This window comes from Colossoma macropomum, unplaced genomic scaffold, assembly GCF_904425465.1.
Source record: "Colossoma macropomum unplaced genomic scaffold, Colossoma_macropomum, whole genome shotgun sequence".
Classification (NCBI taxonomy): domain Eukaryota; kingdom Metazoa; phylum Chordata; class Actinopteri; order Characiformes; family Serrasalmidae; genus Colossoma; species Colossoma macropomum.
The window spans coordinates 11,086,972-11,221,189 of NW_023494786.1; the positions used below are offsets into that span (position 1 = coordinate 11,086,972).

Sequence of the window (134,218 nt, forward strand, 5' to 3'; positions counted from 1 at the left end):
AGAAATACATTTCATAATCTTAATATAATCTTACAACAATGTCAACATTGGAAATATTAGATATATTGACCAGATTTAAGGTAATTTCACTTGCCAAGATATTGTCATTTTTTGCAGTGTGAGTAGTTTGAATGTGATAACTTGAGTGTTTATAACTTTTTATTTCTTCTCTCGTTATTTTCCCGATTAATAATGCGCACTGACTTACTGTCTATTTGTATGTGATTCATCACAGCTTTAATCTCCTCTTGGATCACTGCTTTGCAACTCCGTCCCTCTACAATTCAACCAGCAGTGACAAACATGACTTTTTCACCATGTAAGTAATATAGTTTTCTTATTGTCCATCACATAACTGACTCTTTCACTGCTCAATCCACCCTGATTTCTCTGTTAAGAATTAGACATGTTCTCCCACAGATGTAACATTTACCCTCACACCACTGTCTTGGGAAATGGAATCTCCAAGAAGTCCAGGTTCTCTTTTGAAGCGTTCCGTTTTGTGGAGCATCGTGACCAAGACAGGTCCTCCATCTACCTTCACTGCATACTGAAGCTTTGCGAACCCGACAAGTGCCAGAACTTTATCAATGTAAGCAAGTTTATGTAGAAGATAATGTCATTTTCTTATTATAGCTAACTGATGTGATATATAATGTCTGTCTGGAATTGTGTGCAGGCCTGCAATGTTAGAAGAAAGAGATCCGTTGATCCTGGAACTGAGGCCTCTGTGTCAATGGGGCCGATATATACTGCCGCCCAAAGTAAGTACACAATCTCCCCCAGTTTGGCTGTTCAGATGTTTTTTAGCCAGTAGCACATGCACCATTATTAACTGAATGCTAATAAGAGGGAGATAAAGAGAAAAAGAAAAGAAACAATGAATGATATCACAAATCATTCTGTCAGCACTAACTTCAATAATGCTACACTTTTCTATGCATGCATTAACAGATAGATAGTGAAAAGGGTTGACTTTGTTAGCTAGCTTTGTTAGCTGGTGTTAATGTTGTTAGCTGTTGTCACAGAACTTGATATTGTTGCCCTACCAAATGCTTGTGGTATTATTTCTATACACATATAAAATCTTGTCAACAATGAGATTAAAAAACAGCTCATTGCTGTAAATTTACTGTGAATATCTTACTTCGCTTAAACCAGTATAAATATATTATACCTACGCATGTCTGGTGCTGGTTTAGCTAGTCACTTAGCACAGTCATGCTGGTTGACCAGCATACCAGCATCCAAAACACAGTTGTTGGTTTTGCTGGTGACCAGCCCTACTGGTCTATGCTGGTTTTTCTAGCAGGTTTAACTAGCTAGCTAACCTAATATTTGCTAAGTGCTAAGTTTTTGTTTGTTTACGTGTGGAAGCCCTGCTAAATTCCATGCTAGTCTACACTGGTTTATGCTAGTTTATGCTGGTCTGGTGCTGGTTTAGTCAGCCACTCACCATGGTCAGTCAGCTTAGAAATCGGTCTAAACTGGCTTATGCTAGTTTATACTGGTCTGGTGCTGATTTAGCTGGCCACTCAGCATGGTCAAACAGCTTTGAAATCAGTCTAAACTGGTTTATGCTAGTTTATACTGGTGTGGTGCTGGTTTAGTTGACCACCCAGCATGGTCATGCTGGCTGACCAGAATACTAGTATCCAAAACACAACACATGCTGGTTTTGTTGGTCTGTGCTGGTTTTCTATCAACACGAGCACCAAAGAAGCATCAATGGCCATTACAAATGTCATGCTATGCCTTCAGGACAGAGTTTTTTTTTAATAGTTTAACTGACAAGGCTGCAAATAACTGATGAGGATAAGTTATTGAAGGCGTTTTAACCTGTTTGTAACATTTGCCATATTGATTTAGCAGGTGCTGACCCAAGTGCTTCAGCCTATGGTAAGAAACATTTTGTCTGTAGTTGAAATATGTAATTAATCATTGAAATTTTGTGTTGAGAAGACACCACGTATGATATGTAGTGTGAAATTAAATGAAAGAGCCTCCTCTATTTCTCAGTCTTTTCTTCACCAATAAAAACATTGATCATAATCTTTTTAATTCTAATTTCCCTTAATGTAGTCACATGTTCAGATGACCTGTCTTGCCCTTTATAAAGTGCTGTATGCTCTTTTTTGCAGTTGCTGGTTCTGATCAGTCTGCTAAAAGCCAGGTGACCGGGACTGTGGTAGGGGCTGTATTCGCCACTGCTGCAGCGGTGCTACTAGTTGTGGCTGGCTGGTTTGTGCTGAAGAAGGTTTACTGGATTGGTGGACTGCCTCACATCCTCAAATGAAGGATCCAGCAGCTTGCCAGCTGCTCCACGTTGAAGCAGCCTAATCTGATCTGCCTGATAAGGCGTCTCAGTTTATCATAGCACCTGAATGGGCATCAAAGATACTCCTCCAGAAGCACTTACACTACCGTTCAAAAGTTTGCAATCTATGTTTTCAATAAAAATGATATTGTTTGCAGATATGTATACAATGAATCCAACATTCTAGTCCTGTGGAACATCTCAGGTTTTGAATGATTAGTAGAATACAATTTATTATCTCTGTCACAGTACAACACAAAACAACAACAGAAGCCTTTCCAGCAAACATAAAACATTAAATTGAATGTTAATAAAAATAAAAAATGATTCCAGAGGCTGATAACGGTGGGAATAAAACATTTCTTACAAAAGTTTTTCCAAGTTAAGGGCTTCCTAAAACGTTGTGCAGAAGGTATAACTTACTCACTATGAATAGGATGGCTAAACTCTACTAAACTCAACCTGCTGCTTCTGCTGCCTACCTGTAATCTCTAAAAACAGGAAGAAAAAAATTGATTTAGATGTGTCCGGAATGCTAAAGATGTCTGAGAAAGACAATTTTTCAAATGATTTTGTAATTTAAAAAATATCCAAAATTACATATAACAATCTCGACAGCAGATAGCATGACAAAAATGACTGTAAATAGTTACAGTATATTATTTATCATTTAATAACTTATCATTCCCAAAATTGTTTGTTATTGTATATAAAATAGTTTATCTTAATTTGAGACATGACTTTTGAATGGTAGTGTACATGTGTTAAAGATCCCTCATTATATTACACTGAAGCCTTTTTCGTAAAAGCAAGAAGGAACAGCAATAGCAAGAAGAATGAAGAATCAATAGCATGAAGGATGTAAACATACTCTTCAGATTTTAAAGAGAATTTAGATTCTGAAATTGTTTTTTAAATACCATTTTATTGTTATATTTACCAATAGTTGTCTTATTTTTGGTATCATGGGTGATGTTACATATTCACTTTGTTATCAATGTAGTAAACAATAACTAAGTGCTGCTTTGTACATTACTTTGGTAATATATTCAATTGCATTAATATTGTGTGGATATAAGAGAATGTTCAAGGGTTTTATTGACTTGATTTTACAACATGACAATCACTGAATGATATATACAAATTTTAACTACTGTATATACACATGTATTTTTAAAATAGAACACTTTATACATATCTATGTATGACCATTTATACGTCCAAACAAAATTATTTCAATAAACCTGCATGTCAAAAATAGACTGTTGTTGTTTCTTGCAATCTACAAACCAGTTTTTTTTTACTGTATAAAAGGCACATTTATGAAAGGATATAAAAGATAATAATTCAATAATTCTGTACTGTACAAGTCTATTTACACTACAGCGATTATACTCTCTCTAATTCAGAGTGTGCACAATGTCCTGGAGTAATGCATTCAGTCTGGTGGAGAAATCCTCTTGTATGGATTCAATACTGATGTGACTTGATGGATCCCCATGACTTTGCTGTTCCTCAAGCTTGGCTATTTGCTGCTCCAAATTAGTGATAAACTTCTCATTCTGAGCTGAGGAACTCTGGCAGAACTGGAGCACCTTGGAAGCTGCTTCGGCTCTTGGTGGCTCTGATGAAGTCAGGAGACCCGCCAGTGAGACTTTCAGTGCCGCCACTTTGCCTTGCACCTCCAGGCTGAATGAAACAATTTCCTGACCCAGCCTGGCGGTCACCTCCTCCCACAGCTCCTTCTTGCTGCCGTCTCGGTCCTCTTCGACCGCCTCAAACGCTTTCGTTTTAAAGTCCTCAAAGGCAGCGGTTCTTCTTCGATGACTCTCATCTAGAGCTTGACCAATCTTCTCCACCACCTCTAGATAGGGATGCAGATCCATCAGCCTGGAGATCCGGAAGACCCTGAAGGTTCAGGCTGAGCTGACCGCAGAGCTCCTGGGTGTTGGAGTCCAAGGCCTTCTGGAGCTGCTTTGTGAAGGGGGCCAGGAGCTCACGGACGTTAGCTGGGGTGAGCTGCGGGTGGGTGGGGTAAGGAGACAGCCGCTGCCTGAGCTCCAACAGCTCCTGCCTGAGACGAGCCCGCAGTCGCTCAGACTCCTGGCTCAGCTTGCGTCTCAGCTCAGTTGCCATGGGGTTCTGAGCGTTCTGTGCGTACAGGTCACTGCTCACCACGTGGCTCTTCCACATCCCACTGCAACGTAAGAGACAACATGTGGTGGTTTCAGACCAAGCTTGCTGCAAGAACCCATTCCTTTTACCATCAAACTCTAGTCTTATTATTCACTATCTGATCATTATTAAGGTCTGTACACACCGGGTGTGTTTTGTTCGTGTGTTTTGTTTGTGGGGGCCCTTTGTTTGGCAATTACGAACATTTTGCAGGTGACATGAACTCACTCGACCAATCACTGTTGTCTCTGGCATTGGCATAGCAATGACTCAAGATGATGGATCAGCAACTCTAACTTTCTTACAAATGGCAATGAGTTAGTTTGACCTCTGTATCATATGTCGTGCTGCATCTCCAAAAAGCAGGCCACCCAGCGTCACTGTTTGCCCTTTTTGTGTAGTGAACAACAGTGCAACAGTTTCAGCTCGAAAAATATGTTGTGTTTACTTGCATCACGTCTAGCGTGTAACAGCCTTTACACTTAAAAATAAAGGTTCCCAATAGAGCTTCTTGGAGCTATGCCATAGAAGAACTATTTTGATCATGGTATCAGTGTACGATCTTTTCAAGAACCGTTCTTGTAGATGATCCATGTGTAAACCTTTGAGAGTTTAAAGAATGTGAAGAAACTTCCACTTAACCATTTCAGAACCTTTATTTTTTTATAGGCTATATATGTAGCTAAAATGTAATGAAAGTCTATGTAACCCACAATCTTTTTGAGTGACACAGACCTCTAATATAGAAGGCTCGTGGCTCCAGAGCAGAACTAAAGAAGCAAGTCTTGGTTGATTGACCATGTTTGGGGTAAGGAGGAAGATGGTTAAAGGTGTCATGTTTTCAGCTGATGTTAGTTATAAATAGGGCTTGGCAATATGACAATATTTAACATTATCATGATCATTTATCATTATAATCCAACACTACATGTTGCATGGATGTTGTTAGTGTTTAAAGGACTAAATGCATAATTTGTTTTGCTTAATTGGTTTTGGTGTAGCTCATACTGTTAGAAATAAAGGTTCTGTGCAGATACATTTTTCATTCATCGAGGTACAAACAATGTAAATGTTTCCTCAAAGGTACAACAGTGATTTTAGGGTCCAATTGTGAACCTTAAATAAGTTTTTCCAGGTAAAAAGTGTATATTTGTACCTTTTCATAAACTAATGTAGCAATAAAATAAAAAGTCTGGAGACCAGACGGGGTGTGTGGAGTCGGTACAGCTTAGAAAATATAATTTCAATGGATTGTGGTACAACTACGTTCCCTGATTAAAGGTACTGAAATGTACCCTTGAGGTCACTACCCCAGGGACAAGAGGGGTACTGCCCCAGTGAGAGTTTCATTCCTTTATTTCTGAGAGTGCAGTATGTGAAATATTGAATAATTTTTTTGATTTTTTAAATGAGCAGATTTAAATAGCACTACTAGTTGTTTTGTCTGTTTCAACCTAAGAGATGAATACTTCAACATTTCTTAGAGTAATGTGATACTGTATTTTCGCCATTTCACCAACCCCTATAAGGCAGTGTAAGAAAAGACTCACTTGAACTCTTTGGTGACGTCTGCTTTATCAATAGCCAGGTTTGCGATTTCCTCCTGGACACTCCACACTTCTTCTTGACTGGCTGTATCTTGCTGAACTGGAAATGCTGCAGGGTGGACAGAGTGCAAAGAAGTGAGTTTTATCTTTATTCTTGTTACAAACTCCCACACTGTATGAGTAGACTATTTGAAGTACACTCATCCAAAATGATGCTGACAAACAGCTACAGATATTGGCTACAAACCTGTGGCGGTCACAAGGGACATGGCCAAGATCACAGACTGAAGCAGCAGCATGTTTTTTTTTTTCTTTCTGTGAAGATATTTCTCTTACTCTGTAAGAAAAAATACATGAAACAGTGTCAAAACTAGAATTCCTTCCTTAAATCATAATGATTAGGGCTTTTTGGAGATCTAAGTCAGCAAGTCAAGTCAGGAAACTATGTGATGCTGCCCTTACCTTTCGATCAGGGTCTTTGAGGTGCACTTCTCAACCCCCTTCTTTTAAAGCATTCCCTTATCAGAGACCTTCAGAGACCGCCCATGTCAACACGTAACACGTGGAGGGTCACTATGATAACAGATCGCTGCAGGAAGCGCCAGCCGCCCAATTCTAATTGGCCACCTCAAAAGCTGATGTGCCCTTCTTCAAAGTTATCCCTGTGATGTCACATCAAGGCCGCCATTGACGCACCTGGGAGTCGGGTGAGGTCATGACTAGTTCTGATGTTTTTACTACAGATTGGGACTGATAACCTTGTTGCTCTTCACATCCAACTAAAATGACTTGTAAATGTTAATGACGGTAATAGTCATACGTTTATAGGCCTGTTTGGCTGCTGTTTGTGGGTGAAAATCTCACATTTATGCAAAGTGAGTTCATTCAGTTACCTGTTTGATGAAAAAAGTTGGCCCACTTACTTTAAACAAGTTGTGTCCCACTTGGCTATGTAGGATCACTGCCCTGACACAAAAAAGTCCCAGAGAAAGCTTTCCATAATCCACTGCTAGCTGCCCTATCTCCAGTGCAGAGAACAAAGGTGCTATTTGTTTGTACTCCACTAAATGGCTGCTATTTGACTTTTGCCTGCGTCTGCTGGGAACACACTAGTGATAAACAAAGCCAACGGCTGCACTCTCTGAGGGTCTGTCTGGCTGCTGAGAGAAACTTTCCTACACACCGAGTAGCAGGAGACTTGATCATTTGTTTGCAGGTCATGTTTATAATAGATCCTCAGTGCAGTTGTAACTGCTTTCCCGTCTAGATTAAATTAATGAATGCAGCTTTTCTTGAGGCCTAATGTACATTTGCTAGTCTATGAAAGTCCATGAACACTGTGAGAATTCCAGGTACTGGTTGTGGTATTTGTCTTGCTTTGTCCATTGATTATTTCTTGTGTGCAAACAATTTGAACGTGCTGAATGTTTTTGGGTCCGTCCCCATTTGTCCTTGAAGCCCCCACTCTTTTAAACAACAGCTTCAAAGGGAGCACACAAGAGGAGCAGGGATGAACATATCAGCAATGACAAGAAAACCTGTAAGAACAACATATCGCTGTTGTCAGGACAAAACCTTGTATCTCCATTTTTGTAGATTTTCAGCTTTCGGCATACCCGTGGTCCTATACATTGTGTATAAATTTCATGATGAATTAACTAACAGAAATGACCCAAAATTACTTGGAAGAAAGTCTGGATCCATTGACGTACATTAAAAGTAAAGAAGGTTATTTCCTTCTCCTGTAAAGTCATCATTTTGAAGATACAAAGTTTTCTTCCGACAGCAGTGATATATCTCAAATACAGTGCAGTTAAATATTAATGCCAATATCTTGCTCTTATTTTGGCCCATATTTGCTTTATGGTAAATGATGAATGGTCTTGGTAGGTCATGGTTATCTTCTCATTTTGCTGCTCAAACTCATTTATAGTGTTTTTTTTCATAGTGAACTGTGCTTATTTACGTATATCAATCTTAAGTGAAAAGAAATTGAAAAATTTGAAAAATTCAAGTACCAGCATTGTAAAAATGTAGGATATGAGCCCTTTAATGCTGATACCAATACCAGCATTGTGGGAATAAATGCTGCAGCTGCAAAATAATGTACAGAAACAGCATAGAATAAACAGTTTATATATGACTAAATAAAAACAAATTGTTCATCCTCTTGCCTTATATTACTGATAGTCATGAGAGTAAAGTAAGCAGAAACAGAAACAAAGAAAGGACAGAAGGCCCAAAACAGAGGCAAAAAAGAGGGACGGAGAGGCAAGAACGAAAGGACAAATGCTAATTAACAGCAACCTCACCATAATTTAATGATGTGATATAAAATATTTCTTTACAGTCTTTTAAAATGGAGCAAATGCTTCATCTCTGCTTTTCAACATTGATCGGATTTCTTTTAAACAGTAATACACTTAAGATACTTTACAAGAGTATTGACCAGAGCTTAGAAGAAAATCTTTAAAGGGATGGAAATTGCTTTCTTCAGCTCCAGAAAGTCATTATAAATCCCCTGAATAAGCCAGTGCCACATCAGCTCACCGCAGTTCTGTTAAACATCCATCAATTGTCCATCACCTGTAGAACTGAACACCTCAGTGGATTCAGTGGATTCTACATTACGTAAACAAGTTAACCTTTAATACTCAAAAGCAGGCCCAAAACAAATACCAGCGCATTTCTCTCTGTGTATTTACTACACAGGGCAGAGAACTATGAGTTCATTCTGTAACAGATAAGTGTTTTATGAGCCCATTACATACTTTTGCAATAGGCCCCTCTAGCCTCATTACAAATAAATATCCTGCCAGCATCCGGTGCTGTTTTCTCCCAGGCTTTGATCACTGCTCTTCCTCCCAGCTCCACTTCCTAGGCCTGATGAATGGCATGTGCATTTCTTTGTAAATGATTACTGCAGACAGCATTAACCAAAGATAAAGGCACACAGATCGATTGACCTGCAACAGAAGTGTGTCAAGGGGAGTTTGAATAGGGCCTTTACATTGATGAATTTTAGATGTAAATACCTCACCCATAATATTAGTAAAAAAACCCTAACATACATACAACTACGTAAATGCAACCTTAGCTGTCTTCCGTGAAAAATGAAGTAAAAAAATTAAAAAGTAAGAAACTAAAGTGTACCTAAAGGTGACACTAGTGGAACCCCATCTCTGTCTGAAGATTTAAAGCTAAGGAATAATCTTTTTCCAAGGTACATTTGAATATCGTTCCTCATTTTCAAAGTGCTACTGAGAAGAGGAGAGGATTAAACGTAAGCTCCTTTGAAATATTTATAGTGTCACCAGTCAGAACCACTGACTCGAGCATCATTACTGACCTCTGAATCTCTGTCAGCTCAGTTCTAGGACATATTCCAGTCTTTCTGGAGAGATTTAAGCAAAATAAAGTCCCTCAGTCTGCTGAGATGAAAAATCGCTTGCATTAACAGCAAATGTCTCCAAGTGCAGTATTTTAGATTCAACAAAATCACTTTTACAGCTGGAAAATTACATTTATTAGTTATTTCCAAAGATCAAAATGTCCCCAGTTTAAAGAGAGATTATATCATTAGAACGTCTAATATACTCCTGTGTGTATCACATATCCCTAAACCAAAGCAAACAGCACTGTGCAAAGGTTACTACTTACAACCTACTTTGCGCAAAGGTTACTGGGAGCTTTCATTAGTGCTGATGTTTGAGAAGCATTACATATGATATTTGAGCTTTTTGAACTTGTTGAACTTATGAAATTATCTCCAAGCTCTGAGTGTTTTGGTCATTTAAAATTTAGTGTCCTGTGTCACATTGAAAGCCCTGGAATTTGTATTGTTTGTGCACAGTTAATATCATATGCAGTCACTTTATGCAACAGTTTGGGTGCCCCCAGAGTTTGTGTTTGTGAGAATAAGTTAACACTTCCTCTACAGAGAGGATTGTTTGCTGAATTTTGAACATTGAACAAAATACATAACAAAGTTGGCACATTTATTTAATGTTTTTCCAATATGTTAAATTTAGTTAATAACTAGATATTGTGCAGTAAAATGTGCATAAAAATATCATATTCAAGTTTACTTACTGTACAGGACCTGTAACAAACTGCACCTGCAGTGCTCTACAAAAGTCCAGCCTTCATTTAATTTATTTCCAGTTAAAACAGCCATTAAGAACAAGTTATTTATTGTTCAGGAGATATTTATGAGGAGATTTGATACAACATAATCCACTTGCATAAGGAAGGGGAAAGTGAAAAGAAAAAAAGTGTGTGTGTGTGGGGGGGGAGGGGGTCTCCAAAACTAGAGTTTAAATAATGAATAAACGATAAATGGGACTCCTAACAATCGTACGAGACCTGGTAGACTGCCAAAACATTGTCAGATAAACAGTATTTAAAGCTTTTATCTTTGAGAGAGAGGAGAAAATTAGGCTCCACTCTTACTTCAGATCTGAAAAAATCCACAGGTGTCCATCCAAGACAACTCAGCACTATGAGTCTGAAAAGATGTGCAGCTGTCAAGAAGACTTTACTGAGAAAAGTGCACTGTTAAAAAAGTTGGTTCTTCTCTTTAGTAAAAAACAGTGGTTCTGTATAGAATCATGAACACTCAGAGGACCATCTGCATGATTAAATGGTCCTTTGCTTGGTTAAATATTTAGTTGTTGAGGCTTCTGTGTAACTGTCTGTTAAACATGTTTTCTGCTTTTTGTACTGATGCTGAAAAATGAATAAACATATATACTTAATGTACTTAACTGACTCGATATTAAGAAAATGAAGAGAAGTCTCTGAACTTTACACAGTACTGTATATGATAGGTGTATCTGATAAAATGGCCAATTAGTGTAGATATAAGTGCAAGGTATGATGCATTCACAGGCACTGTGGTATCTATGCTGGCAGCTCTACCACTCATGGTCAACGTACTCTCGATTAATTAAGACTGAAAGTATGTGAAAGGCCAGTCAAGTGCAATTACGTAATAAAGTGCGCATCTTTGGGTCATAGTCCATGCACACTTTCTGCTTGTATTTGAAGGCCAAAGTTCATTATTCTGTAGCGCATTAAAAGATGACAATGCTCACTACATTTAGTGAAATATGAATATTGCAGTTTTAAACAGCTCCTCTGCTTCTCACAGCTATGTGAAAGTAATTCCCTGTAGAAACGTGCATAGAAGCAGAGGACGTAATTAGTCTTCCTTATGTAACTGTGTTTGTGTTTGCTCGTCTTTGTTTATTGAGGGTTATTTTAGCTTCCCCTAAATACAGGTGAATCACCTTTAACCCAGAAATGTACAGAAGGTTTGCAGAAGGTTTGTAGATAACTAGGTTGAACAGGACAGCTTTGCTCATGAGAAAGACTGAGAAGGGTAGTGTGTTAATCATTGGTGTAAGTTTGGATATAATCAATTTACTGCTCATTCTTACTGGAAATCGATATAATAGATACACAGTCATACACAGATATATATTTGATTTTTTTGCAAAATGTTAACCCCTTAAATGGCCAGCGCTCACAGGCAGACCCAAAGTTTTATTACACCCTTCTATAACCTAAGAACAGCTCAGCCAGTTTGCACTGAAGTCCCTGTAGTTTCTGACTAATAAGTCTTAGTATGTAGTAAGCCTGGGACTGTAAGGTATTACTCAGCAAAGAAACAGAAATTGTGCACTAAAATGTGCAGAAAAAGGCCGCATTTAAGTTCTCTGTGGAGAACATGTGAACTTATTTTCTTTAAGAAAATCTACAAAACATGTTACTTGACCAGAGGCATTCAAACTTTTGCACACGGCTGTATATCTGTTACGGTTACATTTCTAGTAGCAATGAGCAGTAAATTGATCATATCTCAACTAAATGCCTTCACAGAAAAAAAATTCATGAAGTTAAACTAGAAAAAAAAAGTTCCAAATGGGTCCTGGCTTGGATGTATGGTTTTAAGGGAAAAAAAGTTTAATTAGTACAGAACCTTTACACTAAGTGATGGTTCTTTAACTTTAAAAAGGCTCACACTCTCACATCTTATTTACAAAAAAATCCTTTAAAAAAACATTCATTAAAAAGGTTTTTTGAACCAAAAGTGTTTTTTATGCATGCAAAAATGATGCAAAATTGCTTTCTGTGACACGGTGTCTATAATATGTTTCATCTCTCTTAACTTGCTTTTTGAACCCCCAGAGACCCAAGCATTCTGACCAAAAATGACATTTTTTGGTAAATAAACCCAAACAAATGTCATAAGTGGGAAAAAATTAAATTTGTCTGCTATAGATATAACAAGCAAGCCTGCACAAAATCCTGCAGATTCATATGTTCCTTATTCATATAGGGCTGTATACCTGAGGAGCTGAGTCAGGTGTGGTGGATTATGCATGGCAGGGGGTCTGCAAGAATGGACTTCAACTGTGTTAAATGTGGTTGTTTTGTATAAAATGCTAAAAAGCAGGGTAAATTGCATTTTCATAATAATTGCATCAATTGGGGGTATGTACAGATGAAGGATAAAATATCACAGAGCAAAAAGTTTGTTAAATTTGCTCTAAAACACAGAGCAGGGATGCCAACAGCAGGCGAATATATTGTTTTATTTGGTTTATTTCAATATTAATTTCTTTTCATCAAAAATGACACCATTATACTGTTTACAGTGTGGCCTATTGGAATCTGTAGTTTTGGTGACATTTTGTCAGATGTAGTTATTAATAGGGTATATATTTTTTGCAATTTTGCAGTAGAGGGTCTCTGCTTAAGAAAGAAAGAAGTCGCTTAAAGGTTGATTAAAGTTTGATGCCACCTTTGTCGCCAGTCAGTTTGCCCTGCTAGATCTGCCCTGGTGAACTGTAAATGCTACGCTTAATTACTACACCGACCAGCCACTTCATTAAACCACCTCATTGTATTTACCCTCATTGTCCATTTTATCAACTCCACTTGCAATATAGGTGCACTTTGTAGTTCTATAACTAAAATGCTTTTAATTGTAGAACTAAAGTTACTTTGTTGGTCCACCTTGTAGATGTAAAGTCAGAGACGATAGCTCATCTGCTGCTGCACTTTTTGTGTTGGTCATCCTCTAGTCCTTCATCAGTGGTCACAGGACGCTGCCCACAGGACGCTGTTGGCTGGATATTTTTGGTTGGTGGACTATTCTCAGTCCAGCAGTGACACTGAGGTGTTTAAAATCTCCAGCAGCACTGCTGTGTCTGATCCACTCAGACCAGCGCAACACACACTAACACACCACCACCACATCAGTGTTACTGCAGTGCTAAGAATGAAAACTACAAACTGCAGCTATATGGTAAGTGGAGCTGGTAAAATGGACAATCAGCACAGAAACAAGGATGTGATTTTAATGTTGTGGCTGATTGGTGTTTGTGTACTTAATGAACTTACTCAGTATAAGTTGATGTAACATATTCCATTTGTGTGGAACTGACAATAATTTTTTCAGTTTTTCAGTGTGAGGGTTAGAACTCTTTCAGTGAGCGCAGGCAGGTGCTGAGAGACAGGTAAACCACGGCTCAAATCAGTAATCAGGTCCGGCAGGCAGAAAAGCTGTAACATGACCTGGTGGCATTCGGTAGCCTTTCTCTGCCCATTGGCATGTGTGATACCTTACCCCTTCACTATTCATGAATCATTCAGCGCGGGAGGGAAAGTGCTTCCTATTTCGCCACAGGCCGTTTCAGACGCCACAGGACGGGACGCTACGGCAGGACGATGCACTGGACTAGGGGCTGCTGCTGGCCTGCCCTTCTCTGGTGGGGGCTGAAGGCTACTTTGGGGCTGAATGCAACACAAGGACAGCAGCCCACCTGTCAGCCAGGTAAGGTGCATCATGTCTTGCTGTGAGGCGTTGGGAATGTGGGAAGGCCACTTGAGACTGTGTCCTTTTGTGTTAGGGTTTGCACCTGTTGTTTGCTTGTGCTGGTGTTTCAGGTAAGCTGTCTTGTGAGCTTCTTTCACATGACGTAGCTCTCTTTCCCTAAGGGAGCGATCAAACTGTAAAGTGGAGTGGAGTGAAGTATATGTTTTTCCGTGCCTTGTGAAAAGGTTACTATTGTCCAGAGGGCAGAGATACTGCAGTGCCGTGTCCCAGGGGAACGTTTGGGCCGAGTTTCTGGGCTGTGGACGTCCAAGGCTGTATCAGCTGCCCTCCGCATCACTACGCTCATAGAGAGGGTTTGGCTGCATGTCTGCCCTGTGGCTCCAGGGCACAGCAGCCTCTACCTGGGCAAGACAAATGCACATGCCTGGGAGAAGGCCAAGTCTTCCAGGTGAGTAGATATGCCTGTGTATGTTTGACACTACACCTCAGAAAATGAAATCTTAGCAAGTGAAACCATCTTAACTCTTAACTCATCTTAACAACATATCTAAGATTTCTAAATTTGGGATTGTTCTAAGAATATTATAAGATTAACTCATTTGAATGCTATGGCATATGCCTTCCTGACGACTCTCATGGCTGTCATCGGGGCCCGAGGGACCTACAAATAGAATAAAACAATTTTGTACTACTTTACAGTTAGAAGACCCATATAAAAGAGTTATAAATGGCTTAAAATTAGTTAATTAAGAGTTATTAATTAGGTCATAAATACCTTTAAAAATCAGTAATAAGTAGTTATAACTCATAAATAAAAGAGGCAACAGTGACCTGTTATTTCCCAAATACATTCATCTACACTGTTAAAGCTCAGATCTTGCTGGCTATTTATCTTGTCTGTCTTCTCCATCAGTCAGCTTAATCAGATATTTCCATTCATCAGATACACTATATGGCCAAAAGTATGTGGACACCACTCCTAATTACTGAGCTAAGGTGTTTCAGCTATCCTCATTGCTAACAGGTGTATGAAATCAAGGACATGCAATCTACATAGACAAACATGAGCAGTAGAATGGGTCATACTGAACAGCTCAGTGACTTTAAACATGGCACTGTTGTAGCATGCCACCTTTGTCAAAAGTCAGTTTGTGAAATTTCTGCCCTGCTAGATTGTGAGCCAGGCCTTCTTATCCAACATCAGTTCCTGACCTCTGAAATGCTTTTGACAAAATGGGCACAAATTCCCCCAGACACACTCCAAAAGCTTGTGGAAAGCCTCCCCAGAAGAGGTCTATGCCATATTTATGGTCATGGTTACTATGGTTTTATAATGGGTTGTCCAACAAGCTCATGGAAGTTCCATGGTAAGGCGTTCACAAACTTTTGGCCATATAGTGTATAACAGCTTATTAATGATGTTTAAGGTGTTTATGACCTACTATTCACAAATAAACTAATTTTAAATCATTCTCAAACCCTTTATAAGGGCAGTTTTATTGTAAAGCGGTACAGACCATTTCTCAATGTAATGTAGCTTAAAACATCAAAAAAATGAGAAATAAGTGGAATAATCTTATAATATTGCAGTGCAGTAGCTGCTGTAGTAGTAGTATATAGATGCAACCTGCTGCATGCAGTGGAGCAATCTGTAGTCTGCAGCTCAAACAGAAGCTCGTGTTTCAGCCGAGAGGTAGGTTAGATTACCAGCTCTGTCTGTTTCCCCCTGCTGAAGCCTTCTCTCATCACATCCTACTCAGTGGGAGACAAAGCTCACTCCATGATTTCCCTCCATGCAGTGTGTGATAACTATGCCAGTATCTCTGTAGTCTACTACCTCTGCCTTTTTGTGTATGTATTAAACTCTTATTACTTCCACTGAGTTGCCAGTTTGTTAGGTACACCTTTCAATTACACCTCTTTTGCTCTTCAGAACAGCAGGATTTTGCATGGGAATGGATGCTGCAAAATGCATTGTATACGAATGTTGTACATACAGAAATAATCATCTTGCTGTAAAGAGCTCTTTCCACCTTATTACTCAGTTATAACTCACTGATGCTCAGTGAGGATGGGTGACTGTGCAGGCTAGACTCTCAAAACAAGATATACTTTTCATAGTACAAATGCTGTCACTGAGGCGGTGCCCTCACGGATTCATCTTCAGTACCTTACGGAACGTAACTGTATCATATTCTGTTGCAGTTATATTTTTTTACGTTGCATTCCACACTGCAAAACGATACCAGAGCAAGTGAATTCACCCTAAATCTAGTCAATGGGCCTCACTAATCAACCTTTCTTAAGAAGAAATTTCTTCTTAAAACCGAATTATGCAGTTTTCACGAAGATCCTGACATTCACCAAAGTTTTCTTATTTGGGATATGTTCTTACGCACACTGTCATTGGATGTTACCTTTGTCACAAGTCAGTTTGTAACATTTCTGCCTTGCTAGAGCTGCCCTGGTCAACTGTAAGTGCTATGTATACAATAGCACAAAAGGTGAGAAATATTCTGTGGTTTGAGAACAAAGACAAAGACAAGATTAACATTTTAACTAATTACCTTTTACCTTTATTCTTTTTGTGTATTGATGCTTGCAACATGGTCTAAAAAAAGCAGGGACATGGGCATGTTTACCACTGTGTTTCATCACCTTTCCTTGAGCTGAGGAGGAACCGAGGAGACTAATTGTTGCAGTTGTGAAAAGTGGATTTTATCCCCATTCTTGCTTGATATAATATTTTAGCTGCCCAGCAGTCCTGGATCTCCATCGTCATAAATTGCACTTCATAATGCACAACACTTTCAATGGAAGACTAGTCTGAACTGCAGGCAGACACTGGCACTCTTACTGCAAAGCCATGCTGCAGAATGTGGCTTGACAAAGTCTTGCTAAAACAAGCACGGATATTGCCAAAAATGATGTCATCTAGATTGCAGCATATGTTGCTCCAAAATGCGTAGATACCCTTTAGCATTCACAAACGTGCAAGTTACCCATGCCATTAGCACTAACACACCACCATACTGTGACAGCTGTTGGCTTTTGAACTTGAACACTTAGCCTGGTTATTTTCCTTTTTGGCCCAGAGAACATGACATTTATTATTTCCATAAACAATCTAAAAGGATGACTTGGCACACATTTCCACTTTGCATCCGTCCATCTCAGACAAGGTTTAGTCCAGAGAATTTGGTGGTGTTTCTTTATGTTGTTGATATATGGCTTCTGCTATGTGTAGTAGAGTCTTAACTTGCATTTGTAGATGCAGTGATGAACTGTGTTTACTGACAAGAGTTTTCTGAAGTATTGCCAAGCCCATGTGGTTATATTCATTACAGAAACATGCTGGTTTTTAATGCAGTGCCGTCTAAAGGATTGAAGGTCAAAGGCATTTAATATTCATTTTTCAGCCTTGCCATTTTCTCCTTTTTATATAGATGGCGAAATCTTTCAATTCCGTGCGACTGTGTGTTGAAAAAGTTGTTCTTAAACTACTGGACTATTCGCTCATGTATTTTTTCACAAACTGGTAGCTGAGCCTTTCGTGAGTGCTCCTTTTATACCCAGTCATGACAACATCAGCTGCTATCTATTCACCTGTTTACCTGTGGAAAGCTCCAAAACAGATGTTTTTTACTTTTCCCCAACTTTCCAATCTTACATTGCCCCTAACCCAGCTTTTTTAGAATGTAGTGCAGGTATCAAATTTGGAATTAGCCTACGTTTACAATTTGATAAGCTAAAATATTAAATATATCTTCTTTGTGCTGTTTTCAATTAAATCCTTGTAAAATACAATAAATCAGTGCTTTCTGTTTTTATTTACATTCTACCTGCTGTCTCAACTTTTTGGAACTGGGTTTCTAAGAAAATTATAAAATGATTTAACTTATTTTTAAACATTTTTACTTGTTTTAAGTCATTTAATCTAGTGAAAGAGTCTTGAAATAAAGAAATGAACTGCATTTCTCAAAACAAGTAAAATAAGGACAATAAAGTCAATTTCAACTGAAGAATATATAATATAATAAGCTATGTTTTCTCAATGTAGGCCAGTGACGGGCAGTGCCGCTGTGCTCTAGGGTATCGCCCTACACAGAGAGGAGATGCCTGCGAGCTACGGGTGTATGAGATCTGTAAAGACGGGAGGACACGTGATCAGTATGGGGAGTGTCTGGACCCCAGGCGCTGGAAACAGCTCTGCTCTCTCCAGGTCAGTGCAGGAAGGCACAGTGAGAAGCCAAACACTCCTATCACTTGTCACCTATATAAACCCCCCTTCAAAGTTTCCATGAACTTTGTGCTGTGTTTGAACTCAGTGTTGCTGCAAGGTAGAAATCAATCCTATTCAATGTACACATAACAATTTTAGTTATATATAGTGAGCTAGCTAAATCAACAAAAAACTACTTTGTACTGGTTACTGATCATTTACGAGGTCTCTCCACTTTATAGGTCACTATATATTTCTACTATTACATCAGTTAGTTTAGGCACAGCTGGACTAGAGTGGCCCACCACCAAAAAAAATCCACACAAGCTAACCACTAACAGAAGTCATCAGAAGCTAACCACTGATGAAGCGCTAGTGAGTGATTAATGCAAATTGCCATTCATGCGCACAGAAAGACCTGGGGGCAGGGGGGCCTTGAGCCCATGCCCTTTTTCCACGAGACTGTACAAGTGCCCTTCTTGCTCGTTGACATATATAATCATTACATTTTATATGGCCTTTCTTTAAGATCTGTTTTAGTGAGCTGAGGCTTTGTCTCCCCCCGGGAACAGAGTGTGTTGGCTCGGGTTTTACGAGGTTCATAACTCTTGGTTGACCCTCTGGTGCAGTACCAAGTACCATATTGCATAATGAGGTTATCTTGAACAACAATCACACATAATGTTGGCAGTAATAGGTGCTAATTTCTCGCTGAACCAAGTTTATGTTGTTATTGTAAAAACAGGAATTTATGGATCATTCAGCTCAATTGGTTCAAAGTCAGAGTTCAAAACCCGTTGCAGACTTTTAACTGACTTGGACTTCAGATTGGAAGCCTTTTGCTTTAAGTGACTTGATACCTTTATTATGTTTGTTTTATTAAAACAAATAATTGAACATTCCATTTTGTCTCTAACAAAACAATCATAACTACCAAAACTTTACCATATGTTTCAGTAGTGACTGTTTCGGTAGTGACAATTTTAGCTGAATTTGAGCAAAACTCAAAAAGTAAATGAAAAGCACATATAGCTTTGTACAGTTGTACACACATAAAAACATCAGTTATTTCATTAAAACACAAAAAAGTTTACTAAATTGCAGAACATATGTGTTTTGGTAGTGACAATTCTTAATGTTACACACTGATTTTCAGACTTTGGAACACATTTATTTTAAAACAATGGGATCTAACTGCTCACCATGTGGCCATGAGGGACAGGGATGCACTCTCACTTTCTGCTCTAAAATGTAGGGATGTGGCTAAAATAAGCCTCCGTCTATAGACTAAAAGTGTTTGTGTTTCGGTAGTGACAGGAGAAAATGTTTTTATTTAAAGTTACTACAATCTGTAATTGTAGAACTACAAAGTGCACCTATATAGAAAGTGGAGCTGATAAAATGGACAATGAGCGTAGAAACAAGGAGGTGGTCATAATGTTACGCCTGATCGGTATATATATATATATATATATATATATATATATATATATATATATATATATATATAATTTTTTGTGGAAGCTGCAGTTTGAATCATGTCAGTAGAATGGAACTCAAAGACTGGTAGTGATTATATAGAATGTGATTAATGTTGCAGCCTTGTATGCTGAAGATTATAAATCCCTGTTTGTGCAATTAAGCTAGCATTTTTGACTGCCTTGGGCAAAACTCTTGACACTACATTTGGTTTCCTCTGAAACATGATTATGTTGTCTCTCTAAGGTTTTCAGAGTGGTTGCAACACACTGTAAATGAAATAAAGTTTCCTGTTCACGTTGCCCTTTTTCCCCCTTGAGCCAAATTGTGAATGACTACAGGTGGACTCCAGTCTGTAACTGATTACAGACTCTAACTAATGCAGTAGTCTATGCACACAGCATTATGAAATGTAATTTTTGTATAACATCCCCTGCTTAGGGGTGTAGCACCCAGTTTTGAGCCCTGCACACAGTAGTGTGCCCAAGCACGCCCTCCAACTCACAAGAAATTAAAGTAAAGGAAAAATATAATGTGTTTAATATGCTGTATTACTTCATGAGGTTGGTTGGCATGCATTTAAGGGTGAAACAGCTGACAATCAATAAGGTAAGTGTGATTTGAATCATCGATCTTGCTATAGTTGAACTTGGTCTCTGCTCAAAATAATCAATGTAATTACAGGGAAATTCAAAAGAGAAAAACTTTAAAAATGTAAATATATTTACTGTCATTTTCACTGAAACTGCTCAACAAATGGCTGCTGTTACCTACTTGGGTGAGCTCAGCTTTTCTCATAACTTCAGCTGCTATAAAGGAAGAGGTGCTGCTCTCTCTCCCTCAGTGACTGTGGCTGCCTGTGGAGCTAACAGTGTGTTGTACAGGTTATTTGCTGGGCTGAGGCTGAATCTTATTGTGCCATGACTGTAGAAACACTGTCTGTTACATCAGCTATTTAAAAAGGTTTACTTACTGCATGGAATCAAATCCTGTGTGTGTTTATCAGCTTGTGCTTGTTTCAAATGACTGCAAATAAAGCTAACTAGCTAGCTAACCAAGCTAACATTAGCTCATGTTACTGCAACATATTTACAGTTTGGCACTTTAGTTTCATCTGCTTTCTGAAACAAATGAGTCAGAATTTGCCTGCTCTCCTTTTTGCATTCCCTCTTTCTCTCTCCACTTCTTTATATTGTGAAATCTTGATTTTGTTTCATTTTAACCAGGTTAAAGCTGGTGAGCAGCTGCTAACTGCCACCTATAGCTGACAACAGAAAGGCTACAGGGTAGATGTGCACACCGGAGGATCATTCCCCTTTTTGTTTGTTAGGTGGGGGGGGGGGGATAAAGGAAACAACAGGTAGATAAGCAGAACTTACATGATGATCATGGAAAAGGCAGTCTTGTATTATTTATTTGTATAACAACATAGAGTATCAGAATTAGACACCAAAATCTATTTATTTGTGAGGCTTTTAGAAGGCCCTGTTAGTCAGGTCCATCATTAGCTGTGGTCCGATGCCCCTGCATTGCTGGTCAGATGTAGTAGGTTAATCATACTCCAGCAGATGAGGTGAGAGTTCTCATACATTGCAGCTTTTTTTGTAAGATAAATTGTATTGCATCAGTCTGTGTAATTGCTGTTGTAAATACACCGATAACTGGTGACTTGGCAGCTACTGAGTCTTATATTGCAGTACAGCTCACATGGAAATAATGGTAATTACTGTAATTTACATAACCTTATGGAAGTGACTGGCCCCTGCATTGGGCATCTGTGTGTTGGAGTAATTAAAAATCCCAAGAGAACTGGGTAGTCTGTCACAGTGAGGAGTGGAGTATTCAAACAGAACATGCTCGCCCTCAGCAGGTTAGCCTCAGTAAGCTAATCGGCTAGCCATGCAAACTTTGCAATGCAAAATGTTTTTAAGAGGTTTGAGCATAATGTGCATTACCTGTGTGAGCAATTGCTTTGTCTGGCTATAAACCTGCAGTAGAACTGTGTTGAAATTTTTGGTGTTCTTGTTAGCCATGTAGGCGTTAGCATGCTAACGAGTAAGCTAACAGAATAAAGTGATGAAGCTATACCAGAGTATAACAGATGGAGTAGTTTTTAACTTAAAGTCCAGCAAATCAAATGTTAAGGTTTTCAAATGTGAAGCATTTTAAAGTAGTTTATTGCTAAAGCTGTTTAAACAGCATTATTTTCAGGTTTTAATAGGGAAATGTTCTGCTGCTGAAGTCGACTCTGGTGTTTGCTCGATCCTTCGCCCCTCAGAGGACTCATCTAACACCCTTCACTTGAGCTAGTAAAGTAATGGAACAGCCCTTAAGATGGCGCCGGGGATTCCCCTGAGGGGAAATGACAAGGCCAAGAGAACGAGGGTTTGTTTAAACTGGTACTAAAATGGGGGTTAAGGATCTGATTTGGAGCTGATTTTCTCCTCTCTCTCAGAGTGAACCATTTAAGTGCTGTTTATCTGAAAATTAAAGGATGTAGAGAAAATGAGACTCCTAACAACCATCAAGACCTGGTAAACCACACCAGGTCTTGCATGGTTGTTAGGAGTCTCATTTTCTCTACATCCTTTAATAATTTTTTGAACTCCAGTTTTGGAAAGTCCTTTTTTCATTTATTTTCAATTGATGTCCTCCTTTCTTATACAAGTGGATTATTTAATGTCTATTCTCTTCAGAAATGTCTCCTGAAAATGAACAACTTCTGCTTAAAGTCCATTTTGGAAATCAAATAAATAAAGGGGTTTCTTTGACTTCTGCTTAGTCCTGTAAGTTTCCCACTTTGAGAGTAAATATGTTCCTTTTCAACAGTATCACATGAATAAAATCCAGGGTTCAGCCAACAGAAGTTCTAAGAAATGTTACTCTGTCTGTGTTTTGTATGTTCCGTTTTTGACTGCTGAACAGTGTAACCATTTTCTAAAGGTATCGTGTTAGATTATACAACATGGGGATCGTGGTAAAGTAAAGGAGAAAACAATATTCCAGAAAGTGTTTTTTTGTTAGCTGTGTGTTTTCAGTCGTTATTGATAACTGACCTCACAAACTGCTAGATTTCTGAAAGCATGGTAAAGCAGGCCTGGATGGTTTTCATAATGTTTCTTAATTCAATGACGGGTGGATGTTTGCAGTAAACCAAGTATTTCCTTTTTCTGCTGTAAGACCTTCAGCATGTAAAATGGCAAGTAACTTTTTACTGCTGATAATAAGCTGAGGTATTTAGTCCTACAGTCATGCAAAAGTTTGGGCACTCCTGGTCAAATTATGTGAAAATAAGTGAACACATCCTCACATTTTACAGGACAATTTTAATGCATTACTGTTTGATGAATTGCTGTTTTTTGCTGATTTTCACTTATGAAATGTGGCCTGTGCAAAACTTATGTCACAGTTTATATTTTATGTTTAATTTTTTCCAATATTCCAATAACTCAAATAAATAGAATATGTGTTAAGTCTGTTCACTGTAGAAGATGTGTTGACTTCTTTTCACTCAACAAAACGTAATTTGACTGGTGGTCAAACTTATGCACAGTATATAACTGAAGTAAAATCATAGAAAATCATAGTTATAAGAAGAATTATACTTCGCTACATTAAAAGCGAGAGGTTAAAGGCTTAGACTGAGACAATGTGGAGAGTTTGATGTTTATTTTCACTCGTGTGTGCTCATTGATTTTTTCACTGCTTTCTGTCTTCTTGTTCTGACCTGTGGGTCGATGAGCCCTGAACAAAACAAAAACGCTCCTTTTCCAAGAACCTCATGTCACATGTGCTCAGTGGGCCTACGCACAGCCTTTGTTTGAGTGACACTGAGTGTAAGTCAGGTGAGCAGCGCTGATCTAACTGCAGTGACCTACAGCTCCGTCAGTCACTATGTCAGCTCACGTATGTTCCTCTTCCACAGGTGTGTGCGTCACCTGAACAGTTTGAGGGCTATGACAGTTCTCTGGGCCTTTGTTTGTGCAAGAACCCATCCGGGACTGATGCAGGCAGGAGTGAGTGTGCAGGCTGGTGCAGAGGCGTCCCAGGGCCATTTCTGCGGCTGGTGTGCAGCGCTGCTACCCTTCAGCTTATCTACACTGAGTCAAACAGACAGGTGCAACCCACTGATTCTCCTCAAGCTTTTGGGTCAGTTGAGGGGTCCAGTTAAATAGGTACACCACTGAAGTCATGTCATCATTCTGTAGTCGGCCTCTTACCTATATTAGGAAATCCAGGTCTAAGCTGGTTTTCTCAATGACAGAAATGGATGGTGTTTTCAATACATGCTCTTGTGTACTGTGGAAACCTAAAATGCCCCAAAGTTTTAGCCTCGGTACATTTTTCCCACTGTGTCATTGGATCCTCTGCACTACAGGGTAGTTTATCAGTCAAAATAAGAATATTGCCACATAAATGCTGCATACATGCAAGCAAGTTAAGGCTCCTGCACACTGGAATGACATCAGTTCAAATAAGGAACCCTCAAAGCCTTCTAGGCCTACCGAGAAGGTCTAATGATTTCTAGGAACCAAAAATAAAAACGAACATCTGTAATTTTGGTTCAATGGAATCATGCCTCTATTTAAACACTGAAAGTATTACAGTACTGCTTATGTTTCATTGTTAAGTATAGGATGGAAACAAAAGGGATAAGTTCTCAAAATGCCCAGTGGAAAATTAACCAATCAGGAATTGTATTTCTCTGTGGTATCTGGGTAACTAAGCAAGACATCCATTTGGTTAGGACTTCAAGAGTTGAAGAGAAGGCCTAATATGTCAGATTAACCATTAACATGATTACAGAGTGACAGAGGAATCACGTTTCGATTTCCAGTGAATGGACCAATTTCATGAGAAAATACATCACTCTAGGCCTTCTGGATGTCCTAGATATTGTCACTGATTTGGAAAGCCAGCGGCAACCTCATCAATGAGTTGTTAGAAATGGAAAACAGTGGCAGCAACACTGTGTTTGACCTCTCCATTGAAAGAGACACTGTAAAACTGCTACAAGGTAAACTATATGTTAATATGACCATCACAAGCTTCAAGTTAAACACAGAATGTCTTTTAGAAGCTTCATATGTCCATGTTTAATCAAACAGCCAAAAATGTTTAAGGGAATCGGTGAATTGACTTAGCTGACAAACTACTAGAATCCCATTGGGACACTAGCAGAAATTAGCATTATCATTGAGGTATGTTTTTCCATCATGCTTTGATCAGGTTTTGAAATGTATAGCCCAAATTGAAGGCCTAGCATTAATAGTCATGGTTCACCAGTGCAAAATAAGTCTAATATTAAACTAAGTCTACTATTAAACACCATTATGTACCATCACCTAAAAGTGCCTAAACTGGTAAAAAACTCTTAACTATCACATTTGAGAATGCTTACAGGTTTGCGTGGGGTATTTTCCAATCTTATAATGTCAATTCAATGCAGTAGTGTTAGCTTGCATGTAGCAATAACCTCCTGATTCAGAGGATAAGTTCTGGGGACAAATGTCTATATAGTAAAATGCATTGGCTTTGGAAAGTTTCAGCTGCTATATTTCAAAACAATATTCGTTAGTGTCATAGAGAAAACCAGCTTTGACCTGAAGTTCCTAATATAGCTAAGACGCCAACTAAAGGATGATGACACAACTTCAGAGGTCTATAAAGGCAAAATCAAAAATGTAAAAAAATCTATTGCAAATGACTAATTACTTCTCTCAGATTGTAATGGAATAGAAGGGAAAATTCAATATTCCTCACATTAAACATCATAGGCCTGTCTCTGATCCTAACAAGACGTTGTCAGTTGTGCTTGATTAAAAGGATAAATTTGGCAAATACTGTTTGAACACCAAGAAACTAGCCAGAAAAAACGGTCCAACAACAGCTGACTTAAAATAAAATCTTTATTATTTATCTTTATAAAAATATTTGCTAGCAATATTTTTCTTCATTTCTTTCTTTTTTCTGTAGTTGTAATGGAATGCAGTTACTGAATACATGTACAAACTATTATATGTAGGTATACAATTACTGATTGTAGCCCATCTCTTCATGCACAATATATCAGCCACAGGGTTGTCCACGAACAGAAAGTGTTTACCATAGGACCACCATTGACCAGATATTCCCAGCACAGCAGTGACACTGAAGTGGTAGTGGTATGTATTTAGGTATTGAGGGTGGCTCAATTGTACAGCAAAAATTTGGTAGGTGTACCTGATTAAATATTCAAAGAGTGTAGATGTAAATGCATATAATCAACTGGCAACTCAATATTATATAAATAAGATTACATTAGTCTTTATGACTGGTGTCAGTTTCTGACCACACAGTGATTCAGATTATGATTCTTTGGGAAGTGATTCAGATTGTCATGAAATCTCATATTTAGCCAGATTACAATTCTTTAGGAAGTGATTTAGATTGTCATGAAATCTCAAATTTCATCACAATTTGAATTAGTAATTGAATTTAGAAATATACTGAATACACAAATGTGAGTAGATCATCTATGTACACACTAGTGGAATACAGACAATACAATACATCAAGATTTTTGTTTTGAGATTCTTTTTTATGTTTGAAAACAGCCCTAGAATTTTATTCTGGCCCAAACACAAATGCAAATTTTATCTAATATTATAGTTTGTAATTAATTGCAACATTCCAACATTGTTGAACCACCACCTTTCAATCGAAGCATCCTGATACATCCATACAAGTTTACACCCCATATCTGTACATATAGTACAATATGTATTGCATACCAACATATGATCACTTCCAAAGAAAGAGAATTATCCATAGACTGTTTGAGTGAGAAGCAACATAAGAAATGTAGTAAGGTTAGGTTCACTGTTGCAGACAATGCAGAGGATTAAAATGGGATATGGTGAGCATCCCAAGGCCCCATTTATCAGCTTAAAGCAAACAAGGCTAGGGTGTCACTCTGACCTATTTGTCTTTGAGGAAGTCATGTTTTTTAAGCAGGTGAGCACGTCAGGAAGTGCGCTGTTATCTGCCCTCAAACGCTGGGACTCCCAAGGGAGGCTGGAGTGTGACTGGCGTCTCGGCTTCTCCAGGCCTGTGTACGTGGTGCAGACTCGGGGTGAGTGACCAGGGTCAAGGGCAGGATGCAGAGAGAATTTACAACCAGTTCTGCATCAACAACCAACCCGCTGTTTATCATGCTCCAGAGGCCGGCTTCTATGGACTCCTCCATTCCATCCCAGCAGAAGTACGGATGTTGATTTTGGAAAGTGGCCAAGTGACCCAAAGCTTTGCCGAGGCCTCCGGCACACACAGCATGGTAGAGGTGGAGTTCAGAGGTAGCTAATTTATCAGCCTGTCGTATCTGTTTAGATCAGAATGCATAACCTGATGGGTGGTTTTAAAGTGAAATCTCTTACCAGGAAACCATACCCACATGGATGTGGATTCTCATTGGTCTACTGCTTCAGCATCAAGAGGAGTCAAGAATGGAGGTTCTGCAGGGGTGATGAACCCAACAGCATGCTTGCATCTTGAAGATATTCTTTTGTTCACTCTGACGTATCAGCACTATCCTCAGTATGATGTGTGAGTAAAGCTACAGTGTATTGCTACAGTGTCGTGAAAATGTATTTGGCCCCTCCTGATCAATTCTGTTTTGAAATATTTGTCACACTTCAAGCAAACTTCACTTGGCCCAGGGTGAAAAAGTAATCGCCTCCTTAGTTACTCATTCAACTGATTAACAAAATTTAATCGATAATTGCGATCAACACAGGCTTGATTCCTGCCAGCCTTGCTGAATCTAAACATCACTTAAATAGAACCTTCCAGCAATGTGAAATAGGCTAAAAGGTCTCAACAAGCAGAACAATGTGTTGTGACCAAAACAAATTCCAGATGAGATGAGAAAGAATATTATTGAAATATATCAGCCTGGAAAGGATTACAAAGCTGTTTCTAAGGCTCTGGGACTCCAGCGAACCACAGTGAGAGTCATTATCTGCAAAAGGAGAAAACCTGGAACAGTGGTGAATTTTCCTAGAAGTGGCCAGCCTACCAAAGTTCCTCCAAGAGCACAGCATCAACACATGCATGAAGTCAAAAAGAACCCAGACAAACTGCAGGCCTGAGATAAGGCCAGCACTCATGATTCCAACATTAGAAAGTGACTGGGTGAAAATGGTATCCATAGGAGAGTTGCAACACGAAAAAGAAAGTGGAACTTTCTTGAAAGACAGGGATCCCGTTACATCTGGTGTAAAGCTAACACAGCATTCCACTAAAAGAACATCATATCCACAGTCAAACAAGGTGGTGGAAGTGTGATGGTGTGGGGCTGCTTTGCTGCTTCAGGGTCTGGGTGACTTGCAATGATTGACAGATCCATGAATTCTGCTTTCTAACAGAAAATCCTGCAGAGGAACGTCTGGCCATCAGTCCGTGACCTGGAAATTAAAGTTTTGGAATGGCCTAGTCAATGTTCTGACCTAAACCCCATTAAGATGCTGGGCAGGACATTACAATGGGCAGTTCTTGCTCAAAACGCCCTCCAATGAATGGCAGAATTAAAGCCATTCTGCTACAAAAGGGTGGAACAAAGCTTCCTCCACAGGGAAGCAAAAGGAAGCGTTAAAGGAAACGTTTGGTTGCAGTAAAGGTGCTGGTAAAGGTGGCCCAATCAGTTTAGGGTGACAGACGCATTTTTGTGTTGTACAATGTTTTCCCTTCAATAAATGAAACTGTCCTTTAAAAACTCTGGTTTGTGCTTCCTCATTTTCTCCTTATCTTAGTTTACATTTTGTATAAAGATCTGAAACCGTTTATTGTGACACATACAAAAACAGACAAAATCAGGAGAGGGCAAATACTTTTTCACAGCACCATAACTCATTCTAGTCCCTTTGGTCGTTTACCCTTCGGAAACTTGAGCAAAGTGTTTCTCCTGTTCTTCGCAGAGAAAACCTGTTCAACACTAACACAGCTTTCGACTGGGGACCCTTCAGACTCTTAGCGCAAGAGATCACATTGGCTCGATCAGCGCGATCCCTGTTTTCTATTAGTTTCAATGAGCCAGGGGTCTATGCTCTCAAACTGAGCAGCAATCAGCACAAACACATGGTATCATTCTCTTTCATTTGAACTCTATCTGAACCCAACCATTTCCCACAAATATATATATATATATATATATATATATATATATATATATATATATATATTTCAGAAACTTAAGGGTTCTTCTTCTCTATTCTCTAGTATGTGAAGGTTTTGCCGGCTGGTGGAGAGTGCTATGACACCGGACCCTTCTTCCCCACTGACCCCCACCACATGACTCGCATGGGAATTGCTCGCCGCCGGCAGCTCTTGCTGCGGCCAGACTGGCTGGTGATCGGAGGGCTTTTAGCTGGAGCTGTAGTCGTGCTGTGCTTGTGTGTTGTCTTACTGGTCAGTTCAGATAAATAATGATTCAGTCACTGTTTTGAGAGGAACAGACAAAGTGGTCAGGAGTTAGTTAAAAGCTTCCTTCAAGTATACATATTCTAACATCAGTGAAATAACGTCTAAAATAGTGGGAACAGTAGCCTAGCTGAAGACAACTTAAATAACAGTTAAAACAGTATGAGGTCAAAAAATTAAGTACTGAGTTCTGTGTAAAACTGAGTACAACCAGCACCTATCAGCATAAAATATAATGTTTTTTAGGTGCTAATCTTTTTTTATCCATTGGTTTCTCTACAGTGAACGATTTGACATCAAACTGCTCTAAATGAGTTTGTTTACGTCTCAACAGTTTAATTATGCAGAAATGTACAAAAATCAGTGGAATTCCCCGTTAAGTAAAAGTTTCTACCCACCTTTTATCAGAAACCATTGATTCCTTTTTCCAACATGCAGATCTTGTTTAAAGAGTATGGCTGGCCAGAGAAGCTGCCCACTCAGCCCAGATACCGGGCTCTGCAGCTCAAGTACAACATGGATGACTACTCGTCGAAGGGTTCCAGGGTTGTGGCTCTGAAAAAGACACACCGAAACCTGCAGGTTGGGATGACAGAGGACTCGATGCAGAGAGGTAACTCATACAAGAAAGAACACACGCCTTTACAAAACTTGTGCCTCATTCAAAAAGAAGTTCAGGCTAAAACACTCTTTATAACATGAGTGTGAAGGGGTGGGCCTAAACTGCTGTAGGCCCAATAGGTAGGTACATGTAAATATGTCGATCTGTGTCAGATTTGGGGGTTAGTTAGAGTGAGTTTTTGTTGGTAACCGCAAAGAAAAAGAGTAGGACTTGAACTGACTGCCTCTCTTTTTCAGTTGCTTTTAAGTAGCTTTTCTGCCTTGTTCAATATTAAAGAGCACTTCGGAGCAGATATTATGGCCTCTCCTGACTTTTCTTCACCATGATGTCACAATACTTTAAGTACATTCTATAGTATCAATGCAGACTTTTTGCTTCAGTATTGTGTCGTCAGCGCAGAAGAAGATGTGGAAAGCAGTGTGTTTGGGAAAAAATCGATCTCTTTTTTGAACAGCACTTCAACAAAGCCAGAGAAATGCCCAGCCCAGCGCTACCCCAACCTGAAACCAGGGAGGGGGTAGCATAGAAGATTGTGGAAGTTGGGCAAACTCACACACAAAGCCCACCCTCTATGGACGCAATTTCACAACCTACAACTACACACTATCTAAGCCACACAACAACAACAGCAACAAAATGTCCAGTTTTAACCTGTTTGTGAGGCTCCTGAGAGCTGCTTTGCATGACCACACCTACTAAGCTCCCCACGGCAGTGCGGCCCATGATGGAGGTCTCAGTATCGATTAATCTTAAACACTAGCTAACAAGCATTAGCTAGCTACTAAATTAGCCAACACACTAGTGTTAGCTGACATTTAGATTTTTTTCACTTTTGTAGAGATGTCCTCATGGTAATTTAATGATAACCTAACAAATCTGTCATTATGTGCTACTGTTTCTTAAGCCATATTCAGACGGGATCCGTTTTACATGAGATGATGGGGTAATGTAATTTTTGCCTGTGTAGTCCTGTCCCAATGTACCATGTCAGTCATTTTTACCGACTGCACACTTTTTACCTTCTGTACAAGGAGCTGTAGAAATAACCTCAGGTTATATTAATCCCATGCAAATTGACATGTCAGTAAAATGCTAACATATTCTTTAGAAAAGGAGCTTTTTCAGTATGCAGGAAGTGTTTGCTTGTGTCCTCTGTGGCTAAAATCAAGCCGAAATGTAAAGTTATTGTACTGTCATGTGTACAACTCAGATCATGTAAATTTACAAGAAAAAAAAAGTTTTTTTAATTTTATGCTGTGAAGTTGACTGCTGTGAATTCCTAATGATGATGCTAATGACACACTGCATTCCCTTAAGACAGAAAGGTAAATGGTTAGAGTAAACAACATTATGGTTAAATTAATTGTTTTAACATCTTTTCTACTCTTTTCTAGAATGAAGGCAGTGCATTATTTGAGTGGCCACTCCCATCTCAGTCACTGATACTGAAATTCCTTTGCAAATTGGTCATAAACATTATAGACATCCTGTGGTAAACTGGCATTACCTTACCATGAAAAAATAATACTGTCCTTTAGAAACAGGCCTTTAGAAATGTTCATATTTTCCAGATAAACTCCAGCAGTGTCTGCCTGACAATGAGAAAGCAAATAAGATCGTTTAACGATGTAGTTTGTCTGAGGATGTTATTATGGTACGCTGTATTAACAATGAATAATTTAAAGTTACCTCTAGTAGTTTGTTCTTAAGGAAGAGCTGTTGGAAACGTTATGCAACCATAAGATCCTAAAATACTTTATTCTTGAGGAATTTTCCATTTTTTAAGGAAACTCTGTGGAGATTACAGAAGACACGCTCGCATAATATAGAATTGTCTGTATTGAGTTGAAGGAAATACAGATAAAACAATGATTTTATAGAGGTGAGAGATTTGTCCTCTCTATTGACTTTATAGAGAATACACAGGTTTTTTGTAATGTTTTCTTATGTGTACTTCAACAAGAAATTCCAGTTCACCTGTAACTTGTTAGCAGACATAAACAGGTATCCAAAGACATGATGTACACCGTGTCCAAAAAAGTATCAAATCTGTCTGTCTTTTGGGATCTATGTTTGCTCTAAACACTGCAAGCAACTTTGTGAACTGCGATGTCTAACTGATAATGCCATCATCCACTATCAGTCAAACCTGAGAGCTTGCTTTGGTAAACTTTCAATGCCATTGTGGCCAAGTCCTGACGGTGTCTTAGCCATTTTCACACAGGTGTATCCTTTTTGACACCTACAGCCATAAACCCCTGTCACTTTGCGCTAGCCTGGATGTGATCCTTTTCGGTTCTATCAGGGAGATTAAGTAGATCTTTATGGAATCTGTTCAGGGATTAACAGCGTATTCTGATGCCTGGATGACTGTCCTCTCTTTGCCCACAGCTGTGGCTCTCATGTCAGATGAATTCTGGGACTATGAGGAGCAGGTGGACCTGGAGGCTTTCAGTTCCAGTACCTTCTACGACATCCTGCTCAGGCACAGTGTGTCAATCACGGCCCGACTCGGGCAGCTCAGAGGAGAGGTGAGCTTCTCACAGTTCCTCCTTCATCTTCCTCAGCTTTCGGTAACGCCCTCCTAAAGTTTAAATGCATCATCCTGTATTGAATGACTTGGTGGAGATGCTTTTATTTAAGCTTAGCCCACAATTAACAGTCTCTCCTGTTTCAGTGTTGACTATGTAATGGTTTTTGAGTGGAGTTGGGTAACAACTGATAACTGTTACTCCCCTCGAGCCACCTGCAGATATTAAGCTGTAAGATGAGCGATGAAGAGAGTATTCCTTTTGTCTGTTTATCCTTCTGAGGTGAACCCACACTGACAAAAGTAATGGATTGAATTGATTTAAATGTGTACTTAATTTCCACCTGAATGAAATCTTATCTATTTATCTATATACACTACATGTCAAAGTTTGTAGACAGCTGCTCATCCAATATTTCTTCTGAAATCTCTTAGAGGGGCTTAATACTAGGTGTTGGATTAGTGCTGTGAAGGTTCGTCCACATTCATCCATAAGGCCATTGGTAAGGTCAGCTACTGATTTTGGATGAGCAGTTTTAGATCACATACATCACTCCCACTCAATGCTGATGAGGATTTAAACCTCTCTAGCTGATGCATGGTGACCTTAGGCTCATGTGCCACTGCTCCACAGCATCCCATTCTATTGCCAGTGCTTTTCCATTGAGATTATACAAGGTGTATGTGTGCAGTTGTTTCAGCAATGTGTGCATCTTTAAGTAGCTGAATTCACTCAGAAGGTCTGGTAGACTAGTAGCCACTAATTGTCTCTTTGGCATGTGCATGGGTGCCTGGGTACTCTTTAACCATTCCAGATGCCAGTATCCAAATACAGAAATCACCCTTTGTATATTCACTACAGTCTATCATGGGAAGTCAGAGAGCACATATACAGGGCAACAATGAATTTAAATGCTATTTAGTTTCAAGAGGGCTATGAAGTGTTAATCGTATTCATGATATTAGTTAGTATTTCAAACTTTGTTGCAATGACATATAAGTGCCTTAATGTGAGCATGTTGTTAAGAATGTGTTGCTGAGGACATATTTGAGAAGCCAGAGGTATTATGGCTATGACTTTGCTAACTGCTTTAGTTGGCTTTATCTAGCACCAAAAACATGAAAAGACATTTCTCTGTTCTCAATGGGCCTCCTTTGACAATATCTTCTAGAGAAATTTCTAGAGAAATTTCCTAAGAAAATGTCTACGTCAGATTCATGATAATTCATGATGTTCTTAAACCACTCAATTGTTCACACCTTTGTTTTTCTGTGTGTTCTAGGTGTTACCAAAAAATCTCACATAAGAAGACACTGGTGAATGTCAGAAACTTTGTGCAAACTTTGTACAATTGCTTGGTGAATGAGGTGTAATGTTACCTTTACAAACTAACATGTTTGGCACATGCATCTGTTTTCTACATGTATTTTTTTATAGAAAACAGACACATCTACCACTGTGTTGATTAACTGCAGTATTATCAGCTCATTAGCTCATCTGAAAAGGCAGCCTTTGTTACTCAGTGTAGAAAACCGATGCATCTCCCACTGTGTTGGTTAGCTGCAGTATTATTAGCTCATTAGCTCATCTGAAAAGGCAGCCTTTGTTACTCAAGAACATGGCTATGTTTGAATAATAAGGCATTATTTCAAGTTAACACCCCTGTAAGCTGTGGATTTTTTATTGTGCTCGCACCAGTGCACAAGTTCACTGTGTTTGTGTATTATTATATGTTTTGTGAGATTATCTGTCCATGGACACTTGAAAATCAATCAGAATGCACTTCCCCACGTTTGGACACTTTTGTACAAATAGTGTATCTTATTCATGTGGAATTGATGCACACATTTGAATGAAGTAAATTCAATGCAATTATGTTTTTATTGCATTGCCTCTGTGTCCACAGGTGAAGCAGCTGTATCAGGGGGTGCTGGGAAAGGTGCAAGGGCTCCACCCTGGCTGGGGGGCAGTGGCAGGGGGCAAGCTGGAGGCTCTGGAGAGGCAAGTGGAGCAAGAGATGGCACGGAGGAAAGCCTTGGGCACCCAGTTGGCCCAGCTGCTTGACAGCCAGCTGCAGATCCTACGGGCTGAGTTAAGACCCCGGCACACAATGCACAGGGCCTTCACAGCGAGCCTCAGAGAATGCTTCAGACTGCTGATGCTACTGTCTGACAACCAGGTCACTTTGTGGGACAAACAGATCCAGCAATGGTAAGTCTGACTTCTTCAGTCACAGAAGATGTACTGATGAAGCAGTACGCAGTGAGAGGCTGTGTGTTACAGTGATTTATTTCAGTTAATGGTTATTGTTAATCGAGTTGTGAAGCAGAGACATTTATGAAACAAAATACAAAACAGAAGTGAAAAGTGCTAAATGAAAAGGTATGCCAATGTTCAGTCCATAATTACATTTATTATTAAGGAAAATCACAGTAAACAGTTCTTTCTTTAAGCAATATAGTTCATTAACAGCAGGATGCAGTTGCTCAGCAGCATTACAGTTAAAGATTATTGCACAAACAATGCAATATCTCCATACCCATCATCCACTGTTAATCTACTCAGTAAATCACAGTCAACAGTGAAAGTTTCCCATTCTAATATGTTCTGCAACAGAAGGCTTATGACTAATGTTGTAATTATTTTAATTGTTTTAAGAATTTGCTTCTTAATATAGAATGCAACTTGTATGGAAATTATTTGTTTGTATATAGAGCAGGGGGTGACATTGCCTATCACCTGGTGTTTCTGGCTACAACATTTCATATTTTGGCCACTAGAAATGGCTAAGAGTCACTGTGCTGCTCAGAATTAGGCACTGTGTCTCTCTTGCCTACAAACGTTAAGGGTCTGCAGGACAGGTGTGAAAAAATTCCACTGAATGTCTGAATGGAGAAGAAAAGAGTTTTAAGAGTGAATCTAAAACAGAAGATGTGAAGTGGCTGTGACGCAAAAGCTGGAGTGTGTGTGAAAGGATGGACAGAAACACCAGTGGATTTTTTAAGATCTGAAGATCTGTAAGAGTGGAGCTCAGTTTTCTTCTTTCTATTAAAAATGAAAGCTTTAAATTCATCTTATCTGATGGTGAGAGTTTTAATGCTCTATCAGGTCTCGCACAGTTGTTAGGAGTCTCATTTTGTCTGTATATTTTGCTTTGTGTTTTTGTGCATGTGAACATACATTTTATTCATGAGTAGACAAACACAGTGATGTGGAAGTGAGCCAAAACACGTGAAAGAATCTTTCAGAAAGTGTTTACAGTGTTCGGTAGGTACACACCAGGGCTGATGTAGGATCAGTTTTTGTGACAGTGACTGTAATAAATAGGAAAGGAATCTGAATCTGAGATTTGTCCTCTTACTCTGAGCTACTTTGTGAATACCAGTACAGGCCAACTGTAAGTCATTATATAAGTACACCATTATTGAATTTAGTTATATGGTATAGTGCTTACTGACCTTTCCTTATCAGAGTTCAGTAGTTTAGTGACTTTGTTTGCAGTTAAGTAAAATCGATCTAGGTGCTAACAATAACACGTGCGATCATTATTGTATTGATTATATGACAGCAGCACATTCAAAGTCTTACCACCAAAAATAGCTAGTACTGGGTCTGATTTAAAGGGTTGCTCTGTGTCAGATAGGGATTGAAAGATTTTGAGTCAATAACTGTTAATGTTTGTGCAACTCCAGACAACATGAACCAACAAGCCTGGTGTTTGTCGACAGTAGTCACATGCTGGGTCAATAGATGGAAACATCCTGGAGAGCTTTAATTTAGAGAGATGCAGTCTGCGCAAAATGCTGAAGGAGAATGAATCTGCTTCTGTGCTCCGTCCCACTGAGTCCCACTGTTCTCTATGATCTCTATTTCTAGGTCCTTCTTCCATGCCACTCTTATTGTAGAGTGGTATTGTATTCAGATTTCACAAATGCATTATGTATAGTATGCACCTCATTTAATGAAGGTGTTGAGTTAAAAGAGTGACTTCATAAGTGAACTACAGACTCATGACAAATTAAAGGAAAAAACTAAGTAAGTGAGTGGAGAAACTAGAATGAGTGCAAAATATAATTAAGCAACATCTTATCATGCTCTGTTGCATGTATAAAAATGGCAAAAAAACAGGCCCATCTTATCAAGATGGCAAGAGGAAAATATCAAAGTGACTCACAAAGACTGCTCAAATAAGGTTACCTCTGCACTTAGATCTATGGGTAGCACCCCAGTAAATAGGGTTGGAAATGGTGGTCAAATTACCATGATGCTTGCACATGACTTGAAAAATGAAAAATAGAAGAGCAGCTGTACCTGAGGTGACTGAGAATGTCAAAGCAGGAGGTGATCAGACTCTGCCAGCAAGACCTGTCCATCCACAACTACATAGAGAGGAATATTATTGTAGGTTTTCAGTGTATAAACTCCTCACAAAAACCAGGCACTGATCTACAGAGATGTGGAGAAAAGTGCTATGGTCAGAGTCACCCTTCACCATACACCAAGAGAACACTTCAGGCTTGAATGCTTGACCCTACAGTGAAGGGGTCTAATGGCTCTGCTATGTTGTGGGGGTCATTTTGCTGACATGGTTTGGGTTCTCATAGAGGGAAGCATCTCAGCAGATAAATTCAAACTCATTCTGACCAATTAGCTTTATCCCATAATAAAACATTTCTATCCTGAATAGACAATGTGCCTTCACAAGGCACAAGGGGTCACTGAATGAAGTGATGAGCATGAAAATTATGGAAATCATATGCTAAGGCCTTTGCAGTCAACACATCTCAAACTAATTGAGCAGCAATGGGAGATGTGTCAGATAGCCGTCTCCACCCCCATCATCAGAACACCAATTGTGGGAATAACTTTTGAAAGAATGGTGGTTCATCCCTCCAGTACAGTTAAAGAAACTTGTATAATCTTTGCCAAGACACATTGTCACTGTTCTGGTGGCATGTGGTGGATGAACACTTTACTTAGGTGTCTCTCTATTACTCTAGGCTTTTTTAGGGTTATTGGTGGTTTTGGATAGCAAATGAAATACTATATTTGTGTTGTAGACATCATGACCTCTGGTTTCTATCACCAGCATTGTAAAGAAACCTGAGTCTGTAAGTTTCTCAACAGTTAAGCTTTCCACAGCAAACCATGCAATGACTCTGTTTACATCTAAATGCTTGAATTTTGCAAAAAAAAATTCTGTAATTCCCTTATAAGGCCTTAACTAATCCCTTAATTTTAAGTGTTTTATGTTTGTATCTCATTCGCTTAATAACATACTCTCTGGGGGTTTGTTGCCAATGGGTCATTGAGTTGAAAATGTGTCGCAACTCATCTGAGGGGCTTGGTCAGTAGTAATGATCAATAGTAATGCTCTTATCTTTGTTTTGGCTTTGCTCATCATTTGAAGTTCTGTGAAAATTGGCAGAAAAACTGCTAGTTCCATGTTTTTTTACCCATGACTTCTCAATATCTGAACAAGTATTAACCAGATGGAGTTTTACACTGGCAAACACATCAGTGCCGTTTAGGAATCTTCTGTTGTTTTCCCTGCTGGGCATAAATCATGCAGTGCAATGCATGGGAGGCAGTACACTAAGGATTACTGTGGACACACATTTGTTCACTGAACATTGCTTCATGAATCATTTCACAAACATTTCCCCATGACCTAAGAGACATTTAAGGGTCATGATTTGGTTATGTCACCTCAGACTGGTCAATAAGGCACATCCATGGGAAACCAAGCTTTTGCTTCCCTGCTTGCCTCTTATCATTGTATCTCGTTGAAAGGGGGTGTGTGATGAACGAGCACCTTGATGTATAGCAGAGTAATGGTGCCTCTGTAAATATTTGAAGAAGTGTTTAGCTGGAAGCAGGAACTTTGAGCTTAGGTGCTCAAAAGACACGAGTACACTCTTCACAGACGCTGCCAAAGGTCTGAATGGCTTTCTGCATATGTAATACATGAATCATCAGCAACAGATATGAGTTCATAACATTATTCAGCTGACAGCTTTTTCTCTGGACTCCCAAAGAGAACACAGTTTCTGTTCGTGGGTTATCATGTAAAAGAAGAACAGGCCAGGGAGTATTCGAGCACCTCGACCTTCTTTGGAGTGTTTGGCTCCTTAAAGAAGTAGATGGTTCTTTTGAAGGGGAATCCCATCAAGTTTTCAAAATGCCTGGTTAATTAAATAAAAATGTTTCATTTATTTTTATATATTTAATCTTTATTTAACCAGGAAATCTTGAGATTAAAATCTCTTTTTTAGGGAGACCTGGCCAGGATAGCACACCATTACCAGTTACAGGAATAATAAAATCAAGCATAACAAAACAGACATATGACAATTTAGATAGAACATTTTAAAAATAGACAGATCCATAATACAGCACACAAAAACAAGCTTAGGAACAGCAGTTGCCCTCGAGTTATTCAGTTTTTATCAAAGCTTTAAACTCACACAGGGCGACAAAATCATTAAGCTGTAGTTCGTTCTAAAGGTTGTTCCATGACCAAGTCGCAAAGTAGGAGAAAGTTGTTCTACCCAGTTCTGAACTAATCTTGGGTACCTTGTAGAGCAGCGGTTAATACGTGATAGAAATTTGCACAGATAAGCAGGGAGTTTACCCAGCAAGACTTAAATAATAAAGATGTACCAATGATGCTGGCTCCTTAAGCTTAATGTCAGCCAAGAAACCAGATCATAATGTAAACAAAGTCATTCAGAGTGTTTTTAATGTAAAATGTATCTTTCTTGAGGAACTTGCTGAGTCAGAATTGCTCTTAATGGTGTTGATCTGAGCCAAATGTCCAAAGCAATTAATGCTCCCAAAGCTTCTTTCCAGGAAGCTACTACAGAAATGGTTACAAATACGCTGCCTGATGCCTGAGACATGTTTTACTGTGGTTTTATAGTCATAAAGATACTGCAGTAACTATACATTGCAGGGTATAATGGCATCCAAAGAAAACTCTGTTTTTAACTTTTTTACTACTTTTTTATCTTTGTTACATCACAACCCCAGCTCCTATCACCACCACTGTAAAGATGTCAGGAGGTTTTTCTACACTGCACCATTTCACATCAAACCACTCCTAATGACTTAATGTTTATATCTCAACAATTGAATTATGCGGTGATATTTGAAAACATTTGCAGATTTCCCCTTTAAAGAATCTTTTTTAGGTTGGATGTGCAAGTGAAAGAACATTTTGTAATGTGTAAAGTTTTTTTTAGGACTGATAACCATTTAGGAATGTTTAGTTTCAAGAGTGCATGCTAAACCTTTTCTTTTTGGGAACTGGAAACTTGAGATTGATCTGTTGGGCTCATTTACAGAGTTTTGGAATGGCTATTTGGGGTGAATGGAGAAGACATCAGAACACATTTGTTCTGCCTTCAGTTTGATATTGTTCACACAACCAGCCAATGATAAAAGCAGTGAAGAATTTTTCTGCTGTTCTTGGAAAGCCCAGTGCAAACCCAGTGCCCAGTGCAAACCCTGATTAGTCTCTTTACTGGATTTGCACAAGGCTGTTATCACCTTCTTTACCATATCTAGGAGATAAGTTAATTGTCTACATATGCATTTATCTTAGCGGATTTTAAAGTCAACTGAAGAGTCATCCCAGTGTAAAGGCTCATTTAAAGAAGTGCAACAAATGACTTTTTCAATCTCTTCTTTAGAAATCTCTGCCTCCAAACTGCCACAACAATATATACAGAAGGTTTCATGAAAATAATACACCTTGTCTGGGTCACAGGTCCTGAGCAGAGCCATGCTTATGTGATAATGTGATTTACATGTTCTGCTGTGCAGTGTTATGGAGCGAGTGGCAGTTCTGACTGAGGAGATGGCAGAGCTGGTGTCAGTGGAGGCCCAGAGGCAAGGGGGCTGGGCTATACTCAAACAGGCCACAGGAGCACAACTACTTTGTCCTGCCTCTGGTACAGTACTCACTAGGGATGACATCATTGGTGAGCCCTTTGCGCTGCATCACTCTCAGCACTCCAGCTATTTCCAGGAGCTTTACCCTACATACATTCTACAATAGGTTTTAACTCATTGTTCTGTTGGATCCCTCTGTTTGGTATATGTATCATAACTAACATGTACATATTCTGTCTATGCAAATGTACTGTGTCTGGCCAATGAACGTCCCCACCTAGTGGTGGCTGAATGTAGAAGAGTGAAAAATAAATTAAAGGGCAGAGGCATTACTATTAGACTGTCCTCAGTTTGGGCTTAATTAGAAATCATGCTTCTTGAAAAAGCCCCAGTACTGCATCATTGCATCATTCACAAGAACCACTGCTCTTTGAGCGTCTCATAGTTTAATGTAGTTGTTTTTCCCATACAGCACCTGATGGCACTGTCAGGGCTTGTGAAGCTGTCCATGTGGACCCCTGCACCGGCCTCATCCAGCCCAACTCGAACACCCACATGCTCCTGGCCAGTGGGCACAGCATGCCCGTGCCTCCCGATTTCTTTCTCCACCCGCAGACTGGCCGGGTGCTGCCTGTGGCCGGGAACGTCAGCTTTGACCCTGCCAGCTCCACTCTGGTGTACACGGCTGATGCTTGTGTGGGTGAGAGACCACACCAGCATGTCATATTCCACTACATGATACACTGACTTCACATAATCACATATGATATCAATCTCAGTACAGCAGTTTTGGGCTTTGATTGTAGATTAGACTAATTTGATTAAAAGGGCTCATTTATAGGCCTTATTGCTAATTTTTTGCTCAAATTTGTGTAAATTAATGAGGTGTATCAGTTGTTTGTATGTCCTGAAGGCACGTGTGCACACATTTTTGGCCTTTTCCGGAGTCCATGGTTGTGGTGTTGCGTACCCGTGTGCATAATTGGATAATTGGAAATTTAAATATTCATAGAAATCAATGAAAAATGCATTATGAAATGCGTTAGAAAGAAGTAGTAAAAGTAGAAAACATACATTAAAATCTTAAAAGCTACTTCCGCTGCTCCAGTATGTTTCAGGCCATGGGCAGTATGTTTATGGAAGGGCATTTCACTCAAATTTGATATTTAAGTTTGTAAGTCACAATAAAAAAATATACAGACATGTCAGGAGACAGTGACTGTGCCACTCAGACTCTTACTAATACTATACTATACATATTTTCACACATATTTTTTGGCAGTAAAGTAAACTTTTTTGTGTTTTAATAAAAATTGTTATGATTTCATTTGTGTGAACAGTTCAAAGCTATGTTTGCTAGTCATGTACTGGCTAGTGTTTTTCATACTTAGTCATACTTAAAATCAGCTACAATTGTCACTGCCAAAACACTCACAACTGAAACATTTGCTAAGGTTTCAGTAGTGTTACGACTGTTTTGGTAGTGACAAAATGGAATGTTCAATCATTTATTTAAAAAAAATAAATATAATTAAGACTTAAGGCACTCCAATCAAAAGGATTTTAGTCTAAAGTCCAAATCAGTTAAAAGTCTAGAGTCTGAAATGGGTTTTGAAGTCTTTAAACCAGTTTGGTAGAGTCATCCATGTATAGCACACACTTGTGGATTTAAGAGCCATAACGTTGACTTGTTCGCAACAAAAAGAAATGTATTTAATTCATTTAATATGTTTGAATATTTGACAAACTTATCTGTACATTTGCGGTCCTAATGAGTGCTTTTGCACTTCATTAAATATTCAAACATCATGTATGTGTGTGCTAAAACAAGACCAAAATCCACAAGGGTGAACTTTGGGATAGACCTGTTTATCATCAGGTTTATCTTCAAGTTTATCATCAGGTTTATCATCAAGTTTATCATCAGGTTTATCAACAGGTTTATCATCAGGTTTATCATCAAGTTTATCATCAGGTTTATCATCAGGTTTATCATCAAGTTTATCATCAAGTTTATCATCAGGTTTATCATCAGTTTATCATCAAGTTTATCATCAAGTTTATCATCAGGTTAGCTGCTGCTGACATGTTGCCAACACTGCATGACGACAGTGATATGCTCATGTGCAGTGAAGTGTGCTGTGTAATTAAAAAAAAGCACATGAATTCTGATCTGACAGTTCTAATTATAGCCCCATGGCCATGGTATCAAGTACCTATCCAATCTAAGACTGCATATAAAATAAGCTCAAATCTGATATGAAAAGATTCGATTTATTGTGTTTATACCATGACAATAAGCAGGAGCCGGATTTATGAAAACTTTTTTTTTATAAAGACAAAGAATGTTCTTAAAAGAAATTAATAAAAAAAATACTTTTTTTTAAATGGTCTCTTAAGATAATCTTAATTATTTCCTTAAGATGTTCTTCATTTACTTAATTTTCTTAGGAAAATGTTAATTTATGTTATTTGCTATGTTGCATTTTACAGCTTCCCATAAATGATGCAAGATAAATTTTGAATTTGTTTTCACTGTTATTTCCGTTATCCACTCAGAGGAGCGAAATGGGAGGAAAAACATCAAACCAAGAGTTTAGAAAAAATTGGCAAAGGAGAACTAGAGGTGATGGTGGAAGAAATTGCCAACAGGAAAAAATCCTTCTTGGAAAGCAACAGACGAGGATGGACAAGAGCAGCAGAGGCAGTGGCCTTGATAAATTTAGACGCTTACCCTGTTAACCTTTACAGCCTAAGACAAGTGTGAGGCTAACGTAAGGTTAAGAAAACATTTAAGAACATAATGTTTTCAAGAATACCACCTGTTCTTAGAATTATTCTTAAAAAATAGTTAAGAAAAAAAATAGGAGTTATATAAATAGGAATTCTTAAGAAAAAAAGATCATTCTTAAGAAGTTAATTTAAGAATAAAACATTTTTGTGAACTTTTTTCTTAAGAATGAAGTTAAGAAAAAAACACACATTCAAGAAGATTTTCTTTCTTAAGACACTTTTGTGAATCTGGCCCCAGATCTGCAATATTTTAGGCAAAAAATATCTGTGCCACTTTTAACCCTTTAATCTAAACGTGGCCTCTGCTCCATGTGTTTGACCTCAGGTGAGGTGGGAAAATGGGAGTCTCCTCTGCTGCCCTTCATTCCCTATCCCTCCATCTCGCCACACTGAGCTCCCTGGACCCTCTAAGCTTAGGGGTCTCCGTGCAGGCCAGAGGCTGGTGTTAGGGGGACCCATGTGTGACTATGACACTGGTGTGCTGGTGCCCATCCTGGCAGTGACCATCCACCCCCAGACGGGTATGGTGTACCCGCTAGGTGGGGTCCACACGTGCCCCATTTCACGTCTTCGACAGCCCATCCAGATTGGCTGTCCCATGCTGGACCCCCGCACAGGAAGCGTGGCACTTATCACAGGGGTCGGTCTGGATCCCCACAAAGGTCAGAATATGTCCCCTTAACTGATTCTGTGCATAAAATGGAATCATGTGTTACATATTCAAGATATATGCAGTAATTATAATGCTGAGGTTTGTAAGAGACTAGAATAGTCAAATGTCAATGATTAATAGAGTCAGCGATTTAAGAGAAGCATGAGAATGTAGAGGAAATGTAGACTGAGAGAAATAAAACAAAAATGAAATGAAACAGTGAAACCTGACACATTTGTAGTGTGTATGCTATTGAATATATGACCTCTAAGAGGAATGTAATCAGAACATGTTTATTAAAGCTGCATAATCTTCTAGATTGCTTTAGTGATTGCATTAATCAGGTAATCAGTGAGCTCAGCGGTTGTCTTCCCAGCTTTAAATTAATCTTACATTAAAGCAGCTGTTGTCATACTCTTTGTCACATAGCAGTATTCGGTCTGTGATATCCCTTAAAAGGCCAGGGCCCACTGGTGGGCCTAAAGTTTTATTATCCCTGTAGTTACTGAATAATAAGCTTTAGTATGTAATAAGCCTGTCTGCCCTGCGATGGACTGTTGACCTGTGTGTTTCCTGCCTTCCTTCCAATGACTGTTGGGATAGGCTCCAGCAACCCTAGCTGGATTAAGGGATTTAAAGGGTCCATATCATGGAAAACAATTTTCTTCACTTTTTTCTTTTCTTTACACAAGACTCTGTGATCGCCTTTGCATTATTGGGGAAGTAGGATCTAGGAGCTGGATTAACATAAGCAGAGCTGATACATATAATGGAGGAACTTAAAGGATTTAGGCGAGGCTTTTTCAGCTGCGAGCAAGACAAAAGAAAGAAAAAAAACATAGCTTTCAGGCGTATGACTTGTTACTTGGCTGACTTTGCATAAGGGAAGCCCTCTCTCTCTCTCTCTCTCTCTCTCTCACTCAGTCTCCAACCACCTACTGCAAGACAGAAGCATGCAAGTAGGCTGACAGCAAATGACACACAGGTGAAAAGCATGGCCTTAATAACCTGCTGGTTCACTGTGACTGGCTGTCTACCCCGCAGGTGGTGCTAGACCACATCCCTGCTGCCACAGAGTCATATGTTAACACTGTTAAAGTTCCGAAAACTTAACAGAAAACCACACAGGCTGTATATAAAAACTCAGCTTGTTTTGGATTCACATTTTTGTGATGTCATAAAACCAATGCAATTGCATATATCTACCCATTCAGCTTTCTGCAGTTTAGTTTAATTCTAAGGAAGCAGTTCTTGAACTTTTTTAGTCCAAAGCCCCCTTTGTGGATTGTAAGTGCCGCTGTGCCCTCCACCCTCTCCCCTTCTTGCCCCCCCCATCCCAGTCATTAACTTTACTCAAAAAATGAAGACCTTTTTAAATCTCATCACAGATGTCTTGTTTAAGTGGGCTCTCGATGGGCACAAATTGGTTGACATTTACATTAAATTATTGTAATGCTTAAAAACATCTGCCATTTTTACACAAGTACCACCTTTTTAGGTATGGCTGAAGAAGATTTTATGAACTGACAAAATTACTAAGTAGAGATACAACTTCTGAAATTTTTCTGTGGCCCACTTGTTGCCCCCAACCTCCAGCCTGTGACACCCCTCCTTCGCAGCCCCACCCTTCAATTGCAGCTCCACCCCCTTTCGTAGCCCCTCCACTCCCTCTCAGCCCTCCTCCCCACCCACAGTCCACCCTCTCCACTCGCAGCACCCAGTTTGAGAACCACTGTTCTAAGGGATAAAGAGAGGCTGTAGAATGTTCATGTATAATTTAGATTTACGACTGTTTGTGATACATAAATCCACACAAGTGTCATAAGTGGACCCCAGAGAAAGATACAGTACAGAAAATGTAGGATATGGGCATTTTTTAACAGGTTCTCTAGCAAGCAGATGAGAAAACACTGACTTTTCCCACATTTCATGATTCATCAGTGCAGTAAGTTGAAGAAGCTGGCTGTTATATTGTTCTATGTTTCAGGCACAGTCCTTCCAGTCGGGGGCCTCTTGTTGGGTGAAAGCTTCATCGAGCCTCTGAGTGGCAGGCTTGTGCGGGTTGGTGGAGGCAGCATCCGTGGGGGAAAGGTGGTGCCCCATGCTGGGGGGTTCCAGGCTCTGCTAGACAGCCAGGCTTTGGGGGCACGGGTGCGGCTAGTGGAGCAGCTGCGGGCCTGCTGTGAGGAATGGAGCGCTGGGACTCTGGAGCTGCACAGTGAAATGAGCAGACTGAGGGCTGCTGCCTCTGACTTGGAGCAGGCCTGGAAGAGTAGCCAGCACTGCATGCTTCAGCTGCTTAGCCGCCTGGAAGCCCAGCAGGAGTGGGCGTGGGGGGTGGCTGAGGACGGCGGCAGTGTAGGTAGGTGGGTACTCAGCACTGTCATGTGGTTGACCAGCGGTGATTCACTTCTGTTTACAATCACAGCATTACTGGGTCCAGCAGAGACAACTTAAAGGTTTCATAGAATGGAAATTTTCCTTTTTGAATGACTTTGTTGTACTGTATAGCATATAAGTTTCAAAAGGTATCATTCACTCCCCCACCTATTCAAGGAGTATTACTTCAGACAGTTTGTAGCACAGTTATTGTAGCAGAACATATAAGAGGAGAATGACACGATGTACTTTTTCTGGCTGTCGGAAACTAAATGTATTATTGCAGCCTTCCTAAGGATACAGAGTTCAGGAAAAAAGAAAAATGGAGACTATAGCCCTTTAAGACTGGTATGTAGTCAATTCTATGACATATTAACTGTAATAATGGGACCACCTCTGATTTATTGTAGCTAATTTAAATGTACTTTTTAAAGAACCTTTATATTACAAATGTTCTTATTACAGTTCTTATCACATTTGAGTGGTCTTGTTTACCAAGAATAGTCATAAGTAATTTGTACCATGACCAGTTTTCCAACCTCTCTTTACCCCTTGCACAAAAACAGACTATTTTGTTTGGGCCTCATTCAGAAAGCAAAAAGGTTGTGCTGTCCTACTGTACACTGAATAAGTAAATATGTATAAATGTGTTGGTTTCCATGACATAAAAAAAGTAAAAATGAATTCAAAATGAGCCACTTTGGCAGCATATAAACAGCATGATCTGGGGAGTGAAAGTTTTTGAAACTTTAAAAGTGTTTCAGGCCTGGGCAACAGGGAGATGTAATTGGATATTGGCAATGATTAAGAAGTAAGCTTATGAGAATGCTTCAAAGGCGATAATTGCTGTGGTAGGAAAGAAAACCCAATGAGAACTAGAGAGGAATGATTTAACAGTTTGCAAAGTAATATTAAATAATATATACATGTAATGCTTTTCTTCCTTCATGGTATTTTTTTAGGCATCTGTAGCCAAATTCAAGAGCGACTTTTAATGACAGGAGAAGCATTTTTTTTCCTGATAAAAAAGCATGTGGACTGAATGTTACTTTGGAACCTGCTCAAATGCTTAAGCTCATGCTGCAGTTTCAAAAGAGTGATAAATTCAGTTTTATGATATGGGATCTTTTAATACAATGAATGACACTCATGAGGATATACAGCAGTTATTCATATAGTGTGGATAACATATTATAAACTAGACTTTATAGACAACTTAAATGCTTAAAGTCATTTGACATGATCAGTAGTTCACCAGTTCTTCTGTCTGATAGACTTTTAACATCAATCGCTGGCTCATATCATTGATCATTTTGTGCCTCTGTTTAATCTCACTTGTAGTATTATGATTTCCATCTGATGTTGCCTTTTGGTTCCTAGAGCTCAGAAGTTTTTTTAGCTTTTCTGCTGCAGTGGTCCTTGGCTTGCTCATTACACGTATCTAAAGAGGTGACATTGACCCTTGTCCATCAAAGATGCATACAGAAGAGCACAGATTTGGCTGTGCATATGAACTCCTCTGTGTTTGATTCATGAAACTTTCGTATGATGGGGTAACAAGCAGAGATTTGAGTGCAAATGATGAATCAGCTTCAGTGCGTGAAATCAAGCGCCAGTCTATCAGCGTGTCATTTACAATTACATGAAGTAACACTAATTCATGCAAATGTTTAGGTAGGGAGGCAATAAAACAATTCTCAGTGGCTCATGAACCAATGGCTGTGCTCATGGGTGGAGTTTGAGGTTAAGCAGAGAGTTCACGGCTCCCCCTACTGACCAAACTTTATAGTGTTAAAATTACAATGACTTGAAAGAGTAAAATGTGAGATAAACAAAACATCTTAGCTTTTTGAAGATGGTAGGATGACGTGAATGTGTATGTGTGATTGATTTTCTACAATAACAATTAACTGCTGTATTATACAGTGTGTGACATGCTTCTGTACTCGCTGTGTTTGGTATTTTTTATTTTTTCAGTAGTACAAAACAAAAGCATGGTGTAATATGTCTTTAAATGGAAGATGGGATAGTTCCATTTGTTTATACCAATGTACGTGTAAAAGATGTACATGCACTTTTGTACTGGATGCACAACTTATTAGTATTAGCATTCTTTTCTTGTTTTATTCTTATTGTAGGTATTGTCAATTATATTGATGATCATTTTAACTAGTTAACTGCAAATCAACTATTGTCACAGGTTGTCATATTTTTACTCTCAAATTTACATGCACTCCTACTGGATGTGAGTTTAATCATACAGATAAGCCAATAATGAAACAGATGAATAACAAAACTATTGGTGAAATTTGTGTGCGCTCATTTTATGATTTGACTGAACGGAAGGGCTCACGTCTGTAATAAAAAGAGCCATGCCAATAAACTTAAACTGATTGAAACTCTGTGAATGTGCAGAAAGTCCTCTGTGTATGTTCTTTTAGGGGAGGTCAAGCTGCCTGGCACAGAGCTGTCTTTGCCCGCTCTGCCAGGGCTGGACTATCCAGACCCGGGAGGTTCTGGCCTGTCTGTCCCTGTTCTCGGAGCCCAGCTGGACTGGGTGTCAGGGTGCATGGTGCCTCTGATTGGAACCATGGAGGATGCAGATGGCAAAGGTCAGGCATGGTTTGACTTTGCTTTTTTTTCATACAGTGAAAATGACATGCCCTGATGCCTCATGGTGGGCTGACCATTTTCCAGGGCTGGTCCCCATCCGCTTTGGGGCACGAACGGTGGACCCAGTGACCGGCATGCTGGCTCCGGTGGTTGGAGCTCGGCTAGATGTGTGGAAGAGGACCATAGTCCCAGTAACTGTGTCCCAGTGTCTGACTGTAGGAGACACTGCCGACAGCGTGCTGGTGAGCAGGTTTGGTTAAGGCGGCGATATCATGAAAAGCTCCTATGACTGCCCATTCAGTCTACAGCAGTTTAACATGCCTGCTCATGTTGAGTGTTACTGCAGACAGTCTGTGGCAGAGTTTCAGAACAGAAGATGCAGACAAAAACTATTAAATGTGCTGTTTCTGATTGTTAGGAGGCAACACTGTATCACAGCATTTTATCACTGCAGCCTTCCAAAGAATCAGGACATCTGAAAAGAGTGGCTGAAGTTTATTTCTATCTGTCATGAATTTCTAAATATAACAGAATGTTCCATAGATTTCAGCCTGGACTGATTTTTGAACAAGGCACAAGATAGGACAGCACAGAGATCATTTACATATTTAAATCTTAACCCCTTAAATGACCAGGGCCCGAAGTCTTATTACAAACTTCTACAACCTAAAAATAGCTGAGCAAGTTTGCACTGAAGTCCCTGTAGTTACTGAAAAATGAGCCTTATTATGTAATAAGCCTGGGATTTTAAGGGGTTAAAGCCCCAGGGAACCTAAATCCATGTTTTCTTTCCAAGTAGGTTAATCTCACTCCTGGGGCCACACAGTATGTCCTATATATAACTTTCTAATGTACACTAAATTGTTGATGTATTTTGCCAACATTCTCCCCTTTCGATGTAAACTGGGCCACTCTAATGTTGGGTACTCTTTGTGTAAGCAGTGCCCTCACCAATCACGAGGCTGATGTGGCTTGTTCTTCCCACACAGCTTATCAAATCTGTGTTCCCCACTGATCTCTCTCTGTTTGAGTCAGAGAAACTTGGAAGGCGAAAGCTAACAGCCAAGTGAAAGCAAATAGCCGAGTCAATGCTAACGACTGAGCAAAAGCAAACAACCAAGCGAAAGCTGACCTAACTCGCATAAAAGTACAATCAAGCTCATCTGTGTCTGTCTGCCTGTCATCTCTCAGTCCCTGTATTCATTCATCTGTTCTGGCCATTAGAGCATTCCTTGACTGCATATCCAGCAGTAAAGTGAACCTTACCATCTTTACGACACACAAAATCTGGATATTGTTTTAGTAAGCTGTAGTCTCAGAGCGGTCTCCCTACTCCCCCTACTTTAGTCTGCTTCTGTGGTTTTGCAAACTGGGACAGAGCCAATCATCTATGTTCATTAGAATATTAACAGAATTCCCAGATAACTCTGATCAGTCAGATCTAGCAATTTTTTTCATCGCACTTTGCTATGTTTTACACTGTGTTCCCTGTTACTTTAAAGACACAGTAACTGCCTGTTTAACTGTAACGGATAAGGAGAGGTTAGAAAGCGGTCATCTAAAAATAAATTATGACTATTTGATACATAAACTTGCATAACATACTCAAAGTGGAAAACTAAAATTCAGTAAAAATACAGATGTTCTGAAGAGTGCAGCATTCACCACACTATTGGTTCTGTTCTGTAAGTCTGTGCATGTGTATTTGGTGCAGGTGGAGGCCTTGCAAAGGGAGTGCAGTGCGAGGGGTCGATTTTGGCGACAGCAGAGAGTGAAAGAGGAAGAGCTGGTGGCAGATTTAGAGCGTACCCTGAGGAACTGCCTCTACATAGCCATACAGGAGGAGTCAGACCGTGTGAGGCTCACACTGGGCTGGAGAGATGAGAGATGGCTAATATTCTTCTTTGCAGTGCCGGTTGTACAGACATAGTATCTGTACAGTCAAAGTATCTGGGAGGACCTTTACTTTTATCCTGATTTTGTGTGCATGGTGTGTTCTAGCTTTTGTGGACAGACACAGAGAGGCAAGTGAACGAAGCCACAGCAGAGCTTCAGGAGGCAGCCCACACTGAGGCTCAGAGAAGAAGTGCTCAGAACTCAGAGCTCTCCCTCATCTTGCCCGCCCACGTCCTGCTTACTCTCACTGGAGGTAAAGTCCTCACATTTTGTCATATGGGGTCCTGTTTCAATACTTTTTTAACATGCACTCACCAACTTTGACTTACCAATTGGAAGTGCATCACATCTATGATAAACAAGCCTTTTATTAGGGCCTTTTATTAGGGATGCTTTGTCAGGCACAGAGACAAATGTCTTAATTCAAATGATTTCCAGGCTCCAACCAAACATTAGAAAGCCTCAAGAACCATTGGGCTACACCCACGTTGTTTTTAAAATATCTGCATAATATGTAAAACCTGCTCTTGCAAACTAGTTAATCCCTTAAATGGCCAGGGCCCACTGGCACACCTAAAGTTTTACTACACACTTCTATAACCTAAGGATATCTCAGCTAATTTGCATTGTAGTCTGTGAAGTTAGTCAATAATAAGTCTTACTATGTCATAAGCCTGGGATTTTAAGGGGTTACAAAAAACAAACAACTGTTTTTCACCTAATCCTCTGATTTTCTAATTAAAATTTCTAGGAAACAGCTCTATGTTCCCCAGGCTCTGTTTATTCTCTTTGTAGTTTTGGAAACAACACTGCTCCCAGAGTCCTCTATGCTCTCTCGCTGAAATTTTAATGGAAAATAGCTCCCATGTTCCCATATTGCCTCAATCATATTACCTCAACATGATAGCTCTGATATGTGTGCAAACATGCATATTCTGCTGTCATATGTTCAGTAAATAAAGTGTGAAGTCTATGTTCATGCGGCTTCCAAATAGATTTGCATTTTGAAAGATTTTTGAAATTTTTACAAGAATGAAAATCTGTTCAGTGATTTGGCAGAATTCAGATTTTTTAGTCATCATTTTATTTGAACTTCACAATATTAACAAAACTGCAAAACATTACCAGTTTGTGCTAACAATGCAATCTTTGAGCATATCCTCAACAACAACATCTACCCTACATGTCAACACTTGTTTTTAACATGCCCTCATCACCATTTCCCCTCAGGGAATCCCTGATACCGTCTCAAGTTTGTTACTGTGCTCTGTTAACTTGCTAGTCAGCAAGCTAAGGACTTCACAGCTAGCAACAACAAAAAAGAAGGGCAGTCACTGCAACTATTCAAGAAGTTTATATATTCTACACTCAGACTTCTTAAAAAATAGTTTGAAATACAAACCTTATAGGAGGATTAACTAGCCACCAGCAAAACTAGCATATGTTGTGTTTTGGATGCTAGTAAACCAGCTTAGACTAGTGTGGAATTAGTGCTGGTCTATGATGTTTTTTTTCAGCAGGGTAGCAGAGGCAAAGAGTTTGCTGTCCCCTGTATGACCTTTGACGACCCCATGACTTTGAGAACTGTTTCATAGGTTTCCTTAAGTATGATGTATCATATAAAGGGCTGAACACAGGACCCTGAAAACATAGATACACTCCCTCACAGTGGGCTAATTGGCTAGCCAGGCAAACTTTGTAATGCAGAACACTTTTTGAGGTGTCTGAACATAACATCCATGCATTTTGTGAATAATTGTCTGTCTGGCTGTAAGCTTTGCCTCAGAAATCTGCTGTATTTCCTTTCTGAGGCAAAGCTAGCTGTGTAGCCTTTAGCTTGCTTACTAGCAAGCTAGCAGAAAAAAAGTCATGAAGTTCAGCAGTCAAGTATAACAGATGGAGTAGTTTGCTCCTTAAACCCATTCTGAACAAATTGAATGTTACAGCTTTGAAATATTAAAATTAATTTTAAAGAATTTAATTGCTGTGGCTTAAATAACTTTTGTCTGCCTTTTGTTTGAGTTTGAAAAGGGAAATGTGTCAGGTTCATTCATTTTTTGACAAGTTCTGTTGTCTAAGTCAGCACTTACGTTCACTCTCTTGCCTCTTTGGGGCTCATCTAATAAACTTCACTTGAGGTCATTGAATAATGGAACTTATTAAGAAGTAAGATAGAATTGGGAATTTCCCCAAGGGTAATGGCGAGGCGAAGCTGATGAGGGTTGGTTAAAAATTGTGTTGAAATGGAGGGGGGTTTTTTGCAAAGGTGAGCGCCTCTTGGGGTGAAGTGATAAAGTCATAAAGAAACAGCCTGATTCCCTTTGTGTATATGTGCAGGTGATGAGGAAGAGTGGGAGCAGCAGAGTCACTGGCACACTGAACTAACAACTGTATTGAACAGAGTAAGCGTGTTGATGGCGAGGCAGCAGTGGGAGCAAGATCAACCGACATTGTCAGAAGAGCATCCGGTCAGTTTGAACTCACTCTCTTCATGCTTATACATGTTTACAAACCTTTTTAACCAAATCTCTTTCTGAAGCATTTGTATTTTACTGTTATTTACCACAGACAGAAATGTTGATGCATTTTCCTATATTTTGAAAGATACTGAAATCCAGAGGACTCAAAACTCACATAATAGGAGCCAATGAGCTGGTGCTGAAATCTGTCTGTAAACTTTTGAAATACGTGCCTTTATAACACAAATTCAACAACATCTGTCACACTATTACAGGACTAGTCTTACCAAAGCTATTCTTACCAAAGCTGTTTTGTCCCAGGTTTTATCCAAATTTTGTTTTTCGGGTATGTATACCTCTAGGAGCCTGTGAAAACTCACACTCACACTATACTGTTAATGAATTACCATACATTCTTCCCTCTGGAAATTAGTCTCATCTCAGAAAGAACAAGTTATACAGATGTAATGCTTCATTCACAAGTATCTATGAAGAATACATTAATGTGCCCTTTTGCTTCTATCATAACTCAGTCAACAGCTTATCGTCCATCCACTACAGATGAGACAAACCGAGAAAGAAGTTCAAAAATTCTGCATAATTACATGATTTAAGACATGAACAGTCATTGAGAGTGGCTTGATGTGAAATGCTCTGCTCTAGAGAAACATTCTGATGGTGATAGAAACCAGATGTCTGAAGTGTATAATGCCTCTAAAAGCTCCCTCACAGTCCCTCAACATTACATTAAAACTTAGAAGAGGTGTGGGATAACTAGTTGCTTTGGATGGTAAATAAAATGGCTGTATTTGTGTTGTAGACATCACAGCATCTAGTTACTGTCATCACCACCACCACCTCTGTATAGAGCTGGTCATTTATAATGCACCACTTCACACCAAACCACTCTGAATGACTTTGTGTTTGATTTGTGTAGAATTTTATGATGTGTGAAATCTGTACAGTGAATTTTTAAGCGAAGGATGCTACGAGTGGTGTCGTGATCCACATATGGAGGAAGAAATTAGTAAATCCCACCACATTCACAGCCTGCAATTATGTGATCTGTAGGAAATGACTGACTCATTTTTGAAATACTTCTTTGCTAGATTCCACTGCAGTGCCACTGTTTATCCAGCAAATGCAGTCACCAGGAATATCCCATAAGCAGCTCAAATTAATGAGCTGTTTAGATTCCATTTTCCCCAGCCTTCTCCACAACGCTAATTAGTCATAAAGCAAATCCACCTTCTGAGCACTGATGCGGTCTCTTGTTACAGTCTAACAACAAAATTTTAAATGAATTATTCAGTATGTCTTAATATGAAAGCAGTATGTGGTATTTTAATACATACAGTTGTCACATTTGTGGTGGAATGATGATGCGTGAGTGACCTGCTCGTGCTCTAGGATGAGAAGACAAGACAGAAGGAGCTGTGGGAGCAATTAAAGCAGAGACACGCTGAGCTGGATGCTGCCCTATCCTCAGTGCACTGGACTCGTGAGCTCAGCCAGCTCCATGCTGACACCGCGCAGGTAAGCTACAGTACCTGCCAAAGGTTTGGACAGTCTTGCTTAAATGTATGATTTTAATAATCTCGAAGATAATTTGACTTTAGTACGTACACATAAAAGGTCCAAAAACATTAGAGATTGCATATCTGTATGGATGAGTATCAGTATCGGTATTGGGCCTCTTTTTAGCAGAATGGATATTGGAGGAAAATGAGAATGAATCTATTCTGAAATAGCACAGGATCACATTGTTTGATGGTGGGTAATAGAGTGTTTGAGAAGTTTGAGGATGAGAGCCTGTTTTTAAGAGATCATCTTAAGTGAAGTGCTAATTACAAATAGCTCATTTTCAAGTTTAGCAGTTTTCAAAGAATTATTGAGAAATATTGGTTTCAATATCTGTATCAAAAAAGTGCCATATCTAAAACTATAATGAATTCAGTGTCTGTGTATGTAAAATTCTAATTATTTTTTATGCCCCAAACAAGCAGTTTCCAGCAAATGCTCAGATCAGCAATTCTGTTTTGATCTGATTAAATATTTTTGGATCTGGCTTGTAAGTAATTCAATCACTCACTCGCTCACTCGCTCACTCACTCACTCGCTCACTCACTCACATTTAACAAGACTGTCCACAAGGGGAGATACTGGCACTGTGCATCCAGGCCAGCAGGATGTCCTTTGTGTGCAGCTGGTATGTTCGCATTTATAAGTCACTCATTACTTCATGACTGTATGTAAATGGATCTAATCAAACCCTACGTAAGTTCTTGAATACAGGGAACGTTCAGTGCTGCTGCTGCAACACAACTTTATAGGTTATATCAAGGCGATTTACATAACTTCGCTTTGTCCTCAACTTACTGTTTAAACCTTAAATTTCCCCCCGGAGCCCCTCGGCACCCATGTACTCCATTTTAGTAGCTTAGTTGGCCACAGTAAGGGATTTCCATGTTTGTGGGACATCAATGTACTCTGACCCACCACTTCATTAGGTTCACTACCATGTTTCTATACTCGTTGTCCATTTTATCAGCTCTACTTACCATATAACTGCACTTTGTAGTTCTACAATTACAGACTGTAGTTCATCTGTTTCTCTGCATACTTTGTTAGCCCCCTTTTACCCTGTTCTTCAGACCCCAACAGGACTACAGGACCACCAGGTTTAAAGCATGCTTTTTATCACTGGATGAATGTTTTTATGTTGGATTTTGATAAATGTTTATTTTAACTTACAGAACTTCATTAGTTGTATTTATTTATTATTTAAATAAATGTACAATATATATCATCTGACGTTACAAGAATGAGTTTAGGAAGAGTTTCACTTTATCACATTATTCTACCCCCCACCTACATAAGTCAGCTGGGTTCTGGTAATGTACACTGGCAAAAAACAAACACAGCAAAACTCCAAGCAAACAAAACAAAAACATTATAAATGGAGTACCACATGCTGGTGCTTTGAATCAATGACACTTTGTGTCCTTGTTTTTCGTATAAACAAAACGCTCACAAGTCAGTCTCTCTCAGTCTCTCTCTCTCTCGTATTCTAGGCTATGCTGTCAGGGTCTTTCTGGTACAGGGATTATTGTCAGACGCAGCCAAGAGGTGGGAGAAACCCTTTGAAAACAGCGACCATGACTCAGCACAAAATACTCCCTCAGCTGGAGCGCCTCATTCAGCTGCTGGAGGACGGCAAACTCCCCAGCCCCTCCGCCAGTGCCCAGCGCCAGCAGAGCTCCGGTACAATGCACTCATTCATCCTCCCAGCATACAAATGGAAATCAGTGTGGCTCGCTGTGTTCAGCAGTCTTCACTGTGCCTTTTGCAGAACTGTCCGCAAAGCAGACGTTTGACCGGGACACATGCTCTAGAGCGTGGACTGTGTCCGTCCCAGTGGCTAAAGGTAATAATAAACCTACTGGACTGAATAACTCAGTCTCAGAGGTGAGAACAGTATGCATGAAGCAGCTTTGAATTCCCTTGACATTTGGTCTGTATTGCTTTATGTTATAAGCACCAAATAGGTATGTACATTTCTGGCCTTATAATGGTTCAGATAAATTCTGATTGCTCAGTTCATCATCAAATCTCAAATTTCACAAATCAGTTTGATTTGATTACTTTGGTACAATTTAGAATATTTTTTTCTTAAATGCACTGAGTACATAATAGAGGAATTATTTACACTTTAGTGGAATAGACAAAAAACAATACACCAAGTGTTTTTACACTTGAAAACTGTATTATCCTATCGAGTACAGATGGCAGTACAGTGTATTATAAGCAATAATAACATTCCAAAATTGATGCCTTGAGTTTCCACATTCAGATCAATAACTTGATTTATCAATGGATCTTACACCCTTTATTTAATTCCCAGTCAAGATGATCGTTAAGAACAAGTGATTTGTTTTTCTGGAGATATTTCTGGAAAGATAATGGCAAAAGATAAGTGAAAAGAAAGGAGTCTCCGTGAAAACTGGAGGTCAAAATACGTAGAAGAAATAAGACTCCAACAACTGTGCAAGATATGGTTGACCACCAACTGTCAACATCAGATAAATCGTCAGATCGTTTCAGACAACAGGTGTTTCTGTCCATCCTTCCACTGTGAGAAGACTCCACACTATGAGATTCTCTCTGAGGATGTGTAGCTGTTAAGAAGCTGTTACGAGAAAAGAGAATAGACAAACAAAAGGAAATCAAAAATTGAAGCTGCTGGTTTTCTCAGAACAATGCACTGACCACCCCAGAGTCCAGACCTCACTGAATGTGTTTGAGATAAGTTGGATCTTGAGAAGCAGAAAATGCAACCAACTTCTAAGACTGAACTTTGAAGGTGTGGAAGAATATCCCTACAGATTCCACCAAAGGGACTCCCTTGATATGATATTAAGTTGTTAAAATATGATTTCTGCTTCTACTGTTTTGACTGGAAATTGAAGAAATGAAGGGTGGTCTCTGACTTCTGCACAGTACGATGTGTTTTCTAGTGTTGACTGTAGTGCTCTTTCTGTGCAGCAGTGTCCACTCACTCACTGAAAGATCATGAAAAGGCCTCAGCTGTGAGTGAGCAGAACGGCTTGAAGATGCCCTTGTCCAGCACATCTACACAGAGAGGACAGGACAGCGGCCTAGCTGAAAGCCAAGGTAAGGCCAGCTTCAGACAGTCGGATCACTGACAACAGCGTTTCAGATCACTCGCCTTTTTCTGTTCACACAGATAGCCAACGTCTCAAGGAACCTGGTTTTCCCCTGCACGCCATGGTCCCCAAACTGGCAGGTCAGAACATTTGCATTCATAAGCAAGCTTTCAGAGGGAACTTGTTTCTGGTAGTGTTGCACTCCATCTGACAGCAATCCAGGAGATTGTTAAGGTGGGGAGTTGGGGCTTTAAACTATACTGTTCATCTAATTAAAACCACTTAAACAAACTTTATTATTTATATTCTCAAAGGCCCCAGTCAAATCAACGAGTTTCAATGCCAGTCCTTGAGGGCTGGCAATTCTCATTTGTAGAAAGGGACGTGCTTGCTAAGCCTGAGTGAGCTGAAACTATATGTGCTCTGCTTGACTTTGTTGTGTCATTGCATAGTCAGACCACTAGGGGGCAATAAGGACCAACTTCAGGCAGCAGTGCAGCAAGTTCATGAAGCTTTCACAAATGAACAGGACAGGACCAAAAGTTTTGAATGCTGTTAAAAGGAATTTGTTTTTGACAGTTTGGCTGAGTCTCACATTTATTATTGTTTTCTTTTGTTGGATTTGCATTACTGTGCTCCAGGTGAGGACTGGACCAGGCTGCTGGAGCTCTCTCCGCTCTTCCAGCTCATCAAAGAGGTGGACCAGCAGATCAGAAACAGAGCATGGAAAGTAGGCCTGCTCAACGGAGACCAATCAGGTACTAACCAGCTGTACTTGAATGAGTTTATGTGGTGGTAACTTTGTAGCTTAATTGCACACTACATGTTCAACACTATGAAAGAAGTCCTCCAATCAGATGTGTAAACAAGCATGAGAATTTGAAATGGAAGACATGCACAAATGCAATCATAAGAGTCATACAGTGGAGAAAGTTTCTGTCAAAGATATTTAAGTTTAACTTGTTTGACAGTCAGTGGGCGTTGCAGGAAACTATTTGAAACCACTGTGCGGCCAAATTATAAAATGTGGATTTTGTTAAGCAAATTAAGCAAATTAAGCCTATAGACTTTAGATTTTTAATGGCTGTTTTTAGGGCCCTACTGATATGAAAATCTTGTTGCCGATAGTGATTTTAAGGGACTAAAAATTCTGATAACCAATGTAATTTTATACTTATGTTTTAGATTTGAATTTTATTCTAATAGTTTTTAATTTTATTCCAATAGTTTTAGTTAGACAGCACTTATCAGTATAATTTATTGATTCAGATAAATAACAGAAACTCACAGTCTTAAACAATAAAGGTAGCACTAGGAGTGGAGCTACCGAGAATTCTGTATAATATATCTAATATATAGATATATATTACAGTTTATTATCCTGATACTAAAGGTTAGGTTTACAAATAAAACCCCATTTCCAAAAAAGTTAGGATGCTGTGTAAAATGTAAATAAAAACAAAATGCAATGATGTGCAGATCATTTAAACCCTATATTTAATTGAAAATAGTTCAAAGACAACATATCAAATGTTGAAACTAAGAAATTTCATTGCTTTTTGAAAAATATATGCCCATTTTGAATTTGATGCCAACAACATGGGGGCAACAAAAGGCTTTTTTTTTAATTGTGTAATGCCAAAAACAAAACACCTGGTGGTTGATTGGCAACAGGTCAGTAATATGATTGTGTATAAAAAAGCATTTCTTTTCTTTCAGAAGTACAGATGAGGAGCAAATAGTGCAACAATTCAAGAAAAAAATTTCTCAACGTAAAATAGCAAAGAACTTTTGCTTTTCATCGTCTACGGTACATAATAACATTGAAAGATTCAGAGAATCTGGAGAAGTCTCTGTATGCAAGGGACAAAAACCAGTACAAACTGGCCATGATCTTTGGGCCCTCAGACAGCACTGCCTTAAAAACAGACATGATTCTGTAGAGGAAAACACTGCATGTGCTCAGAAACACTTCCAGGAACCATTGTCTGTGAACACAGTTCATCACTGCATCCACAAATCCTTGTTAAAACTCTAAAATGCAAAAAAGAAACCATATATAAACAGGACCCAGGAATGCTACCACCTTCTCTGGACCCGAGCTCTAATAAATGGACTGAAGGGAAGTGAAGAAGGGTCCTGTGGTCTGACGAATCAAAATTTTAAATTCTTTTTGGAAATCATGGACACTGCGTCTTCCGGGCTAAAAACCACTCAGCTTGTTATCAATGCACAGTTCAAAAGCCAGTATTCATGATGTTATAGGGGTGCATTACTGCACCTGGCATGGGTGACCTGCACATCTGTGAAGGCACCATTAATGCTGAACAATATATACATGTTTTGGCAACATATATTGCCAGACGACATCTTTTTCAGAGAAGGCCTTGATTATTTCAGCAAGTCAATATCAAACCACTTTCTGCATGTATTACAGCTGCATGGCTCCATATTAAAAGAGTCCAGGTGCTAAACTGACCTGCCTGCAGTCCAGACCCGTCACCACTGAAAACATTTGGCGCATTATGAAATAGAAAATACGACAAAGGAGAACCCGAACTGATGAGCAGCTGAAATCCTGTATCAAACAAGAATAGGAAAACATTTCAGTTTCAAAACTACAGCAATTGGTCTCCTCAGTTCCCAAACACTGTTAAAAGAAGAGGTGATCAAACACAGTGGTAAACATGCCCCTGTCCCAACTTTTTTGGAACATGTTGTTGGCATCAAATTCAAAATGGGCATATATATTTTATATATATATATATATATATATATATATATATATATATATATATATGTTTCAACATTTGATATGTTGTCTTTGTAGTATTTTCCTTTAAAAATATTTAGATGATTTGCATATCATTGCATCCTATTTTCATTTACATTCTGCCCAGCGTCTCAACATTTTTGGAAATGGGGTTGTACTTTACATGTTTGTTATTCTAACCATGATGCTGTTTTGTGTTCACATTCACCAATTCAGCTTCTATTGCTGACTTAAACAGGAGGCAGGCTTTATTGGGCTTATACCTTTTTTGGCACAAAAGCTGTGGCTTGTGCTGTATGAAGTAGTTCATGAGAAGCCTCTTTTCACCCTCAGTTTGTTGACTGACTGAGTCACATTTGCTTCCAGAGTTTGCTGATATTTAATGGAATCCATTCTTCCATCTACACATGCAGTGTTTCCTGTGCCACTGGCTTCAACACAACCCAAAAGCATAACAGATTCACCCCTGTGTTTGGCACAGTTGGCAAGGTGTTCTTTTCATCACATGCTGCTCCTTTTTTTTTCCAAACACACCTTTTGTGATTGTGAGTTCTGTTTGTACTTCATCAGTACACAGCCCTTGTTTCAAGAATGCCGCTGGGCTTTCAATCTCAAAGTTGTTTTGCATACTTCAGATGTTTACTTTGCGATGAGGTTAAAGCTATGGTTTCCTTCTAAAGAGGTTTCCATGCAGATCATGTTCGTTCAAGCAGTGCTGCACAGTTGAACAGTGCACCATCACTCCTGTATCAACTAAACATTCTTGCAGGTCCTTTACTGTCTATGGGGGTTTTGCATTGCCTTTCTAGCCAGGATAAAATCAGTTCTATCTGAGAGTTTGCTTGGTTTTCTAGAACTTGCCTTGACTTCCTCTGGTCCTCATTTCTTAATGATATTTTGGGCAGTTGAAATTGTGAGTTGCAAGTTCTCTGATATCTATTTATAACCTTCCTCTACTTGGCAAACATTGATTAGCTTCATTTTCAGATCTTCTACCAGCTGCTTAGAGAAGGCCACGGGCATTTCTAGACTCCCTGCTGTACTGGGGCACACACAGAACTAAGAGGGGCACAGCTGTACCCTTCTGCTTGCTTGGTAAAAAGCCTGTAAAACACTAAATAGATGATTGATAGTGATACTAATGATAAGATAGTAATTTAACACTAAATTGAGTGTTACTCTGCCATGCATGAGAAATGAAGAACAAATTACCACTAAAGAAATTTTATCAATTTTTCTGATGATTCTTTCCCCTTTTTTCCCTGTTGTATTCTCTCTCTTTCTCCTTCTCCCTGTTCTGTTCCTCTTATTGCTCCTGCTCCATGCTCTGACTGCTCTCTCACTTCATGACAAAGGTTTATTTGTTGTCTTCATTGTTTAGATTTCATGTAAATACTGTCACACATATGCATGTAAAATAATTCATTTGCAGCATAAAACTACATGTGAAATTGTGACTGTGCCTTTGCATCATCAGTTCATCCTAGCCATGAGTAGTTTACTGTTGTACTGGCTATATCACAATGCTCATTTTGCAAGTTTGTGTTATCAATGCTCCCTTTACTAGCTAGCATAAATAAAGCCTTTGTTAATTTAGTTAATGCCTTTACTTTAGTAGTATATTATGTATTTTTTGGTAGGTTATGGTTATAAGTGGCTAGACAAAACATGTAGCTATGAGCTATCATTATCTTGTCTGCTGCATGACAGACTTGAATGTTTACATATGTCCACTACTCCAAAGAAACTGGCTCTGAATGAAAGAGTTAGCCGCTTAAGCGTTTGGAAAGATGCTGGGCATCATGGGAAATGTAGTTCCTGTAGTTCACTTGGTGTGTTCTGTAGTTCTGCTCAGAAATCCAGGATAAAGGGGAAACTTTTGTGGTGTTCTTATTGACTTTTACTGCTGCAGTTTTAGTGGGGCACAGCAACATTTCACAGGGGTATGTGCCCCAGTAAACTGGGTTTAATGACGTCCCTGGAGGAGACCATGGTTGTTGAGTGTTATCATAAGGTTCGAAGAGTCAGAGAATTTAACACACACTGGAAACATCAGCTGACAACTCCAAATGGCTATTCTTGACTTGGCCAGTCCTAACCAGTCATTTACAGCCTAGCCAGTTAATTAAGTTCTGAGACACACCACAGTTACTATTTTTAAGTTCATCATATATAAAGAGACTGTGCATTAACATTTGCATACACAACTGTGTATTTACATATATACAAATATACCAAACAAAGTTAGCTTAGCAATTTAGCAACTTTCTGACAAGAAACACAAGCATGTTTTTCCCTCTGCTTTGAGTTTTGAGTCTTTTCTGTGGCTTTGCTGCATTGCTTGCAGTGCTGAAATGGGTTACTGGAGAAAGGTGTTGTGAATCTGCCTCCACAGTCTGTAGGTTAATAAACAGCTTCTCAGGTAATATTTGTGGTGCCTTTCTCCTGTGAGTGTTCACACACTCAGAATTTGTTTTGTTGGTATTGCTTGCTTTGTTTTTTTTTTTTTTCGGAAAGCAGCTCTTGCTTTTCTACCACCACATGCTCCTTACAATACTATCATCAATCAACGAAAGTTCCATCGGACGATGGTATATTGCACACAAACTCACAGACTAAAGCAATATTTTCCCCAAAACTGCTAACACCATGGGTCACTAATGTCTAGATGTCTCCTTTTTTTGAATATTAATGATATCATCAGCTGGGATATTTAAAGAAGATCTATCAGTGATTTTGAGACATCAATATGGCCCAGCCCTTGTTGGTAGTTCTCTGACTTCAGCATCCTGAATTGAGAGAGGATGAACAAAAGGATGGTGTTGTCTTTGTTCTGCAGGCTCAGGGCGCCCCTTCATTGATTTCTTGGATGCACAGTGGGAGTGTGAGGGAGACCTGGTTCAAGTCAGCACTGATACCCTCAACCCTCGAGAGGTTCTGATCTACCAGCACGGGCAGCTTCTGCTCCAGCTGCTCCACTTGCACAAAGTGGTCTGTAACTCACACACACTTTCATTCTGATTCATTATCAGCCCTTTCAAGATAATATTTTGCACAATTTTGCACCCACTGAGCAGAGTGGTGGATGTATTGGAGTGCAGCCTGCAGAAAGTGTTCAGATTAGTAATGCTTGGGTTTGTGCTTTGCAGGCACCAGCAGTTAAACTACAGCTTGCCTCAAGTCTTCCAGCAAACAACTACCACTCCAATGCCTTCCGCAATTCCTTTTACTACCAGGTATTTATAGGCACAGTAAGCGTATGGTAATAATTTTAATATGACTTGGGGGTGAAGGACAATACTAGAAAAAAGCCCTTACCCTGGTGAAAACTGCTGTTTCAGTCTCTTTGAGTGAAAGGTTTCATTTAATGCAATTAAATCTTTAAATCGTGTTCCAGCCGTTGTATCATCCCAAGGGTAGGGCAGATACGTTGCAGCAGTGACTGAGGAATGTCAAGTGCTCACACAGCCACTGCCACTAACTATTTGCTCAATAGAATACACTGTTGCCAGTTTATTAGGTAGTCCAGGGTGGCTGATGGGCTGCTGTCTCTAATTGTAAATCAACAAAGGCACCTACATGGTACAGTACTGGGCAAAATTCAGAGAATATCCTGTCATTTATTTAATTTATAGTCAGTGTTGTCGTTAAGTACAAGTTATTCATTTTTCAGAAAATATTTCTGAAGAGATCAGATATAAGATAATCCACTTGCACAAGGAGGAGAAAAGTCAAAGGAAAATAAGTGGAAGAACAGAAGTTTCCAAAACGGGTGTTCAAGAAATTATTAAAAAATACAGAGAAAATGGGACTCCTAACAACCACGCAAGGCCTGCTAGACCACCAAAATTGTCCCCATCAGATGAAACAGTACTTAAAGCTTTTATCTTTGAGAGAAATAAAGAAAATCCACAGGTCTTTTTATCTATCCTTCCACTATGAGAAGACAATTCAACAAATGGGCTGAAAGGATTTGTAGCTTTCGAGAAGCTGTAACTAAGAAAATGAAATTGAACAAAGAAGCTGCTGGTGTTGTCAGAACAATGGATCGGCCACCCCAGAGTCTGAAGCTCAACATCACTGAATGTGTTTGGGATTACTTTGATGGTAAGAAGCAGAAAATGCAACTAAGACTGAACTTTGGAAGTGTACAAAAATATGCCTGCTGATGGAAGTTCTGAGAGTCAATTGGTGGACAAAAACTGAAGAATTTCATATTATATAACACTGTTGAGGCTTCTGTGTAATTAATTTCCTATTAAATTTTTCCTGGTGCTGGAAAATGAATAACTTGTACTTGGTTGTTTGTTCTGGAAATTCAATAAATGAAGGAAATGAAGGACTTTTGTGCAACACTGTAAAAGTTTCTGATGAAATGTCTAATGAGTGTAGGCACAAGGTACCTAATAAACTGGCAACTTGGTATGTGACTGAATGGAACAGTGACAGTACTGTACAGAGCATAAGTTCCTAACGAATCACTGTGTTTGTAGGAGACAGAAGAGACTCTGTATGTGCGCCATCAGAGGCTGCAGTCTGTTGGAGGATTTTCTCTGCTGCTCCTGCACTGTGCTGCTCACATCTCCATCAGCCAGCTGAGCATCGACACCACTCCTGAGTTCCAAAGGGCCTTTTTCAAGGTACAAAATAAAAATAAATCTTTATATATATATATATATATATATATATATATATATATATATATATATATATATGTATATATATATATATATATAGCATGTTTCATTTGAATGACAAAAATCTCACATTGCTTTATACAAGAATATAAGTAAAACATTGGAGGGACACAAACATTATGCTTAAAATAAAAATAACAGCAACTACAAACTGGCAGAATACTTCTAGACATGCTTTTTAATCTGGATTTAAAATCACCTATTGAGCTTGTGTTCCACATACCTGGTATGCTATTCTGCCAGCTGAGCTTTAAATGATTCTAGGAGCCTCAGTTGAGCTTTATGGCCTTGATGGGCTGTAAAGCTTCCACAGATTAGTAAGATTTGCTCAAACTAGGCTATGAAGCTTTAAATATCATAAGCAGGACCTTCTAGTCAATGTGGAACGTAACTGGAAGCTAGTATATACCTGGCACATGCCAGGCACATGCCAAACCTGCATTCCTAAGTTTAGGAGCCATATGAGCAAATTATCTTCCACTAACTGAGCTGTAAGTGATCCTAAGAGATTTGTGTTCTTGATGGGCTATAACGTTTCAACAGATCACTAAGATATGCTCGAAATAGGCCATTGAGAGCTTTAAATATCATTAGCAACAACTTGTAGTCAGTGCCCAACTTAACAAACCTGGCACATGCACATACAGAAAATTTCCTCAGTCTAGAGAGTATTTGGGGGTCTTTCTTTGGAGTCTATGCCTTCGAAGGGGTTCTTTTCCAGATAAATCACTGGCACATGCAGACAGACAATCTCTTTGGCCTTTGGGGGTATCTTTTTATTATTTCTCTCCCACTGTTCTTTTCCTACTCCAGGTGTTACAAGTGTGTCTAAGTGAGCTGTTCCGCGCTAGATTGTCCCCCGATTTGGCGAAAGAGAGGGTACAAAGCGGAGTGGGCACCAACTCTGTTCTTAATAGCCTCCTGCTGGAGAGGGTGCAGAAACCTGGCCAAAGCCAAGGGATTCTGACTGAGGATGTGAGTGCAATTTATTTAATGATACCTGTGGCTGACTGTGTATGTCTGTCTGTCTGCCCTGCGATGCACTTGCGACCTGTCCAGGGTGTATCCTGCCTTCCGCCCAATGACAGCTGGGATAGGCTCCAGCACCCCACCGCGACCCAGAAGGATAAGCGGTTTAGATGATGTATGTATGTATGTATACCTGTGGCTTGTTGTCCTGCCAGTTGGTGTCTGGTGATTTGAGGGGCTATGGGAAGTGTTACGAGCCGAACAGACGAGAATTCAGATGAGGGTTAATTTTTTATTTTTTTTGGACAGGACGTGGCCAGGATGTTGCAGAAGCACAGAGAGTCTTCAGTGTTCCGGCAAGTGGAGAGCCTCCTGAGAGATAAGAAAGAGGTCAGCCCGAGCGACGGCCAGCTGCCAATCAAACACGGCACAGACGGCCAGAACACGGCTCCAGAGTGAAATGATGGATCGCTCGTGAAACATGAGCGCTTCTGCCTTTCGCTAAATGTGACAAGGCCAACTGTCTCATCAAAGCTACAGCAGGTTGCCTCCTGTGAGACGGATGGTGGCATTAAAGTCTGGATGATGACTTCCTTTTGGATCAGGTATATTTCACTAACTACTTTAAGACACACGTGGAATGTTTAAGGGGGAAACTAAAGCGAAACAAAGGCTGTGTGTATGATTTCCTTATGACTCAGGTGTATTTCAGTACCTACCAAAACATGCATATGTGTTCATATGTGTGTAGAATGTATAAAGAGGAACAACAAGCAAAACAAAGGTTGTATGAATGTATTTGTAAATGAATGAAAAAGAAAATAATGAACATTGTATATAACAAGTGCTAATGCTGGATTAAAAAGTACAAAAAGTTATAAACCCAGAGTACTGAAATACGTTTGCCTGTCTTACATGCAACCAACAGTGTTATTATGCTAAAAAACAGTTTGACTGTTAAACAGCTTGACTGGAAAGCATTCTGAAGTCATGAATGCTTTGAATGTTTGACACAGTGTTAGTGTTGAAATGAAACTTTGACAGGTTCAACTACTGAATGCCCACTAGGCATTGCGCAGAGAATCAGCTCTAAAGACCTTGACGTTTTAAGCAAAAGTTTTGGGAGACACAATCTTTTTCCTCTTCAAGAAACCTGTTGATTTGAAGGCAATAGGTTTTCTTAGGGCATGGATAGTATGTTTGCTGCTGTATTGTTGTTTCAATAAATTGGTCTGGTATAGATTGTGTCTGTGTATTTATGGATGGAACTGGCACTAGGTTTTTTTTATGACTGAAATCCTGAGATCCTCAAGTCGTCTCGAAGGTGAAGCTGTTGGAAACTTTACAGAGTGTGTAATTACTGCAAAGCACATGATCCATCTGCTGACCCACTCATATTTGTAAATTGTGAATTACATTAGAAACATTTCTTATTTTCCCTCAGGTTTCAATCATTTTACAGAACTCTTGAAGTCATATTAAAGACTTGGCCTGGTTGGTTTATAGCTGTCCTCCCAGGTTCGATTATAAATGCTGAACTGTTAGTGAAGGTTATCTGTAATTTACTGGAATCACAGAGGAAAGATGATTTGCTTTAGCAATAATGGCTTTATAGGTAAAGATGAATGGAGGTGTGATGGATAGAGAACATTTTGCTCCCTGTGAAATGTTCTAAATTAGCCTTAATATTTCCCTCTCATTCATTTTATACATTTAATTCCTCCTGAACCAAAGGTTTTGGCTTTTCAGAGCATAATTATCTGGCTTAGGAACATTTTGCCTCAAAACGTCCATCTAGGTGTTCTTATCAATCAAACATGGCTAATGCAAATTCAGTCACTGGTAATATCTGGGTTATGTAAGCCCTATCACTGCGCTGTTGAAGTGGATAATGGTACATTTTGTGACTGCCAAAGCACTCAGTCCTTTGAAGTCGACTCCTGAATAATGATATCCACAAAACGTATTACAAACACATTCCCAATTCAAATGTTTTCCAATATATGCGAATATATTGACATATATTGGTATAATTAGATATCATTATGTGTAACATAACCTATATTGTATATAATATAATATTTTTCCACAAATGCAAGTACCAGCGAAGTTGATTGTAAGCCTCTATTTTCTTACACATTTTACATTTCACTTTGTTTACCACTTTGTCTAAAGTAAAATACAGCCCATCTATTGATGTGTGAGTTGTGGAAGGATGTATTTTTCAGACTGGCTAACCAGAGAGCAAATCAAGTCCAAAGCTTTGGAGTCAACTCTTGATTCCCAAATGACTGTAACTGGAGAATCAATTCTGTTTGGGATTGACTCCCAGGCTCATTAATTAGGTTGCCAGTTAATCTGACATGTTAGGACTCCAGACCAGCTCCTAAAGTTCTAACCAATGGGAGAGCTAGCTTGTCTGTATCTACTTAAGTACACCATGAAAAAATCCACATGGGATAACTTTGTTTTAGGAACATTTTTGTTTCCAATCAAAACTTAAAAATGAAATAAGAGTGTTGGTAAACTTTAAATACAGCATGCATAATGGCTGTATTAAATAAAAATGATTACAGATAAAACTAGAAATTAAAAAAAATAAAACAATTCCCAACAAGAATTTTTGGGACAACATTTTTTTGTTATTTCATAAAAATCATTAGGCCTTCGCTGAAGCACTAGAAGGCCCTGAGGGTTCCCCACTGCTGTGAATGCTTCCTAAGTCTCTCTTCAGTGTTCTGAGTTAAAGTCAGTGAATATTGCTCGGTAGATACTTCTTCCTTAGAAGTGCTTCTTTTTTCTTTTCCCCCCTTTGATATAGTGTAGCTAAATCAATCCACCCCAGAGGGACAAACGCACGGCCTAAGACCCTCTTTAGAGTCATGTGGGTGCATTTGGAACGAGTTTCCTTCGTGTCTGATGTCAAACCAAACACATCACACTTCTGAAGTGACAGCGATTATGAGTTTGACATGGATATCGTTGCAAATGCGTTTAACTTGATGAGTGTCAAATGTGCGACACCATCCAAAGGCCATTCTACATGCACATGCATATCAGTTATTTGGTAAATGGTTCCAGTAAAACTGACAAGGTATGAAGAATTGAGGACAGATGTTATGTGGTTCCTGAAAATCATCAGTCAAACTGGAACAGCACAACAAGACAATGAGAAATATATAACAATACAACAGAGACAAACTAACAATTGGGGATCTGAGAAGTTAAAGAAGAAAGAATTTGCCACTGTTTTCCATAGTCTCTGATGTTCACATGAGTTAATGCTTCCCCGGTGACTGTTTTATCATTTTTATTTGAACATAAAACGACTGAGGTTTTAAAACACACTGATGTATACTAAAATCATGAATTTATCAAGCCTTTCTTGGAATTATGAGTGCTGTATTGACTAAGACATTTATTTCTTTCTTTATTTTTTATTTATCTAGCCTTTTAAAGATTTTTTAATTCACTGTGTCTCTTGGGTGATGAAAAACCTCACTTTCCATATAAAAGAAAAATACGTTTACATGTGCTACTCATATTGAAAATATATGTGCAGTATAGGTGATGTTTTAAAATATATGTGCAAAATATATTTAACTGTGAACCCCGCCCCCTCTCAGCTATAACAGCCTCCACTCTTCTGGAAAGGCTTTCCACAACGTTTGAGAGTGTGTCTGTGGGGAATTTGTGCCCATTCAGTCAAAAAAGCATTTGTCAGGCACTGATGTTGGACGAGAAGGCCTGTCTCGCAATCAACGTTCCAATTCATTCCTAAACTGTTCATAGGGGTTGAGGTCAGGGCTCTGTGCAGGCCACTGGAGTTCCTCCACACTAAACTCATCAAACCATGTCTTTACAGGCTTCGCTTTATGCACAGGGGCACAGCCCTGCTGTAACAAGAAACTGCTGCCACAAAGTTGGAAGCATATAATTATCTAAAATGTCTTTGTATGCCTGCGATGGACTGGCAGCCTGTCCTGGATGTTTCCTGCCTTCCGTCCAATGGCTGCTGGGATAGGCTCCAGGACCCCCCTGTGACCCAGAAGGAGAAATGGCTTAGATAATGTGCGTGTGCGTATGTGTGTGTTTGTATACTGTAGCAATTAACATTACCCTTCACTACTAAGGGGCCAAACCCAAACCCTGAAAAACAGCCCCAGACCATTATCCCTCCTCTACCAAACTTTACTGTTGGCACTATGCGTTTTGTGAAACTCTCGACATACAACTCGTGTGCTATATGGAATAGTGTCAATTTTTAGTATTTACCTATGTCATCCAGACATGATAATATATTAGCTGTTGTGAACTGACCTTAAAGGGGAATTTTAACAATTTTTAAAAATTTCTGCAGTGGTGGAAGTAGAGGTGGATAGAGTAGCCTAACCTCATAGTAGTAAAAGTATTGCTTTTTCATTAAAATAATAGAATTAAGTTTCTGCATAATTCAGTCACTGAGGTGTAAGTCATTCAGAGTACTCTGTTTTAGAGAGACACACCAAGTCAGAATTGTTCACAGTGGTCTTGATAGGACCCAGACAACTGAAGAGTGTTTAATGCCTCTGAAAGCTCCCTCACAGAAAGTTATTACATGGAATGGTTACGAATGCTCAGCCTGATGTCCGAGACATTGTTTCATGATAGTTTTGCGATACGATTTTGGAAACAGACATCATTTTTAAAAGCCGTGCATACATGCAGAGTGTTGTAACATTATATATAAAAAAGAAGAAGTGTAGGCCTACTTACGGAGCCCCGCTGGTGACATCAAGCATTGATAAAAATAATACATGGCCACGACTTAGTAAGGTGTGGGAATGAGATGATTAAGTCATGGCCACGATTTAGTAAAGCGTGGGAACAAGATCCTAATGCGTGGCCACGATTTAGTAAGCCATTATCTCGTTCCCACGCCTTACTAAGTCATGGCCACGACTTAATCATCTCATTCCCACGCCTTACTAAGTCGTGGCCACGCATTAGGATCTCGTTCCCATGCGTTAATAAGGCGTGGCCACGCATTATTTTTATTTACACAGGATGTCACCAGCAGGGCTCCGTACTTGCTGGTGGTTATGGACAGTAAATAAAGTGGCTATGTCTGCGTTGTAGACATTGCTCTTCTGGTTCATATCATCACCACTGTGAAACAAAGTTGGTTCTCTACAGTGGATCACTTCACACCAAACCACTCTGAACGAGTGACTTTGTTTATTACTTAGTCATTTAAATTGCGCAGAAAATTTGAAAAATAGGTGGAATTCCCCTTTAACGTTCAACCTACTTTTTAAAATAATGATACCGTTTTAATGAAGCCGTTTAGTTTGTACTTTTTTCAGCTTCGCGGCACTAAGGAACACGTGACTATCACTCACGTTGCTATGGCTACAGGTAAACACGTGAGCACGCGCGACGTCGCTATGGTTACAGGTGAAGTCGGGGAGAGAGTGCTGGTCACAGACAGTGTTAAATCAGTCTTCATAGTTAAATAAGTATGGAGCACAGCGAGAATGAAGATTTGGAAAAGTTCCTGAGGGACGTTGATGAAATAAGTAAGTGTGTTTAAGTTTTATAACGTGCCCCAGTCTGTTTTGACTTGAGGTAAACATCACTGCTACATGGCTAGCTGCTGTACGACGTTGTTAAGGCTTAATCTGAATTGCTGGTGGCTGACTGTGCTAACTGGCGCTGACTTTGTAAACAAAAGCTCCATGAAGTATTTTAATCTACATTAGTGAGACCTGTAACGTTACTTATAGAAAAGATAGATAAGTATTTCTCTTATAGTATCTCTTTTTTTAACGTCAAAGTAACGTAAATACAACTTTGCCTTTGCGTGTTACAGATGCGTTGATGAAGGAGCTGAACTCCAGTGATGTGGCCGCTCAGGAGAGAGCTGTAGAAAAGGCAGACAAATTTGTTGCCTCTTTTGAAGAAGAGAAAACATGCAAAACTCACCTCAACAGGACAGTCATAAATAAAAACCCCACGTCTGATAGCGGACCAGTGGTAACTATATTTGTATGGATCTAGATATGTGCAGTGGTGGAAGCAGAGGTGGGTAGAGTAGCCTATAGCCAAACTAGTAAAAGTATTTTGAGCAGAGGTAAAAGTACTTTTCAATAACAGCTGGAATAGAAGTACAAAAGAACCAGTTACTTACTGATTAACTTCTAAAATTGCAGTTGAACTTCTTAGTGCGTGTAAATCCAGCATTTGCCAACATAGGAAATGACAATGGCTATTCTAAGTGCTGTTCTTCTCTTTTTGATGCACTCTTGCTCTGAAAGAAAAATGATAAACCTCAAAAGTAAGATGTGTAGCATAATGGTGTAATGTAGATGCTGTCATCCACACAATATAATACGGAGCCCTATTGGTGATATACCACATTAATAAAAATAATGCGTGGCCACGACTTAGTGAAGTATGGGAATGAGATAATTAAGCCTTGACCACAGCCTAATAAGATGATGATGATCTCATCATGCAGGGATATAATAATATAATAACATTAAACAAAACGTTACTACTTTAAAATGATTTTTAGTTAAGTGTAAATTACTTTCCTCACAGTATACGTGAGTAAAAGATCAGAATGTTCAGCAAAGTACCAATCTGTCAAAATTTTAAACTTCAGCAAGTGTAACCAGTTACTACCCACCTTTGGTGGTACTGACATACATGCAGTTAAGTAAAATATTGATGGAGTTGTACCTTGTATTTTCAGACCAACGTCGTCCCAAAGTTAGAGTATTGCTGTCGGAATAAGACGAAGACACATAAGCTTCTCGCAGCATTTCTCTTTGAGTAACAGGAATCAGTCAAATGTAACCATCATCGTTTTGAGTGTGATCATAAATTAAAATGGGTGTATTCCACCAAGCCCATGGTGAATGCACTGACAAATCAGAATGCTTTTTTTGTGTTTATGATTGGTTGGCCAGTGAAAAGCAACACTGCTTTACATTGCTCTTTTTTTTGTAATGTTATGTGACCAGTATATGACAAATTGTATCTAATGTGACAAAGTAGATTTTAAGCACTGTCCACTTTGGCTGAACATGCTGGGTAAAGTTGGACATCTTTTACAGTCCGTGTTCTTTATGGCTACTGTTTTCTTTTAAAAGCTAATGTATCATAAGAAAAGACATCATAAAGAAAAGATGGAGCTGAAACTTAATGGAGATGGGTCAGTGGACCAACTACAGAATGAAAGGACTGGAGAACAGTATAGAGGTCAGATTAAGTGAGGGAAGAAGCTTCAGCTGCAGTTCCTTACCTGAGGATGGAACATGATTTTCCCCCCAAAATATTATTCAAAGTTAAGTTAATGATTATTGTTAATCCAGTGACATGAATTAATGTGTAGAATTTTGCTGTACTGCCAGAAGGTATTAGTAACTGTCCCAACTGCTGTCCCACTTTACCTGAAAAAAATAGTTGAAGTGAAAAAACTGTGTCTCATTATGTTGCAGGGTATAATATCCAAATAAAAACTATATTCAATACAGTTTTAACACATTTTCATTAAAGAGGCTTGTAACGACTCACATAATCACAAAAGAAATTACAGATGAATGACAAATTAAAGGAAAACCTGAATTAATGAGAGGAAAACATAATAAATACAGATGCAGATAACATCCTGCCTTGCTCTGTGGCATGCATAAAAATGCAGAGCAGGCCCAGCTGACCCTGATTTTGGATCAAGATGGCAAGAGGAAAATATATAAGAGACTCTGAAAGAAGGTTCATTGTTGGGCATGGATATTCTCCACAAGTGGGCATGTGCATGTGTGGTAGGGAGCTTTTTGCTGGCATGAGTCCACGTGTCTTCACAAATCAATACAAAAGTTACACATTTATGCTGTGGCTTTCACAGTCACTAGATTTCAACTCAGTTGAAGACCTATGGGAGATTTTGGACTGACATGTTAGACAGCCCTCTCCACCACCATTACCAAAACACCAATTGAAGGAATATCTTTTCCTAAGAATGGTGTTCCATCCCTGCAGTAGAGCTTCACAGACTTATAGAACCTTTGCCATTAAGTATTTAAGCTGTCCTGGTAGCTGAACAAGTTCAAGAAGTTCCACTGCGGTTCTATATGATATTAATCAGTACTTGAGTATTCCTTCTCAAGTCATTTATTTGGAGCTACCTTCTACTTGAGCCTTGATTTAATTGAAGTAGAAAGAGTTTTACTTCAGTATTTATTAGGCTGCTCTACCCAGCGCTGCATGCTTATAAATCCTAATAATCAGAGGTTTTCCACAAACTCGTTAGAAAGCAGCGTAGCAGCAGAAATGTACTATAATATTTGATTTGTGTCAAAGTCTTGTAGTCTAATGAAAAGTATAATGTCATGCATTTATGCTTTGCAGTATATTAAGCAAGGTCATTTTTTGATTTCTAGAATACACTGTTTGAACCCCACCAAAGTCAAGGTAGGTTTACTGTTTGCTGTGTATGACAGTCTAAACTGTTTTTCAGCTTATTTTCAATGCCATTTGTGCTTGAAGGTTCAATACTGTTTGATAATTTACTTTTAACACAGGCGATGCCTTATGTTTGGCTTAGAGCAGGGTTTCTCAACCTGTGGGCCGTGAAGCACCCTGTAGGTGCCTGCGGGCCTGTACTAAGGGGGAGGCAGTAGTTTGTAGTGGGCCAGTAACATCACTTTAAGTCATGTAAGTAGTTGGTGAGCCAGAGACGGAGAAGTTTCAAAGGGCGCTTTCACACCTACCTTGTTTGGTGTGGACCCATCAAATTTTTTCTTTACTTAGCTCCTTTGCTCTTAGTGAGCACTCCACCCATACTCAGGTCTGCAATGGACAGCTGAACCTGCTCCAGCAAAACCTGTGGGTCTCAGTCCACTTCCAAGCAAACCCTGGTTCAGTTCACTGCTGGTGGGAACGCATACTATGATGAAATGAAGGAATTCATCAACAGAGCTGGCTTTCCTCTTCTTCCAGCAGTACGTTGGTGCTGTACTGTTAGCATAATCTGCCTGTTTTAATGTACACAAGCTGCTGTAAAATAAAATAATAGTGAAGAGATGCGTTTGATTTTGACTTGTGGATAGGAATGTATTTTTAAACTTAAGAACCAGATATCAAGGTTTATTATTATTGTTTATTGTGACGACACTAATCACAAAGCCCGGTGAGTGGAGTGAGGTTTGGCTATTTGAAATGAATCACAAATACCCTCAAAACTAACGAGACATCTTGAGACCAAACATTTACTCCTGTGGAAAAGTCAGTGGAGTATTTTCAGTGAAAACGTGATAGACTGCAGCTCCAAATCACAGTTGAAATCCACCTTGCACATGTCTATTCTTTTTTCTTTTTCTCCCCTTTTAACATCACTGCACCTATATATTTTTTAAAATGTTATGTTTTTTAACATAACTGCAAATCTTGGTTTCTGTTATTGAACCGAAATGGACAGTGTGATCTTTTTCATCCCTTATTCTCAGGTTTTTTTATGTCAGCACTTAAGAAAAGAAAACAGAAAATTGTATTTAGAAAAGTTGATTTTAGTTTCCTGTGGGCCGCTATGCTTTGTAGTTATAAACAGGTGGGCCTTGGGGTGAAAAAGGTTGAGAACCCTGGCTTAGAGGATCAATAATTAATTTTTCAGTACACATCTAGAACTTCTAGAAATCAGTGTGTGCTTGTGTTTAGATATTCCTTGGCTTCTTTTATTCCCTCAAATTCTTCAGAGAATTTCATGAAAGCTTTAGAAAAAGACGCAGAGGAGAGAAGGAAGAGGAGGCATGTGAAAGAGGAGCGGGCCAAAGGTGTGTGTATGTATGCGAGATGCTCATCTTGAAATCACTCCAGTGTTATCTAGCTGAATTTACAATCGCAGCTTCACCGTCATTCTCCCTATTTGATGTGCAGCCCTGAAGGAGAAAGGAAATGAAGCTTTTGCCCTGGGTGACTATGAAGTGGCTGTCAAGTTTTACACTGAAGGTCTAGAGCAGCTCCGTGACATGCAGGCCCTCTACACAAACAGAGCTCAGGTTCTCAATGTCACTCTGTCTCTGATTTTTTCACAAGCATTATTTCTTTCAAACAGCTGGTTATATAGAGTTATATGTACAGTTATATTCTTAAAATAATGCAACGTGTTCGTGATAAGTTAATGTTTGCCTCTTATGTACTCTATTCTGGCTGATCACGCAGGCCTTTATCAAGCTGAAGAAGTATAAGGAGGCCATAAGTGACTGTGAGTGGGCCCTGAAGGTAAGTGTAACTACAAGTAAACGTGTCAGAGGTGCCCACTCATTCATCATAATGTCAGCTCAGGCACTGCTTCTGTGATCCCCGTCCCATTTGGGAACACGCAAGGACAGCATTCAATGAGCAGAACGGTTGTTCAGAGAGAAAACTGGGTTGAAGTCAGGCCTTGTTCTTATAACCTGTGCTAAATCACATTAACCTTCTTTTCTCTCCAGAATACTCTTTACTTCTTTAAAAAAACTCTTTACTTGAAAAACTTTAATGAAGATACGTGTTCTTTGCCCAGCTTCAGAATAGAACCTTGTAAGTTAATGATGAATCCCTGATGAAATTTTCATATATTCAGGTGACTAATTCATGTTAACGCTTTGATCTCGTCCACAGTGCAATGATAAGTGTATTAAGGCATATGTTCACATGGGAAGAGCACATCTAGCACTGAAGAACTTTACTGAGGTAAGAACGATTGGCTACACTTGAATTCTCACATGATTGGGATTTTATGCAGCGTTGAGTTGTCATATGCTTATCTTGCTGGCTTTCTTTCCAGTTAATGTCAGTTTTCTTTCTTATTATCTCTGTAATTCTTCAGTCCAGGCTTTGCTATGAAAAGATACTGGATATAGAGCCAGAGCGTGAAACCCTGGTAAAAGGTAAGACTTAAAAATACTATTAACATATATCCCATAGAATACAAATCAGTATCAGACAGTGTATGTGCTATATTGTCACAGTCAAGTTTACCTTTCATTCAGTACCTCTCATCGTATATTTAATTTCCAGTCAAAACAACTATTATGTACAAGGTATTCATTTTCAGGACTTCTGAGAAAACTAGATATAAGATAATCCACTTGCATAAGGAGGGGAAAGTCAAAGGAAAATAAGGGAAAAAACAGGAGTTTCCTCCTGTCTGGAGTTTAAAAATGACCTGGTAGCCTGACAAAACTGTCTCCATCAGATAAGCCCTCAAAGCTTAGAGAGAGGAGATAATCAAGCCCCACTTTTGCTTCAGATCTGAAAAAATATCCACAGATGTTTCTGTCAATCTTTCTGCTGTTAGAAGACAGATCAGCATGTTGAGTCTGAAAGGATGTGTAGCTGTCTAGAAGCTGTTACTGACAGAAGGAAATAAACAAAAAAGAAGAATACTTGTCATCTGAGATTTGGAGTAAGGTTTTATGCACTGATACATATCATTTGTAATTTAGATTACCTGAATCATGAGAAGCAGAAAATGCTTTGCAATTTGCAAATCAAACAAAGAAGCTGCTGGTGTTCTCAGAACAATGGACTGTCCACCCCAGAGTCCAGAACTCAACATTACTGAATGTGTTTGGGATTATTTAGATTGTGAGTAGCAGAAAATGCAACCAACTTCTAAGACTGAACTTTGGAGGTGAAAACATCCCTGCAGATTTCTGAAAGCAACTTTCCTGAAAAGAATGAAAAAAGCTGTAAATTAAGGAAAAGAGTGGACACTCTAAACACTCCAAAAATGAAAAAAAACAAACAAACATATATTTTCTGCTTTTTTCTGACACTGAAAAATGAATAATTTGTGCTTAATGGTTGTTTTGACTGGAAATAATGAAAAGAATGGTGGCCTCTAACTTTGACTCTGTACTTCAGTCCACAGCTTGCTCATTGTTTAATTCAAGCCTTCATGCGGTGCTGCCATGACAACATGAAGTCTCTCTTTCTCTCTCTCTCTCTCTTTCTCTCTCTCTCTTTCTCTGTCTATACATACATCTACCTGTATCTCTCTCTCTGTCTGTACATAGTTTGATAAAGGATTGCCTGAAAATGCATCATTTGCATATTCAAACATATTTGCTTGAAAAATTGCCACTTGACCTTTCTTTCTATTTTTGCATATCTGTCACACTTGAATGTTTCAGATCATCGGACTTCTTTGCTCAGTCCTACATACCTATGTGAATAAGTAATTGCCCCCTTAGCTGCTGAGTAAACTAAAAAAATGGCGTCCATGGGAGAGTTGCAAGGCTCAAACTACTGTTGACCAAAAAGAACACAAAAGGCCCATCTCGCATTTGCTAAAAACATCTAGATGACCCCCAAGACTTTTAGGATAATATTCTGTGGACTGATGAGTCAGAGGTGGAACTTTTTGAAAGACATGGGTCCCGTTACATCTGGTATAAAGCTAACACAGAATTCTACTATAAGAACATCATACCAGCAGTCAAACATGATGGTGGTAGTGTGCTGGTCTAGGGCTGCTTTGCTTCTGCAGGACCTGGAAGACTTGTCATAATTGATGGAACCATGAATTCTACTCTCTGTCAGAAAATACTAAGGGAGAATGTCCTCCAGTCATTTTGTGACCTAAAGTTCAAGCGCAGTTGGGTTATGCAGCAGGACAATGATCTGAAGCACACAAGCAGGTCCACCTCTGAATGGCTCAAAAGAAACAAAATTAAGGTTCTGGAGTGGCCGAGTCAAAGTGCTGACTTGAGTCCCATTGCTGGGACAAGACCTTACATGGGCAGTTCATGCTCAAGAACCCTCCAGTGTAGCTGAATTAAAACAATTCTGCAAAGAAGAGTGGGACAAAATAACTTCACAGGGATGTAAAAGACTGATAGCAAGTTATTGCAAACATTTGATTGCAGTTGTTACTGCCAGTAAATCTTTATTTTTCAGTAAACAGAATGATCATTTAAAAGCTGCATTTTATGCTCACTTGTGTTGTCTTTATCAAATATTAAAATTAGTTGGATGATCTGAAACATTTAAATGTGACAAATTTGCAAAAATAGAAGAAATCGGGTGAGGGGTAAATACTTTTTTTAAAGCACTGTAACTCCTTAGACCATGTCTTTAAATTTTAATCGAACTGAGGGTTATGATGTTGAGAAAGAGTGATTGACTGAAGTGAGCACTGTATGTGGGTGAGACCGTAACTTCACCCACACTTCAGTTTCTCACACTCCTAACTACATAACTTGCAGTACTGTACAAAATTCAGAGACCACCAAGTTATTCATTTTTCAGTGCCAGGAAAAAAGCAGAAAACATATGTTTGAAAAAAACATTAAGCATGTCTGTCTATAAATTCTATTAGTATTTAATTTATCTGTTCTACACCACAAAAACTATTGAGGTCTCCTCACAAAAGCTGCTCCCAAAGGAGTCACTGATGTTATCTTAGCCTTTAAAGAGATGCTAACATTTACACAAACTGTAACCCAAACTCATTTTAACTGCTTGTGAATTTCTTTTTCATGTGCATCTAAAATGACTAAAAGAGAAATTTTTAAGAAGATTAGATATAAAATATTTTACTTGTGTAAAGAAGGGAAAGTCAAAGGAAAATAAGTGAACAAACAGGACTTGATTAAAACGTATAGAAAATGGGACTCCTAACAACCATGCAAGATCTGGTAGACCACTAAACCGGTCAGCATCGGGTCCTTTCGCTGTGAGAAAATGCAATGCTATGTCTCTGAAAGAATGTGTAGCTGTCAAGAAACCATTACTAACAAAGGAAACATTTGCACTAGAACACTGAAACTGGCCATCCAAGCTGTGGAGTAAGGATTTAAGGACTCATGGTTCTAAATTTGTCATTGTAAAATGCAACCAACTTCTAAGACTGAACTTAGGTGTGAAAAAATATCCCTGCAGACTTCTTTGAAAAACTGAAAGCAAGTCTCTTGAGAAGAATGGAAGCTGTAATAAAGGCAAAGTGGTGACACACTAAATACTGAAAAATGTAGTATTATATTTAGTTGTAGCTTGTTTCCTGACACTGACAAATTTGTACTTAATGGTCATTTTGAAATTAAATAAATGAAAAGGTTGAAAAGATTGATAGGAATGGGCAATGTGACAGTATTTATTGTTATTGTGTATATGCGTATTTAAGATATCTTCACTACTTAAAGAACACGGACCAACTGCATGTATCATTACAAAAAGAGAACATAACCCTGTTTAATTTGATTTAGTGCATGTGTAATGTTAAATATAATTATATTCACAGTTCTTAATAGTATTTTTAAATGTGGCACTGTAGGTACATTTTTGTCTCTTCCAGCTTATCATACCACAGAAAAATGTATATGATACTCATTTTGTATTGTGAAAATGTCTATAAGTATTATGAGGTTTGAAGGGCTGCATTGTTTTTACAGTGGTCTTTGTCCTGATATTGCTGTTAATAATTTCAGCCTTTTGTAGAATTATCTTTATGCTGCTGTTTTGACCTGATACTGATACCAACTAACATCTGTGCATCACCAGTCAGAACTACACTGTTTTTCTATCACTGTCATACCTATAGATTACCTGACACAAGTAGATCTGGAGGAGAAGAAGAACTTTCAGGAAAGGGTAGCAAGACAGGAGTTGAGAGAGGGTAAAGAAGGGTCACGACGGTGCCTGACTTGCTGAAAAAGCTGGACAGATCCAGTGAGATCAACCTGTACTACTGTGGGGGAGTGGAGCTTCTCTCGCAGGCTATCAAAGACAGTGAGTGCTCATAATGCTTCCTTCATGAGCTTCCTCCTTCACTTCCTCACCCCTGCAGTCGTATCCCAGCCTGTATCTCACTCATCCTGTCAGACAGTCTCAGTTTAGCCAGAAAGAGCACATTGTTCAGCTGGAACATCCGATGCATTTAGTCGAACAAATTTGGGCTGAATATGTGCCTATACCTTGACTTGGTGTTGTCTCAGCAGACAAGACAATATTTGTTGTGCTGGGGATCAATAGGTAGAAGAGCGGGGGGGGGGCTGGGTGTGGAGGTCTCATTGATCTCCTCCTGTGCGCTTCATTAGCACTTCATGATGAGGACACTTTTATACGCCTTCGATGCCATTAGGAACACGTGGGCCAAGGCAAAAACCTAATAAAGGCAGCCGGCTACATTTTTAATAACTCTATTATTGGATTTATGCACCTATCAACATGTCCCTGTCTGCACAGCTCCGACTGGATTATATCCCTCAGTGGCTGCCATTAGATCTTAGAGTACTGCACAAATGGAAGCTGTGTGACATCTAAAGAATGAAAAGCCACATATTCCTATAACAAAAGTATTTAAGTACTTACTAGAAGAACTACTTGGCCTAAAGCTTAAAAAAGAATGTGATGCCCAAGTTAACTGGAGTCTTTTGTGTTAATTCTATTAAAACTATTTTTTGTGTTGGTAGTCATCAATGGACGCAGGCCATGTCCTGAAGTCAAAGTCCCACAAACTGTGTAGTCTTGAAAGCTTTCTAAAACAAATAGCCCGCAGCCAGACCTCTGGACAAAGAAGATACCTGAATAGGCCTTTTGTGGGCTAATTTCTTTCCACAAAAGGTGTACTGCTCTTTGCGAGATAAGAGTGCTGGCCCTGGTTCCTAATGAGTTTTTGTTTATTTCACTTTCCCTCTCTGACTCTTTTGCCCTTCACTATAAGAGATTATGTTTCTGAGGCCAGTCAGGGTGGTTTGGTGTTGATATGTGGCTCTCACTACACACCTGCCTATGCTAACAGTATCTTCTGTTCCTCTTAGGTACTGGGCAGACGTTATTCCGGTTAAACAATGGCTTCAGTATCATCGCTGGCAATAACGTTGTAAGGAGGTAAGGTTGCAGAGGAAACGCTTCTGACAGCCCGCGATAAGTCTTGACCATTTGGAACACGTTCACATAATGATATTCTCGAGCTCTGCTGTTAATTCCACTAGGACCTCAATCCTTTTGATGCTGCCGCAAGTGAAGGCGTTTACCATGTGTCTTCATCGCTGTAAATTGTGTGCTGCTGGGCCTTGATTGATTGCAGCCTTAGAAGTCTCAGACAGCTTTCTTCATCAGTACCCTTGTTGTGGGCAAATTGTGAAACAACAGTATATGAATTAACTCATTTGAATATGTATCAAGTGTCAGGCTTATGTTCTTAGGTCTAGTGGGTTTTCTTCTAAAGTGTGTTTAGTTGTTTTTGTTGTAATTCAGCATGATTTGCAGCAAGCGCTGAGCGTGGAGAGGTGCTTTATGATTCCCTGCACCTTTATCTGTCTCTGTCTCTCTTCAGCTGTCTTGCCCAGACTTCTAAAGAGCCATACAGCGAGGAGCTGTGTGTATCTGTGCTCAGATTGTGGAGGGTGGTTTGCTGTGGAAATGGTAAGTATTGCCGTTTCCACTTTACTTTTGAACTTTTTGTATTTTGAGTTTCCTTACAGTTTAATGGTAGCTGCTTCCCTATTTTCAGGTAGTTTATTTGCATTATATGAAAGCAGCATCAGGGTAGCTTTGGCAAAGTCACAGAGTATTATTGAGTGTAACAACTGTTACATGCCCAATCGTTTGGCAAAATTTAGAGACCTGTTATTCATTTTTAGTGTCATAAAAAAAGCAGAAAACATATTTAACAGAAAATTACACAGGCCTCAGCAATCTTATTCAATTTTTCAGTATTCAGTTTGTCCTTCCTTTACCTTTATTACAGCTTCCATTCTTTTTGAGAGACTTAGCCTTAGGTTTTCAAAGAAATCTGTATGAAGATTCTAACACACTGCCAAAATTCAGTCTTAAAATTTGGTACTTTCTGCTTCTCACCATCCAAGTAATCCCAAACACATGTACTGTTTTAGTGGACTGTGGGCTATTAATATAACTTATATAACTCCAGTTTTGGAATCTCCTGTATTATTTCTTTGATTTACCCCTTACTTATGCATGTGGATTGTCTTAAACCTGGTACTTATTTGTCATTTTGACTGGAAATTACATGAATGAATGGTGAGCTTTGATTTAAAAGTGTCCAAGTGTTTGTAGACACCTGCTCATCCAACATTTCTTGAGAAATTAAGGGTATTAATAGAGAGCTTGCCCCCCTTTTGCTGTAGTGTCAGCCTCTACTGTCTGGAAAGCATTACAGTAGATGTTGGAACATGTTCTGTGAGGATTTGATAGCATTCAGCCACAAGAGCATTAGTGAAGTCAGGTACTAACGTTGGATTATTAGTTATGTATCACAGACACCACTCCTGCTCATCCCAAAGGTATTAGCGGGTGCACCATTAGTGCAGACAGCACAGTTACACTGTTCCACAGCCCAGTGCTGGGGGTTTTACACATATCTAGCTGACGCATGGCATTGGGCATGGTGACCTTTGGCTCATGTGTGGTTGCTCCAGAGTGTCCCATTTTGTCAGCATTGGTTTCCTATGGAGACTAGATAAGCTGTCAGTGCTCAGTTGAAACCCTGTGGCAGTAATGGGTGCACCTTAAAGGGGTATTTCTGACCTAAAACTAGCATTTAATATGTTAACTGTCATACTACGTAGTGCATCCCTCAGCTTCATCGGTTTGACCGAATTCATGATTTTGGATTTTTTTTGTGTCTTCATTCATCAGTGTTCTCTCACTACAGTACCTAGCATGCATGTTGCAAATACGTCACATGACCATTGGGAAACCCACCCCATCACCACAGAAATAAAGAAATACACTGAAGTACCACAGATGTAGAGGCTAATAAATATAAATGTAACGTTTGCCTTTCTATTAGTTATGTTAGCTATCTGGCTTCCTTCTGCATTAGCCAACTATTGGGAAAAACAACCACCCCCAAAGTGCTTGTAGTTTTTCAAAAGTTCTTCCCAGTTCTTCTCCCTGTAGAGACTACAGCTCGGGGGAGCCAAACCAAGGACAGCATGTGGCGCAGCTTGAGGTTCAGTTCAAAGGCGAATCACAGAGCTCGGCTCTGTTCTGTGCTGCTTTTAATGGGGCATCACATCGAGGGGAATGGGAATGATAAGGACCGGTAGAGTGCACTGCATAAATATGACCTCATCAGTGATTAGCCTTCTGCTGCCTGTATAGATAACAGGTCTATAGGCATGTTTCCAGTTTATTAAACTGTTTAAGGTCAAACTTGTGCTCAAATGGTGTCTTTTCTGTATGTGCAGTTTTATGAGATGGTTACAGGTTTTGAAACCTGACAAGAAGTGATAGAAATGTTATACATGGTAATAATAAAAATAAAAATAAGTAGTCATCATAGTGTCTATTGTGCATGTGCCTGTAATTTTAAGGTGCTGCTTACTTGCTTTGACTAGCATTTTGTGTGTTGGAGCCAGGGGCATTGGCTGGGCATGTAAAATTTAAACCTGTAAATGTGCAGCTGGCACTTTTTTATTTAATATAAGGATTTAGACATCAACAGAATGTGCAGCGAAAAAAATGTTTCCTCAGTAATGCCACTGTGAAAGTCCTCTGCACATCAGCCAGCTCTTCAACATGTCTCCTCTCAAATGTCCGGCTAACAGAGAAGCTGATTCAGAAGCTGAATAGTGATTCAGTAAAACTCTTCTTGCCTAAAACCAAACAAATAACAATATTTTAAATATAAAAGAATAAGCTAGAAAAAAACATTCCATTTGGGTAATTCTGTGTCCTGATAACCACTGTTAGAGCTCTGCAGCCGGATGGCCCAACAAATATTGGGTAAACATTTTATCACGTACAGCTTCGAGCTCGGCCAGACTGGTTTTCAAATTTTTTTATGTATAATGTAAAAATAATGTAAACTAATTTGAGGTTTTAACTTAAAACGGCAATTAACCTGGCTGCATTTTGTTTCATGTAATTGTATTTCAAATGTAACACACCTTGTTTTGTTAACTTACTTTTTATTACATGTTGTGAGAACTTGAGAGATTTTAGGCACTCAGTTTTTTTTCTTGCACTGTCTCGCACGCACCTCTCTCTCTCTCTCGTGCCACTCTATCTCTCACACTCTTTCTCTCGCACCCGCACTCTCTCTATAGTGCTGCTCTCTGTCCCTCGCTCTCTGTCTGTTGCGCCTGCACTTTCTCTTTTCTTTATCTCATGCGCAAGTGCACTCTCTCTTTCATGCTCTCTCATTTGCTTTCTCTCTTTCTGTCTATCATGCAAATGCACTCTTTCTATCATGCTTTCTCTCTCTGTTTTCTCTATTTCTGTGCCCTACAACATTCTTGTTCTCATTTCCTTGTGATGTCAAATGCTGTCAATTACAGAGGAGAATCAGCTGCTGTTACTGCAGTGTTTCCAGCACAAGAGAACAGATTGTCCGGTTGTTAGCCTCACCAGTGTCAGCAATCCAGCAGGCGTGCTTAACATTGCTCTGCATGTACTCTGAGACCCAGCAAGGGAGACGCTTGGTAATTGAAAATCTCAGTCTGCACAGGTAAGAGATGATAAAACACACATGTTGAAAAGAAATCAAATACACTGTTAAAAATAAAGATTCCTGAACAGTTCTTGGCTTGGACATATTATGTTACCTTTACATTACGTGGAGGCTCTTTGAAGGTTCTTAACATTTGCACATCACATTTACAAAAAAGGCACAACCATCCATTGAATGGTTCTTTACGGCACTACAGTGGTTCTTCTATGGGTTCTAATATCACTTTTTTGGCACATTTTATCACAAAGAATCTTTGCCAGTTCATTACTGATATTCTTGCAAAAATTCAAAATTCTTTGTATTGTAAGTTTTGTAAAAAGTAATGTTTAAGATATTGTCTACTTAAATATGCAGAAATGTACATATTTTTGGATAATGTTAGAAATAAAATGCTAATTTCATAGTGAAGGCACACTTTGCAGAAAAGATTTTAAGGAACAGATTGTTGAAATCAAGAAAACACGATACACTGTTAATATATAAGGTTATTGTAGTACAAAATCTAGCATAAATCAAGCTATGGGCAAAATATTAGGAAATCCTTCTGTGATTACATTTATGATAGGGTGAGGAATGAACTTGGAAAATTAGACAAATGCAGGTATTCTGGACGCTGTGTTTTTATGTAAATGTTGTTGTTAGTACAAGTGAGGTATAAATATTTGGATTCTTCAGTCAGAATCTAGAAATGAGCTTTTTAGTGATATATGATATGATGTGGTTGTGGCAGTGTGGGCAGAGCTGAGCCTTGATATTAAATACAGTTAGACATGTCTAGACACTGAAATACACACATTTGTGTTGAGCTTTGACATTTTTGACAGTTTGAGAGAAGAGTTAAATGAAAAATTAGACCAAAGTCATCACTGATGCCTGTAATGTCTTTGTGGCTTAAGAGTACAATGAAAATCCACCAACAATAAAATAAAAATACTAATTTTTATATCTGGTGTATGAATGAGTTTCTGAATTAGTCTTCTCTCCATAACAGATCTGATGTTCACCACACCTTTAATTAAAGTTGTTTGATGGATCTGCTTACAGAGTACGACCCATTTTCTCGCTCTCACTTGCAGGATGGTGGAGAACTTGATGGATTGCGTATGTAAGGATGTCACGTCAGGAACCATGGCACTCACTGTTCTGGAGAACTTGGCTGGAGAAAATAAGTAATGCCCAGTCAATATATTTACTTCCACTTCACACCCACTGCCCTCCCTAGCCACAAATTTAATGGATTCTAGTGAGGCACAGAGAACAACAGCTCCTTCACAGTAAAAACAGCACATGAACCCCCCGACCCCCCCAAAAGCAGCATTACATGCGCATTCATCATAGCCAAACATATGAAACTGAGACGTATTCAAATTCACTCAACTCAATAGCCAAGGCCCCCTGAGAATGCAAAATGAACAGGTTTGACACTAAACAATCCATCACACTTCAGTGTCCCACCAGTCATCTCTCTGAAAGAGAGGGACCTTTCTGTCTTTCACAATCCATTCAACCTCTAATCATAGCTGTAAAGGGTGGATTATGCTGTGGGTTTTAGTCATCTTTTGGCGTGATGAGTTGTTGCAAGCAAAATTCCATATTCATGTTCGAATCTAGAGCTTTAGGTCTTTCAGTGTGACAGGATCAAGGACAGATGATTAAGTACCTTCAGATGTACTGACATAGGAATGTCAGTGCAATAAATTGAGACTGTTGTTTATGGACTGTTACACTGTGGAGCAGTTTGAAAGATGGCAAGGTGTGTTGCAGTGTACGCTAACCTTCACCTGGACATCTTGGGCAATCAAGGTTCAGCCACAAGCTCATTGTATAGTTGGTGTTGTTGCCATCATGAAAGACTGTATGCCACTCAGGACGTCAGTTATTTGTGAGTCACTTCACAAGCAAAAGTAATATCCTGGGTAAATTGACTGATAAAGAGTCAAATATTTAATCTGAAAACAGAGTCCTGTTTTCTGCTTGCAGTGGGCAAGTGCACAAGTCAGTAATTCAAGATTTAAAAGCTCTGCCTGGATCAGTGCTCACAGTAGGATAATATTTCTGGTTGACTTCTAAGCCCAAAGCTCAGTGTGCAGGTTAGAGGGTTATGTGAGGAACAACAGAAATCTAGGCTTATATTTGAGTCCTTTTGTCCTTTTATTTGCAGGTTTCAAATGCAGTTCAGAGAGAACTTTACCCAAGTTTTTGCTACTCCTTTTGAGCATTTGCTGGTAAGGTATTTGATATCTTAAATCTTTCACATCTTAAAGATTTTATAAACGTTTCTGAAGTGTTTCTCTTCATGCCTAGGGAAATATATCAGCACCCAGCCAAGAATTGCTCCTCTCCTTAATTTCTGTGATTGGGGCCATGTGTCGGGATGAAGCTATTAGCAACAAGATGGCAAGCTGTGAAGCGTTTTGGAAGAGCTCTTTTAGTGCCATGGTAAATTTGATTTAATGCGATAACTTTCTTGACAGAAAGGCTCGTCCAGATAGTTTGTCCTTGAACATCACTGAATAATGTATAACGTTTTACAGGCTTGAATTTTGATGATGAGTTTTGAGCTTCTTTTCGCATTACATGGTGCAAACTGTGAAATATAAAAAAATGCTTTTGACATCACTACAACGTCACAGGACACACATTTAATTTTTTGTAGTGTCAAGATGAAATAATGTTTTTCGTTCCAGGGGCCTTGTGCTAGCTGTGAATACAAAAGCATTCTCTATCCACTCCTGGGCCTGATGATCAACATAGCCTCTAATCCCACTCCTGTCATCCAAGTAAGCAGGGTTAGGGGATATTGTTGGCTGAGACTGGTTAACACACTGATTTATTTAGAGAAAGGGAGGATGGTGGGCCGGAATGAACAGGACAGAATGTACTCTTAGTGTTTGTCTGGAGGAAACTGAGAGAACACTTGCACTGAGAGTTTGGTGAGTGTGTTGGTGTTTATCACACAGGAGCATGCTGTAGTGGGCTGCAGCAAGTGTGTGGCCTTGATGAGTGATCCGGACGGAGGCATCATATCGGTAAGTGGATTTGTGTGCTTTTGCCCAAGCCAACATAAAATCAGTTTAGCTCTAATGTTAGCAATCTCCCAGCTCCCATTCACGAAGAACAACTGGTCATTCTCAACTACAGCTTATGTGTTAATATGAGTCATTTTCTATGCTTCTGAACATACTAATGACCAATGATTAAGGATTAGATGCACGCTGACAGCTCTGCAGTGTTAAAATTACTCCAGTAGACCATCAAATTTCACTCACAACTGGAGAGAGGAAAAGATCAAGCTCCACTCTTGCTTCAGATTTGAAAAAAAAAAAAACACAGATGTTTCTGTCCGTCCTTCCACTGTGAGAAGACAACTCAACACTATGGGTCTGAAAGGATGTGTAGATGTCAAGAAGCTGTTATAGAGAAAAGGATATTTGCAAATCAAACAAAGGAGCTGGTGGTGTGCTCAAAACAACGCACTGGCCACACCAGAGTCCAGACCTCAACATCATTGAATGTGTTTGGGATTACTTGGATTGTAAGAAGCAGAAAATGCAACCAACTTTTAAGACTGAACTTGGTGTGGAAAAAAGTTGTGGAAAATTATCCCTGAAGATTTCTTTGAAAACTGAAAGCAAATCTGAAAAGAATGGAAGCTGTAATAAAGCTGAACGGTGGACAAATGAAATACAGAAAACTTGGAAATTAAAGAAATAAGGGTGGTCTGATTTTCGCATAGTACTGTATGACTACAGCGTGGTGAAAATTTGGCTTCCTAAATATGCTAATGTATTTTTCTTGGTTAGCAATAAAAGCACTGGGGAATTTTATTCGGGATGCAAGGAAGTATTTACATAATGGCTAATGTAGAGGCTCTAGGCATAAAACCAGAGACAATTTCCTCTGACTATGTAAATCAAGCTTCACACGCTGCATTCCTGGCTTTGCTATGTTGGCAGATCATAACTCCCAAGCTGTTTTTCTGCGTACAATTATGGTGAAACAGTTGTGCTCTGGCTCGCCTGTCTGTTGAATAATGGAGTGGATTGTTTACGTACCAGCTTTTCAGCACTCAGATAAGACCTGAACAGGAGTTGTGACAAGGAGTCACAAAGTACAGAGTGGCTGCAAGACTGCTTTAAAACGCTCTAACCATCTTAAGCGTGCACCTTGAGACTGGTGTTGATGCTACAGAGGATTGACTTTTGCACTTTTGTCTTTGGTTTCAGAGAGCTGCCGGGTTGCTGAGTGTGGTCCTTCCAAGGTCGGCTGCTGCCACTCAGGAAGTTGTGCAGCAAGGAGTGGTGAAGAGACTTCTGAAGATTCTGAAAGTAAGTCCAATAGCTCCAAAAGTCAGAACAGTACATGAAACGCTAATAAAACAGAAAACAGTGTTTAGTAAATTCTGTTTGACTTAATTATGTTTGAATTAAACTGAAAACAGTACAAAAACACAATATAACTTGCATTTATGGATGCAGTTATGAAAAGTGTTTATTGACAGTGTAAGGGGTCAGCCAGTGCCACCAGTCGCCAGCAGGGGGCTGAGTCGGTGCAGTAGGAGAGCTGGTGGATCTGAGTCAAAGAACTCCAAGTCCCAGAATCCCCAGCGCTAATTAGCACTGAGCAGTTACACCTGCTGGGCTCAACTTAAAAGCCCATGGCAGCAACGGTTCTCTGTTGCACCTTTGTAGGGGGGTGAATGGTATGGTACGGTACTGCAGACAGGTTTGTATTTGAGAAAAAGAAAAGAAAAGGAAAGACGAAAAGAGAAGGGAAAGAAAAGAGAAATTCAGTTAAAAGCAAAAGAGATCTGAAAAAAACAGAGAAGAAAGCTGAGCTGAACAGTCAAGAACTCAGCTTTGTTCTGTGGTTAATTCACAGGACTCTGATCTTTCAGGAACGAAAAGAAAGCTTCCTTCGTTCATGAAGGGAAAAGGTCTTGTAATCGATGTGTTTTTGTTTGTTTTTGTTTCTGTGTTTTCTTTGTTTGCCCTGTCCCACCATCATTTTCCCACTCTTTCTCAAAGTGGTTTCTCCATGTGTTCATACCTCGCTGGTAAAATGCAGCCACCACCAATACATAGATGGGTGGTTTGAATCTAGCACAGGCTGATGCCTCAGTGTATCACAAAAGCACTATCCCTTTTGTTCCCCCACACACCTTCTCCCCATATTAGCACAAACCATATTAGCACCCCCCCCAGCTCCCCACCATAACAGACAGTGGTGTCTGAAAGCTGTCCCGAGCCTACGTGTTGATATGTCACAGAAGCGTGCTGGTTTTTATGCACAGTGAGCCTCGGCATATCCTTGCTTATAAAGGACTCTGACTGCATCACCTGTTTAAATATTTTGTGAACATTTCAGAAAGTTCTAAGTCTTAAATTGCTCCAACAGGTCAGGATGCATTTACATTCTACATACTGTCTTAAATTTTTTTGGAATTTAGTTTTGTAGTTTTAGCACCTCTGACACATGCACACTGTGGGCTAGTTTTGTTTGTTGTGTTGGTTTTTTAAACAATATTTGAAGCCTGACAAAAGAACAGAATATTATTGTGATCCAGCAGACTATTTTTTGTTAAAGCTCTGTGAAGTTTGCTGAAATGATAAGTGCTTCTCTTCGTTCTGTCAGGTAGCAGGACTGACAAGCTCAAGATACTCCATTAAAGCTCTTGTGGTGTGCACCGCCTCCAGCCAGCAGGCCTGTGAAGAGCTGGTTAAGTTTGACAAGAGTGCGTATTGAAGGCCAGGGAAAGTGTATTTGGAGGGTGGTATAGAATACAATGTTCTACATTAAGTTTCAGTGACTGTATAGTGACTTTGTGTGTATGTTTGTGGGCTTCACCTTGTGTGGTACACACGCTTGTTTATTCAGAGCTGGTGACTGTGAGGAAGCTCCTGGGCAGCAGCGATGAGATAGTAGTGGGGAATGCAGCTCTGTGTCTGGGACACTGTTTGGCGGTGCAGGGAGCTGCTGCTAGTCTCCTCGGCACAGACTGTGTGTCGCTCCTGCTTCGCCACGCTGCCGGCGAGGCCACGAGAGCGGCCGTGCAGCAGAACGCAGCCATCGCTCTGGGGAAGCTGTGTAAGGCAGAGCCCAGGTACACCAGCAGCTAGACGATCCCTCATTCTGATTATAATAACAAATAGAGTTGACAGCTGCTCCAACCTGTGCGCATCACCACTTCCTTACCACTTTATACATTATTATATACAATGAAAAGCAAAGGTGAGCAATTAATAAGTAAATACAAAGTTACAGTTTGTGGAAGGCCTATATACTCTTAGTGCACCTAATGAACTGAGTAACCAGTTCATTAGGTGCACTAAGAGGTGCCCTGAAAAGACAGGCCTGCAAAGATTGTGGCTTTTTTAGGCTTCCTGAAAGATTCTTAATTGAAACATGTCATTAAATAATCATTAAATGACTCGTTTCAGATACAGTGCCAGTAGCACATTCTGTCACTTCTCCAGTGGGTCCCTCAGTGAATGTTGACTGGTTTAGCCCGGTTATGGTCTGTAGGAAGAATGAGAATTCATTTTTTATTCAAATGAAGATTCCACCAAAAAGCATAAAAATGCTAGAAAAAAAGGGAAGACAGTAGGCTATGTCAAGTTTTTCAGAGGTAAAAGTGAGTTAAGATATACTGGATCTGTATGGTTAAACTGTAAAGTCATTCAGAATGGCTTGATGTAAAATACTCTGTTCTAGAGAAACTTACAAAGAATTGTTTGCAGTGGTGGTGATAGGAACGTACATAAAACATATAATTTTAAATACATTCATGGTGTAGAGTTACATGCAAGGTGATATAAGGCAAAAAAATTCCCAGAAAAACTTTTTTTTTTTTTCAGATTTACCACTATTTTGTAAACATTACTTAAACTCAGAAGACGTGTAGGTTCACTGATGGTTTTGTATAGTAAATTAAATGGCTATATTTGTGTTGCAGATAATGTAACCCCTAGTTCCTATCACTGCTACTGTAAAGAAAATTGAGTCTCTAAGTTTATCTAGAGTGAATTTGCTTACATCTCAGCCACTGGGTTATACAGATTTCGAAAAAGCATCGGAATTCATCTTCAAAGCAAACAAAAAATAATTTGGAAACCATAATTATATTAATCAAACTAAGGAAATTGTTTAGTCACTCAACATTTAAAGCGGCTGGTTTTTGTCTTTAATAAGGAGGAGGTTTTAGGGACAGAAGCTACCAATTCAGATGAGCTAGTGCTAAAGCTAACACTGGAGCTAGTCTGTGCTGAGGAGGACTCATCTTTAAAAGGTTTTTTAGCAAATTTTAATGAAACTATACAAAGAATGGCATGTGCTTGAGTGCATTAATATTATCGTTACACACTGTCATTAAGAATGTGAACACTGCACAGTCCTATTTAATCTACCTGATTGATCAAGCTAACAGCAGCTAAAGTGTTAGCTTACTGATCTTAACATTTTTCTGTAATATTATTTATCCTTAGGCCTCATTAAAATGATTTCAGAAAATACAGTAACCCAGATAAAGTTTAGCTTGCCTTATAGCCAGTGTAAGTCTGTTAATGTTTTTTTTTCGCAGAACTGTGACAGATTTTCCACATAGCTTTAATCTTTTTTTCAGCTTCAGGAATAAAACAAACAGCAACACCCTCCTGCTGATTGAGATGGCTTATGTTACTCAGTATCACTTGTCCACCATTGCTTAGTCTGTTAATTCAGGCCAATTTACTGCCACTGCCATTCTTACTGTGAGTTTGTTAGAAATCTTTTTTTTTTCATGGTGGATGGAATATTTTTAAGAGGATTGAGTGGCTGAGAGACACGTCAGTCATAATTTTTAGTCAGTTTAGTCCAACACTGTTTAATCTATGTCTGGTAAACCAGGCCTTAGTTACTTTGTTAAGAAGTCAGTTAACACGGTCACATGCTGTCAGATACAGGGCATTAATTCATGGGGATGCATTTGAAATTCTTTTAACACTTCTACACTTTTGTTAACTGCAAAAGAAAAGTCTTATGTCTATTACATACATGACTGAGGCAGTTTGCTAGTATTAGGGCGTATAGAAATAGTCACTGTTTTAAGGTATTAGACATTTCAGCACCCTACTGTAAATTGACAACTGATTTACAGCACTGTCTAGCCACAGTACAGGATCAAAAGCATGCTCTCCTTCCTCCATATAGGTCTATTTTATGTTTTCGCAGTGCTCCACCAAAGACGTTACAACAATAAACTGATCTCAGACAGTGTGATGTAATTCAGTAGAAACTCTTGGCAGACCAAGTTTCTGCAGTGGAGAACCTGTCACCTCTCAGAGGAGACGCTGCCTTGTCTCTGACACACTTTGGCTGTGAGAGAGAGTCTGTTTAGGACAGAGTTCAATAACTAAGACCGGAATAGATGCTGGGAAATAAGCGTTTTAGACAAATTGGGCTATAGCAGGGGCCATACATCAGCCGAAGTTACCATGTAAAAATAAAATGGATCTACATTCAGCCTTGTTTATGTGCAAAGCAGACTGCTGATGTGACTTTTTTTTAAAAGCTTGTTTAAAGTTAGTGTTCAACCTCTGCATTTCTTTTCTTGTTTCAGGTGATTGTATAGCTGCACTGAGCAAGAAAACCATTTGGTTGTTTGATGACTGTGCTTTGGTCTTACTTGCAGGCACTTGGCAAAACTCAGGGAGCTTCACGGCCTGGAGATCCTTCACTCCTGTATGAAATTGATCACGTAAGCCCCCTCCTCCCATTCATTCTTCAAGCCCCAGCCACATGCAGACACGCAAACATGCACAGGTGCTGGGGCGCCGCCCTGAGATTTGCAACCAGGACAATCTTCACAGATAAACCTCCGCTACCCAAGGCCGGCCTTTATTATGCAGCTGTTCCCTGTATTCATTTTAATTAAAGGGGGTTGACACCGGTGCACTAGATTACATGCTGCCCAAGGACAATTCATGTTTCAATTTTCTTCCTTCCTGAATGACTGACTTCGCAAGTCTGTATAGTTTGATTGCATTTTCCTCTGTCTGTTGCCAAATGGAGAAATAATAGCTTTTTGTATATGGATTTTAATGATGAATAAACGTGGTTGTTCATTCTAATGAAACGGAAGCCTGGTAGTCTCTGGACACTGGTGAACAATTATGAGCCCATGCTCACAATTTCTGGAAATTGTATCATGGAAAACAATCTAGCAGATGCACAGGTTAGCAAATTTAATGAGCCTGCTCTCAAATAATCCATGCAGGAAAGTGAGCTGGAGTGATTTCACATTGGACAAGACCTCAGACTGACATGGGGTGGGGTGCCCCAACAAGCATAGTTTAGAGCTAATCAAGACTTGTTAATCTAGATTTTTAAATCGAGTTGTGTTGCACCACTTAATTTTAAACATGGATTAACAACTCTGCAATTAAAGGCTTAATCTTCAGTTAACTTTGTCTGCTGTGATGGGTTCAACAGTATGAATGTACAGTAACAACACTGCTCTCAACACTAATCATTCTTTATACTTTTTTTGCTTCATTTTAAGTGAAAATTAACAGCTAACAGGAGGAAAGGCAGATGTTTAAACAGACTGAGAATACTGCTTAAATTATATATAAACCCTGCTGATAATTTGAATCAAACTATTTTAATTACAAATACTCTATTAATCAGTAAGTTGCAGTTGTACAGGAAAAGCTCTGACACAGGCTATTATTAGAATAGCCTGTTCGCCTGTTCGCTATCTGCCAAGCTGTTCATGCTAGATCAAATATTTCAACAAAACAGTGTTCTTACCTGGAGTATATTTAGTCTGTCTTCAGCTGTTTTGTTCATTTACATGCAGTTTGTAACTGCAAAATGTACCTCAGTCATTGACATGACATGCATTTTTTTGTGCCAGTCCATTATTTTCCCCCAAAAATAATATAATAAATATGTGACATATATCAAATTATTCAACATTACCTGTTTTATGTGAAGCAATTTTTAGTGCATCCATATAAAATTCGTTTTAGTTTCTTTTTGTCTCCAAAAGTCTAAAAATATTAGGAAGTGCAACCATCCAATTAAGTAAACTATCAAAAAAGGTAATTTAGTTATATAAATTTTTAAATAAAATAGTTTGATTTTCATGTTTAAAAACTAAATTGAAACCTTTTAAAAGCACTCAACTCGCTGCAAAACTTTTGTCCGCAAGTTATTACTTCCTCAAATGTTACGTGGCAAAAACAAAAGCCTTTTCGACATGCTTCTACGAAAGAGGGCCCAGGGTATTGCATAAAGACCCAAAGTGACTTTCAAGGTGAAGTGCCAAAGTCAGTAGCCCTTTCACAAATTTTGAAAGTCATTTTTGAGTCATGGTTAGAATAGTTTACCATGTCAAGTGGTGTGACTATGGTGAAAACTATGTAAATATCTAATTTGTATAATAATGTTTTTACATAAACTGAATTTCAAGAACAAAGGGTTCTACAAGTGTCTAAGCAGATTCCTGTTTAATTCGAAATTAGTCTGAAAAGTCAGGTGGCACAACCAGTGAGTCAAATGGTGCAACCAGACCAGCACAAATATCTGAAATAGGCAATTAGAACTTTGTTAACACTAACTGTAAGATATAAAATGCACATGTATATGAATGCAAATACATATGCAGATAAAAAATGCATGTCTTTTTTAATAAGATTTTTAAAAATTGTAATTTTCAAAACCATGTCATTGATCCTTGTGCATTTGTAAGATCCTGCTACTGAGATTATTTCCTTCTATTTCAGTGTTGCACACAACAGCTACTTGATTGCTAATAGCACCGCTTGTAGGGAGAACAGTTAACCATCAGTGAGTGAGCATGTGAGTCATGAGCATGTCTTCTGAGGTCCTCCCCCCATATATAGTTTTACTTAGAGAATTTCTATCCTTCAGTGAACACCAATTTTTAAACACATTTTGTAAATTACAGCCACCTACATTGGAAGTTTAAACTTAATCCTAAATTAAGTTTGAATCTGTGTTTAAAGTAAAGGTGCAACATGATTTAAATTTTATTTAAATCTGGTAATGTACTGTGGGTTAAATGTAATCCTGATTATTTTATAACTAGGTTTAAAGTTTGCTACAACAGGATAAATAGATAAACCTTGATTTAGTCCAAGTTTGAGCTTAATCCATGTTGGTGTAACCCACTCATACTGCTGATGTCATCTGCAAGGAGTCTATTACTATCTGTAATAGTCTTGTCGAGCGTAGATAACAAAGATGACATCAGTGTTGTTTTCTTTGGCCTTTGTGGGATGTCAGTTTTCATTCAAGTGCAAAGCCTTGTTCTCAAACAGCACCACTGAATGATCGCAAATGACATAAAGGTGATTATAAAGTCAAGCAAGTCAATGTTTTGGGTCTCTGTGTCTAAGGGCTTATTTAACCAAGCCTCAGTCAAACTGCAAACTGAATAAGCTCATTAGTAGAACTCTGGAAAACTGGCAGGCCATGAATCTATTTAATAATGGATTATGTGAGTATTGGCTTATCAACGCAGCTCACACAAGTTAAGACACCGATGGAAAATAATACCCAGAAGATACATAATCAGAGTGATGAATGAAAATGTTCGCACAGAGCTACTTTTCTTGTTTTGTCAGTAATCTAATCTAAGTATAAATGAGCTGAGAGGGAGGCAAGCCATTCAGGATGTGATGAGCAGTACAATAGTACAGTGGTCTCTCAGAAGTTTCATGTTTACTGGGATTATTATTATGAGATTAAAGTAGCTGTTTTTATAGCATTGGAGCTTTTATAAAATGTTCTGTTCACATACAGCAGTAGTGGCAATAGAGGATTGGTAATTATGGAGTTGAGTTTTGTTTTTTTCGTGTTTGGACTTACAGGTATGTACTGGAGTTTGCTTTTTCGGATAGTTATTAGCTTTCATGATGAAATGTATGAACGTTGCAGTTGCAATTTTCACATTCTGAAGAGCAAAGAACTATTAGACTAAGTAAAATTGGAAATGAAGCATGCATTGCAAACATGCAAATGCAAATGCACTGCGGTTACATATTAATGCAGTTTCAATTTGCAATTTGATATCTGAAATATTTAGAATGTTAAGTTATTTATTAGATGGCCTTCACAACATGTGTCGTGAGAAACTTGATCATATGGTTGTAAAAAGCAAACCATATGTTATGTCTTGGACAAAAAAATATTTTGTGTTTAAGAAACATTTATATACAGGGGTGAGTACTGAAAATCCCTACTGTAGTAAAAGTACTGTAACTGTAATGATAATTGAGTACAATAAGTTGTTGATGAGATTACTTTGAGTTACTTTTTTGTATATCTGCAATGAGTTGGCTACAGTCCTGAGACTGATCACAGATCAGAGTATGCTCACATCCTTCTGTGAACTGGTGAACTACATGCATTTCATAATTAGATGATTGTATATAAGGCTTCCTTGTTTCCAGTGAAGTAGTTTAGAATCCCTGAAAGACTCTGTGGTTTGTTACTGTTAAATTATGGCTTTTTTAAAACAGATTAGTCTAAATATGGGCCATACTGCCCATTAGCCCCTTGTACATTAGCTTACATTAACTAGAGTAGCTAGCTGTCAGCCACTTGCAATATAACACACAACAGCATTTAAGTTGGTAGGTTTAGCTAGCTAGCTAGCCACAGCACTAACTACTAGTGTATTACTACTACTGGTGTATGTTTTTTAATAATTAAACAGTGAAGTAAATACATTATTAAAGATTAGCTCAAGTAAAATCACTAGAATTTGATTATACTAAAAAAATACCTTTTTATGGGGAAAATGTACTCAAGTACTATAATGAGAGTAAGTGTAATTTGATGCTTTCCACCTGTGCTTGTATCCAGAAAAATTGTAAATAGTTTATTTTTTAGCATAAAATGACAGAGATTTGTCTGCATTTTAAAGTTGTGATTGTGTGTTTACTCAGTTAACGCTCAGAATGAGGACTTTCAAGACTACCAGTCACTGCAAACTGAGAGCACAACCTACCCAGCTGCTCTGCCATCAACAGACCAAAACAACTCTGGTTACAACACTAGGAAAGCCTCCACCGAAAGCCTCCCTCGCCTCACTATGGCTCTAATCGCTTCTCCAGGGACAGATTTGTTCCATGCGCCACATGAAAGGCACCGCTCAACTACTGTAAACGCTATGACTGCTGCTGCTGAAGAGGTGATTAGCTCAAGAGACGAGAGGTTTGTTTCAAACCATGGGTCAGGTTTATTTACCTCAGGTGAGGATAACACGTCAGCTGTGCTGTTAGCCTCTGGAGCAGATCTGCCATTGATCTCTGAGGAGAAAGAAGGGGAGAGTGTTGTAACTTCGGCGCAGGCTGGATCTGGGCTAGTGATGAACGGCACCATGACGGCTGCTGCTCATCTGTCCAGAGGCAGGGAAAAGATCGCAGCTTCGCTTCACGCTCCACTTAATAGCAAGAATCAAAGAGCCGCAGAGTCTATTACTCTTTTGCCTGCAAAGAGCATTCCCATGCTATCAGCTTTTGATCCAGCAGTAATTGATAACCTTGGGGAGGCAACTGAGACAGTGGAAAGACAAAGAAAAAGCATAAACGAAAATGGGTCTCTGAAGTCACTGGGAACCACTAACCCTCTGAATGCCATCTTCACTGATGGAGAAAAGACTTTTGTACAAAAGGGCAGCCCCACAATAATTCGTCTGACAGCTGTGCAGAACAGAACACAGTTAGACACTGAGGGTAGTGCCGCTGGAGTTAAAATCGTTGCCCAAAAGCATGGAGATGGGCAGTCGGGCCAGAAAAATATGCCCACTCTGAGCTTAGTGACCCGTCACAATGCTATCTTTGATGTCGACACTCCATTACTGTTGGAGTCGTCTAGCCAGGAGGTAGTTAAAGAAACAGCAGAAAGCACTAAATCGCTCACCACCAAAGGCCACGCAAGCATAATGAGGGTGTACACTGATGCTATGGGTGAGAAGCTCTATGTTTCCAAGTTTTCCGAACCTTCAGAGGTCCCCTTTCCAAAGACTGGCAAACTGCATGTAACAAGATCATCCGTAACCTCACCCTTGACACACACCTTGCTGCAAAGAATTGTGTCTGCGGGTGATGAAAGCCAAGGTGAACTGTCGAGCGCATCAGCTGTACACAGCCAAGTGGGATCGACAATCCACTCGCCTTCTCAAACAGTTCAGTCATCTCAAAGTAGCACTCTAGTCAAAGATGAGGAAAGACTCAAGTTTCTAACTGTCCTCCCAGTCAAGTTCACAGACAGACCATCTGTTTTAATCAAAGTTAAAAATGCCACTCATCCTGAGAACCATGTCCTCATAGCCCCTCAGAACATTTCATCCACCGACAGCCATTTTTTCCAAATGTCTGAACACTGCTGCAAAGTTTCTATTGAAAATAGAACTTCATACCCTCAAGTGAATAAAAACTCTGACAAATTACCCCTAATACATAACACAACTGAACTGTCCAATGCATCTAGCACCACACCAGTAGCTGGGACAGTTATGACTGTATCTACTCAGAGTAAAAGGGATTCAGAGTCAACAATGCCCAGTAGAGGGATTGTAACTAAACTGACCCCAAACCCACTGATCACTCCTTCCAACAGTATGCATCACTCAGTTACATCAGACCACCCTGATGAGTTGCAGAAAATACCCACAACTCCCTTGCAGACCCCTCGGAGGGAGATACAGAACTTATCACTAATCTTTGAAGGTCATGCTGTCACTTACAGTCCTGTCAAGCAGCTTCTATTTCCATCCCTGACGGGAAGCGCAAAGCCTTTGACTTTCCTATCAAGTCCAGCCGGCCACACACTGCTTCAGTCCGCCCATGTCCTCAAAGAACACCCATTGATTTTGCCGTTCGGGCACTCTGCATCTACACCTAAATCTGTGACTTTTCAGGAATTTAAAAAAGCGCAAGTCTCGACAAGTTTCCATCCCGCCAACAAAAATAGAGAGCCCACTGTGTTTCCCAAACTGCCAGCATTGCACTCTGATAGGCTAATCAGGACCACAAACACCTGGCCAGTAACAGGAAAAGGTTCAGCAAATTCCTCTTTCACACATTTTACCAGGACAGGGCCTGATAAAGGAAGTACTTTGCTTCTGATTGTGCCCTCTCTGAGCCCTGCTGCTCAAAGGCATAATACCAATGTTCCACCAACCACTTTGGCAGAAAACTTTGCCATGGCTTCTTATCTGGATGAAAAGTCTGAGCTTTTCTTTATCACATTATCACATAAAAAGGCATTACGTGAAATGATGCCAGACAGCTCGTTGCAAGATTCAGTCTCACATCCAAGTCGAGTAAGTGTTGCTTCAAGGCTAGAAATCACTGAGAGAAGTGTAATTAGTAGAGATATGTTTACAAATCAGACATTAATGACTGAACAAGCCAAAGAAAACCAAGTTAGTGATAGCGTACATGTTCCGACGTCTATGAAAAATGAGAGTGACCGAAAGAGTAAAGAAGAAATGGATATTAATGGGATGCTTTCCACACATTCACCCTTAAAACAGCGGTCTGAACAGAATCAGTCAGCTGTAATGAAAGTAGAAAGCTCCACTGGTGCAGAGGTACTTGACCAAAATAGTCAGAACACTGTTAGCATGCAAAACGAGAAGCGGAGCCCTGCAACAGTTCCACTGCAAAACATTGTGTCATCCTCTCAAAGTCGAGGCCAGGATTTACAGAAAACTACTGAAGGCCAAATGAACGCATCTGTTTCGCCAGCTGCCATTGAGAGTTTTCTGTCTACTCAACCTTTGGCTTCCCCTGCTACTGCTGAAACTCCAAAAACGGTTGAACAGACGATTAATCAGGCAAGTTCACTCAGCTCTACTTTATCATCCATCATAGCTGCTGTATCAAATGGGAAGGACATTAATGGCCCACTATTACCATATCAAACAGCATCTGCAGGAGACCACCTCCAGCAGGCAGCATCAAGCCAAGCCCCCAGCACCAGACAAGCTATGAAGAGGCACACCATAAACATTTCAGCTGTAAAACATCTGACCTTGAACCCAGCGACTTCTCCACCACCTAAACCAACCACAGGCTCAGTGAAATCCACCCTTCATGCTGGTGGTCCTAACAAACTGTTCAACATACACTCACTGCCTGTAACCCCATCAAAAAGCCTAACAGATTACTTAACCATGTTGAAATCGCATCCACATGTAAAAGAAAAGGTACTAAAGGAACGCTTTATGCAGACCACACTGCCATCTATTACTGAGGGCACATTCTTTGCCATTGGCCACACGGATGTAAGCATGGCAGGCTCAGAGATAACAGCAACAAAATACCCCCAAGCAAGTTCATTGCAATTATCGGAAGAAAGTGAAAGTGACCTGTCCACTGTTTTCCCATTTGAGTCAAACCTGGCAAAGTCAACTGAGCTGATGCCAGACCTGCCAGTGATGCAGAGGAGGATGAGGATTGCATCACCGGATTTCCTCAGTGGGTGAGTATGACAGTTTACCTTCTGATCAATGTCCACTTGTCTAAAACATTTTGAGTGAATTGTGGCCTTAAGTTTTCATTTACTTGCCCATTTACCTCTACTGAACTGTGTAAAATCACTTTATGGAGATATATAAATGGCATATATCCTATATTTTTCATGTGTGGGTTTAAGCATCACCTTATCACCATCTTTCATTTTCTTTTTTAACCTTTAGAATTAAGCACTCTGTTTGTGTTACTATGCCTTATCAATACATGTATTAATTTCATTAACTCACATCTTTCCTATAATAATAATAATAATAATGTCTGTTATTTACAGTGAAAATGGCCATTAAGTACAAATTATTCATTTTTCAGCATCAGAAAAAACACAAATATATTTAACAAAAAAATTACACTTAAGTCTCAGCAGCTAAATGTAATATGACATTTGTCAGTGTGTCCATCTTTTGCCATAATTACAACAGTTTTTCAAAGAAACCAGCAGGGATAACTTTCTACACCCCCGAAGTTCAGTCTTAGACGTTGACTGCATTTTCTGCTTTTCATGATCCAAGTAAACACTGATACATTCAGTGATGCTAAGGTGTGGACTCTGGGATGGACAGTCAGCAGATTCTTTGTTTGATTTGCAGATGTTTTTCTTTTTTGTGTGTTTGTTGAACGGTGCTATAAAACACTTAAGAATAGCTCTTAACTAAGAAGAGCAGTTAAGAAGCTTAATACAATGCCCTTAAGTACCCCTTATCTTAGGTAAATCTATCCCTTAAGTATTTAATCTAAGATAAATGTATAAGTTGTTTTCTGCAAGCAGCCAGAGGACTCGGTAGTAACTGTATTATACTGGAATAAAAGGGAAGATTATAATCCACACTCATATTTTACTATACAGCTGTTATTAATAAAACCAATTATAAAGTCACTGCAGGAGGTTTATCTCCAGGGGAAAAACAGCTCAGTGATGCTTTGCCAATGTGCTCAAGGTGAATGTCATAATGTGCTGTAGTTCCTTTCTGCATATACATATACATAGTACAAGTGCAGTCATATAACCTAACTTGTTGTCTAAGCTTGGCCCAGATCTCCGATGACATCTGCGGCAGTGGAAACTACACAGCAGAGATGCGTCTGACCCTGGAGAGAGATATCATGCCAGGAGATCTTGTCCCTGCTCTTGGAAACCTGCATGTCGTCATCAACCTGAAAACAAATAACACCCAGGTGAACCTGGAGATAAAGTCCTGCTGTCTCTCACCCACAGTCAGACTAGATGAGTTCAACACCACCTGCTGCCTGTTTTCCAGGTAAAGCATCGCTTTAAAAGACTTATGCCCCTCTCTGCTGTCGAATTTAGCCAAATCTATTTAATGCTCCTAGAATATGGAGTCCATATCTCACATATTTATGGGCGCGATGTGTAAATCAGCACTCCCGCTGCTTGTGGGAAATAGCTACCCCTGAACCGACGCCGGCTTATCACTGGGGAACAGCACTGGCAGAGCAAAAGTTCTCCTCAAAGAGTTTGATTGTAGAAAGCTGTAAATGCCCTCAGTCTAACGGTCTTGTTGGATCTAACACTAAGTTTTGTTTATTGTGAGCTGTGCAATAAATAGCTGATGTTTTTGTCCTTGGTGTTCACCTCTGCCAGTACACCATGTCTACTCCCCACGCCGGAGTTTAGGCAGTGGTAATGATGTGCTACAGAAGAACTAAGCCAGCAGTCAGTAGTGTGTCCTCATTAGAGATACAGAGTCCCTACCATGTCCCTAATCTTTTTTTTTTAAGCCAGTGTCTTATAGACAAGCTGCTAATAATTCACCTCTGATTTTCAGTTGAAGACACATGCTTTTTTAAGGGAAATTCTGTTTCTCTTATGAAATTCAAAGGTAACAGTGATTGTAAGTCCACAGAATGTACAGCAACATGAAAGTGTATGCCTTAAAAGACTTAAAAGTTTCAGCATAAAAGCCATACTGCAGAACAGAGCACACTTTGCCAGAAGTTTGTTCACTTTAGATGTGTCTCTGAAGCTTTTTTACTGCAGAGAAGATACAAGGAGCCATACCGTATTGATATGTAAGCATGAACGCGAGCAGATGTTGCTTGTGTTTCCAGCGCTGTCCATGTGTGTGCATAACTTGACAGGTTTCATTACTTTCACAATGTATGTTATGTCTGAAGTTGCTCATTTCTCCTAATATCATGTTTGTCTTGTGTGCAATCCACCAGGTTACCCATAGATCCACAAGGCATCCACCTGCTTCCCACTGTTCTGTCAAAAAGAGCCAGCTTCACCATCAGTCTTTTCCAGATGATTAACTACTCCACTGCCTACCTACACTGTGATCTGAGCGTGTGCCTGAGGAACAACTCCGAGTGTGAACGGGTGAGTCTCGGCCGCCTCACTCTCTCTGAGAGCAATAAGACCCTGGAGAGCATTCATCACTCATGACCAGGTCCCACGATTTCTCGCGCAAGATTTTCTACCCATCATTACTCTGCTTCTTTTGATGGCAACTTTTTTTCCTAGTCTTTTATCAGCATGGCCTTTTTCTAGCTTCTACTCCATCAAATGTAAAATTATGAGCCTCATGTCACCCACCGCTCTCAGTCCTGCAGCCTGAAACAGACCTGAAACACAAAAGATGTTTTATATCTAGAATTGTTGTAATTCAGTTTTTAGGCACTAAATGCGAATGGAGTGATTATGGGTTCTTTCATTGCTGCCTTTAGTGTCAACAGCACAGAAATGCCCATTATACTGACGATGGGGAGGTTCTCTTCAGCAGTACTGGAAATCGCATTTCTTTTGGGCCTGTTTTGAAAGAGGCAGATGATTCTGCCATCATAGAAACAGCAGGTAATTAATACATTGTTTGAATCACTTGGACACTGAGTTGCACCAACAGGGATTAAGGTGAGGTAAGTAATGGTTTTATTTAAAATCTAGCTTATTTTAAATCTGTAGGCCTATTAACAACACCTTGATCTGTGAATAAAACCTTGACCTATGATTTGATTGATTCTTTGCCATGATAAATTCAATATCATTATTTTTAATATCATTTTGAGTGAAAACTAGCACATCAAAACTACATCAAAAGAAGCTCTCACAGGCAAAGAAAGAATTTAGACCTCTAAACAGTCAACTGAGTTTAGACCCAGGCTCAGTGCTAGGTTGAGCAAAGCCCTTAGAAGACAGCTTAAATTGTAAACAAAACCTGTTGTTAATTTAAATTAAATATTAAATAAAGTATTTTAAATACATAAACATGTGGTAGCCGTGCATATCATTAAATGACATTGGCATCAAACCCTTTTCATACTGGCTTTAATATTTACAGGAGTTCTTACACATGGGCATTTAAAGCTTTTACATTATTTAAGAAACATGCCCTGTACTTTATATGTAAATCCTTTACAAGTACATAAACCTAACTAAGTATTACTGGAGAAACCTGTTAGCCTGATAGCAGTCTCCCACGCTGTTTTATGCCAGACCTCATTATTAAAACCTCATCCTCACCTGAGTTATGTTTAGTATGTTTTCAGCCATTGCCTTCATATGAACTCAATTTGGAATTGCAAAATATACATGCATTTGTAAGATACTGTTGCTGTGGGGTTTCTCTTTTTACAGTGTTCACAAAAGTTATCACCAGCTAATCAGCAGTTATGTGTGTGTTGTGCTGGTACAAGTGGATCAGACACAGCAGTGCTGCTGGAGTTTTTAAACACTGTGTCCACACACTGTCCACTCTATTAAGTCAGAGACGATAGCTCATCTGCTGCTGCACAGTTTGTGTTGGTCATCCTCTAGTCCTTCATCAGTGGTCACAGGACGCTGCCCACAGGACACTGTTGGCTGGATATTTTTGGTTGGTGGACTATTCTCAGTCCAGCAGTGACACTGAGGTGTTTAAAAACTCCAGCAGCACTGCTGTCTGATCCACTCAGACCAGCGCAACACACACTAACACACCACCACCACATCAGTGTTACTGCAGTGCTGAGAATGATCCACCACCCAAATAGTACCTCCTCTGTGAGGGTCCATGGGGGTCCTAACCACTGAAGAACAGGGTAAAAGGGGTCTAACAAAGTATGCAGAGAAACAGATGGACTACAGTCTGTAAAGTGCTCCTATATAGTAAGTGGAGCTGATAAAATGGACAATGAGAGTAGAAACAAGAATGTTATGCCTGATCAGTGTGTATATATATATATATATATATATATATATATAAAATTTAAACCACCTCAGAAGCAAGTCTAAACTTAATACCCACCTAAACGCTTAAATCTGAGTTTTAAGTAATGGGGTAAGAATCTAGGTGTACTGTAAAACTAAAACCAGGATCTTTAAAATAGGTTTAAAGTTTAGTGCTTAAATAGGTTTAAAGTAGATTAATAGATACCATAAAATGTGCCAAGTTTAAGCTTCATCCCTGTCTGTGCAACCCAGCCATTTTCTACAAGGTTCTTTAAGGCCATCATATGGTTATTAATATTGTTTTAATAGTGGTTTTGTTTCCCTGCTAGAACTGGACGTTGCAGAAGCAGCAGTGATTCTTGGTTCTGTATCTGGCTGTTTTCTCGTCTGCATAGCTCTAATGCTTCTTTGGACGAGTTACAGACATCACTTACAAAGGTCAGGGCACTGCCAGTGCTGGACTTCCCACGGCTGCTCACGCAATGGAGAACACTTCTTACCATGAGCTCTGAAGGTGTACTCAATCATTGCCTACTGGCATACTGGGCTGTTTCTAAATACATTTATGTGGACTTGGTAGCAGCAAATCTGCAAACATATGTAATAGTCAAAGTGCCTTAAGTGATATTTTTAGTAAAAGCAAACTGGCAAGACATCTGTTTCAACACTCGGCTCTTCACAGGTCCACACTGAGCCTGTGCCTGCCTGACTCGCAGTGCTTTTTCCAGCTCACAGTGTGATGTCGTGCAGGGACTAAGCTCTGATGTAAGCCACTATAGTCAGCCTTCCAGGATGGCGTTTTTTTAGATGCTTTTATAAAACTGTGTGCTCGTTTATTATTTTGAATTATGGTAAAATAAAAGAAGAGCAAAACTACTTTCAAATTATTATATACAGCATTCAGTGTTCTTGTGTCTACATCTTTGGAGTTATAAGGGCTGGATCCAGTATTTGGGGGCCCTGAACAGAATTTTTTGAGGGCCGCTTTCTGCAAACTGATATACTGTGAAATTACAGACTAGCTAATAACAATGACTACCACCAGTTATCTAAATTATGTACGTTTATTACTGGATAACTGTATTGCTTTTAATAAGTTACAATTTAAGGCAACACTATGTAAGATTTGGGGATTTGGAGAACTCATCATACATAAAGTTGTATGATGTGGTCTGAAAAACTCTCGTCAAGTTCATCCTGGTACCTCTTATTTCAGGATTTACAGGGTGACTCGCAGCAGCACACGCACACCATATTTTGGTGTATTCCTTATTCTCCTGACTCAGTAATGCTACTTTAATGTGATGTAATATTACATTGTGCTGCTTTAAATTATAGATCACCGTCTCAGCATTCCTGATGCAGGGCTCTGTCTCACAATGCAATATTTCTTGTTCACCCAGCTAACTTTAAGCTTAGTTGGATCTAAATTTGGTGGCAAAGCATTGCTTTTTGTTTAAAATGCTTTACTTTTTAAATATCTGGGAAGTATGATTTCTTTGTCTTTGGCAACTCTTTATTTTTCACATGATTGGCTGTTGGCCACGCTTTTATGTGCACACGTATGATGATTAATCAGTCTGAGCTAACAAGTTAACAGAGAAAGCTGTTAACCGCTGTTTTAAAGCGAGAAAATGAGTTAACCACGCCTGTGTTTATTTGGCTTTGTGAGTCTGAAACTTAGTCAGAAATTCTGTTTAAGCTTTTCCTGACAGACTCCAGATCCACTACTTCTTGTTATCCAAGTACAAGCCAAAAATTACAGGATAATATTCACACCACAACAAAACCCAAAACATACATTTATTTTTAAGCTTTTTCTCTTTATCTTCTCATTTTTTTCTGCTTTTTTTTGAGACTAGTTACTTTTTTCCCCTCACTTGAGCATCATAGATAACTTAATGGTACAGTAGTAACCCAGCAGTTGTTAGGGGACCCCCAGGTGGCTGCGGGGGCCTTTAAAAGCTGCTAATGTCACTTATTACATACAGCTGGTACTGACCATATCTTTCCTAAAGTATTGCTAAAAATGCATTACTGGTGTTTGCCTCAAGAATAGATGGTTCGCGTCCATGTCCATGTTGAGCATAGTAAAATGTGTGTGCTACCATGTTGTATATAAAAGAAGCACAATGCTGCCTTTATCCAGATCACAGGTTGACTGAAAGGTAAAGTGTACTCCAGTTAATAGATTTGCTTAATCAGAGTGGTAGTTTATGACACACAAAATAAAAATCTACGATTCTTCAGATTTGTTAGCTGTTCTTTACATATAAAAAAGCAGATGCGATGACAGCATTGTTATTAAAAAAGAAGACTAGATTAAATGGTTGAAAAGGGCTGCTGTTTTGCCCTGGCCTTAAAGGGTTAATGCAAAAGAACCAGAATTCACATCTGATGGAACCACACCAGGATGAGTGCAGGCTGTTCCTTTTTCATCTTTTTGTTCCAAGCTATTTAGATCAGAAAAACTTATCTGTGATTAGCTCCTTTTGTTTCTCTAATCATTTTCATTAAGACACGACAGGCGAAAGGGTATTATAGACAAGCGTTAGAGATGAAAGATTACTCTGAGAGCTCTTATAAATAGCAATAACGAATTGATTTGCTGTTCATCACTCTTCGCTGCTTAATGTGCCTATTAACAGCCACACTTGAGGAATGCCAACGCAGATTAATATGTAAATATTCCTCTGTGAGCACTTTCCTCCATCCCACCACACACACAAACAGTATGCACACACTTACACTGTCATACAGAGGGGTCCAAAAGTCTGAGAGCATACTGAAAATCTGGGATTTTTGTTCATTTAAACCTGAAGACTAGAATTTAGAAAAATTTAAAACAAAGAACAATAAAATGAAGAGAATTAAAATGAAAAGATTCTGCACTATTTGTTGGTTACTACTTAAATTTAAGCAAAATTGCTTGAGTGCATGCTGTCATTAAAGCAAAAAAAAAACATTTTACATTAAGAAATTTTGTAATCCGTGTTGAAATTTCAAAGATTCTTCTGTTCATTTAAATTGTTAGGCTGATAATAGAATTTGTAGTGAGAGTCTTTGTGTTAAATTTGAGGGACGCAAAGTAGAAGCATTTTCATTCGTGGTCTCAGACTTTTGGACTCCACTGTACATACATGCATGCTGCATCTCCTTCAGCTGTATTTTAATGTGAGTTTTGTCATAATTCATTTTCCAGCTACAGCATGTAGGTGAAAAAAGGACACAGCAATTAATCAGTAACAAGCCAGCATTGCTCATGAGTGTAGCTGTGATGAGCCAGAGGCAAGGCAGATTTAGGTAACAAGGTAACAGTTTCAGAGTGGATCACTTAAAAAAAAAAAAGAAAGCTTAAATAGTTTTGTGTAATTGAAAGTGTAAACAAAGTGTGCTCTGGTGTAAACACGTGGCACTATATTAACAGCAAGTAGCAGTAAAATAACAACTGTATACTTTTCTCACCTGCATAACTTCTAGATTCTTCTGTACTCTTACCATAATAAACTGTAATTTCAATACAGGAGTCTGCTGTATTTTTACATAACACCTATTATTTGTTATTAATCAAAAAATATTTGAATTTTAACAGACCTATAACAGATCTCAAACAAACAGCATTCACCATGTTTTGCATTGTATATGTGCAAATATCTTAAACAGGTATTTTTAAAATGCGGTTTTAAATTTACTTTTCATTTGTAGCAACATTTAATAGTAAAAAAAATCCAGCATAAAACTGTACAAGTCTTTAAAACTCCAAAACCTGAATTATCAGAATCTGCTGTGTTAGTGCAGAAAATATCATGAGATGATTTGATTTCAAATTGGGAAACAGAAATAGTATTAAATATTGTGTAATCCTGGCTATACTTAACGGTGCACAGCCTTTCATGACAACTGATATAAACCTAAATAGATATTTTTAAAAAGGCTTATTTCAACAAGCCAGTCGCTTACAGAGGAGAAATGACAGCAAAATTGGCAAAAGCAGCCATTATGACAACTTGGAATAATCCTGTATAAATATTTCTGTAGGCTTATGTCAGTTGTCATGAAATGCTACACTCTTAAAAAAAAGATGGTTCTTCAAGGGTTCCTTAGTAAAGACAGTGGTTCTGTATAGAACCATAAACACTCAAAGAACCATTTGCGTGCTTAAAGGGTTCTTTGCATCATGAAATGGCTCTTCAGACTGATGGAGAATGTGCTGCATAGAATTCTATATAGAACCTCTTTAAAAAGCTTTTATATAGAACAAAAAAGCGTTCTTCTACTGTTACACACTTGACATCATAACAAAGAATACAATGTCTTTTTAATGCTACGTAGAACCCTTTTCAAATGCAAAGAAGCCATTTTATGACGCAAACAACCCTTTAAGCATCAAAATGGTTCTATACGGAACTGTTGTCTTTTCTAAAGAACCATCTTATTGCAAAATTTATCACATAAGCTGTTATCAAACATTAAAGCATCTGTTATGACTGTTACCAGTAATGATAACATGACACTGTTATATTATTGAACAAAATCTGTCATGACAGCACAAAACAGCGTATATCATTACACATTTGGATGTGTCAGTGTTATGAAGCAGGGTTCAGGTAAAGTGTTACCCACAGAATGATAAGATATATGTATCTCCTTTTTATTATAGCCATAACAACTAATACATAATAGTATGTGTTTGTGATTGTTACCTTAACCTCACTTTGTGGCAATCAGTAAAAGTCTCATTTGTAGCAGCCTCATTGTAAAAGAATCATGGCCCAGCTGAAATCATTCTAGACCTTGAGTTATGAGTTATGGAGTGTGTGCAAAAGAGAATCATTTGTGGCCATGCTACATCCAGCATAACAGAAACCACAGCCATCTTTACTCTGCAGAGATAACTATTTACTTATTGATTTTTTTTTTTATCTCGCACAGTAAAAATCTCCCTTAGCAACCTTCATTTTCTCTTCGTATAACACAAACGTACAGCCGGGGGAGTTCACATAAAGAATTTGAAGCAAAAATAAACTAAAGCACAGTGTAAAAGCTATGCAGCATACATAAGAACACGATGCTTGACCTTGAAAAGACCACCTGCAATTTTGGTCCTTGCATCAATGGAAAATGACCAGAGGCTGCTATTCTCTTGACAAAGCAGCATGCATTTCAACTATATGGATGGTCTCTCTGGGTGGCCATTCAAAGGCTCAGTTTTAGCAGCCACTGTGTGCTCAGCTGGGGAGGTTGTTTTAGAATAAATACCATTTAAAATTAATCCGTACACTAGTTACATCATACTGAAGACAAAGCAGCACGGACTGCAAGGGTTTATTAATAAGTGGCATTTACTGGAGAAGGAAATAATATTTTTACCACATCTGTGGTAGCACTTTACTTAAACCCTGCTACGTTACATTGACAACCTTCTAATATTGCTACATCTTTCATGACAATTACCAGTATATTGCTATATTACTGAACAAAATCTGCCAAGTCATCATGACAGCATCCAACATCTGCTATAACATGTTTATGGCATGCTTATGTCAATGTTGTGTAGCAGGGTTCAAGTAAGTGTTACCAAATCTGTTCTTGTTTAGCCACAGAGAAATGATGATGCAATGTTTATGACAGGGCCAGAAACCTGTCGTTTAAATGTTACATGAAAGAAAGTGTGTTTATCTCTCTGTAATTAAGTTTATAGTTATATTCATCTTGGCAGATAATGTAAAATATCCTGAGTAATACAATTCATAATAAATACAGTTTAACAGTCATAACTGCACTTTATAAACTGTGTTCACATTCTTTTACAAATATTTCTCTGCTATGTAAAAAATCTAGTACACAAAAGCCAAGCCAGTTGGTCACATGATCAGTTTACCAGAATCTATGCCCTCTTACCTGTACAACCTGAAAGACTGGCTATGTCACATTTTTATGCAAATAATCAGCGCTCTGAGCTCCTCCCAACAGCGCAAGCCTAGTTTTTGTATTAGGTGCAGCTGTTGAAGAAAGAGCTCTAACTCTGTCCAAGCTTCTGTTGTAAATTATCTAAAATTTGGAAAACTACAGAATGACCGAAATGAGCTCCTCATCACCAACTGAGAGGTCTAGTGAAAGCAGCCTGGACAGATTCACCTATTTTAAAAAAGAGGATTTTGAAGTAGACTGGGACAAAATATCTGACCGCAGTTTTGGCCAAGTCTACAAAGTGAAGCTCAAGCTATGGAGGGAGAAGTGTGCCGTCAAGACTTTCACTAGCTCGAGTGATTACAGGTATGTCTGTCTCATCTTACAATACATCTACTTGACTCATGCTATTGGTGTGTGGATTACAAATGTCATATCTTTCTCTTCTTAGTAACATGGTGCAGGTCTCCACAATAGGGAAGACCAAATTCAAATACCTGATATCCAATTATGGGCTGTGTAAGGACCCACCTGCTGTCGTAATGGAGTATATGAACAAAGGGTCCCTGGACAGTCTTCTCGCAACTCATATTCTGATGTGGCCAAAGAAGTTTCAGATGATCCATGAGGTGACCATGGGCATGAACTTCCTTCACAGCATGAATCCCCCTCTTCTTCATCTCAACTTAAAGCTGACAAACATCCTGCTTGATGATCATCTTCATGTTAAGGTGCTGCTATTACTTTTTCATGTTGTATGTTCGATTCCCCACCAGCATCTGCAAACTGTGTGCCAAAGTCACCATGCTGTTCACTCAAAGTCTATTTGAGGTTATTTAACAACTTGACATAGAGGCAAGTGTGTAGTGGTCTAGTCATGCAGTTCACATGATGCTATAGTGGTAGCGATTAGCTTTCAGTGAGGCAAGTCAGTTAAAGCTGAGAGTTGGAAAAGATCCAACATATATAATATACTATAACAGAACAATAAATAACTTTTTTTCTTTTACTTCTGTAAGATTTCAGATTTTGGTCTAATTAAATGGGAAGAATCTTCTAGCAAGTTCATTGAACATTTGACAGCTCGGGGAAACATTAGTTACATTCCCCCAGAAACTTTTTCCCAAACTCCTGAGCCTCCTACTGTCAAGTATGATGTTTACAGGTGAGTTTGTCCAAATGTTTAAAAAAATGTTCATGTGAACACTAACTGTCTGCAGACTTTGTAATCTGTAGTCATTAAGGACACTATCTGTTTTCTCCATAACAACAGCTTCTCCATTGTGATGTGGGAGATTTTAACCCAGAAGCGTCCATACTCTGGTACATCTGCATCCTAATGTCACTCTTTTAGCATACAGGTTTGCTGATCTGATAAAAATAGTCTTATAATGACACACTGCATGGCCAAAAGTATGTGGACACTGCTCGTAATTGTTGAGCTCAGGTATTTTAATCAGAATCATTGCCAATGAGTGTATAAAATCAAGCACATAGCCATGCAATCTCTGTAGACAAGCAATGGCAGTACAATGAGTCGTACTTAAGAGCTCAGTTACTAAATGTGGCACTGTCTTGGGATGCCACCTTTGCCACACGTCAGTTCATGAAAATTCTGCTCTGCTAGATCTGCCCCGGGCAACTGTAAGTGCTATTATTGTGAAAAGGAAGCACCTAGGAGCAAAACCAGCTCAGCCATGGATCTGAGTGGGCACACAAAGTGCTAAAATGCATAGTGCCAATTTTCTGTTGTGTCACTCACTACAGAGTTCCAGACCACCTCTGGAATCAACATCAGCACACAAAGTGTGCGACAGGAGCTTCATGAAATAGGTTTCCATGGCCGAGCAGCTGCACACAGGCCAGAGATCACATGCTCAATACCAAGCATCGGCTAGAGTCGTGTAAAGCACGCTGCTACTGGACTCTGGGTCAGTGGAAACGTTCTCTGGAGTGATGAATCTGGCAGTCTGATGGACATTTAGTGGATACCAGGCGAACACTATGTACCAGAATGCATAGTGCCAACAGTAACGTTTGGTAGAGGGGGATAATGCTCTGGGGCTGTTTTCAGGGTTTGGGCTCAGCGTCTTAGTTCTAGTAAAGAATAAAGTTAATGCTACAGTAAATAAAGATATTTTAGATGATTACACGCTTCCAACTTTGTGGCAACAGTTTGGGGAAGGCGCTTTCCTGTCTAGCATAGCTGTGCGCACAAAGCAAGGTCCATAAAGATGTGGTTTGATGAGTTTGATGTGGTGGAAATCCAGTAGCCTGAACAGAGTTCTGACCTCAATCCCTCTGAACACCTTTGAGATGAATTGAAACATTAAGTGTGAGCCACGCCTTTTCGTCTTACATCAGTGCCTGACCTTACAAATGCTCTTTTGACTGAATGGACACACAGACACACTCCAAAATCTTGTGAAAAGCCTCCCTAAAACAGCGGAGGCTGTTTTATCTGACTCCATATTAATGACCAGGGTTTTGGAACGGGATGTAAATCAAGCTTATACATGTGTGATGGTCAAGTGTCCACATACTTTTGGCCATATAGTCTACTTGGAGGCTTATTCCCACCAGGTAAAGGAGAAAAAATGTTTTTCTTCTTCACTTTCTGGTAGAAGTATGAAAAAGTGACTTTTTTCTCAAAATATTGACTAATTTTCTCAAAACTTCGACTTAGAATCTTAAAATGATAACTTATTATCCCAAAACCTTTACTTAGTGTCTCTAAATAACATTTTCTCAAAATATCGACTTACTATGTCAATGAGTCATTATTTTGAGATGCTAAGTCAATATCTCAAAAAAATAAGTTATCATCTTCAGATGTTAATTCAAAATATTGATATATTACTGCAAGAAACGGAGGAGGACAAGTTACAGGTGATATTTTTTCTTCTCTCTGGTGGGAATGGGCTGCTACATTATAGGGCATCATCTCATTTTATTAAAATATTTATTTTAATGTATAGGTGTAGATATTTTATATAGATAGTTTATATATATACTTAATATCTAAGCATTATAGACCACCTATTTTCTGCTCTTTGATGTAGGAATGAATATGACTGAAATATTGCTCAGAGTGTCATCTGGCAAAAGGCTGAGTTTGGAGAAGATCCCTGATGACAAGCCTCAGGAGTGTGAGGACATGATTGAACTGATGCAGCAATGCTGGCACCAAAGCTGCAGCCAAAGACCTGCCTTCTCTGGTAATAGCACATCTGATAAAAACACATGGCTTTAGATTTGGTTTCAACCACGAAGAATTAAAGGGGAATTTACTGATTATTTAAAATATCTGCCTAATTCAGTCTTTGAGATGTATCTAAAGTCAATCAGAATGGTTTAATGTGAAAAAGGACATTGTAGAGAGTTTTTTACAGTCAAACACTAAAAAGTCACAAAAATGAAGTCAGCTTCTCATTCAAACTTTCCTGTTCCACGTTAAATGGTACCTGAGGCACCAGAATATAACTGCAGGCACCATTTAAGATGGAACAGGAAAATTCTAATGAGAAACTGACTTCATCTTTGTGACATTGAACAAGAGGCTGGCGAATGTGAAGTTGACCTCAGCCTCTCAAGAAACTCCTTTGTGGAAAAGTTTCCTGTCGGAGATGCGAGAAAAGCGGCTATAGCTGAGCTAAAGCTTATAGCAGAGCAAAGTAAGTCTGCGTTTTCGTTTATATTACATTGTTAGCCTGTACTAGTACATTAGCACACACTGAGACATATTTACAGCCAAGATGGTAAAGTGGACATGTTGTGGCTGCCAAGGTGGTTTGATTTTTGTTGAAAGGACCAAATAGCTCTTCTTAACATTTGGGTTGCTGACCCCTGGTCTGGGGACTATTTTGCCCTGCATGTAACCCTCTGCCATGAATGTGTTTAAAAAAATGTTTTTTTTAAAGAAAGTCTCAGGCATCAGGCAGCGTATTCATTATCATTTTGGATAAGAACTTTCTGTGATGGAGCTTTTTAGGCATATTAAACAATTTCAGACATCACTGTGATCAATTCTGACTCGGCAAGTTTTTCTACACTCAGAAAAAAGGTACTAAACTGTCACTGGGGTGGTACCCCTCTTGTTACTGGGATGGTACACTCAAGGGGACATCTTCATTTCCTTTAGTTAGGTAACATAATTGTATCATATTCCATTAGGTTATGAAAAAGTACAAATATGTACCTTTACCCTTTAAAAAAATGTATTTAAGGCACACAGTAAAAATCATTGTTGTGACTTTGAGGGTACATTTACATTTTTTGAATGAAGAATGTGCCTGAACAGTACCTTTTTCTGACAGTGTAGGATGGAGCATCCACTGTGAATGACTTTGCTTACATCCTAACGATTTCATTATGCACAAATTCAGTGGAATTCCCTTTTAAGCAGTGTTCAGCTCTGTGCAACACTGTTTTGCATCCTCTTGACATTCATTTGCCTTTTTAGACGTAGAAAAGCTGTATTACGGAATCTTTTATCAGCATTCTGTTTTGTTTATCTCCTGAACGGGGCACCTTTAGTAAAGCATCTAATTACATTTTAGTAAGAGATCTCATTAAAGTTATTTGATTTAGCAGCTGTGTCAATGAATAGCAATCATCTCCATTTGCATTCATGCATTAAAATAGTTTAATAATTCTGCTAATTTCAGCCCAGTGTTGTATAATGAGCAGAATGTGATTAAACTTGAGCATCACATTCCTAAAAAAAGGCTCCGTGATTAGCATGGTTATGTCTTCTGCACTACTCTTTAATCCCTCCCCGTTAAGCACCATTTGATTAAGACACTCGAGGCTACAAGTCATTTGGTGGCCAGCTGCATATTTTGTGTTGTAATGAGTGTGGGTTGAGAGCCAACAGACTGACCAGAAGTGCACATGCAGTAAAATAAGCAGTGCAGGAGAGTTAAACTGAGGGAGATTAACCTCTGTCAGAGTAAATTGAGCTCTGAAGGAGTTTACTCCTCCTGAGGTTATTTCACTCTTCCGGTTTCCACAGCAGCATGATCTCTTTCTCTGCAGAAGCGGTGTGGATGACTGAAGCTCTAAGTGATGTTCTGAAAATCCCAGACAAGATACAGATAAAGAAGGGATCGTTTAAGCTCAGATCACCCCCCTCCATCTGGCACAGGAGAGTAAGTGAGTTTTGGTCATGCAGCACATTGTCAGCAGTTTGAGGGTTTTAGAGAAGCTAAAGCTCAGCTGCTGTATTTGAAATCCACCCTACTATACTATGGGTTCCCTTTTGCCTCTCAGTTTGCACAAGACATTCATCAAGGCAGTTTTTATGTTTTAATAATTACTGAAACTTCTGTCCTTTTTTACTTTTCTGAAAATTTACTCTGAACCTTTGCTTTTCCAGAATGATCCACCCGATGGACAATCAGGTTGGTTTTTAAAGTGTTATACATACTATTGTTGAAAGCTCTGTTTATATCCCAGAATTTTAAACACAGGGTTTCTGTCCTTTGGTGTTCTGTCTTGGTTAACAGATGTTAACAGTTCGAGCCAAAGCATTCTGTCATACCTGGAGCAGAAGGATTTTGTATCATTCAAGAATGTCTTAAGGAAAGAGCACATCTCAATGCTCTTCAGGGACAACAACTCTCTCCTCCACCACGCCGCTGCCAGCAGTGACGTTGAGAGCGTGCGGATGGTGTTGAGTCTGGGGGCTTCAGTGAACTGCCGAAGCACTAAAGGCTACACGCCACTCATCGTCGCATTGCTCCGGAAGTTCTACGATATCTGCACCTTGCTCATTGACAACGGGGCCGACGTCAACCTTGGCGACCAAGACCTGTGGAACCCACTCCATTTCGCAGTGCAGGGTGGGGACGACCGCGCTGTTCGTCTGCTACTTGACAACAAGGCTACAGCAGATGTCAAGGACAAGGATGGATGGACTCCTCTGCACCTGGCTGCTCAGAACGGCCATGAGAGCGTCGTGCGCCTTTTGCTGCCACGCTTGACCAGCGTGGACGAACAAGAGCACCTATCTGGAAGGACAGCGCTGCATATAGCCTGCATGTATGGTTACCTGAACATAGCCAAACTCCTGATTGTGAAAGGAGCTGACCCAAATAAGACAGATGCTGAGAAAGCCACTGCTTTGCAACAGGCTGCTGAGGAGGGTCACTTCAGAGTGGTTCGGCTGCTGGTGCAGAACAAGGCGGATGTGAATAGTATCAATGGACATAACTACAGTGCCTTGCATTTAGCTGCTCTGAGAGGATGCACTGGCATCTGCAGGTTCTTGTTGAACCATGGGGCAGACCCTGATGTTAGAACCCATCAAAAGTGGACACCCATGCAGCTGGCCGCGTTGAAGGGCCATCCAGAGACGGTGCTGGTGCTTGAGGAGCACAAAGGCTCGTTGGATGCCCAGGGCGAAGGTGGCTGGACGGCCTTGCACCTGGCTTGCTACCACATGAAAGAAGAGGTGGTGGCTGTGCTGTTGACCGCCGGTGCCAACCCCAACCTGAGTGAGGACGGCGGCTGGACGCCCCTCCACCTGGCGTGCAGCAAAGGTATCTTTCCAAGCGTGTTGCAGCTCATCGCCAAGCAGGCCGATGTCAACGCCCAGAACAGCAGTCAGAATACCCCACTGCACCTGGCCGTGCAGGCCGGCAACGCCCCCATCGTGAAAGCCCTGCTGATGAATAATGCGTGTAGATACACAGTAAACTCTAAAGGGTACACGGCCTTAGCCTTGGCTCAACAGCACCACAACGAAGAGATTGTGCAGTTACTGGACAGCTAGAACACTAGATAAGACATTCAAAACAAGCCACATGTAATGACCGATAACAGCATTAGGATGGAGGGGGAGGAGTGCATTGATTTCTTGTATCGATTCCACCCCTCCACGTCCTCCTCTTCCCGCCTCTATTGTGATTTATTTTTCTCGTTTTGCTAATATATTTCTATTGATTTTGCACAGGGACATTTTCATAATGTGATGGCTCACTGAATGAAACAAAAAAGCCACCCTCAGACACAGGTAGCCTGTCGGGAATTCACTCCTCCACAGTGAATGAATGGCACTTCCACTGTACTCAGTTCGTCGGCGGGTGAATATGCATTTGGTTCGCTTTATAGCCTCATAATTGTGTAAGCCACCACTGACAGGAAGAAACATGTCTTAATACATCTACAGAGATAATCTCATTGTGAAGGAATGAAATCCATTCATGGCATTTCAATCCCTTAAACCACTTCCACAGCAGAGAGCTGGTGAGAACTGGTGTGACAACATTCTAACGGCTGCTCAGCAGGGCTCTACTGCTGATTGACTTCTTTGCTTTGTATCTAAAGCCCATGAACAGTATCAACAACATGTACAAGGACTTGATTTTATTACATGGTGTGAGTAATTATTACCACAGAATATATTTGGATGGTGGACCGCTCTCAACAAAGCAGTGACACATGGTTGTGGCTAACTGTGGCTGACTGTGGCTAACTGAGGTTTTATGTATTTATATTTATGTATATATGTCAGTTTCACTGCTGTGTTGGGAATGGTCCACCACCTGAATCATATCTGGTTACTGGTGAGTCTGAAAGGATGTGTAGCTGTCAAGAAGCTGTTACTGAAAAAAGTAAATAGATAAAAAGGAAGGACATTTGCAAATCAAACAAAGACATTGTTGGTGTTGACAACACGGTGGGCTGACCACCCCAGAGCCCAGAGAACAACATCACTGAATATGTTTGGGATTACTTGGATTGTAAGAAGCAGAAAATGCAACCAACTTCTAAGACTGAGTTCCCTACAGAACATCCCTGCGGTTCTTTAACTGAAAGCAAGTGGCTGAAACGAATGGAAGCGGTAATATATATATGTAAATATGTGTGTGTGTGTGTGTGTGTGTGTGTGTGTGTGTATAGGTAAGACTTTTTTGGTCAGTGAATAATTCCATGTGTTATTTCATAGTTTTGATGTCTTCACTGCGATACTAAATTGTGAGAAATCGTAGCAATAAAGAAAATGTATATTGTTGCTGTCCTAATAAGACCATGTTAAGGGTACCATTTCTAAAATGGTACCTTTTCAAGAGAAAGCCAAATGTCCTTAACTTGTAATATGAATTAATGACACGAGATTTTATTCCAAGTATTTTGGAACATTTCTGTTGATCCGTTCTTCTAAAAATGTTCACACAGTGTAAAAAAAACCCTGTTGTGCCTAGTAAAATAAAAAAAATTGAATTAAAAAAATGGAGATAAATGGTTGTAATATGATTATGTTGATATTTGTGGCCAAACATTCGACTGGTGCTGCGTTGGAACCTTATGTACCTAATCAGGTGGCGCATGTTAAAGAGGGTACACCATCATTAGAGTAATTAAGCACATAATTGCATAATTGGAATTATTCATTTCACCTTCTTGCTCATGTGTGTCTAATCAGATAAGTAAAGAACTGAAGTTGTATAAAATCCCAAAATTCTGAAATTACAGATTTCTCAGTAGCTGTCTTACATGAGAAGAGCTTCTGATCCATTTTTATAGGTTTTGCTCCTTGCAGCTCATCAGAGAAGCTTTCATGAGCAGCGGCAGTCAATACAATAGTGACTTCCATGTTCATTAATGAAAGATCAGGCATGTACCATGCATGAAATACAGCCTGCTGCTGCTGCGGTGTAGAGGGAAGGGGTCAGCGGTGTGAGGGGAAAAGCTGCAGTGCAGGATCATTGTTTGAAAGAAAGAAGGTGGGGTGGATGTGAAACTAATACTTACAACACTGCATACCTTAGCTGCAGCCTCCCATAATGCTGCTGATAAAGGAGAGCTTGCAAAATGAAACGTTGTAGCATAGAAGCAACATTAAGCATTTGTAGACAGTGTTGCATTTGGGAGAGTTGAAAATTGAAATGCAAGTGTGCATCCAAGGTACCTAGAAAAAATAAACTGCTACTTTCTTACCCTTAAGCTGGACATGCATAGAATGTGTGATAAACTTGCACAGTTTATCATTAATTTATGTTTATTTTTCCAGCCCTTTTACAATGTCTGAAGTCTATTGTTGCATACTGGTTCAGAAGTGTTACATCATGACTAGGTGTTCTTTGAAACTCTTAACCCTGACCTCACTCCAAAGGACCTATTCGGTTGTTAATAAAACATTAATTCTCCATTTGCAGCTGCACTGATGGGCTAAGTAGAGAAATTTGAACACAAAGGTACCACATACCTCCATGTCTTTATCAAACTACACCCAATTCAGTGCATCAAACACTTCAGCGCACTTGAAGGGATCCGCCGAGCTCTGCGCCCCTGATCTGTCAGATGGTATTTGTCTCAGAAGAGAAAACTTTGTTACAAATTGTTGCTATATGCTCCATAAAGCTTCAGAACTGGTCTGAATATGCTTGAAGTTCAGTAGAGAGTGGGAGGTGAGTTTATCGTGTGAAATGTGAGATAAAGCATTAAGACACAAGAGGCCAAGCATTACAGTGATTTTACCACGATTAAGTGGTGTTGTTGGACAGCATGGAATGAAAAATGGAATAATTTACAAAGTACAGGGTGTCCCAAAGAAATTGACATCATTTGAGATGTGAATATCTGAGTAACTACATGTCCTAGGCAAATGAAATTAAATAGGCTTCATGTTGAACAATTTTTTTTAATCAAAATTGGAACAAGAAATTCAGAGGGATGTAGATTTTATAAGCGATTTCACAAAGCTTCACAAATGTAACATCTTCTGATACTGGTGGTCGTCCAGATCCCTTTGCCCTGCACAGACAGCCTTCCTCTTTGAATTTTTTGTGCCATGTCCAAATCTGCTTTCCAGTTGGTGCATTTTATTGAATTTTCTCAAAAATTCACGCTGCACACTCTTGTTTGACTGTGTTCGAGCATATTCTAACACACAAAATGCCTTTTCATTTCTAGTGAATGCCATTCTTCAACCTGAAAATAAAACATTAAAAATTAAACTTGGTTAGTTTTTACACGTTTTGTTAAAATTTGAGATCATTTGAGGGAGAATTGGCTGTTATTAGACTACGAAATGATGTCAATTTTTTGGGACACAGTGTAATTTTCAATATGATAAAATATACAAGTTGCCACTGTCATGCAAAAACTTGTATCTACATTTTTGACATTGAAGTTACCATTTTGGAGATATAAGGTTTTGTTCTGATAATGAAATGTTCAATCAGTGGTGTAAATTATTATTCCTAATAATCGCAATGAACAATATAGTTCATTAACAGTATCCTATGGTTGCCAAGCCATGTAATGGTCAAAGATTTTTCCATGATACGATTGTTTCTAATAACTTTATGCACTAATACAGAATTCAGTGCAGTCCTATGTCTGTATACTGAGTATTTTACAACAGCTTTGGCTCAGCCAGTAAGATTTCAGAACCGTTTTATAACTCAGCCTTAGGAGCGATATTTGCCTGCACTCTTTTGAGTTGCTGTTATAAAAAGGTTTTACTTTAGAAGGTCAGAAACAAAATGAGCTGAATTACACAAATACATAACAAGAAGATCTATCTACTATGATTGAGACCTCACTAATAAGCTAGAATTCCTCTTAGGTAATGTAGAATTAAGTATTAGTTATGCTTTTTTGAAGTGCTGAACAGGCACAGTAAGAGTTGCACTGAAGTCTTTCATAAAACGACTCCCAAAGTACTCCCTGTAGTCCGCTGGCAATGACCCACGAAAGAATACCATGGTTATTGATTGTCTTCATTTCCGCTGGGAACACAAAGTCTGCCCACACTGTGGCTTTAGAGAGATAGCACTGTTTGATTGTTTTTGTTAAATGCTAACTGGATGACCTCTAAGTCACACCATTCTCTACAAATCCATTCCTGTTCACTGTGTTCTGCTACAAACATATATCTTTTTCTTTTCTGATGCTATGGGTTTTATTCTTGGTGTTAGCCTCAAAACGTATTTGGATATTTTAACTATTGTTAAACTCTAGTTTAGATATTTAGGTTACTTAAAAAATGTTTAACAAAATAATATTTTAGCACAACATTAAACCGATGGTAGACTCTCTGTGGAGAAAGCCTGGAGAAGAATTCCAGCCGGACTGCACTGAGAGTACTGTAATACACAATGGGAATGTTCAAGTCTGGGGCTGTTTTTCTTACAGTGGTGACCGTGATGTTGTGTTAATTAATGGGATCATAAACTCAATGCAATGGTGAACCATGACCTTTAGAGCTAGGCCTTCAATTTGGGCCATAAATATCAAAACTTCAAGACATGAGGAAAAAGCCCACCTCTATTATAATGCCAATTTCTGCTAGTGTCCCTGTGATATTATTAGAGTTTGATAGCACTAAGTTAACAGGGATTCACATAAACATTTTTTGGCTGTTCTAGACTAAACACAGACATTTAGAACTTCTAAATTGAACTTGTAATATATACTTTATGTTGTAGCAGCTTCACTATTTCAGTAGAGAGGCCTGGTATAGAGCTGCTGCTGCTGTTTTCCTTTTCTGGCAGCCCACTTGTTGTTGTTGCTTGTATTCACAGTCAGTGATGTATCTAGGACTTCCAGAAGGTCTAGTGTGACTTTTGTTCTCACAAAATTGTTCACGCCTATTGAAAATCAAACCATAATTGGTTGCGTAATTCATAATTATAATAATAGTTAATATAATGCCTTAATAATAATAATAATAATAATAATAATCTTTATTTATATAGCACTATTCATGCCAGTGGCAGCTCAAAATGCTTTACAAACAGGTAATAAAGTTGAACAGTAATAAAAGAAATTATGAGTACTAGTTAAAATAATATAAAAATGTGACCTGGATCAAATGAAAAAGATAAATACCAAGAGACACAGAGTTTTAATTAATACTAGGTTAAAGAGAAACGGTTTAAAATATTTTTAAAAGTGAGCATGGAGCTTGACTGTCTAATAAAAGGTGGAATTGAGTTCCACAGTTTAGAAGCATAATAACTGAAAGAGGCCTCTCCTTGTTTTTGGTGTTTTACAGAAGGTATTTGCAGGGACACATGCTGGAACATAAACAGACAGACACTCTGTGATGTAAGTGGTGCTTTAAGGTCACTGGCCAGTACAGTTCTTTGAAAATGGGAGTGATATGATCTCTCTTTTTTTTGTTTTTGTTAGGATGCGCACTGGCGCATTTTGTACGAGTTGTAGAGGAGGGATTGTTTTCTTAGGGAGCCCAGTAAGAAAGAGCATTACAATAATAAATGCTGCCTGTAACAAATGCATTAATTCTCTGCATCACCCTGAGATAAAAAAGGCTGAACTTCAGCAATATTTCTCAAATCATAAAAAGCTATTTTAGTGACTGTGTTTATATGCGGGTTTAAACAGAGCTCAGCGACTAAGATCACACCAAGGTTTTGTACTTTAAATTTGGTATTTGAAGCTAAAGAACTGAACTTTTCATAAGGCATCTTTCTCTGAGTTTTAGTACCAGCGATCAGTAGTTCAGTTGTTTCGTGATTTAGTTGTAAAAAAAAATTATGATATCCACTGAAAAATATCTGACACACAGCTGGTTAGCCTAGCTACAGAGTCTTGATTATAGGAAGGAATGGAAATGTATAATTGTGTGTCGTCGGCTATGATAATTGATATAATGTTTGCTAATGACATCACCTAGAGATGATGTACAAACAGAAAAGTAAATGGCCCTAAAACTAAACCTTGTGAAACTCCACAAGAAATGTTACATTTTTTTGAATAATGATTTTCCAGTAAAACCTTGAACTGTCTATTAACTAATATGATTTAAACTATTCTAAAACTGTGCCTGAGAGGTCTACTCAGTATTCAAGATGGTGGATTAGAATCTTGTCATCAATGGTATCAAAAGCTGCGCTAATATGCAGTAAGAGCTGGATAGAAGGATTTTTTGTGTTTCAGCGCTGAGCCTCACACTCATTCACAATAAACCAATGCTGTCTCAGTATGAAACTTCTCAAATAACTTGTTTGGCATTAGACATGCATTTAATGGTTTGAAAACTTTTTTTTACTTAAAAAGGAAGGTTTGAAATGGGTCTAAAATGATTTACTATGGAAGGATCCATGCTACTCTTCTTTAGCAGAGGCTTTACCAAGGCAGTTTTAAACATGTCTGGAAAAGCACCTGTTGACAGAGAACAGTTTACAACAGTTAAAACACCACTTTGAACATAATCAAAAACCCTCTTAAGAAGAGAAGAGACTTCTCTTAAGATCTTGAAGTTATAACCAATAGCTAAGCTGTATCTAGCCACAATTCCTAATTGGACATTTTTCTCTTCTGTGTCCATTTTAAGTGCTCAAACGATTCCACATTTGTGTTTTAAAGTAGAAGAGGACATGCTTTTTTTGTGAGTACAGTCTTGTTTTACATCCTTTACATTTTGGGGTATATATATATATATATATATATATATATATATATATATATATATATATATATATATATATATATTTGACATCAAACATATGGAAAAAGTCATAAGAACAGTTTTTAACCTGTAAACTACATGCACTACTGTGCACAAGTCAGAGATTGCCCTCTTTTACTTAATTTCCAATGGCCATTAAGTACAAGTTATACATTTTCAATTTCAATTGAGAGGATTAAATGTAAAATAAGTGAAAAATGGACTTTCCAAAACTGGAGTTCCAAAAATGATTAAAATATACAGAGAAAATGACACTCCAACAACTCTTTTGTTTCCATCCAATACTAAACAATGAATGAAACAAGGCACTGTAATACTTGCAGAGTTTAAATGAAATACAAATGCAAATGAATTAGAAATAACAGACATGTATTTTTTAGGTCTCAGAAATCATTAGGCCTTCTAGAAGGCCTTAAAGGCTTAACTAGAGGCATGAATAGAGGCATTCTGGATGCAAACCTGCAAAAGTCTGCCAAGACGCTGCTCAAACTATAATGATGTGAAACCCATCGGCTGCCTTTTGAAAGAATCCTTTCCAAAAAGAAAATTTCAGTCTTGGAATAATCTGTTTAAAATAAATACTACTTTGATTTGACATTTTGCTTCCTAACAACAAATGAACTTTTTTTAAGTATGGTACAAATGTCTGACTTTTTGGGGCCATCATATGCTAATAGATATTAAATAAAACAAATCTTGGAGAGAATAATCAATCATTCTGCTTCTATTAGACACGTGCCTGAACATAAACAGTGAAGACTCCACTGGTAGGCCTCCAAGGCATGTTGTCCTCAGAGCAGGTTGTATGTGTGGATATAAACCATCTGGACATTTCTGCACTTTGAAAACTGTTTAGGATGGTAAAAGCATTTGGATAATAGTTGACAGCTCATGTGGAGAATGATTGCACTCAACCCGTACCAGCATTTTGAATTGAGTCCCTGCTGCACGGGATAGTTAAAACTTATTTCAGTCAAATGGTTGACTTTTCACTCTAAATTATTTAATATCCCCTTGAAAGGCTCTTTCTGTTCTTTAAAATTGAATATTGTATTTCAAATGGGATTTCAAGGGTATTACAGTAAGATTCATGATACGTTATGAAATATGATAAAGCTTCACTTATGTGTGGACTATCTTGACTGGTCAAATACAGCACAGACCTCGCAACATTTGGGAGCTTTTTGGAAAAGAAGGTGGTGGAATAGCTTTGAAAAGAAAATCACATATCTCAGTTGTCAATGATCTCTTGCAAGAAGATATTACCCTCACAAATCATCCATTCATAGACCAAGAGCACAGTGCTGGGAGATCAAGCCAAGTTAGAATCAAGTCGGTCCTTCCTGACTTCCACTCAAGACTTTCCTGTGTATGATATAATGCCATAGGAGACACAATGAATCATCCTTCTGCATTTTCATTAACTTTATGTAACCTTTTAAAGGGCCAGGGCTTGCCACTGGGCCCAGTTTTATTACACACTTCTATAACACAAGAATAGCTCAGCCAGGTTGCTTTGAAGCCCCTGTAGTTACTGAATAATAAGGCTTAGTATGTAATAAGCCTGAGATTGTAAGGGGTTAACCTTCCTAGGGTGTCCAAGTGTGCAAGAAACACCTCTTCTTATTTTGTTTAATTGTTTCTTACTCATGGTTTCGTCATTCTAAACTTTAATCAATTCCACATTTGTGTTTTAAAGTAGAAGAGGAGATGTTCTTTTTGTGAATACAGTCATGTTTTACATCCTTTACATTTGTGGCCATGTTTTTGACATCAAAACATATGGATAAAAGTCATAAGTACAGATTTGAACTTGTAATTAACAACATGCGCTTCTGTGCGAAAGTCAGAGGTTGCCCTTCTTTTATTTGATTTCTAATGGCCATAAGTACAAGTTATTCATGTTTTAAGGAGATTAGATATACAATAAAATATTTGCAAAAGAAGGGAAAAAATAAGTGAAAAAAATGGAATTTCCAAAACTTCAAAATTTCAAAAAATGATTAAAAGATATAGAGTAAAAATGAAACTCCAACAACTGTTCAAGACCTGGTAGACCACCAGACTTGTCATCTGCCATCAGATAAACAGCACTTAAAGCACTTGTGTTCAGGAGAAAATCAAGCTCCAGTCTTGCCTTGGATCTAAAAATAAATCCACAGTTTTTTTTCAGATCTTCAGCAAGTTTCTGTCCATCCTTCCACTATGAAAAGACAACTCAACACTATGAGTCTGAAAGGATGTGTAGCTGTCAAGAAGCCCTTACTGAGAAAAGGGAAAAGAAAACAAAGAAGATAATTTGCAAATCAAACAAAGCTGCTGGCGTTCTCGGAAGAATGGACTGACCATCCCAGAGTCCAGACCTCAACATCACTGAATGTGTTTAGGATTACCTTGATAATGTCAATCAGAAAACGCAACCAACTTTTAAGACTGAACTTTAGAGGTGTGGAAAAATATCCCTGCAGAGTTCTTAAAAAAAATAAAGCTCCCGAAAAGAACAGAAAACTGTTTTGCACAGTAAATAACAATGTAATTAATGATATATTTGCAACATTTAAATAATTATTTATAATTTACAACTGGAACTGTAATAACTGTACATTTCTCAGGATTAAAATCCAACTTTGTATGAAAACCTCTTTTCCCCCCAACAATAAAACACACTCTGCAAATTGGTGATTATTCTGGCATAACAGGCTGGCGAGCTAGGAATGCTATGAATCAATGCTATTTCCTCAAATGATTGTCCAACAGGCCAGACAAATTGCCTCTATTTGTAATTCGTGGCAGTGCAGGAGTGCTAAATGAATAAGCGCTGCACAGTTTGGCTGGGGTGGAGTGCGGGGCATGGTTCGCTGGGCGTCAGGAGCGGTCTTATTAACACATTAGAAAAACAAACACAGCACCTGCCGGAGGCTCAGCTGGCCCGGCCTAATTGTCTATATAGTCGGCCTCTGAGGGGGGAGAGACTCACTAAGCATGTGATTACAGCCAGCACACCGTGGGAGCTCTCACAGCTTCCTCTCTCCTGCTTCTCCCTTCACTCTTCCTGCCTCCACAGGCAACTTCATGCTGTGGCCCACCTCAGGAGCCTCATCCTCTAATGTTACACCGTGCTAACTGATCCTGTTCTCCAAGGGGAACTGTCACTTCAAAATGGGCCAAGCACCTGCCCAATAGATGCTCAAATTGGTTCTGCATGGGTACGATTGGGGAGGGGAGTTTATGGGCTTAGAACATCACTTAATGCTTGTGGGATAAAACAACTCATTTATGTTGTTTTTTTTTTCCTTGGCCATGCATGAAAACATCAGTAGTAATATTACCTGAGCAATAGGTTTTATCCCTTTCCATGCCATGCTCCATTACTTGCTGTAGCCCCGCCTGGATTACTGCAATTTTCTGCTTGACTGGCTGCTTTCAGGTTCTTTTAAATAGGAAATTCTAGAGCTTTTGAAGGCTGTTATGACAAATCTCCTCATCCAGCCCTTCAATAGGCTTTCCACATTGAGAAGTGCTGCAATTTAGTCAGCGATTTTCAATACTTCAGTTTATCAATCAGGACTCTTGCGTCTGTGTCTCAGGTAGCAGCTTTTGAGTCTAATCTTCACTAAATCATTTGGCTAGACTTCGTAGTGGATAATGTTCAGGTGAAGCAGGTCCTCATATTGTGATAGGCTGTCTCGCTCTCAAGCAAAATAGTTTTGTAGTCCTACTCAAGCATTGCTCACTCTTGAGCCTCTGCTGGTGAAACTATAAACTAACATTGCATAGCAGCTTTTGTGGTTATACTGCATTGTAGGGCTACCTGACATCTTCATAAGCTCTTACATAAACCTACTTAAATGCTTATAAAGTCGAATTCCAACAGGTATTGTCTGTCAACTTTGCCTGCTTTTGTTATCTTGATGTCAACATCAGGGATGGAAATGGCCAGGTTTTATGGGGAAAATCCAGTAAAAGTGTATTCTAAAATGTCTGTTTCAGATGCATTCTCACTTTGAAATACACCTTTCCATTTTATAACTGACCAACAAATGCTTAAATCTAGTGCATTTCCTGCTTTAAAAATAACAGGACACACAAGAGCTGAAAGCTTGACTGTTTTATTAGAAGCTTCACTGTACCCTAAAGCAGGGCTCTCCAAGAACAAAAGCATGCTGAGAATGATCTACCACCCAAATAAGACCTGCTCTGTTTTGGTCCTGTGGGGCTCCTGACCTTTGAAGAACAGGGTAAAAGGGGGCTAACAAAGTATGCAGAGAAACAGATGGACTACATTCTGTAACTGTAGAACTACGAAGTGCAGCTATATGGTAAGTGGAGCTGATAACATGGACAATGAGTGTAGAAACAACGAGATGGTTTCAATATTATGGCTGATTGGTGTACAATTTCTATGATGAGAAAGAAAAAGTGTTTAGAACAGTCTGGAAAATTGAACAAAATGTGGCTCTAAATTTGTAAATTAAAAGCATCACTACGTTTTCTCATAAGCTAAGGGGTATAGAAATTCTCTCAAAATTAAACTAACAATACCATAGAAAAACAACTCCTAAAAGTTAATGGCACTTTTGTTGAAACTACTGTACAGCGACATAGCATGCGGGAATCCAAACAAGCTTTTCAACAAGGCAGAGACTACAAAGCAAGTTGTCGATTGCTTATCAAAACAGCCACTAGTGAATCAGAATCAGAATACTAAACTACCTCTTTCATGTGATCCAGACTGTCAAAAGCATTCAGTGTCTCGTTACTTGTACATTAGATACTCTCTTTATATGCCTAGCCAATAAATGGCTGACATTAGCAGACTAGCTAGTGGGGTATCGGTCTTTATGCTAACGTACGTTCATGTTAACATGCTAAATTAGTCCACTGACTGACATTTTCAGCAATAAACAAACAAATCATCAAATATCAATTACATTAAACAGACTAAATATCTAAAAGAATGCAATCATGACTTTTTAAATTAGTAAATAAATTGAAAGTAAAACACTACTTTGTTACCGATTGTGGAGTTTCTTGGTTTCTAGGTGGGTTCTTGCTGCAGTACTGAAACTTTCCATTGGGTGAATGGGCAGGTGGAACTTGAAGTGCATTTAGCACACTTCATCTACACACTTTAGAACAGGTAAAACTTTATGTGGATTTTCTATAAAAAAGTGTCACCCAAATTGTCAGGATTGTCAGCAATTTAAGCATGAAATAAACGAAAATATTTTCCCTGACACATTTAAATATTTGAATATTGATATATTATGTTAGATAAATTTGAATAATATATGGATTAATTTTGTGTTCACCCACCTATCAGACATGTAGGAATGATCCATATATTATGCATTTATGTCCAATATTTGATACTTACACACATATATATACACACATATATGTACATGTATTTTGAAATATATGCCTGACTCTTTATGATATGTGTACATATATTGCCATATAACAGATTTCCATATAGGGGAAAAGAGTTCCAGTGTGTTCTGGCCCTTATATTTATTCAGACACTGGGTTGTGTCTTGACGTTTTTGGGTGAAATAACAGTGTCATAACAACTCACTTCATAGTTTAGTGTATATCACAGTGACATAATGCTGATGGCACAGGTTAACTTTTGCAAATGGTACAGTGAAAATCACTTTGCCTGAAGGCCACAGAACATACTTACTTTTATTTAACTAGTCTGACTTATGTCACTGTGACACACACTGAACTACAAAGTCTATCATTTCACCCCAGAAAGTGTCATTACCCAGCCTAATAAAAAAATGAATGTCACCTGGGATGTCGACTTGACATGAAAGCTGGTAAATGCAACCTACACAAATGACGCCTATTGAAATAAGTGTTTATAAATGATTATGTACATCAGTTGTCATGCACATGTCAGCTTATGTAGATGTCATGTAACCCTATGAACGCTGCTCTACAGTAAACCACTTTTGTTTGAAAGTACCTTTCAATCAACAATGCAACCACAATCAGGTACGACAGCTTTGTCACCCTTTCCCAAGTTATCTCTGCTCCTCTATATTGTGTTTTGGGGTAGTGATAAACCAAGTTATTCGAACAGTTCCTTTGTTTATTTGGCTTCAAACAACATTTTGTTTTTGATGAAAAGTCAGGCAGGTCTTATCCTGCGCAGGAAAAAGTTCACAGTTACTGCAAAGAAGAAAAAAAGAAAAACGTGGGGAACATAATATGACTAATTTCCCTTTCATTTCTTAAGTAGCCACTCATTATGGCTGTGATTGTATTGGCAGCAACTCAAGCCCTCAGAAATGAAAAGAGGGATACTGTGGAGTTGTAGTGTGGGATTTGTGAGAAGTTCTGGCACCTTGAGGGAAGCCTAGCACTATATTTCTTTCATTCCCCCTTCGTGTCAGTGAGGAGAGTGCCTCCATTGTTTACAGTAAGGCTGGTTAACCGTATCTCCTTCATGCAGTGAAGCAGTGTGTTGGTGTGTGGTAAGGCATCGTAAGCGGGGCGCAGTGCCTTGAGTCCCTGGCTGTCTCTCTCCGCAGATGGTTGCCATGAGGCTAATGACATTGTGCTGTCCAGAGCGCCCACATGCAAATCAAGCTGCTTCTTGCTACATTAGTTAGAGACTGCCCTCAGGCTCTGGGAAAACTGCCTCTGAAGCCTCCCTCATGCTCTGTGTGCCTTTTTCATCAAGTCTTCATCAAAGCAGAAACCTGCATGGCTGGCTTAGCATGATTTCATCTCATCACTGAGCCAAATGAACACTGGAATGGGTTCCTTTTTCGCCAGATAATTTTTTTTATTCCATGATTTACATTTAGTTATTTTATCAGCTTCGGTCATAGTGCGACATACAGCTCATGAGAACATAACATGCGCTACGTTGTCAAAGCAGGCTTATCACATTCAACAGATGTCATACAAAAGCACAAACAGCTCATGATGTTAAATATTGGCTTACACGTTTTTGCAAACTGGATTGATGGGTTTGGCATCCATTCTCTTGGACACTACAGGCTGTGTCATTAGTACACAACTTCTGCTGCACTGGGGTTCGACCTTCCAGTGGATGATCAGGACCTCCAAGCATTAAATCTGCTGTTTTGCTTTCTCAAGGAAGCAAATGAGCCCGTCTCCATAGTGGATTTGAGATGGAATGGTCAGCACTACCACGTATGTGACGACCAGCAGTTTGTTGCATTATTTTTGCTTTAAGAATGCACTTTCTTCTTGTGCATATTGCTTTTGAATAATGTCTTAATTAACTTTTATGAAAAGGTTTATTTGTAATATACCTGTAATTAGTTGTTGATTGAGAATAATCACTAACACTGTGCCAAACAGGGACATAAATGAAAATCTGCCATTTATATGAAACATTCATTCTTTGCATGGATATAACTTTTTTACTGTTGCTGTATATTACACCGCTGTACGTACCACCACTATGAAATTTGAAGTATTACAATCTAAATATAGTTTTCTTTGTCTGATTGCTTAATTAAAAAAAAAACAAAAGTAATACTGTTAAACTTGCCAATCATCCAATAGTTTCATTGTATGAAGTTCAATTCCAAAAACTTGTAACAGGGTGTGAATTGCGATCACAAAAAGCAGTGATTTGTAAATCTGCTTCCACCTTTGTTTAAATGCGAACAGTAGAAAGACAGTATGTATAATGTTTCACCTTACAACTTTGTTGTATTTTGTAAATTTACACTCATTCTGGAGTTTGTGCTCGCAAGATGTTCCAAAAAAGTTGGGACAGAAGCAGTTTATGTAAGGGGTCAAGCCACAACGCCAGCCAACAGTGGGGGGCCTGGGCGTTGTGCTAGGAGAGCTGCTAGACACAGCTCCAAAAACTCTAACTCCCAGAAGCCCTAGCGCTAATCAGTCCTGACCGGTTGCTGACCTGGGCAATGCTGCATAAAAGCTTGCACAAACTGCAGCTCAGCGTTACATCTTTGTAGACGGGTAACTGGTACAGTGCTTTAGCCAAGGTGGGTACAAAGACAGTAATAAATAACCTAAACTAAATGCCTAAGAGCTCTGCGCTTGGGCCTGCCACCCCACCATCCTGTGACAGTTTAACCGCTGCCAGGCTGCCAGTGGGCCCTGGCCATCTGCAATCATGCTTCGTTATAAAACAAGCATCAAGAAAAGGCCCAGGCCTTTACGAGCAAGGATGGGTCGAAGCTTGCCAAAAAACATCATTAAATAATGTATAAGAGCACTGTTTTATCAACGAGCAATTGTGAGAATTTGAGGTATTTCACCTTCTAAGTTGCATAATATCATCAAAAAATTCAGAGAATCCAGAAATATCTCTGGACAAGGCTGAAAACCACAACTGACCTTTAATTTCTAAATGCACTGCGTTAAAAACCAGCGTGCTTCTGTGATGGTTATCACTACATGAGCTCAGGGATACTTTGATAATCTGTTACTGAACACCACTATGGCAGCATCTACAAATGCAAGTTAAGACTGTTCTATGCACAGCATAAGCCATTTGTTAACAACGTCCAGAAAAGTAGCCAACTTTTCTGGGCAGGAGCTCATCCGAAATGAACTGATGTACAGAGTGATGTACGTGTTACAGCAGCATGGTTGCAAAATCAGTTGAAAACTTGTATATAGAAAGACTTTCAAATCATGTCTTCAGTTCTCAAAGGATTAGTAAGTGTTGTTCAAAGGAAAGCTAATG

At 39.1% G+C, this 134,218-nt stretch overlaps 7 protein-coding genes across 7 annotated transcripts in view; 6 read left to right on the plus strand and 1 right to left on the minus strand.

Annotated features, from left to right (window-relative positions):
• Window positions 1-817, plus strand: part of LOC118797752 (zona pellucida-like domain-containing protein 1) — a 3,717-nt gene extending 2,900 nt beyond the window's left edge. Inside the window, exons 7-9 of the mRNA XM_036557020.1 lie at window positions 236-319; window positions 421-592; window positions 680-817. Coding sequence (XP_036412913.1) covers window positions 236-319; window positions 421-592; window positions 680-817 — 394 coding nt within the window. The remainder of the gene's footprint in view (window positions 1-235; window positions 320-420; window positions 593-679) is intronic.
• Window positions 818-3,390: 2,573 nt separating this feature from the next.
• On the minus strand, window positions 3,391-6,555 carry zgc:162608 (uncharacterized protein LOC100037332 homolog). Its single transcript, XM_036560793.1, is given in 5 exon segments — window positions 3,391-4,188; window positions 4,190-4,514; window positions 6,043-6,148; window positions 6,287-6,370; window positions 6,502-6,555. Coding segments are annotated over 4 exon segments (954 nt in total). The 5' UTR covers window positions 6,339-6,370; window positions 6,502-6,555; the 3' UTR covers window positions 3,391-3,717.
• Window positions 6,556-13,776: 7,221 nt separating this feature from the next.
• Window positions 13,777-45,993, plus strand: LOC118797763. The gene is made up of 16 exons (XM_036557031.1): window positions 13,777-13,882; window positions 14,110-14,333; window positions 17,946-18,107; window positions 23,512-23,703; window positions 26,583-26,700; window positions 26,789-26,920; window positions 27,005-27,170; window positions 28,541-28,703; window positions 28,842-29,030; window positions 29,481-29,655; window positions 32,056-32,195; window positions 34,102-34,406; window positions 40,023-40,180; window positions 40,564-40,787; window positions 43,210-43,546; window positions 45,524-45,993. Exons 1-16 carry the CDS (start codon window positions 13,777-13,779, stop codon window positions 45,991-45,993), a joined length of 3,261 nt encoding a protein of 1,086 aa, XP_036412924.1.
• A 2,473-nt stretch (window positions 45,994-48,466) lies between these two features.
• LOC118800549 lies at window positions 48,467-67,220 on the plus strand. Its single transcript, XM_036560815.1, has 16 exons — window positions 48,467-48,527; window positions 48,613-48,770; window positions 50,243-50,383; window positions 50,530-50,677; window positions 52,762-52,892; window positions 54,294-54,419; window positions 55,958-56,147; window positions 56,236-56,310; window positions 57,429-57,557; window positions 57,631-57,690; window positions 58,192-58,308; window positions 63,163-63,314; window positions 63,473-63,559; window positions 64,817-64,963; window positions 65,834-65,995; window positions 66,299-67,220. The coding sequence occupies exons 1-16, from the start codon at window positions 48,485-48,487 to the stop codon at window positions 66,446-66,448; spliced, it is 2,016 nt and encodes a 671-aa protein (XP_036416708.1). The 5' UTR covers window positions 48,467-48,484; the 3' UTR covers window positions 66,449-67,220.
• A 4,197-nt stretch (window positions 67,221-71,417) lies between these two features.
• ttc12 (tetratricopeptide repeat domain 12) lies at window positions 71,418-99,411 on the plus strand. Its single transcript, XM_036560802.1, is given in 24 exon segments — window positions 71,418-71,547; window positions 71,841-72,004; window positions 74,416-74,446; window positions 75,727-75,804; window positions 75,908-76,029; window positions 76,193-76,252; window positions 76,634-76,705; window positions 76,842-76,902; window positions 80,559-80,621; window positions 80,624-80,746; window positions 81,778-81,847; window positions 82,296-82,384; window positions 85,267-85,295; window positions 85,297-85,436; window positions 86,516-86,608; window positions 87,601-87,664; window positions 87,744-87,878; window positions 88,127-88,219; window positions 88,400-88,468; window positions 89,666-89,767; window positions 91,074-91,173; window positions 91,317-91,542; window positions 94,108-94,173; window positions 98,396-99,411. Coding segments are annotated over 24 exon segments (2,112 nt in total). The 5' UTR covers window positions 71,418-71,489; the 3' UTR covers window positions 98,400-99,411.
• Window positions 99,412-101,317: 1,906 nt separating this feature from the next.
• LOC118827323 (uromodulin-like 1) lies at window positions 101,318-106,697 on the plus strand. Its single transcript, XM_036598646.1, has 5 exons — window positions 101,318-101,939; window positions 103,015-103,248; window positions 104,174-104,330; window positions 104,678-104,804; window positions 106,487-106,697. The coding sequence occupies exons 1-5, from the start codon at window positions 101,446-101,448 to the stop codon at window positions 106,660-106,662; spliced, it is 1,188 nt and encodes a 395-aa protein (XP_036454539.1). The 5' UTR covers window positions 101,318-101,445; the 3' UTR covers window positions 106,663-106,697.
• Window positions 106,698-112,167: 5,470 nt separating this feature from the next.
• ankk1 (ankyrin repeat and kinase domain containing 1) lies at window positions 112,168-120,233 on the plus strand. Its single transcript, XM_036598658.1, has 8 exons — window positions 112,168-112,433; window positions 112,519-112,798; window positions 113,087-113,232; window positions 113,341-113,390; window positions 115,130-115,285; window positions 117,105-117,217; window positions 117,445-117,469; window positions 117,575-120,233. The coding sequence occupies exons 1-8, from the start codon at window positions 112,231-112,233 to the stop codon at window positions 118,840-118,842; spliced, it is 2,241 nt and encodes a 746-aa protein (XP_036454551.1). The 5' UTR covers window positions 112,168-112,230; the 3' UTR covers window positions 118,843-120,233.
• The last annotated feature ends 13,985 nt before the right edge of the window (window positions 120,234-134,218 follow it).

Bases quoted from the DNA above. Each gene is read 5' to 3' on its own strand.
- ankk1 (XM_036598658.1), top strand. From the start codon at position 112,231: ATGACCGAAATGAGCTCCTCATCACCAACTGAGAGGTCTAGTGAAAGC. The intron at 112,434-112,518 runs GTATGTCTGTCT...TTCTCTTCTTAG, and splicing joins ACTAGCTCGAGTGATTACAG to TAACATGGTGCAGGTCTCCA. The intron at 113,233-113,340 runs GTGAGTTTGTCC...CCATAACAACAG, and splicing joins GTCAAGTATGATGTTTACAG to CTTCTCCATTGTGATGTGGG.
- LOC118800549 (XM_036560815.1), top strand. From the start codon at position 48,485: ATGGTGCCTCTGATTGGAACCATGGAGGATGCAGATGGCAAAG. The intron at 56,148-56,235 runs GTACAATGCACT...TGCCTTTTGCAG, and splicing joins CCAGCGCCAGCAGAGCTCCG to AACTGTCCGCAAAGCAGACG. The intron at 64,964-65,833 runs GTACAAAATAAA...TTCCTACTCCAG, and splicing joins TCCAAAGGGCCTTTTTCAAG to GTGTTACAAGTGTGTCTAAG.
- LOC118827323 (XM_036598646.1), top strand. From the start codon at position 101,446: ATGAAGAGGCACACCATAAACATTTCAGCTGTAAAACATCTGACCTTG. The intron at 103,249-104,173 runs GTAAAGCATCGC...GCAATCCACCAG, and splicing joins ACCTGCTGCCTGTTTTCCAG to GTTACCCATAGATCCACAAG. The intron at 104,331-104,677 runs GTGAGTCTCGGC...TGCTGCCTTTAG, and splicing joins ACAACTCCGAGTGTGAACGG to TGTCAACAGCACAGAAATGC.
- LOC118797763 (XM_036557031.1), top strand. From the start codon at position 13,777: ATGCACTGGACTAGGGGCTGCTGCTGGCCTGCCCTTCTCTGGTGGGGG. The intron at 27,171-28,540 runs GTGAGTAAAGCT...TGTTCTTCGCAG, and splicing joins CACTATCCTCAGTATGATGT to AGAAAACCTGTTCAACACTA. The intron at 32,196-34,101 runs GTGAGCTTCTCA...CTGTGTCCACAG, and splicing joins TCGGGCAGCTCAGAGGAGAG to GTGAAGCAGCTGTATCAGGG.